Source organism: Helicoverpa zea, chromosome 4 (assembly GCF_022581195.2).
Source record: "Helicoverpa zea isolate HzStark_Cry1AcR chromosome 4, ilHelZeax1.1, whole genome shotgun sequence".
In the NCBI taxonomy this organism is placed as follows: domain Eukaryota; kingdom Metazoa; phylum Arthropoda; class Insecta; order Lepidoptera; family Noctuidae; genus Helicoverpa; species Helicoverpa zea.
Genome location: NC_061455.1, coordinates 3179408 through 3323586, shown reverse-complemented (window position 1 = coordinate 3323586; position 144179 = coordinate 3179408). Strand labels below are relative to the sequence as shown.

Sequence of the window (144179 nt, the reverse complement as noted above, 5' to 3'; positions counted from 1 at the left end):
AGTGTTTTCGATCTGTTTTTATTTGATTACCCGGCTTTTGTTAGACCGAGATATCAGGATTGATTCTGTTATTGATAATAATATAATTATACATGTAGGCGAAGATGATGATGAAGACACCACCTCCTCAAGCAAATCGGAGTCTGATGAATATTCTGTTCGCACATTCAATTCAATGTACTTGTAACAAAGAATAAATAAAACAATTTTATTATATGAATATTACCTTTTTTTGGTTTCCACTTAAATAACTAAAATATAAAACAAATGATTCCGCCAATTTAAAACGAAAATAATCTTAAAATAATGCGGCGGTTCATTTTGAAGGAACGGTAACGAACTCAGTGTTATGTTGTGCCCATCACTAGTCGTGACTAACTGATAGGTGTCAGGAACGCATTCTCTGAACGGCCGAAGAGAATAAATATTGAATTGGACAAAACTGTATGAAAAAACTTGAGAAACTGATCCTCTGCAAACCTGGAAGATATCCAAAAGACATAAACAAACGAATGTTACATATCGATCACCAGCTTCTGTATACCATAGCCTACTTGACAACCACAGCCAAAATTATCTGTGTCATAAACTATAAGATTAAGGACGACCCTTACGTAATTTATTATTGTATCAGGCTCTAGTGTTATTGTCCCATTAGTCATATACTGCTTAAAGTTTGTGTGTAAATTATGTAAGCGTTCACTGCTTTCAGTTTGAGAACATCCTCTTGAAAAATTTATAGAAGACAATATGGCTGGAAAGAATGACATCAGAAGAAAGAAGTATGAAATAAGAACACGTGCTGCCAATCAAGTCAAATAAATTTGGGATGATAATGATAATAATCTATCACTATTGTTACAACATAGGATTTGTACAGAATTAGATATAGAATAGTAGGCTCTTAAACATGTCATTTGATTTTTTTATCCAATCATCCTCATTACTTTGACTCATGTATCTCTTGGTCTATAGTTTGATATAATGTAATCATATAATTTCTATGGAGATCGCTCATTATCGAATTAATCTAGGACACATTATTAATAGCGATTACCATCATCATCATCAGCTTTCATTTATCCCATGAATTCTAGAAAATTGTCTCTCGTCAAGACGGTTACGTACTCATGAAATATGTCTAAACATACCATAACATTATGATCGAATATTTTTCAATTCTTGACAGACTTTATCTACCTATATTGCTTCATAATTTACGTGCCTACCTCTCAGTCAACATCATTTATTTTTCAAACAATGTAAGTATGTTTACCTATTTCTACTGCTTCCTAATTAATAAATCCTACGCAAGGAACACTAAGAGGCATTTAAAACTATTTTAAAATGGCGACTATTCTATCATCGTGATTGGCTGAACACTTAAGCATCTACAAAGGTCACTTCGCTGCCCACACGAGGAGTTCACGTTAGAACTTTCTGGAAGGTTGTCTGCGGCTAAAGAACTTTTAAGAGTACATACACTGCCAACTTTTAGTCGGCCGATAGTATGTTTTTGACACTTACGCGAACGTTAGACATTTATATAAAACTACTTTTACGGATTTTATCGCGGTTATATGCCCGCCCATGTCTGCCCGTGACCATGGATGCTGTAAAGGATCCGAAACGTCGGGTTGAAATAATATTAATATAGCCGCGATAAAATTCGTAAAAGCAGTTTTTAAGCTGTTGATTTGCATCCGTGCCACATTCAAGGACGTAATTATGCTACTGATTCTCGACCCAAATCAACAAAAAAATTGGAGGGTAATTTTTTTTTTTTTTTTTTTTTTCGGAATTACTTTAATGTCATCTAGCCGTATTTTAAACTTGGCGCGTGTGTTACTGGCCTTAAAACCGTGCTGCTCCCTCAAACAAACGCAAACACAAAGCATACGCAACGATCATTCATAATTTTCATTCATAAAATTGGGTTACTTTTGAAATACTACGACATTAAAATGACAAAAAAAGCAGTGCATATTAGCTATTTCTCGTCTACTGTAATTCCAATCGATTTACGTATTTTATGTCCTCCTCCTGAACTATGGCACAAATGCAAATCAACACCTTGTATAAACGGCCGAAAGTATGTTTGGGTACATAAATCATTATGAAGATGAATGTTAGTTAGGGCTGCCAGATGGCCGGGAAATCCGGGATTGTCCAGGAATTACTAGTCTTGTCCCGTGTCCAGGAATTGCATCTTTTAGTCCCGGATTTTCGAATACCGTCATACACTAGCTTTCTTCATTTTGATAATAGAAGCAGGCCGCTTCCCTTCCTTTAATACCCCGCTGCATTGCAATTCTTCGTTTTAAAGAGCCCAGATTTCACAAGTCTTTTGAAAGGACTGCAAAAACAGTCTTCAAACATGCGAATTCTGAATAAAGGCAAAAAATATAGATAGGTATTCTAATTTTTCATATTTTTTTCGTAATCCTCGAATTGTCCCGGAATCGAAATACCTGAATCTGGCAACCCTAATGTTAGTACGTACATCATAAAGATCAGGTATTTAGCCAGTATCAGACTGATTGAAAACTATGATTTTAATCAAGATTTAGATGCCCCTTAACAGTAATGCGGATGAATTTATTTATGAATATTTATAATTTTTCCTTTCTGATTTGAAAATACGCAGAGATTTAATCTATACTAATATTATAAAGCTGAAGAATTTGTTTGTTTATTTATTTGAACGCGCTAATCTCAGGAACTACTGGTCCGATTAGAAAATTTCTTTCAGTGTTAGATAGCCCATTCATCGAGGAAGGCTATAGGCTACTTTTATCTCGGTACGGGAAGTAGTTCCCACGAGATGCGGGTGAAACCGCTGGCAGAAGCTAGTTTGTAATATATATCATATTGTCTAATGTAAAGATTTTTGTTTAAAAAAAATCTTCATCATCAACAGGGTCTACTGTTGGCCGACTGTTTAGTCACCAGTCTGTAGGTACTCTCAGTGTAGGATGAACATTGTTAGTTTTCTTCAACGTATAGTTTGAATAGTTCGCTTAATTTAAGTAGAGGTGGGGTGTGTAATTTTGTTTAATGTGCGCTTTAAGGTATTAAGTTAAGTGTTTATCATTCTTGATAGGCTTATTCAGAGAATTACATTGCAATCTCATGATTGGCATATTGTTTGTGACATTGGCTAGACTAATCATCATCTCCCGAGCCTTTTCCCAACCATGTTGGGAGTCGGCTTTCAATCTAACCGGATTCAGGTAAGTACCAGTGCTTTACAAGAACCGACTGCCTATCTGACCTCCTCAACCCAGTTACAGTTGGTTAGACTGGCGTCACACTTACTGGCTTCTGACTATCCGTTACGACTGTTAAGGATGTCAGTTATTGGTGTCCAAGATACATTTAGAAAGGACATTGGCTAGAGTAAATAAACTAGTTATTTCCAACGCTTTCATCTTCTTCGCAAGGAAGACGTGCCTATAGACGTGCTTACATAAGTAACCCTTTAGCCGTTTTGCCATCAGAGCCAAACCACCTAAGGCACCAAGGAATGAATAAAAATCCCAACAGCGAGAAAAATATGTGCAATTCCTTGTATTACATCACTTTTTTTATGTATTTATTATTAAATAATAAAAATCTTGAACTTTAATTCAGTTTATCTACCCACTGGCCATTTTAATATCATCCACTTCAATAAAGTAATAAGTCTTGTATCAATTACTTACTTTTACTCGAAATTTCAGCAATAATTTGTTATTTTCTTCTATCACATGAAAAGCGCTCTTTAGAGACAACGGGTTCAATATTCTCCATTTGAAAACTTAAATAATAAAAATTCTTTTCTAAAAAACTGCTTATGTGTCTAGAAGCCGAAATAGCTGATTTCAAAAAGTTTCATAAAAGAATATCGCAACAAAGTAACGTTTTAATTGTTATTCATTCAAATATTTACATAATATTTACATTAATTTTAAAAATTAAAAATAAACTTATATATACAACTTAAAACTAATACATAGCATCAAAAAATTGCTCCTCATCGCTGTCACCGGGTAATGTACCCAGAAGGCTGGCAGCATTGCCACGTTGGATGGCAATGCTCAACCTCTGTGCGAAATAAAAGCCAGCCCTTGGGTCACGAGAAGTGTCAACAAGGCGCTTAGAAATTTCCTTTGCAAGCGCGTGAGCACTCGGACCCCACGGCCCGAGAGTTTCAACCCCAAACGGCTCAAACATGTAATTCCCGATAAGGCTACTATATTTGCGCCGTTTGAGGTCTTCTGCTTGTGAAGCGGCGGAGCCGACACAACACGCAGTTCTAGGAAGATGGGATGGCGCAAGAGTGTCGACGCAGGTCGCGTCCCACACTAAAGTCCTACCCATCTTCCACGGAAATAGCGACATGCCGTCTGGTCTCTTGCCATCGTCGCGTGCCAAACCATTTGGTTCAAGTACGGCTGGCACGCCGACGGCAACAAGAGCCCGACGGATCACGTCGTTGATATTCGCATGTCGTGGTATGCGGCCCGCACTCCGGCTGCACGACAGGCCGTGGTGACCGAGGCTGTTGACAGCTTCCCCGCAGTGGCAGCGGTGAGGAGTGCAGCATGAAGCACCCAGACGCAGGCAGACAGCGAGTCTGAAAGTGGTGTCGTCAAACATGGTGCCTATGTTTGCCGACGGAAATGCGTGAAGCCAAAGACCTGACTCCCATTCACCCACAGCCAGTAGGCGTGCTCGCTCCGCAGAAGTAATTGACGTATCAATGAGATTTTTCCGTATTACTCTGCAGAGCGGCTCATCCCACTGTCTCTGGGAGGATGGGTTGGCGGGTAGATCGGTATTCGGGCATGTGACTTTCCAGGCATTAATAGCCTCCGCCAGGCATGGCACCTCAAAATTGATCAGTGTAATAGGTAGGATTTTCCTGATCAATTTGTCAGTGCCATGGACGGAGGAAATAAATGCCGGTAAACTAATACTGGAAATTTTGCGGACGCCAAGCCCTCCCATACGGATGGGAAGTGTAGCTTGAGACCAAGCTTTGTCGTCCAAGGCCACATTTAAAATTGATGAAAGTGTGTGTCGAATTATTTTATCAATTTGATCCAAAAGGTTGATGTGCTTCCATAAATGAGAAGCACGCAAGATGTAGGTTAATTTGGGGCCAAAGCAGCAGTATCGTAGGATGGTGATGGCTGAATGTATATTAATTTTGAATAACCTTTCCGAAATATCATTGAAATTTTGAATTTTATCGCAACATACGTCATAAAATTCTCTAAATTCACAACGACCTTTTATCTTAAATATTTTATTCACGTGTTCAAACGCATGCTCTTTCTTTTTTCTTTTCTAACTTCTTGCTGTACCGTAGGAATAACTTTCCGTACATAGATAAAAATGTAGCTAATGTTACTTAGGGATAGTGCAGCGTTGTAATACTGAAAGATTTTTTCCAAATTGATTCAGTAGTTACAGAGCCAAAAACAAAAAAAAATCGTCTCTATTACATAACATTAACGTAGTCTAACTGTTGTCTATATGCATTTTAATGTAAATCTTTCGAATACCCGTAAAAAATAACACAATTTTTTCACACCATTAAGTGTAAAAGCGCAACAAAAAATCACTTTTACACTTACCTACATTACGAGTATGTACCTAAGTATTTTTAGCCCAGGTGTTGTGTACTTTTTCGAGTGCAACCATGCGTCACTACTAGTTACCCAATAAATCGTTCACCAGCCCCAATATGGAGCGAAGTAACTGGCGACAGACAGGCGTCTATTTTACGCTTATCTTGACAAGCGAAGGGTTCGACGTTTGTGGGAAATCGATTCGTAGGGTTAAATTATGTTTGATGGCGTTGACTGTAAGCAATCATGGCGTTTTGATTATTATATTTATGATGGTTGATCGGTATTTGGATTTTTTTTGTAAAAAATACACGTCATGGATTATGGTATATATATGGTAAATGGATAGATCAATTTTGAATTAAAAATATTATGCCTGCATAAAGTTATAGGCTGAATAATAGAGTGATATTATCATCTTCCTCCTGCCCTTATCCAAAATTTTTATTTGAGGTCAGCGCAGCATGTTTACTTAAAAATTTTAACTTAACAATAGCGTTATATACAATTATGTTAATAAATTGGAAAAATGTGTTGTAATTGAAAACTACACAGGAAATGATATAATAATTACTAACAAATCTTATATTTATTTTTCAAGATGAACTATAAAACTCCGCAAACTAAAAGATATTTACATTTTCCCAGCAAAAACTTCTTGCACGAGGCATCGAGGTCTTGAGGGACGCAATCGTTTAACAGACAAGCCTTGAAGCTTCAATCTGTTTTTCCGTGCCTTCTGCTAGGAAGATTCCAGTAATAAAGTCTTCAGCCTTATTGCTATTTCATTATTCTTACTACTATTATAAATGCAAAATGACTTTCTTTTTGGATAAGCTTGAAAAGATGAAATCTGGCGACGAGATAAGTGGTATATTAAAGATGGAGCTAAGTTATATACTTTTAAGGCATCTACCAATATTTAATCGGGACGAAGATGAAATCTAGTCGATAAACTGACTGATGCAAGGTTCTCTATCGCACAAATTGAATAAAAAATCTCACATTCATTATTCTCAATTTTAATTTCCACCTCTCGCCCATGAAAAAAACTTGGTTCTCTTGTCATTAAGAATTGACGTTGAACTTCATTTGTTTATTTATCTGCAGGAAAAATTTTGTCTACATATATTTCCTACCACAAGCCACGTCAAAGAACATCGTTCAAAAATTTCATTTCGATCTGCTAAAAATTCATCTATATCGAATCGAAATCCTCCAACATTGAAGGAATTTAAAATTTCCCGAATACAAAATATTACCATATTTCAAATTCGATATAATGTACCTACAGGAGTTTCTCCCAATGATACTCCGATATGCCAAAAGTGCGGTAACTCCCGGTATAGCGATATGTTCACATTATAATAGGAAATTTTCCTATTTCTATGATCCCCTGTTCTATTATACGTTGAATTTTGTATGTACATAATATTTTACTGGAAATGGAATACGGTTACTTGCGCCGGTGTAATGTAACGAAAATTTGATGTTAGAGGAACATCATAACTCGTGTTTTCTAAGAAGAGGTTTGTGGAAACCACAATTAGATTCTGGTTAAGCAAAATATCGTTTTAAGTACCAGGAAGAGATGCTATGAATTTAGTTTCTCATGTAGCTTAAATGTAGTGTACATTTTATGGGTCGACACAAACATTTTTGGGTTGTATTATTTTAATTCAATTTATTTAAAAATATCTACGTAATTTTTACCTTTTTTTTGTTATTACACAATGTAGACCTTATTTCATTGTTTACAAATGAAGCACTTTAATTTCTGGAACTCTCTATCTATCTCTTTATGTACACAAAAAAACTTTCTACTTTTTGGTACCTGCACCGAAAGCCGTTTTTTTTTGTCACAAAAACCACATTTTGAGCAGGTGGCGTCGAAATAAATTGCACAAAGCACTGCGCTCGATGCTAACACGATTTGCACTTTCCGAAGCGCACAAAAAACACAGAAATAAAAATAAAAACACATTAATTAGTTTACTTCAAACACCTCGACAACTTTTCTCGTCCGGGAAAAGTGCCAGGAATTTTCGTTATTTACCTTTAAGACAGGTTTGCTATCTGTACCTACCTACATCAATGTATTCTATGTAGTTACTGGTAACTCTTCGTTTTGTACAAGTTTTCACCTGTTCTTTTCCACAAACTCAATTTGGACGGCGTCGGTTTACTATACTGAGAATTTGAGGAAAATTCTGTTTATCGATATCGGATGATCCGTGGTACTTGGTGTTATTGAGCTGAAATGTGGCATTAAGGTTTCCATGGTGTTCTCTGTCTTATGGATGTACGCAAGAGTGATTTTAAGTGAAACCTACATTCTGTTATGTTTGTGAAATTATGATTAAAATAATTATTATTCTTAGTTAAGACAGTATGTTCACAATAAGAAAAAAACGTTTATTTTACAATTCTCGCTATTTTTAAGAAATGATGGTGAAAAAACGCAACGCAAACAAACGTTTACATTTTCATTAATAACGCATTAATCTTTAATCATGAATACACAGCAAAGCAGAAAATTACCAGTTGAATATTTAATGATTTAATAACTGCAATGGTGTCACTCGTCGCGTTTCCGAATTTTCATTCGCGTAGACAAATTTTCATTGTTTTACTGAATCATTTGTAAATTTAATGTTCACAGCGGATTTTATACTGATTGCTGACGAACACAATTCGATGGGCGCAGTTTTTAATCAAAATTACAAGAACGGCTTGGCAATAAGTTTTTATGATTGAAACGTTCTTGGATTTTCAGGTGGCCAAGTCTGGCTAAGACTTCGGATTTAATTTCCAAATTCGAAAAGTTTATTGCCATCGCAGACTGTTCGTGTAAAACTTGTTCATTTTGGATAGCTACCGCAAATAAAGTTGCTGAGGAAATATTGTATTCCAAAGTAAGAGTTGAGCTGGTTGCCCAACTTGGATCAAGTTAAGACTATTTTTATTCATCAGAGATGTCTGTATTACGAAAGTTGCAAAATAAGGTGCTTAGTATACACCGAAGAAGGATCATTTTGTTTAACTTATTTTCTTATAGGTTAGTACCTAGTTATAAACAAGCCTGCAACAGTGTATATTGTTCATGGAGTAAATATAATGGGGTGCTGATTAAGCTATTCAAAAGAATTGTATCCGCATTTCGAACCTAAGTGGTACTAGTATTTCAAGGCATATTTCTAGGAACTGAAACCACAATCCTATCATAAGCTGAAATTATTTATTCAGTGACTTAAAATGTAATTAATTTTCACAGACATAATTCTCATTAGCCTTTGCCGCATTTGCCGGCGACGCAGTTCTGAGAAATAACAAGAGACTATCAGCAGTGAAGAGGTAGTTCCAATTAATTTGTCGTTGTTGGATAACTTAGATTTTATAAAACAAATAAAATATTTTACGAATACGTTATTAAAGAGAGATCTGTGATTGCCAATAGTGATTTCATATTGTCCAAAATTAATGAATGCCGATTCAATAATCGTTATAGAACCCCAAGGTTCTCTAGTCCTTGATAAAAGTAGCCTTACAATGTCTCCAAAGTCTATATCTAGCGTCAATCTGATGTATGAAAATAAAATTATTTCACAATTTTTACCATGAAAACACAAGAAACAAACAAAGATCATTCTAAATTCCACACGACTATAATTTATTATGTTAATAAACTTTCTCAGTAGGTTCCACAGTACAAGATACATGGAACTTTAGGAATAAGGTAACTGAATATTGTATGGAATCTTGTGCCGGGAGCTCTGCAGCCTCTCAAGACGGCATTCAGACAGAACCATGGAGGAAAAAATGATGAGCAGAGATACCATGAGGCAGGCAGATACGGAGCCTCCTTCTAGGTCAACTACATGCGGTAGGTGTGACCAAAACGAGTGAACTAACAAGGCATTCGGGTTGCTCGAGACATTTGAGTTTTAAATGAAATGGGCGGGTTCCAAAGAAGGCGTATGAGAGCGTAGACTGAAACGTTCCTCGGTTCCTACACACCCGCGTTTTGGCGATGCAATTTTCTTAGGAGATTTTCCTTTCTGACATCTCCGGTCGTCTTTTGTTCTCCATGGGCAGTACCCACTCATTTATGAAGGATGATACTCACTGAATATATTAGAGAAGTCACTGCAGATGCGAATATGAGGACTACGTTTGAGGAATTCAGAATTTGTGGTCTTACAGCTTATACCTAATACGCTTTACGCATAATATGAATTAATTGAGTAGATAATGCATTAGTAATACGTATTAGCATACATGTAATCAAATTGCATTGCTACTAATCGCACTGTCGGTAATCGGTCGATATTGAACTGTTTACTGTAATAGTTTAATATTGATATTATCAAATGTTTGTTATAACCTAGTTAGTTTCTGTTTATTGAGTTGACAAAATTATTGGAAATAGCATATAAAGGAATAGCTTCAGAACCAAGGGATTGTAGAATTTAAAACACAGTTATTCTCCGATTTAGTACACTTTATTCCACAAACACTTCCTATGGCGGTCAACAAGTGACTGACAAACCAAATGACACACGTGATTATTACAACTCGCAAAATCAACTGACCGTCTTATTTATTAATCAACATCAAAATAATTTAAAGTATGACAATACTATTAACTAAACAATTAAATAACAAAATATAAGTAAATGTAATTTATGTATCCTTTAACTTTACATGTACAATATTGGGTATTAAATACAGTTTTTATTAAGTACATCCGTTTGGTCTCAAGTCAAAACAATGTATAATTACATAATATTCAATCAGGTGAGTATTAATTATTCTACAGAGTTTATTTACATGGTATTAATTATTCTTAATTATGTTACTAATATTATATTATTAAATATCATTAGGCTTACAGCTCGGCCTTCCTGCAACAAGCGAGTCCCTTCGCGCAATAGTATACACAAAATACGGAATGAACTGTAATTTTACTTCATACACACTAATGTTATACAATACTAATTTTATGCAAATCATTTTTTTATTTATTTACACATTAATTTGAATGACTACAGAATATACAATAATTTATCAAATAGTACCCATGGACGTAACATTGTACTTTAATGTAATTAGTATGATAGTATAATTTTAGCCTAAGAGTGAAAATCGCATGATCTCATATTTATCTATATAACTGTTAATGATTATTCTATGTCTGCTGTCTGATCATTATCAGAGTTATTTTCATCATCACTACTTTCCAGATCTCTATTGAAATGCAGCCATGGTTGCATTTTGTCTACTGCTACAATGGCTTCGTAGCGGCGGTTATTTTTTCGAGACAATGGTGTGTCTTCGATTACATACCTATCATTAGGAAGGGCTTTTAGGACCCGGTACGGTCCTTGGAACTTTACGACTAATTTTTGCGATTGTCCATCATGAGCAAGTTGCCGTTCTACACGCACTAAGTCTCCTTCAGAGTATTGTTTTGCCGGTTTTCTACGGCTATTAAACTGTTCTTGATCTTTGTTTTGTTTTTCTATTATTTTCTCCCTAGCTTCGTCTCTCATATCTATCAGGTCTTCTCCAGACGTTACATTAACAGTATCGTCTAGAACTTCACCTAAAATTCCTTCACTACGACACTTAATGTTAAATCCGAAAAGCAATTCGGAGGGTGTCTTGTTAGTTGTTTTATGAGTAGTAGTATTCAAGCCTAGTTGAATATCCGATACGTACTCGTCCCATGATTTTTCGTCTTTTCCGTGGGTTGAGGTAGATAGCGCATCTAAGATGGTTCTGTTAAAGCGCTCTACTTGGCCGTTCGCCCTAGGGGTCGCAACTGCGTTCACTATATGCTTAATGCTGTATGAAGTTATAAAGTCTTTAAAAGCTCCGCTTGTAAAGCTAGAACCTTTGTCTGTAATTAGGCGCATCGGGGCTCCAAAATAACTAATGAACTCTTTAAGGACTCTGATTGTGGTTGCGGATTTAGTATCTTTTACTGGTTTTATGGCAACGTATTTTGTGAACCCATCCACTATGACGAGTAAATAGCAATTTCCTTTCTTGCTTTTTATAAAAGGTCCTAAATGGTCAGCATGAACTGTGTGGAAAGGCACGCTGGGTTTGTCTATAGGGTGAAGTTCGCCTTCACGTTTCCCACCTGGTGCTTTGTGGTGCGAGCATTCCAAGCAGGAAGAAACGTATTTCTTTACGAACTTCCGCATTTTCGCAAACCAATAATTCTTACGAATGCGCTGGAGAGTCTTGTCGAAACCACAATGACCCACGTCATCATGATTCATTTTCAGGATTTGGAAACGCACTCCTTTGGGTACGACCCATTTAATTTCATCCCCAACAATTCGATATACCCGATCATTCTTTAGTTTATAATTTTTGCAAATGTCCATTATTTGTTCTGAATTTGAGTCAGATAAAGTTTCCTTTATCCTTCTTACTTCATCGTCAGCCGTTTGTACGGTTGCAATCCAATCTTGTTCCGTGTTCTCGATGGTCAGAACATCCAAACATACTGGCGATTCTATTTCACCGTCTCCGACTGGATTGCGACTTAGGGCGTCAACGTGAGACATACGTGACCCCGGTCTGTACTCGATGGTGCAGTCAAATTCTTGCAACTGTATCCACCATCGAGCAATTCGGGGAATGAGATCACGCTTGATCAGAGTTGACCGTAATGCATTGCAATCCGTGAAGATTTTGAACGGAATACCAATCAGATAAATTCTAAATCGGTTAAGTGAGGCCACTACTGCTAGTGTCTCCAGGTCATAGGAGTGGAGTTTGCGTTCTTCTGCGTTAGTTTTACGACTGAAATATGACACAGGTTGGAAAACCCCATCTGAATTGGCCTGAAGTAAGATGCCAGCTAAACCCTCTTTACTGGCATCTGTGTGTAATTGAGTCTCAGCACGGTGATCATAAAGTGCGAGTATGGGTCTTTCAGTTAGCATGGCCTTTATTTTGTTAAAAGCATGGTTTTGAGCTTCGCCCCACGTCCATTTAGTGTCCTTTTTTAGCAAGTCCGTCAGGGGTGCCGCCAGTAAAGCGTAGTTTCTAACGAATCGTCTAAAATAACCTGACAACCCAAGAAACTGCCTAAGTTCATGCTGATTGCGAGGTTTTGGGAATTCACTCACAGCTTCGGTTTTTCGGTGACCAGGTCGTATTCCGTTAGAACTTACCTCGTATCCGAGGAAATCAATAGTGTCGAGGAAGAAATGGCATTTGCTTAATTTTAGCGTAAGACCACCCTTTCTCAACAGCCCTAGAACTTCCTCGAGTCGTTGCAAACCCTCAGTTACGTTTTTGGCTGGAATAAGGACGTCATCCATATATACAATGGCATACTTAATTTTTGCTTCCAGAAGTATTTTGTTAATTGTGCGTTGGAAAACCGAAGGCGCATTTACCAATCCAAATGGCATTCGGTTATACTCGAATTGTCCATCTGGCGTAACAAAAGCAGTTCGGTGTCGAGACTCCTCAGCAATTGCTATTTGATAGTAGCCAGAGGCCAAATCGAGCGACGTAAATACCGTGTTGCCCGCCAGTTGATCAAGTTGATCTTCGATTCGTGGTAGGGGATAGTGTTCCTTTTTCGTTTTACGGTTAAGCTCCCGATAATCGACGCATAACCGCTTATCCCCCGTTTTCTTTTGCACTAGCACGATTGGGCTGGCGTATGGCGAGGTGGACTCTCTGACAATACCGTGATCTACCATCTCCTGTATCATGTTCCGGACTAACGCTCGATCAGCGAAAGACATCCGGTAGGGTCGATAGACAACAGGTTCTGTGTTATCGAGTTCTATAACCATTTCAGTCAAATCTGTGAATCCCAGATCATGGAGGCCACTCGAGAAGCAGTCACTGTGTTTTTGTAACAATAGTTTTAATTGCATGAGTTCCTCTGGAGTTAGGTTGTCACCGTGATTAAAGTCATCTTCGTTCTGGATTTCACAGAACGAAACATTGCATGATTGCAAAGTATCCTCTGGATTTCCCTTATCAGTACTCTTGGGATAAACACGTGCTAAAAGAGTTCCTCTTTTTAAGTTAATTACACTAGATGACGCGTTGTGGACCAGCAGTGCGCTCCGTCCACCTTTGACTTCGTAATCGCCTGGAAGGAGGTAGTACTCACTTCCTTCCGGGCCCCTAATGGAACCATTAACGTAGACTCGTACATCTGTTTTCGAGTCAGCAAGAACTTGAACAGCACGCAACGTATTTGGGGAGATATCGATGTCTTTACTCACCACCAGGTGCACCTTAGTACTCGGAATTTGTTGAAATATTACGGCAGTAGGGGTCTTTGTGATAATGATGTCTGGTTTTTCAGTAAACGAGTGTCCTAATAGAACCGACTGACTGATGACATAATCGTCGACTACATACATGTTTATGGTCTGTGTTATATTTTGAACTTCAACGCAGACGGTTGTCATCCCTACTGGGTTAGTCAGATTATTACCTATACCCCTGAGGGTAGGTAAATCCTCTGGTACTACTATATCCAGATTAAATTCCCTAGCCTTTGACAACGTTATTAGAGAGCATTGACTCCCCAGATCTAAATGGCAATCTACAACATTTCCGTTCACCTTGATGTTAAGCTTGTATTTAGCATTCACCTCCTCTACTATATTCAACTGGGCAACCTGTTTTTCCTTATTATCTTTAAGTTGATTTGTGTCTCCTTCGCGGCTTTTATTAGTTTTATTCCTATAACAATGGACAGATAGGTGACCCGATTTATCGCATATAGTACATTTTGCTGGGGGTTTGTCGCATTTAAAACGCGGGTGACCAAATTGATCGCAATTATAGCAAATAATTTTAGTTGTGTCAGGCTTTGAACCACCGGATTTAGCGAAGGATGCTGTATTCCTGCGTTCATTCCTGAATTTCGATGATGATTCGTGGTTTTCACGGCTTTGTCCTACTTTGACCGTTCTGAAGTATTTAAGAACTTTTTCCGGGTCAGAAAATTGTGCCGCTTGAGCGCCTACCCTGATAGCTCTATCGTCAACGCCATGCAGCAGACAATCTACAGCCTGTCGCCCATAAATTTGACATCTATTTAACAAGTTAATTTTTGCATAATAATAATGATCAAGCGATTCTCCATACTTCACTCTTTTAGCGAGCATCTCGGTTAAAAGTTCAGCATAGTCCTCGCGGACTGGAAAAGATTCTATTAATTTGTTCTTCCATTCTGACCAAGTGAATAGCATAGTGGGCAAATTTTGATACCACGATCGTGCTAGCCCAGTCAACTTAGGTAAAGCGTAATGGATTGTCTCTTTATCCTCCCAGCCGTAAATTCCGGCGCACTCCTCTACCTTTGTTAACCAGGTCAAAATCGTTTGTTCCTTTGACATAGGATCAAACTCAGGTACAATGTTAGTATTAAAAGTCATCCTTGGCTTATCTGAACCTTTAACCGATTGCAAAATGGACAAAAATTTATCTAATATAGTATCTGTAGAAGTGTCATGACATTTATATTGCTTAGAACAAGATGGTTGCGACTCACCAAGATCACGCGATGGACTGCGACTCCTCTTCCTGTTGCACCGGGATTCACGCCTTGGGGTAACTTCGTCTTCACTCCTGGGTGTGCACTCGAGTGAACGTCTTCTTCTCTCTTGCCCCGTCCTTGGCGAGCGCTCTCGCTCCCAACGTGCCGGTGTACGCAAGCACCTCTGCGCAGTTCTCCTCGAATGAGTTGTTTCACGCTCTCCATCTAATAACCCATTTCGTTCGACCTCAGCATCGCGCTCCCGCGATGCCCCTGGTCTCTCTGAACCATATTTCCTTAATGACCTGCCTTCACCCACACGTCTGGGTTCTCCAGGCCAACTTGCATGACTAAGCGCTCTCCGCCTTGACTCCAGTGCATCCTGACCCTGACCCTTATACATGGGTACTCCTGGGTCTGCACTAAACCTCTCAAAACTTGTTTCTCGTCTATTACGATCCTCTCGATCCATGTTAATAAACTGAAACTGAGAAAAATACAGATTAATAAACTATTGCTATGCCTTTTACTGAAACAAATCACAGCAAATTAGATTTAATGTTAACAATACGTTGACACTAGAATGGTCTTGAATTATTAATTTGTTATGAGCAAATGCCTTTCCAAGTCAGAATGAAGCCTTTTGGTTAATAGTTGGGTCTGATATGATGTTCTCCTAGTCGATTATCGGTGGCCGCTCTCATGTAAGGAAACCAGCCAACTGCGCAAGACATATTATAGTGCACAAACTTTGCGCAGACACAGGTGCACTCACTATTCTTTCACTCTCATAGCCCGATGGGACGGCAATCCGACACGACTGGAGAGAGATCAGGCGCGGGACCGATATCCCATGCACGGGTGTATCAATCACCAACTTCCAGGCTCCGGACTAATTCGTGAAAGTTTCTAAAACCCGCAAAGTGATTTCGGCCCGTCCCGGGAATCGAAGCCAAGACCTCTAGCGACAGCTAGACCAACGAGGCAGTTGGTTCCGATATAGTTGCTAGTTAAGTCAAACGAGACAGTCCAGACGGTATTATAACCATAAAATATCTCCAACGACATCCGTCATATTCGGTATGATAGTAATTCACGCGCGTGTATACAGCACGTAAGTACAGGATTTGTAATGGAAAGCAACACTTGTAGAAACTAAAATAAAAATAGGGAGTGCCACGTGGTATTAAATGTATTCAATCGATCGTATCTGAGTCCACTAAACACCATATTACCCGATCTGCTATCTAATAATAATAAAAAAAAATCGATTGTATTTACGGTATTATTAAATTATACGTCCATCTAATGAAATTTAGTTCGTACTACTAACGACAAAAACTCAGGACGGAGGGAAAGAAAAGAAACAGCAAAAAGAGAGAAAAACACAAAAAATATATAGTACACTAATTTTGCTATGGGTAATAATCGTCCTACTATTTTGTAACAATTACCTCAATTTCTCACGTAACCAATATTCATATAAACAAAGCGTGGTACTTACGTTTTTCTGTTCTTCCCGTTTGCAGGCGTGGTACGAAAAAAATGTATTTTTTCCGCTGATCCCACTTCTGAAGCTAAAGGAATAGCTTCAGAACCAAGGGATTGTAGAATTTAAAACACAGTTTTTCTCCGATTTAGTACACTTTATTCCACAAACACTTCCTATGGCGGTCAACAAGTGACTGACAAACCAAATGACACACGTGATTATTACAACTCGCAAAATCAACTGACCGTCTTATTTATTAATCAACATCAAAATAATTTAAAGTATGACAATACTATTAACTAAACAATTAAATAACAAAATATAAGTAAATGTAATTTATGTATCCTTTAACTTTACATGTACAATATTGGGTATTAAATACAGTTTTTATTAAGTACATCCGTTTGGTCTCAAGTCAAAACAATGTATAATTACATAATATTCAATCAGGTGAGTATTAATTATTCTACAGAGTTTATTTACATGGTATTAATTATTCTTAATTATGTTACTAATATTATATTATTAAATATCATTAGGCTTACACATAGTACAACGTTCGGACCATACCGAACAAAGCATAGTAGTTCCAGAGATTAGTGCGTTCGATCAAAGTTTTCACCTTTGTAATATAAGTATAGATTCCAAAACACTTTAACAGATAACACAATGGTTCTGTAACCCATAACAAATGGCAAACACCCACACTCGAAAACAAACAGTGAATAAAAATAACAGAGAAAAAAAAATAAAACGGAACCAACTTCAGTCTATCCGTATAAAATTCTTTTCCTATCGACAGTTTGTCGAAAGTCTATCACAAAAGCAAATAAACAAGCCGGGAGAATACTCCTAAAATGGCATTGATCTCAAAACGAATCGAAATGTTGTCAACGATTTCAGAGATGTGGCTGTCAAACTTTATGTTACTCACTTGTTCTGGTGTCTACTTGTACTGTAGACTGCACATCAGTGGTAACTGTCATATACCTTAACTCAATAGTAATAAGTACGATTTTCCTATAAAACTGACCTCAAGTTGACTGTACTGTTGCTGAGTAAGTTCTTGTTTTTGTTTGAGTTACGAACTATTTTGATAGTTTTAAAGATTTGTAAGATAGTCTTGAAAACATAGGTAACAAAATGTTATGATTGTGTCTGATATATGATCCGAAGAAACTACGTTCCACCTGGATAAAAGAAAACTATATATCTCCATTATTCTCCCTGCCAAAATTTATCTGGATCGGTTTTGCCGTTTGAGCAACAAACAATAACAAACATTCGCATGTATAACTTGGTCATTATGAGGATTACACGTTCAGCGCTCAAGCTATCTCCGTTCGGAAGCAAGATTTTTCTCAAAGAAGACGTAAGAAACAGCTCTTTTAATAAATGAGTAATATTACCAGTAAAGTACGTCTTTACAATTCAAACTCTTTAAGAAACCTTATCAAAAGACAGTATCTAAACTACAAAAGTTCCATATGAATCTAGTTGGAAATATAACTTGTTAAACAGATCTCTTAAAGTCAATTCAGCATATGTGGTGGGGAAAGTTTTCAAACTGCTTTTGAAAATCTATCGCACTTCAAGTTCTACTTTGAGCTTCATTTGAATCTTTCTTCGTTTGAAATAAGATCGTTTTGAACTAGCAGTGACGTTTCATAACTTTATACTTTTGAATTTTAAATCATATTGGATTTCTGGAGTTCAATTTAAAGTGGATTTGTGACATAAGGGCGGGGTGAGGAAGGGCGTTTTAGTAAGTAGCGCAATCTGTCGCTTTCTGGATTTTCTTGGTCCATCATTTAAAAAAGTAGTATTTTCAAACAAAAATCTAAACGCATGTAAAAATAATGTGTAGTTATTTTAAAAATGATCTTAAAAGTTGGAAAAGAATTTTCGATTAAATTTGGTGATGGCAATGATAGTACAAAAATGGGATTAAAGTGCTTATTAGACTATGTACCGTATAAAAGTGGTCATGATACAAAGATGATAAGACCTACCACAAAAGTCCCCCCTTCTTAACTTAAGCTACATAGATACCACTAAAGCACTACCACAAAACTCCAATGTATACGTAGTAAAATAGAAAACTTAAACACGGCCAATTTCCCCCTCGACAAGTTAAACTGTATCCGGTATTTACTCTGTAACGCTGAGAAAAATAGCAAGGGAATGTAAGGGCGAGTTTACACGAGCAGCTGAACTAAGTGCAGATTTAAAATGAAAATATATAGAGAACTCGTGTAGATGTGTCAACTTTTGACTGTGAAATCTAACTGCAGCAGTCGGTTTCAATGGCTGGATTGATCATGACTAGATTTTACCGGAGTCAAAATATGTAAGCAAAATTGTTTACGTAATGCCATAAGTTTCCTCCTATTTGGCGATAAGTGTATGGAGGCGTGGAAATTTCGAAAAGTCTAGAAATGGGCAATCCAGTAACTTTATGAAACACCTCATAGACCAAGCTCAACGATGGACTCGATACCTGAAGCTTGGCTTCGGCTCTATACGTGAATAGAAGACTTACTTCATTATGCATTCGCGGCAGTCAATCTTGTCTGCTCCAAGCTGCCCATGTACCACCAGCCTTAGGTATCAAAGCGAGAGGATAGGTGTTCACAGCACACATAAATAAAAGATTTTATCGTACCCGCAACGTGAAGCGTTACTGAAGTAAAGCGGTTATTTGTCAGACGTGGAATATCAATACAGGTTAGCGTTAAAATGTGGTAGCTTGTATGCATTTTTGAAAGACTATTTTGAAGATCCACACGTGTTGAGTCGTTAAATGCGAAAAGTTTTGAAATAGTTTTTATTACAGTTAAAGAAATAAATAAGCTATGTTTATTTGCAAAGCAGTATAGTTGACGACTCTCAAGCGAACCTGAAATTATGTACCTACATACATAAATGTTCACAATATTGTATGTCTCCATTTGCTAATTTGGACTTGAAAATCTTCACCGTTAGCCTTACTCACCCATACAGTATTACACACCACTATCCTACTACCTACAGCTTTCATCAAATAACTTTGCCTCTTTGCATTTACCTGACTGCAAAACAATAAAAAGGGAACAAATCTTAAACAACTGCTGACATCACATCGTCAAAGTTTCACATAAATTTTTCCATCTTCATTTCAGACAAAAACCAATTAAAATTTTAACACACAAATCAAACAGTTTCAGCATAAATAAACATTCGTATTCAGCAATGAGAGTTTATTATTAGCATGCTATAATTAAAATTTTAATAACATTAACTTAATGCAGATTAACTCTTAATGTAGCTGTTATGAACCAATGAATAACGTTGAGTAATATTTACTAGTGGAAACAGACTCCCCGGTGGAAAATATATCATTTTGTAATGTATTCGGTATTTTATACGTGGAATATGTGCTTTTAAAATGTATAATTATTGCTTCGTTAATTTAAAGTACTTGTTGTACCCATAGTAATTCATTGATATTATTTGCTATTTGTGAATTTCATTGAAAATATACACAGTAACTTTATGAAGAATTTTCGTCTTACAATGAATGCAGGTTTCTTAAATCCCTACATATTACATAAGCAAAATCAACGAAACAAACTAGAGAGAAATAAACAAAACAGTGTAAAAATATATATTTACTTACTTTTAAACCCCAAAATAAATTATATAAAACCCTAAAATCTTGTTTTCAGCAATGTTTCAAGAACAATTTATCCCAGTCAAGCGCACTTGTGAAATCTAAGCACATATTCTCGTTTCATCAAAATGCATTCAGCTGTTTAGATGCCAAGAGAAAATAAATTCATCACGCGAGGAGCATGCTGTATATCTTTGTGAAAAATTATGTAATACCCTTTTCAAAGAAAATGGAAAAACTCGAAAATGTTACAACAAAATATTAGGTGCGATATTTTTCGTAATTAATGTGCTTAAAAAAGTATTTTTGAATAAAATGATTTTTCCATATTTAGCTAAATGTTACTGACCCTTCTAGTCCACTGCATTTTGGATACAGTGTCAAAATATTTTCAATACGTAGTTTTACTCAGCATATTAAAATATATTGCCAATACAGTTACACATGTGTGTGAATAATTATAATAAAGGAATTCAACACACCCACACATACAAGACAATGACCAATCATCAATCTTTCTAATTCTAAGCCCCCAACCGTAAATGCAGGCAAAATGTAAATTGTATTATACTGCATCCATCAATATCGGCCAGAGACACAGAGAAAGGAAAGATGGCCAGATATGCCATAGGCCAGGTAGGTCAGGCTCAGTCTTGTAGGTCAAATAACGTAAGGTAGACGTGATCAAAACGATGAGTTACTACGAAATAACCAGGACAAATAAAGCTGAAATGAAATGAAAATATTTATTCGTCGAGATATGGTTAACACAAAAGGTGATAAAAACAAAAAAAGTCACTTAACATATCTCGCCTTCAGTAGGCATGCGAAAAATAAAACATAAATCATGCTTAAACCTATAACGCTTACCTATAAAAGCTAATTTCTATAATTAATATATTCTTCTATTGTGTAGAAGCACCCTTCAGTAAACCAAGCTTTGATTTGTCCTGATTGATTGTTGATTTGTCAGTAACGTTCCTCGCCGCCCGCATTTTAGCGACCTATATGACATCTCTGCTCATTATTTTATTCTCCACGGCCAGAAATGTCTATTATATAACATGGACCATCTCACCACAATGGATGATCCTGCAGACATTATTACCATAATGTGCGCTTTCTATATAATACTGTAATGGTATACAATGTATCATTTGTAATGGCAGAGTAATGGTGTGAATGGTTTACAGGTGACTGATATATTTCATGAGTTGGAAAACAATAATAAAGGTCGTAATTATTTAATGTAGAGATTAGTTTCCTACTGCTATATGAAAAACTACATTATAAAATCTGTCAAATAATGTCATCTATCTTCGAGATAACAAATTGTCTGAGACTGTTGAAAAATTGGCCTTACATAAAATAAATGTATTGAACTACAGTTCAATATATTATTTTCAATTGTGGTCATTAGTTACAACTTGAAATCCCATTATTCTGTAATATTATTCAATTGACCCTTGAATACTCGTTCGAGGACACTGTAAAGAGAATCATTTAAAGACCTAAAATATTCTTTGTCATCATCCTCCGAGCCTTTTTCCCAAACTATGTTGGGGTCTGCTTCCAGTCTAACCGGATTCAGCTGAGTACCAGTGCTTTACAAGAAGCGACTGCCTGCGAAAATATTATTTGTCTTTTATTTTATTATATTTGGTAACACAGTCGTCTCTACTTCCTAAATCATAAACAAACCCAAACAAGAACATAGTTATTCAAAGCGAAATCCATTTGGTACGGAACATACGTTTACTTTCGAAGTAAACAGTTTGTTCTTAGTTCTCCGTATTTGTGGAATGTTCGGTCCCAGTTCCTGTACTGTATGCAGCTTACTTAAGGTGAAGGCTTTTAGAAGTCACATAATTAAAGAGCTTATATTTTCATTAATGTTCCACCCATGTTCCGACCAAAGAAACCACTTCTTGAACGAGGATAAAGAGTAGCCTGTGTGCTATCTTGGAGTCTTTCAGTTAAAGCGGTTCGGTAGTTTTGGCATGAAAGCTGGACATGCAGGTAGAATCGTGTTATGAGGAAGGTAATGAACATCGATGTGTTGAAGTGACGTGTCGATGGATATAGAAGAAGATGACGACCAAATAGGGTTGGATGGTTTACGTGGAAGATGATATTGCTTGAGATAATGTTAATGTGTGCGACCACGTCATGAAAAGAAGTATGAGATAAAAAGACGCTTTTCTTATGTCAGATACTTTAGGACCGAGTCAAAATTCATCAAAAAGTGAGATATTTATAACAGCACGAACAATGATAAAGATACAATATTTAAACCAAATTAGATTTAATTGGCGTTGACTTTCACAATGTTTTCCCGTTTTCCCTAAACAGGTAACCCTTAAGAAGTTTACACGTGTTTGTTTTTACTGTAAATAATATATTTGAAGTCACCTTATAATATCAAATATGTATGAGTCACGGAGGAAAGAAAGATAGCGGAGATGTTTTAAGGTAGGCCAGACGGCTTCTTGTAGGTCAAGCAACGTATTCAGTTACCAGAGCTAACGAGGTGTTCGGGTTCTTTGTCAAATCAAAAGCAATCTGTCAAAGATTGGCCTTGATTGATTGGTGATTTTATTTTGAAAATAATGGCTAGATTCTATAGAGAGCGTGTAAGGACAGAGCCAGTAACGTTCCTCGTCCTCCTAACAACCGCATTTTGGCGCGCTACTTTCTTAGAAGATCTAGCGTTATGACATCTCTGTTATTCATTTCGTTCTCTGTGGTATGAGTGTGTTTAAACCACGTTCGCTCGTAAATACCTTGTTTAATATTAATTCTATTAATAAATTATCCTGTCCCGTGTTGGAACAATTCCGGGAAGGATGATTCAGAGAATTAGGCTTTTGATGAAATTTTAATGTTTATTTGTTGTCAGACATCTTGGATTCAGTGAAATTATAATTAAGACGTAACCAATTATCGACAGTCATTGGTTGTTATTCTTCAGAAAAATTGTGTAACAATGAGTTTAATTTATTTATTTCAAAAATAAATATGTCTTCGATGTCTTTTAATGAAAAAGCAGTGTTGTGTAATCACTATGGATATATTCTAACTAGCTTCTCACAGTTGCTTTATCCGCTTCCCGAGGGAACTACTTCCTACACCTGGAAAAAAATGTGTATACTATTATCCCAACTAGCACACTAGTGGAAATAGCAGCCTATTTTGCAACTGTTAGCTGTACAGTAGTGCTTTAGGGGTTCCGAAAGTAACTCTAAGTTCTACCATTGCTTCCGTAGCTGCTCATAGCTGTAAATATCACTTAAGGCAGCAGAAACTGAACCAAATGTGTTGTCGCACTTGCCTTTGCCATACCTGAAAAAGGTTAGGAGTGGGGGCGCGCCATGACAGCGCACTTTTAGAGATCGTGTGGAGCGCCGTTCACTTTACCTGGCACCATCATCGAAGCAACATCGCTCTGTGGCCACGACACGTCATAAAGGGTATATAGGTATCAGTCACAAATAATGTGGGTAAAACATTATTTCAAGCCTTAATCGTTTAAAAGAAATCCTCTGTACTGTTGTTCGTTTTATATTTAGAGTGTAGTGGTTTCTGCAATTTAATTCTAGGATTGTAAACTGTGATTAATTTCTCGTGTAATTAACTATCTTGTAATTAAAGGAAATAAACTAAGTTAACTTGATTATAAGTGTTTGTAGGTGTTGTATCTACCTTATTGATAATATAATTATACTTCTATGATTTACTGACTGTGTGTTTTCTTAATAAATGGCACTCTAGGTTTTACAAGAGATCATTCTACAACCCATTTGCAGCCTACATCTTTAAAAGAGAGTACAAACAATTATGTTAAAGGTTAAAGCTGCTAAAGAGTTTCTATTGCCGCTGATGTACGCGTTAGAACTGCATAAAGACCCTAATTGTAGACTTTTTAACGGAACTGTATAAAAGATATATTTATCACTTTTCGGCCACTAAAGGTTCCATTGCAGAAGTGATTTGTTCTTTTGTGCAGACTTAAGTAGGAATTTGATCCTCTGTTCTACTTATAGCCACATTAAGGTTCCACAATAGAAGCAGGAGGTTAATAGACATTGCCTGCTCAATTACTGATAACGAATCAGTTACAGAGGAAAAATAATGTTTGTTTTGAAGTAATAAAAAACTTATAACAAAAAATATGTATTTATTCAAGAATATAAAAAAAATCAGTAGCTCCATTTATTTACTCTCAAGTATAGTGAAACACTCCGTTTTTTTCATTTAGATGGACAGATGCAAAGTTCTTGTTTATTTTGTTGTGCATTAAAAGTTTGAATTATTTTGAACGGTACTCTGAAAACAAGGTAACATAATATGGTACTTAAGTGTTAAACAATTAACAATAATATATCATCGTATTATAGAGTTTCCAACGACTTCTACGGATCTCTAAACAAGTAGCCATTAATAGTGTGGTTTGATATCTGCAGTATCACAGTGCAGACTTGAACTGCAATAGAGGTACAGATATTACTTGGACCTTCAGAAGAGTGAAGCTTAGCGCTATGACGCGCAGAGAGGAGTTTTTAAGGTGGAAGTTGCAACTTAAAGCTGCTTTCAATGGACGCCATATTTACAAAATAATTATTTATTAGTAGTCGAGAAAAGTATAGGTTTTTATCGCATTTGTAGTAAAATATATCTAAATATCGAACAAGCAACTTACTAAAAACGAATGTAGTCCAGTATGTAATTTCAATATCGTGTAGGTATGTGATACAAAAATATTTATGTAATAATAATTTATATATTTTACGATATTCAGAGGTAATTATTGCAAGTACCAATGCAACTTTTCTAAGTCTGTATGTACTTTCTAAGTATATCTTAGACACCATTGGCTGTGTTTCGGATGGCACGTTAAACTGTAGGTCCCGGCTGTCATTGAACATCCTTGGCAGTCGTTACGGGTAGTCAGAAGCCAGTAAGTCTGACACCAGTCTAACCAAGGGGTATCGGGTTGCCCGGGTAACTGGGTTGAGGAGGTCAGATAGGCAGTCGCTTCTTGTAAAGCACTGGTACTCAGCTGAATCCGGTTAGACTGGAAGCCGACCCCAACATGATTGGGAAAAAGGCTCGGAGGATGATGAGAGGTAATTATTGAGGCGCGTTAAAAATACATCAACAATATCAACTATATTCACGATAAACTGATCTGCGTTTGTAGCTACTTACCATATAATACAAAATATAGCTCAAAAACACTTACCTTCACTTAATATTTATTTGTATTCAGTAATGTCTGACTCAGGAACAACAAATATATTTTTTATAAATGAGAGACAAGGTGAACGATCAGTGAAGTTTTCTTCATTCGGCTAAATTTGTCATTCATTCAATCATCGCCATAAGAGCTTTAGTATGGTGTTAATTATTAGTTGCCGCTCCTGTATCGCTTTTATGCCTCTACTATGAAGTTCTAATGGAACTATAGACTGCAAAAAGTTGTGCCCCTTTGGCTGCAAAGCTGCTGCATAAGGTCTGTAGAGCACGCTCTGGCGCTTGATCTTGGCACCTTTGGTAATAATCGGATTGGCTCTAAAGCTCTTAAGCAACAGTTTTGTGCTACTTGGGATGTTATTTCGATATGGCATCAAAATCACAATTCATTAACATCTTTCCATTCATTATTAGGATTTCAAAAAATTCACAAAGTTACAACAAAAGCAAAAATTATAAAGAAAATCTACACTTTCGACATTACCTGAACCTTTTGCGAAATTAAATTAAATCTTTTGTACAGTAAAATTCATTCTACATTCAAATAAATGTCCTCAAAACATATATTACCATTAAACGAAATGATTACTTGTACTTTTTTTCATTTTAGTCCCAAAGGATTAATAGCCAAACCTAAGGACCATTATTAAAAGCATATTTTAGTACCTATAGTTCGGCCATTCAGAGAATGCGTTCCTGACACGTCGCGATTGAACTGACGACGTAATAACATTCATTGATTATTGATATAATAATGTTGTTTTAATGCTCCTCAATTGTTAAAACGGTAAACAACCAGCAAAAATATTTTTATCGTAACTGCAACGCCATTGCAAAGTTACGTCGTCAGTTCAATCGCGACGTGTCAGGAACGCATTCTCTGAATGGCCGACCTATAGTTAAACATTTTTATGACCTCCGAAGAATTTTCCGAAATACATGGCTCTTTTGCAGGGAAAGTGTGTTAAGTGTCGAAAATTTATAGGACCTATAAATATAAGGCAGCTATATTAAAACTCACCCTGTATGAAACTTGAATGAACGTTATACTCGTGTCTAGGTAATTTCAAGTGTAAGGTTTTTTTTTCGTTTATTGTTCCCGTTTTTTTTTGTTGTTTAGGTATCTTTGTAAGTGTATGTTATCTTAGGTGCTTCTTTTATTTCGACTGGCTGTGTATCGCAGTTTTACGTGAAGTTAGGGAACTTTATCCTGCACAATAAATCTATATGGATGAAAGCTAACCGACGTTACCCCTGGATGTTTCTTTAAAAACATTGGTACTTAGCTATTTATTCAGTTAAATAATCTAGTGGGAATAATACAACTGCAGCTTTCAATTTGAACTAAGAAAAATATGTGATAGAATTTTAAAAAATAAAAAAATATTTATCCTAGGTCTCAAAAATAACTAAAAACTGCTAAAAATATATGCACATGCCACAAAAATACATGCCCTAATTCTTAAAACCAGGTTCATCATTATGAAAGCCGATGCCCTAACACGCACTAAGTCTGCATACTTGATTACGACCTTACACGTCCCACAGAAGGTCTGAATTCCAACGAATCGAACACGTCTTGAATGTTAATATTATATTGTGTACACGTACTTATAGTTCGGCCATTCAGAGAATGCGTTCCTGACACGTCGCGATTGAACTGACGACGTAACTACATTCATTGATTATTGATATAATAATGTTGTTTTAATGCTCCTCAATTGTTAAAACGGTAAACAACCAGCAAAAATATTTTTATCGTAACTGCAACGCCATTGCAAAGTTACGTCGTCAGTTCAATCGCGACGTGTCAGGAACGCATTCTCTGAATGGCCGAACTATAACGGTTGATTGCTTTCTTTCAGTAAGAGAACCTGCAAACTGCAGACTAAGAAGTCGGCCGACAGTTGACCGATAGTTGGGAACAAATATCTAGAGAAAATCTGGATTCAAATCAAAGTTTTAAGGCTCCTTGTCTTGTCAAAATCGACAACCTGAGGGGGTGAGGTACGACCCCACTACGGGGCGCCGCTCATATTTTCGCCGATACGAAAACAGTCGACAACTGATTTTTGACATAACTCGTATGCTTGACTGTGTTCACTGGATGGAATAAGGTAGTCAGTAGTTAACTAAACTTTTTTAACAACTAATAATCCCGCAATGATTTTCTTTAGATTTTTTAGAAATCGGAATCAAATGATTCACATTTATTTATGTTCCCAAACAGACGTCTCATTTACAATTTTGATTAATATTCTTACGAAGGTCAAAATAGATATACGGATTTAAGACATGGTATGGGATAAGAGTTTTGATAGATTACAGGTAATTTTGGATTTTCAATAAAAACTACTTAAAGGACAATGGGCAAATCTCTATTGGAGCCCGGGCTATCAGTGGCCAGCGATGATTTTGGTACTAATGGATGTAGTGTGGTCCTATAATTACTGTTATGAACTCATATGAAGTTCTATCCCCGTGATGTATTAAAACCGAAGGACTTCGAACTTTTTTGACACCTATTGTCACACAATCCAGTTAAAAGGTACGCCTTAAACGGTTTCTGATTACTCATAACAACTGTCCAAGATGTATAAACATAGCTGGGACCATATAAGCATAGCTTGAAGTGCTTTTTGTAACATTGAAGAAATCGCTACTTAGCGACGAGCTATTTTTCATACAAGAACAAAAACCAAAAAAAACAGATGATCAGGATTGATTAGAAATAACAAAACAGGGGATTAAAAGCCTTTTAAAAGCTCAGAATTAGGTTAATTTTATATCAAAAACTCCGAAAAAATGGATGTCTGAAAAAATGGATACATTTCTGATGCAAAAATAACCGAATATCTTTTTTCCTAAATGTCCCCCGCGGGATAACGCCCATAGTAAAAGTTATTTCTAATTACTACTAGAGCTATCGTTTGATACCAATTTCATGGCTAGCCGCCGTTAGACCAGGAACGCCCAAACTCCTAAGGACTTCTCGTTGTAATGGTTTTCCCTGTCAAATCTTGTTTGTATAGGCATACAAGGTGTAGAGACCATTTCCATGCCTTATATAACTGACAGACTGAAAGCAGGTGTGTGCTGCACAACACATTCACAATATTGAGAAATAGGGACTTTGTAAGCTCCATTACAGAAGTATGGTTGTAAAACAGCGTTCAAGCAATCCTATAAAAAAGGTCGCGAAAATACATTGTAATTTTAAGACATCAACCCAGGAAATTCTCTTAAACTCTTTACACTCTTTAAAATAATCATATACTCATAGACCAGTTACTTTCTGAATGACATCCATCCTCCGAGCCTTTTTCCCAACTATGTTGGGGTCGGCTTCCAGTCTAACCGGATTCAGCTGAGTACCAGTACTTTACAAGAAGCGACTGCCTATCTGACCTCCTCAACCCAGTTACCCGGGCAACCCAATACCCCTTGGTGAGACTGGTGTCAGACTTACTGGCTTCTGACTACCCGTAACGACTGCCAAGGATGTTCAATGGCAGCCGGGACCTACTGTTTAACGTGCCATCCGAAACACAGGCAATGGTGTCTAAGATATACTTAGAAAGTACATACAAACTTAGAAAAGTTGCATTGGTACTTGCCTAAGTTGGGATCGAACCCGCGCCCTCATACTTGAGAGGTTGGTCCTTTACCCACTAGGCCACCACGACTTTTTCTGAATGACTTTCTGAATGTCAACACAACAACATTAAGTGATGTAGGAACACAACATTAGTTCGTTTGATTATACCTACACTACAGTAAAATAGGACTTTTAAATAAAACCCTCTTTTGTAATTAAGGAGGATTGAATTTGCCACATGTCTGTCAAACTTCAATTCTTACTTTGACCAACTGAACGGCCAGAACGCGAGACTCAGTAACGTAAAGGTCTCACTAGAACGCTTGCATGTGTGCTTGACACGTTTCTAACTTTTGTAGGTAGCTTCCCAACTATTTACGCATAATAATATAGAGGTATGTATTTGGACTGTACAACAATCAACCCGCAGTTAGTATCGAAGCATTTTGTTGCCAAGTGGACCCAGAAAATTTTAGTTTCATTTAATATGTATTTTTATTTTATTGTTTGTCACCTATATGCACACACAAAGAGTCACCGCTGTCCTGGTACAGAACGGGTTCAAGAACAAACATGGTGGGTTTTAGTCAGTAAGAGTCTGATACAGACTGAAAAATATTCAAATCGGCCCAGGCGTCTACGGGAAATCGAGCAATAAAAAAATAAAAACACGAGCTTAGAAACTATCTCTTCTTTTGGTAGGTTAATTATAATGTGAAATAATTATAAAATAAATTAATAACGTATAGAATAAGAACAAGTTAAGCCTCGAAATGTCTGACAAAGTGGAGATGCTAGATTAGAAACAGGAGAGGGCTAGATTTAACTTATAATAAATCAAATACGATTATATATATGAATTTCACATTATACAAATAGTCACACGAAAAATATTAAAACTGCCCTTGCAGTACAACCCCAGCTTTGGTGCTTAATGTATAAAAAATGATTAAACGTAGTGTTTAGGATTGTGGTGGTACAGATACCGGCCAAAACATATCTTCACTGATTTTGATTTTGCTATAAATTTTTGTCAGTTCTTTGTTTCACCGCTTCCAATGAAGCTCTATTTGGCTTTTTTTATCAGGTTTATTTTCTTTTTAATTTCCATCTTGCTTTTACGAGAAGTCCCCTATAAGCACATAATTATTATTGTACTGAAGAATGATCACCTTGGTAGAAATTCAAACAAGTGGTTTTGTATCACAATATAAATTTTATAAATCGTTTTTTCTATCATCAAAAATGGTTGATATGATATCCTAAATAAAACCTCTATGTTCACTTCATATTTTTACTCATTACTAAATAATTAATTATTTTCGACGTTCTCACGTAAATTATTCTTTTTCGCTATCGTAAATAAGTGATTTTTAATTTCCTTATTAGTCAGATTCCAAAATCAATTACTAAAAACACAAACCTCCTTGCGCAGTCAAGCAATGACAGTTTAAATTAGGCTACCATGACAACTACGTTTTGCAATAAACAACCTAATAATCAAATACAAATAAATATTTGGAAAATAAATAAATTTTGTGAATGGAATTACATATTTATCTGAGTTTAACAGTCATTATCTTAATGTTCCTATTTTTTAAGACCGGTGTAAGGCGTCTAAAACTGTGATCTCACATCATACGCTTGAAAACATTTTGTTGCAAGAGTAAAGCATCCACAACACTCATGATCATCTTCCATGGAGCTAATTATATGTAATACATTAAAATAAATGCACTTTCAGTCATAAAAAAAGAACTTATAGGATGTTATTACAAATATATTTTTTTATATTATTTTTGGGAACACGAAGGATGAACTGTCATCGGATGACAAAGCGACATGACCACTCGTCTCTACGGCGGAACGCCGTCTGGCAGTAGGTAAAATTCATGAAATGAAAGTTGACATTGAATGTTATACGTTTTTTTTTTATATTTCTCCTTATGTGCTTTATAAAGCCATATATTATGTGGTATTTTTCTTTAGCTTAGGAAATTTTCTATCGTTTAGTGATAAAACATGTGTAGGTTATCATTGAATATTTTGAGCATTAGCTGACGAAAAATTTTTTCGAGAGGCAATTTCAATCCTTTTTTTTCTATGTGTGAGGCTATTTTTTTAATAGGTTTTTTTCATATTCTCTGGTCAATATCCTCGACTACTCACTGTTAAATTTTCTGATCTATAGAATGTATCCAGGCCTCATACTACCCGTCGAAAAAACGGATGTTTTCGAAGTGCGGAGCCTTAAATCGGTCTGATACTGGCTGAATACCTGATCTTCGTATTGTGCGTGCTACCATTCAACTTCATACTGATTTAAGAACCTAAAAAAACTATCGGCCGACTAAAAGTTTGAAGTGTGAGGGTACTCTAAATGATTATTATGTACAGAAGAAATATTACAATATTGTTATTGTATTGGATGTTTATATTAAGAAAGTTTTGTACTTCACAGTTCAAGGGTAAGGCTTTATTGATATTGGCACGACGCCTCTGACAATGAGTTGCGGTTTTCTCTTGTTTTTGCCCGATTTATCCAAAAAAAAAAAGTGTTGTTTGTTTTATTTTTACACCTTTAGAAATTATAAACTATGGAAGTTATTATTAGGTAATAAGTTTTATGTAAAAGAAAGACAATAAAATGCGCCGCGTGCATTTATATGAAGATAACCTGCTTGGGCTCTTTATGCTATGATAAAATGTTGTCAAAAGTTATCTTGCCGAATTTGTCGAAAATATCCATTCACACGGAAACCAAAATGCCATGTTATTCACTATTATTAACATTCGTTATAGTACGCTTTTCTTTCATATTTTATGGTGTCCTAACATTTTCCAGTGACTAAATAAAAACAAATAAACATCTACATAAAACAACATTTTCAAAAATTCGAATTAATACACCAGTTTTATCAACTCTCATGATTATACCCACTCAAGGGGCTTCTTCATATAGATAACATTGTAAGGACAATAGGGGGTAACACCATGGTTAATGGTGCCTACACAATGGCCCGGATAATCCGTATTCGGTTAAATAAGGGGCCTCACACTCAAACTTTATCGTTTCGACGTAATCGTCAGATTTTATACCGCATGTAGTACTTATCTTTATTTTATTCATTATGGGATATGGTTATGGTTTTGTTTTGAAAATTAAATTATACTGATCAATTGTAATCTATTACTAAAGTAGAGATGAATATTTATGATAAGAAGTGTATGTTAGATGGTATATGTAATGTGCCAAATGGCTGAAAACTGCAAAATTCGAACTCTATATCATCCTTAATAATGTTTAACCGAATTAAAAAAAAGAGGTTCTCAGTGTACATGTTTGTAGGTACGCTTATGTGCGATTGTCTCACGTTTGCCTAAACCTATGCAGTTTTTAGCACAATATTTGTCAAACTCTTGAGAGATTTCAGAATAGTATTTAATTGGAGCCGGTGTTACATTTTTCGGAAAAAGTTTTTTTTGATAAAAATTAAAAAAAAAAGCATTACCAGAATAAAATCAATAGAGCAATTTAACAAAAGCAATATTCCTTCACCTATATCACACACCGTTATCCAAAGAGGCACTTCGCACAAGACGTCGACAAAGCCATTTCATATTACATCGACTGTTCCAAAAGATACATTTACTAACAATATCAATATCAAAGATATTCACGGAGTAAGGAAAGATAGCGGAGATGCCATGACCCCTTCTTGTAGGTCAAGTAATATACAGTTATACGCGTGATCAGTAACTAACGACCAATCTTTTGAAAATTGGGCTTGATTGATGCTTCTTCTTTCTGCCCTGTTCCCAAGTCATGTCAAGTCAAGGATCTGCGCAACACGTGTCTTTCTTTTCATTTCTCTCTGTTGTACGTCATACTAAAATCACTCCCTGTTTATTCGTGTCCTCTTTCATGCAATTAATCCTTCTTTTCCTCGGTTTACGTCTGCCTCTCCAACCTTCCACGGGCGGAGCTAGTAACGTTCCTCGTTCCTCGAACACCCGTATTTTCGCGCACTACTTTCTGAGAAGATTGCGTTATGACATCTCCGCAAGTCATTTTGTTCTCTATGAAGATATCCAATTCTAGCTAACTGCTTAGTGGCAATTGTTCGCTACCGTCGCCAGATGTCGTTGGCGTAAACAAAGCATTTTACAGCCAATGAGCTTGGGTTTCAAACTGCTTCTCTGATATAATGGCTAAGGATATTAAAATTTGAATTAATTGGGATTCCGATGAACTCGTCTGGAGGGTATTAAGATGGCAACTACATGATTGAGACGATATTTATGAATCAATCAATTTTAACTATTATTAGAATTGGCTTTGCTTGTATGTTATAGGTATTCGATTGAGCTGCTCAATTGTAAAACCGTAAAATGTGATAATTGTATCGACGGTAATGAGACGAAAATGTAAAAGAAAATATAAAAAAATCTGTAAGGAATTTATAACAATACGACTGAACAGTAGCAGATAAGAATAATGCTAAATCCAATCCTAGAACCTTAAGTCAAGCAACCAATAAATCAGGTCATCAATTTCCAAAATAGCTAGTGGAATCCATCCAGCCATACATATAAAAGACACTGACATGACCTGATGAATAGAAACCGCCATCTTACTATTCATTACCCAAAATTAGGTTACCAGTATCCCACAATCTTCGTATAAAAACCTTTTTTATTGCCTACTTTTTTCCATTCACGATAAGGAGACAAATAATCCATTATTCAATCCATTTTGTTCACCAAATTCCTTTTTTCCATTTAGTTCTTTTTTTGGTGTAATTTAGCGGAGTATTCTCTAAAGTCCCGGCTGTCTATAGTTCGCTGGCTCCACATGATAAAACCTGATTAATGCTCAATCCTTCTCCGTGTGAGAGGAGGCCTGTGCCCAGCAGTGGGACGATAAAAAAAAAAAGGCTGTAACAGAACAGAACATGATAAAACCGTTTTATTTACGATGCTACCAGATGGCGCGAGCTATTTCGAATGTCTGCTGCCCTGGTAACTGGGTGTGGGTTCTTATGTATTTTGATGTTGGTTTGCGGCAATTATTGTTTTTAGTTAGAGCTTGCAAAATATTAAGTTAACTTTTCCTCATTATTTATTGAGTTTCCTACCTAAATAACACTCCAAACTTTCAACATAAAATCCTCAGGCTCAGTTACCGATAGTTAATGCTATCTGCCAAGGGCGGATCCAGCTTCGGCGCCAGGGGGGGGTCACCCAGTCATGGTCAAGTCACAAAAAATATTATATTGTAGCGTATACTTCTTTTAATATTAAAAGTAGTAGTATAAATACAGTAAATACGTACGGAGCGAGCTCGAAATTTTTACGAATGTTAAGAAAAGTGTTTTCATATAGAAAATGGCCCGAGCAGAGTGAGCGCAATTTCTCGTACATATTCATACACTACACACAGGTGCCAAACAAAAAAGCGCGAGCGAAGCGACCGCGAAAATTTTGTGTTCAGGTCGAGGACTAAGGTTAAAAAAAGTTTTTTTATCTAGAAAATGGTCCGAGCTGAGCGAACGCGATTTCTTGGACATAATCAGAGATGCGAAATTGAAAAAAGCGTGCGCGAAAATTTTTATTCAGTTCGAGGACTAAAAGTAGATGAAAATGCTTTCTTGCTGTATAACAAATATACAGCACAAATACAAGAAAGCGCGATCATAGCAAGCGCGAGATTTTTTTCAGGTTGAAGACTTAACGTTTGAAAAGTATTGTGTACGCAGAAAAGGGCGCGTACGTTTTTTATTGCAGCAACAGTAAAACATTTTCTGTGAAAACTTCAATTGTCTTACTATTGGTAAGGGTTCATGAGATTAGGGCCGTCTCTAGCTCATGTAGCGCCTGGGTGCAATCATCACCCAAGCGCCATCTATGTATCTATTGAAAGATTATGAGTAGTACATATTGATCGAAGTACTTTACAAGGAATATAAATAAGAACGTTCGAACGAAAGTCACTTTTTTGGTAGGTTAAAATGTTCCCAAATCATTGTAGGCTCAAACTGTTGGCCAGATTTAAGTTATGAAATTCGAGATAGGACAACGTAATTGTAAAAATTAGCGCGAGCGAAGCGAGCGCGCAAATTTTTTAATTTTGGGACACAAAAAGTTTATATGTTTTAAAAACCGCTGTAAAGTAACAAGCAGTCGGAAGCGCAAACTGTTTTGTTTTTGAGGACTCCATTAATATATTTTTTTTGCTATATTTGACTTATGAAGTTATCAAGGCAAGGTAATTATATATCATGTATCCTGCCTTGATAACTTCATATTGCGCGAGCGAAGCGAGCGCGAAATTTTTTGAGCCTACGACACAAAAGCACCTGATTAAGTACATTGTAAAGCAACAAGTAGCCGCGAGCGCAGCGAGCGCGAACTTTTTTAGATTATTTGTTTGAAGACTCACAAATCAGACTGGGAATTACGTACAAATAAAAAGGAACCGTGATTAGAGCGAGTGCCATTTGTGTTCGTTGATTCGGTGCGTCAATAAAAATAATAAACAATCAGAAATACAACACAGACATAGTCATTTACTCGCGAGCGTAGCGAGCTAGAATTTTTTCACTTAGTTGGAGGATGTTAAAAGTTAAAAATAATCAAAATGATCAATCCAACAAAGCGAAGGCGGCTTTTTTGTCAGTATCATTGATACAATGTGGAACTTCCTTATCGAACGGGTGTAATTTCTTCGAAATTTCCTGGTGGTGGGGCGTCCCGCGGCGCCCCTGAGACCGAGGCGCCCGGGTTATTCGCACACCCTGTACCATAGGTTAAGACGGCCCTGCATGAGATACAGCATGTAATGTAGACAATCCGGACAGCGGATTCTTAGTAACAGGGTCCCGTTTCCTCCTTTTGGGTACGGATAAAGAGTAAATAAAGAATAGAGAGCGAGCGTTGCGAGCACGAATTCTTCAGCAAAAATACTCTACCTATTCACTCGGAATAAAAATTATCTTATACTTATAACAAAAACATCGTGTTTAACCATTTCAATTATTAGTCCTCTTAGGTCCTGAACCTGGCCCAGGGGGGGGTCATGACCTTGTGACCTACCCCCTGGATCCGCCGTTGCTATCTGCACCGTAAAAGATGCTTAAAATTTCTGTCAGATATTGAGAGAGACCTGTGAAACCAATAGTTATGGTTGAATCTGTGATGTAAGTTCCTTATCAGAGATTTTATCAGCAACCGATGAAAGTAGTAATGACAAATTTTTAACTTGACTCATTGGGGGTCAGATAAAGTAATTCGTCTTTTAGCACATATCAAAATTCCATCAATTTAATCTTTCTTTTTTCTAGCTTATTATATGTTAAATTACATATTCAATTTAATTAAGAAAGACAATGCGCAATGTTATTACAACGATTGATGTCAATTCCATTTATATTGAATTTGAAAGCTCCCAGAAATATATTCTATTTTCTTATATCTAATCCAATATTTTGAAAGCGATAGTTGGAGCAGGCACTCAAGTAACACTGGCAACCAATCTTATCTATACATTTCATATAAGTTTATGTAAATGTGTAGGCTTCTATCTCCTGGGAAATCTGTAAAAAACCTCTATATCTTGTACTATCGATGTTTTATACACAAATGAAAGGTATCCCGGGATAAAAATGTCTACACCGATAGGACTATTGTGTACGAATTGTGTTTCGGTTTATCCTGTCCCTGGTTTTATTTTTTTGCATTTAGAATTTTAAGAAATATCTTGGATGTGTTGTGAAGTTAGAGTTTTAATAGAAATTTAATATTTTAAAAGAAATGAATAAAATAAAAGATACATTAACTATTTAATAAACAACTACACTATTAAAATTTTATGTTTCTGCGCTTTTATGTGCTGCTATGATGAAGGGCTTTTCAGGCTGTTTCTTGTAATGATTAATGTATTAAGTAACTGTATTCATTTTAATTCACAAATGTTATTTAAATTCAATAGAATTTATTCAATTTATTCTTAAAACTAAATATAAACATGTGTCCTGTTTATTTTCGATTCCCCACAAACAACTTATCCATTGTTTGCGTTTAGTTTCAAATTATTATTACACGGTAAATTCATGGAAATTAATCCTCATGGGACTCATGGCAAATAACCGTGTTTGCCTCTGTTTATATAGGACTATCCACAAGGGAGATTGAAACCAGAGTCGGATAACTTGCTTTAACTGGTTTAGAAAACAATGAGTATTTGTTGATATATGAGACATTTAATCAGCTTAGAGTTTACGGAAAGATCGTGATAGTCATATACCTTCGAAAATGAACAGTTTAAGGGTCATCACTATTTGGTGAGTCTGATATAACTTTCTATAGGAAGCTACACACATGTTTTTGACTTTTTCACAATGTTTTGACTCCGTCTGTGCACGTAGAATTTTTATTTAAAAAAAAAGTCATTATTAAAATTTTCTTAATTACCAACCAAGAAGACATATTGCTTTTTATGTGAATATTTTTTGTACTCTGACTTATCCTGTAAAACTAAAAAAAAAATAACAAAGTAAAACGCCAATAGGAAAATTAATTTCTCAATTTTCTCGCAATATCTTGGTCGCTTTCACAAAGTCATGGCTTCTCCTTTGCAAAACCAACTTTAGGTACGTACCTACCTAATTTTAAGACCATTGCTCTGTCTAATTAAAATGTAACAGACAAAAGTTCCTTTGTCTACATATTGTAAGGCTTTTTGCTTTGTTTAATTTTAGATTTAAATACATCCTATGGAAACCAGCTGTTTTGTGATTCTATCCATACGACGAGGATATTGTATGAAAATGATAATTATTTCGTAGATGTTTTTCAAAATAAATATAATCCAAATTCATTCAATCATAATAATAGTATGACGAGAGCTTTATAATGCCAAAACTAAATTATTCTTTGAATCTGATAACGTCCTATTTTATTATTACAAGCTTTTATTACAAGCTTTTTACAAGCTTTTTACAAGCTTTTATTACAAGCTTTTATTATTACAAGCTTTTATTTAACTTGCAATGTATGTATGTATGTATGTATGTATGTATGTAACTATGTGTGTTCGGGTGGAATTTTACAACTCAATTTTAAGGCACTTGCCCTCAACCGATTGAGCTGCAATTTTGCATACATGTTTAGTTTGGATGACAATGCATGTTAAGCTATGTGACGTCATCCTAAACCCAACATGGCTAAATATACAAGATGGCGGACTAGTTATTTTTAAAGTACCTATACAATATGGGTATCAAATGAAAGGGATTGACTAGTAGAACACATTGCACTTTACGAAATAAAAATCCAAGATGGCCGCCGCTACAAAATGGTGAATAACCTTTTTTTTTCAATCCCATCCATATGGGTATCCAATGACAGGCAAGTAAAATAAAGTGCACTTTACCAAATCAAAACTAAAAAGTATAAAATAAATTGAGGTAAAAAAATCTTTAAAAACAAGCTTTTATTTAAATGCGCTAAAAATAAAAAAATAATCTTTTACTGTAACTTTACTGATTTATGTTTTAAAAGCTTGTCGCGATTTTACTAAGAAAGTAAACACGAGTACTTAAATGTCGCGACAAGCTTTTAAAACATAAATCAGTAAAGTTACAGTAAAAGATTATTTTTTTATTTTTAGCGCATTTAAATAAAAGCTTGTTTTTAAAGATTTTTTTACCTCAATTTTTTAATTTGTAAATATTACACGTTATTTTCATCAACAGAATAATAACATGAACAGCTGAAGGGCTGAATTTCAACCCAGATCACTTGGTCCCTAAGGGTTCATCATTGTTGACACACTTACTTGCTAAGCTCGGTTTACACTCTCCGAATAGATTGGTATGAAATACCTACATATTATGAAACGACTGTATTTTTCATACAGTTCACGTGATTATTTCGCTACTTCCAGCTTTGTCCTATGTTACGGACAGAAAGTAACCTACAAGATTTTTCAGACTTCCGTATATATTATACTAGCTTCCACCCGCGGCTTCACCCTCGTAGAGTTCGGTTATATCGCGTTTCCAAGAGAATTCTTCAAAAGTCCGGGATAAAAACTATCCTATGTTCTTTCTCAAGGTCAATTCTATCTATGTACCAAATTCTATTAAAATCGGTTCAGTGGTTTAGACGTGAAAGCGTAATAGACAGTCAGACAGACAATTTCGCATTTATAATATTAGTAGGGATTGATACTAGGTTGGCATAAGCTAAACTAGAATATCCAGGAATGGGGTTTGGCCGGTAACATAAACACACAAAACCTCCTTATCGGTTTGGCTACAATATGTTACAAAGGTACTATCATAAAAAAAGCTACGGATAGCATTAAGGTAATAAAGAAACAGGGACTTAAAAAACAAAAAGGTCCTATAAACACCTTCTAAATCATCATAAACCTATCTAGAACTTCCCATCCTTCACCAACAGTCCTCTTGTATTCGTGCAACGGACTTGCGTTGCATATTTGCTACTAGAATTGGGAGTTGCCCAGTCGTAAGTCAGTCTGACAGTTACAGCTGGATCGTTGAATGACCAAATGTTTCAATCTGCACTTTGTTGGAGCTTCAAAGCAAAGAAAGAATTAGCCAATTCTATCTTCTATTCTTCCTTTTCCTTTATACTAATCTAATATTGTAAATAGGGGAAAATATATTGTTTCTGCTTGTGTAAGGTTTTAACATTTCTGAACTAATTTAAAATAAAAATCACTGTTGGGAAACTACACTGTCCCCGGCTGACATAGGTTATATTTTATCCAGGCACGGGAAGCAGTTTTCACTTCTGACGTCTAGACATCTATTCAGACTTCTGACGTCCAGTAAGTGATAATGTGGTCGAAAATGATGCACGCTTCCTAAAAGTTACTTTCTTTACTTTTGAATCCTAGCTTACAGTTACGGCATAAAAGAGGTGGTAGTACTAGGACATTTTTTATGATGGCTTACAAACTATTACAGATTTTCTCAGTATTATTATTATCTACTGGAGATATAATTATTGTGGTTTCAATTCATGTTCCGTCAACTTGCGACCGCAAATCAAAGACGTTTACGGTATAGTATCTGTGGCTTTATTTCTCGTCTTGCTCGTTATGCTATCTCTTTGATAGAATTATTTCAATGTAGCTTTAGATATTCCATTCAATTGAATATGCTTGCTTCGGATTCATGGTAATGAAATCATGAATGACGAAAGACGATTTCTAGTGATTTCCTGAGGTATATAATTTTTCTCAAACATGTGGTCAATGTTTTCAAGAAATAGAATCACTAAGTACCGAATTTACGGAGAGCAAAAGGCAAACTCATCGCAGACGCATTTTTTGAATTTTGAATATTACCGTCCAGCATTGTGGTATGAAAAGACGTGCTAGGGTTATGAACCGGATTGCCTGATGGATAATAATTATCACTGACTACTCGAGAAGTGCTGCCGCAGCAAGGGTGTTGCCGATATTTTTAAGAACCAGCCTTTATTTCGGCCTTTTTTAAGGCATTTGTCTTAAGTAGTACAAAAAAGAATTAATTATTTAGAAATTGTGACCATTGTTTTGCAGAAGACATTTTTATTATCTGCTAAGAGATGTACAAAGATACGACTCTTGCGTTTTCTTGGCTTAATGAGATGTAAAATGCTATTTTTTCATTTTAATATGGACAGTAACATAGTATATATAGAGCCTTCTAGAGTTTATTGTAGACTAAATAAGTAACTCAAAATGTTAACGTGAATACAAGAGTTACTATTGTCTGTCTTTTCACAGACATAAGGGTCCAATATCACTTCAAAACTAAACCGAAGATACTATCAATAAACTACAAAATCAATGTCAAGATAGTTAGCCAACCTAATAGACCGTACTAAAATACTCCTACCATATTAATAGAAGTATCAAGTTTAAATTTAATTTAGGAAACGACGTACCAAAGCGGTTCAGTGTATTTGGAACTGGTTTCAAGCCAATTAAACTCCGATCCCAATATTCAAGCTATCCTTTGTCTTATGTTTACTAGAGATAGAATTTTGACATAAGACTCATACAAGTTATGTCAAATTGTTTTTTTGATGACTTTAGTGGCGCAATAGACAACATGCCGAACTGCCGAACCTGAGATATCGGGTTCAATTCAATACTCAATACTCAATACTCAATCCTTTATTAGCATTCCATATGTTACATTATAGGTGGTACATTATAGTTTTAGATACAATATGGACCCAATAGGGCACAGCTTAAAGTAGTTGGAGAAGTTTAACAGTAGCTTAATACTAAATTATAATTATACTTAATAACATAATATTAATTAGTGTACATGTGAGTGTCGGTGTGAGTGGGTGTGTGAGTTTGTGTGTATGTGTGTGTGTGTGTTTATGTTGTGTCTTATATGCGTGTACTTTTTATATAGTTTTTATTTTTTAAAGGATTTGTCTTCCATGTATTCTTTTATTGTATAGTAACATTTGTCATTGAGGAATTGCTTTAATTTCTTTATAAATATTGTGGTTTTAGGTTCATCTTTTATGTTCTTTGGTAGATTGTTATATACTTTGATGGAGCTTACTAACGGACCGGAAGAGTGTATTTTAAGTCTGGATGTAGGTAAATTTAATCTATTTTTATGCCTTAAGTTATGTTTACTTTGGATTTCTTCGCGAGTTTTATAAAATTCTGGATATTTTCGGACAAATTTGCAAATTTCTAAAATATATAGACAAGGAAGTGTTAATATTTTGTGTTTCTGAAAATGAGGTTTACAGCTGTCTAATTGATCTATATTTGTTAATATACGGATGAGTTTCTTTTGTAGGGTAAATATGGTATGTGAATCAGTGCTGTTCCCCCAGAGTATGACGCCATAGCTGAGCCACGCTTGGGCGTATGCATAATAGGCGACGAGTGCCGTTTGGAAGTTGGTGGTTCTCTTTATTTCGCGTAAGGCGTATGCGAATTTTGAGAGTTTAGCTCTAATCTTTTGAATATGAGATTTCCAGTTTACGTGTTCGTCTATAGATAGTCCTAGGAGAGTGAAATTATTAATCTGCTCTAGTTTCGTTGTATCGTACGTGTAGTTAATTTTTATAGGGTCTCTTTGGTGTGGGTGGAAGGTTATTAGTTTGGTTTTGGTGAAATTTATTTCTAGGTTGTGGTTTTTTAGCCAATTTATAACAGTTGAAAGGAGACTATTTAGTTTGTAGATTATATTTTCATTGATTTGATAAGAGGTCAGTAACGATACGTCATCTGCGAACAATACACACGGTTCATTTATTGCTTTAGGAAGATCATTTATGTAGATGAGGAATAAAAGACACCCTATGACACTCCCTTGGGGGATGGAAGCATTTATGGCTTTTAAATTGGATCTTATTTGTAATATTTCTTTGGTTTCTTTGTTGAAAAATTCTATCTCGACAACCTGCTCTCTATCCTTAAGATAAGATTCGAACCATTTATATGCATTTCCACGAATTCCGATTCCGTGTAACTTATTTAAAAGTATTCCGAATTGCACTTTGTCGTATGCCTTGGTCATATCCAGTAGTATACCTATAGCGTACTTTTTGTTATTTATTATATTTAATGCTTCTTGAATAAATTTATAGACTGCTAATGTTGTGGATCTGTTTTTACGAAAGCCATTTTGACAATCGTCTAATATTTTGTATTTTTCGCAAAAGGAATAAACTCTTTTACACATTGCCTTCTCAAATATTTTAGATGCTGTTGGCAGTAGGGCAATAGGGCGGTAATTGTTTGGGTCAGTTTTTAGGTTTTTCTTATGTATAGGTTTAATCAAAGCTGTTTTAAGTTCTTTAGGGAATTTTCCTTCTTCAAAAGATTGGTTTATTAGTAAGTAAAAAGGTAGTGTTAGTTCGTCTGCGCAAAGCTTAAGGAGGAATGGAGGCAGGTCGTCCACACCGCAGCTCTTTTTATTACGTAGGTTTTTTATTATTTGGTTTATTTCGTATCCATCGACTGGGCTGAGGAACATGGTATTTTCTGTGGGACAAATAACCGGGGCTCCCTTCGGTTCGATGCCAGAAGTGCAAGTGTTTTCGCCTATTGATGCGAAGAAGTCATTAAAAATATTAGCTACCTGTTTAGGTTCGGTTATTAAATTATTATTTATTTGTAGTTTCAAATTATTTTTGTCTTGTTTTGTTATTTTGTTTGTCCTTTCGTTTATTATACTCCACATTGTTTTTACTTTATTAGTAGATGTACTCATTTTGTTTATATATTGTAGTTTTTTCGATGTTGTTACAGTCTTTTTTAAGATTTTTTCGTATTTTTTATAGTATCGTGTTAGTATAGGGTTGTTGGTTTTTAGCGTAATGGTTTTGAGTAGTCTTTTATTTTTACAAGCTAGTTTGATACCGCTGGTCAGCCAATATTTTTTAAATTTTGTTTTTAATTTAATTTTTATTTTAGGTATACATGCATTCAAAATGTTTTGTAATACTGTTTTAAAGCTTGTGTAATTTTCATCAATGTTTTTATTTGTTGTTATTATGTCTTGCCACTTTTGTTTACCAATTTCTGATTTGAATTTTTTGATGTTTTCTTCTTTATATATTCTTTTTCTCGTGTACCAAGTTACTTGTTTATTGTTTTTAGTGTTTTGTAATTGCGTGTGAAAAATAGTAGCATTGTGATCTGAGAAACCCAATTCTTCAACGGTAGTGTAGTTGTCTTTAGTATTAAAATTAGTAAAAATCAAGTCTAGACATGTAGAGGTAGTTTGTGAAATGCGTGTTGGCTCTTTTATGTGTTGCATGAATTTGTATTCTAACATGAAATCTAAAAATAAATTAGTTTTTAAACAGTTGTCTAAAATATTAATATTTAAGTCTCCACCTAATATTACGTTATGTCTACTGTATTTACTATTTATAAAATACATAAGTTTTTTTAATTGACACATAAATACTTCTTCCTCTCTTCTGTTCCAATAAATAGTTATAATAAGTATATTATCTTTTGGTAATTCTATGGCACAAATTTCTACACAATATTCAATAGACATATCTCTAATATCACAAATCTCTTTATATTCTAAATATTCCTGTAACAAAATGCAAACGCCGCCGCCTCCTCGAGTGCTTCGGCAGTAGGATGCCGCAATTTTGTAGCCGTCGATGTGAAGACATTCTATTTTTTCTTGTGATAACCACGTCTCAGTAAAACATATCACGTTGTATTTCGGGTTATCATCGGTGAAGGCTTCAATTAGATGCAGTTTGTTATTTATGCTTTGTATATTCTGGAAAAGTATCTTAAAGTGTTCTACGGAAGTTCCGAAATGTATTAATTTGAGTGTCTTTGTTTTTGTATTTATTAGATGCGTATTGTTGTTCATGTATTTCTATTGGTAATGTGGTATTCTGGTGTAGACATGTCTCTTCGTTTATTGGTACATGTTTGCCGTCGATGTATAATTTATTGTTTCGTATTATGGCATACTGGCCATTTTTCCGTGCTTTCATCATTTCTTCGCGTAATATATGTCTAAATTTCCGTTCGTCTTTGCTCAGGAATTCGGACACATATAACCCAGTGCCTTGGAAATAATTGCCGTTCTCTAAAATGTACTTGGTCATTTTCTTGCTTAATAGTTCAATTACTATAGGTCGGGTTTTGTTATTGTTTCTTCCCATTCTACAGGTTTCCTCTATGTAGCCTGTCAGGTCTACATGCAGAATTTCATAAAACATGTTTATCAACCTGTTGTGTAGTTCATATTCTGGCTCGTTATAGTACTCAGTAAAACCATATATTACAATTTTTTTAGAATTATTTTCTGTATATTTAGCTTCTGGAATAGTTTTCATAAGTTTCAATTGTTTAATTTCATCCATCAGGATTTCCTTTTGCTTGTTTAAATTCTCAATCTTTTTGTTAATATTATCTATTTCTCGTGTTTTTTCTTCGTTTTGTTTAAACAATATATTTGTTCTTCCTTCAAATTCTTCTTTCAGTTTAGAAATAGCTTTTTTTATTTCATCCTCAATTGTATTTTTAATTTCTGATATTATATATTTATTATTTTCTTGGAGGCGTTGCATTATAATTTCACTTAAATTATTGAGTGAAAGATTTGCTGTAGCATGCTTATCTTTATCTTCGGAGCATAGTGTGTCGCCCAGAAAGCTCAAGTCCTCGGAGAGTGTCGAATTATTATGGTTTAGCGGTTTTTTACGCATGGTTATATTGTTGTCAGGAGTTTTTTCAACAGTTTGGTTTAATGATTGTGTTAATCTATCTGCATGCTGTCGTATTGGTGTATTTAAGTTGCCGGTTTTTGGTATTTTGCATCGGCATGTTTGACATTTCCATAAGTTCTTCTGTTCTGGGGTCATATTATGAAAAATAGTGGCTGAAATATTTCCGCACTGTAGATCATATCTATGTTTACAAAAATGGCATGTTATGTTTTCAGTATTATGCAGATTTTGTTTACATCCTGCACATTCAGCTTCCATTTTTAAGGGTTTTTGAAAATAGTGCCCTCTAGTGTGTAATAGCGTTGAGAAATCAGTATATGTGACTTCTGGCAAGGTTGGGATGTTATTTTTGCTACTTGACGCTAGATGGCGCTATTGTACTTTGAATACGCTAATTTTTATTTGTGGTTTTTATTTTGTGTTTCTAGTTATTAGTTCATGTTAGTTTAATCGGTCAAATACCTTTCTGGTGTGACATTTGGCAATATCCTGCTTGTTGTTCCAAATACCTTTGAGTAATGTTACACAGCACTTCGATTTTTGAAATCGTAGGTAAGTTTGGAAAATGTTCGTTAACGTAACACAAATTGTTTGTTTACATTACTTTTCTTGTAGGATTTCTTTGAACTATAGTTTTTAACACTGTCTGTAATTGAATTTTTCACTTTCATTTAGTTTTTATAGGGATATATGCACTTAAACTATTTATTAACATTTAAAATACACGGAGCTACTGTTTACGTGCGCACTGCAGCGCCCTCCCTCTCATTCCCAGATCGGTTGACATTTGTGTGATGAACATGCTTGTTGACCGTGGTCTGGGTGTTATAATAGGTATATATGTAGCTATATATAGTTTATCAGTTGTGCTACCCCCCATAACACAAGTTAATTAATAACTTATCATGGGGCTAACCGACCGTGAATGTAAAAGGTGTCCCGACATTACAAATTAAATTAAAATTGTCAATTATTTCTAGTACAACTACGGATAGATAAAATATTGGGATTTATTTTGCCTATAGGATAAAGTGGTTATAACTAGATCAGTATAGGCTTTCTAGGTAATGGAATAATAAATTTACAAAAGGTTTTCAGTACCTAGGAAAAGGTTAGGTATTTGGAACAAGTGCTAAGAATGCTTTTATAGGTAATGGAAGGTAAGGTGATTTGTACTATTGATATTGAGAGGTAAATGTAAGGGGAAGTCGGTAAAGGATATATAACTAAAGTTCTTGATAATAATGCCTAAGTACTTTAAAAACATTAACTGTGCATCCATAGTAGATATCCAAGTATCCATATAATTGTGTTAGGCGTGCATGATTAGAATAAATCTTGAAAAAGAGTTAATTTCTAGTAAGTTTTAATCGATTAATCGAAACTCACAACTAGAAAAATCATAAAAGATTAATAACATGCAGTTATGTATTATTTGGGATAATCAAGCATATCGAATTCTTTCTCGAAACGTGTTGAATGCGCATTTTATAGTCTTTTTTGCGAGGATCAGTAATCACTATTTTATAGCTATTCTATTAAAATCTAGTATAATCCAGATTTATTTAATCGCTTTTAACTACAAACGTTCAAACAAAATAAAAAAGAGAATGCATATACATTGTAACCATTCCAACAAATTACTTACCAGTTTCAAACTTTGCATCATAAACAAATTTTATATTAATTCATCATTTTTCGCAGGTATATTAAATTATGAATTTTAACATTTGCTGTAGAGACCTATCTACCTCGCATAGTTAATTTGCGGTTTTACGCCACATTGTGCTAATACCCAACTTTTGTTCACAGGATAATTTATATTTTAAAATATGTACTACTACTAAAATAACCATACAACTATTAATAAATTGTTTCTATTATAATCAGTGCGTTGCAAACTTTCAGAGAGCGGGAAAGCCACGATTTGTCGATTTACATTCATCGAAATAGTTGACCAGCAAATGCTGAAACAGTTCAAGAAATTGGAAAAAATATATAATATAATTTATAATTGAAATAATTAATATAAAGATTCTAGAATTTAAAATCTATTAAGTACCTTTTTCAAAGTATCATAATATATTTCACCCGAGACTAATGTCACCTTTCACCATAAATATTATTATTATCTAGAGAGTTGTCAAAGCATATTAAATGCGTAGGAGCATCAACACATTGCTATAGTTTTTTACGTAGGCGTTAGCAATTGCGCCTAAAGCGTTAGTGTGTGGGACTATTTCATGACCTATGACGGTACATATTGTGGGAAACTTCTTTTATAATAATAATTTGAAAGCTTTCATTTCTTACAAAATTAAACTCAGCTGTTAATAATATGACCGTTAATCTAATGAGCACTTATAAATACTTTTGTAATTTGGCAGTAGTTATTCCATCTAATAGTATTAATTAAATTAATGGCCACATGGATTACAAGGAACTAGAGTAACATGCTAAGATTACTATAATGCTGTTTATTTCTATTATTGTTTCCTACAACTTGTTTACACTTAATTACCACTAATACAAGCTACAAACATCCTACTCGGACAGTTATTATAATTGCGGAAGTTTATTCCGATGTTTGGTACTCTTTGGAACAAAAACTACGCGGATTTAAATTTGAATTAGAATACACATCAACGCCTGTCTATCCTTTTCCCAACTATGTAGGGGTCGGCTTCCAGTGTAACCGTATGCAGCAGAGTGCCAGTACTTTACAAGGAGCGACTGCCTATCTGACCTCCTCAACCCAGTTACCCGGACAATCCAGGGTAACCCATACGTAAAACTGGATATTAGGCTTATTACTGCTGCTACTACTGCTTATTTCCCGTCACGCCTGCCAAAGATGTTGTCAAGAATTAGAATACACACACATACCTATCTAGTTTAAAAATAGAATAAAACATAGCATAGTTGCTATAGAACGAAATATACAGGCAAACTTGAATGTAAGAACTAGTGAGTTACATTTTCTTCCTCGGGAATGAAGGTATGGTGTGTACGATACATAAAATCTAGTTTCTATAGAAATAATGTTGTTTACATACTACTAGTGCAGATGTAAATCAAGAATATTTTAGTGATAAAAGTGATTTGTTTAAGTGCAATTGCAGTTCAGTTTTATTTATTGCTATTTGCATCGAGGGGGAATAGTTATGTAAGTGTTTTGGAATGAAAATTGGGTCAAGATGGTAACAGGATAACAAATAAGCGTACTGATATTCGCCTTTTTAACAAAAATAAAGTAACGACAAATATCGACATGGTAGGAAAATAAATGAAATATTTGCAGTATCTTTTTTCCAAAAATTATGAGCACCTATTTCACATAAAAAGTTAATTTTTCAGCAATACCCAAAGCCTATATTTTGGAAAGAAAATACTTAATTAAACACTTAAAAAGACAAAACATAGTCCTTCAACGCAATAAAACGCGGTAACCATGCAACCAGAACAAATTTTTCGTCTCCATCGTTATCGGGAATCGCAGTACACATAACATAAACATAACAAAACGTACAGGACTATTCCGAACACATTTCCCAAGAGGAACACCCTACACATTTGCATAAACTGTCTAATAACATTATCGGGCATAACATAAACCCAGACACTTTACGACTGTAATTTCGGATTGTGAAAAAATCTCGAAATTTCATTTTCACTGTGTTTTGTTTTGATAATAAGTCGTATTCTATAACTTTTTGCGTCATATTTTGTGTTCAATCTTGCGAAAGTAACTTTATTTAAGAGTACTCTAAGTAGTAGTGCCTAAGAGTGGAGACTAAATTGTCGGCCGACAGTTGGCCCGAAAATGATTGGAAAAGATTTTTTTAAGAAAACCGTGAATTCAATCAAAGTTTTAGTCGGTCTGATGCCCAATACGTGATCGTTGTTATATGTGTCATCATCATCTCCACTGCTGAACATAGGCCTCCCCGTTTGATCTCCACAGATACCTGTTGGAGGCGACCTGCATCCAGCGTCTTCCGGCGACCTTCCGGCAGATAAGGTCGTCTGTTCACCTCGTTGGTGGACGTCCTACGCTGCGCTTGCTCCGTGGTCTCCACTCCAGCACTTGTCGGCCCCATCTGCCATCAAGCAATATGGCCTGCCCATTGCCACTTCAACTTGCTAATCCGGTGGGCTATATCGGTGACTTTGGTTCGTCTACGGATCTCCTCGTTTCTGATTCGATCACGTAGAGAAACACCGAGCATAGCCATCTCCATAGCTCGTTGAGCGACTTTGAGCTTTGAGATGAGGCCGATAGTGAGTATTATTATATATACCATTCATTTCCATACTGATGTATGAGCCCAAAAAACTGTCGGCCGACTAAAAGTTTGCAGAGTGCGGAGAGCTCTTATACTCACCTATCTGAATGTGAATATTAAAATGTGCATAAAAGCCCATTTAATTGGAGTAAATTGGTCATGATTTAAAATTTGTGGCTACATTTTTGTATATAAATAACATAATTTTGCTTAGAATGAAGTTTTTTTGTTCGCATAATATTGTTAATTTAATAATAATAAAAGACACAAGGCAAGATTTTTATGGTTTCCTCGTGTTTTAAACATGATTTTAAGCCAGTTATTCATAAATTCATTATTAAAATAAAACAAAGGAGATTTTTATTTTTAGCTTCTGGCAGCATCTATGTGATATTTCGCAAGTGCTTAATAAATATGTATAAATATAATTAACAGATTATTCTATTTTATATGCGATCGTAACTGTGCTTCTAGCCGGTTGGTTTACGATTCTCTAAATTAAAATCAGCAGTTTTATTTTTGGATTATGAAGAACATGTTAGTAAGACTTTTTTTCGTAAATTATCAGCAAAATATAAATGAATAGAATAATATTTTTTGCGATCAAAAACTTCAAACGTGACCATTATTATAAAATATTATGTAAAATAAGAATACCTATGCAATCTTTTTAATGTTTATTTATAATTTAATTTTTAATTTAATCACTTTATAATTTATAATTAATGATCATAAAAGTGAGTCTAAAGCAAGGTTTTTGGTGATTAACAAATATAAAAATATATTCTAACATCGGATATAAACGTAACCAAACATTTAAAAGGTTTTCCTGATATTAAAGATGTGCAAGTCATTGCAAATATAACCATAAATTGATCGAGAATTATAATTATTGTAATATAAATTAAACTGAACATAAACATTTTGGGTATTATTATTTGTCCAAAATTCAATAACAGGCCAATAACACACGATTAAGAACAGTAAATTTTATTAAATATGGGTTGAAACGATCCCTTCTTTTTTAGCCAAAACAAATCGTAAAGTTTCAAATCTTCAAATTCTGTTTATGATCCACCGATTTCAATATTTGACACTAATTACAACAAAACAGCTTATTTTATGTTTTCTGTATTTGAATGGGGAACCTTTTGGTCAGAAGCTACTGAAATACATGACTTTTTCACCACTGTTATTAAATGTTTCAACAATTATTATTTAATTTTGGCATTATTTTTTATATTATTTATTTTCATAATTCACCATTAACGATTGCGTCAGTATTGCTATTTATAAATAAAAAAAACTCCATACCTTTACCTACACACAATTTACCAACAACATTCCAATTATATTCAACCGGAACAAACTGGAAATAGAATCATCAACAAATTCATATTTTTAAAAGTCGAACAAAAAACAAAAGCTTCTAGAATTGTAACTTTTAAGCCAGTCTCTAATATACACATCGATTACGGATATAACCTCTGTTTATTGCGCATAGGACTTTGTAATCAACACTGGTATTAAGGTGAGTATAGACTACAACATTTCCTGGAACATTTCTGTGCAATGTAGCGTTCGTGCGAATGCTCGGAGTTATGTTACGGGTAAATGCTCACAGCTAATAAGCTCACATCGTCTTTCGTCCCTCTCCTTCCGCGTCACCCTGCAACCGCGCATCGCCCGCTCTTGGCTCGATGAAATGTTACACCAATATGCAATATGCTTGGTTTGTAACCAACAGGCGAGAGTGCTCGACGTTTTGTTCGTAAAAGGCTGATACACTAGAACATCTCATAGAGCGGCTCGTTGTTCTGTTACAAGTAAATGTTGTAGTCTATATTCACCTTTACAAACAAACAAACTGGCGAACTGAAATTATAGTTCCACAGTACAAATTTAATAATGCGCCATAATAGTAATTTAGATCTTAGTGAACCGGTGGTCTGGGAGTTAGTGACCGCTTTCGAACTGTTACACTATTATGTAATCCCTGTTTGTTTTAAACTAGTGGTTTTGCGCGGATATGCTTTGTGGAGCCAAAAGTTGGTCCTTTGGTACGCGATATGTAGGTCAGTTAATGGCTCATAATCTGTGAGCACTTTTAGTTTTTGTAATAACCTGCAGTCAAACTTTCTGTGCTCATGCATATAATATCCAGTCTATTCATCATGTTTTCAACTTTATTTATAATTCAATAACATTTTATCTGCCAAACAAAAAATACACTTAATATCGAGAAAAGTTCTAGAACAGGTTTTACTACGAAAACAGACATTTATCATTGGATTTCAAAGTCGAATTTGTACATTGAATGGAGCGGGAAGTTGGAACAAAATAGAAACGGTACTTGTCAACTCAGTCCTAATGCCCATTTGATTAGCAAAACCTTTGAAGCTACTCGGTCTAAGGCGATTGGATTACCAAGTACTTGGAGTTTTGGGTTTGATGTATTTCAATGTCTAAACTTGTTTTGCTTACAGAGATATTTAAATCGTATTTAGGGAGCTTCTCTTTTTATTGTCGACTTATACAACATGTAACGTAATTAACGCACACCCTCAAACACCCCAATTAGAATATTATGTTATAATCATAATACATACACTGAATTTTTAATTTAACATGTATATGCATTGTTATTTACTAAATTAGTTATACCAATTCTTGGAGAACTTTTTGGTCATACTCTCTCTCCTCGATCGTTCCCTCAATGCTGAGGATCGTGACTCCTTTTTATTTCGTCAACCAGTTGTCTCCATCGGTTACGTTCCGTTGCTTGGTGTAGTGCAGTGCTGACAGATATCTCCAGTTCCTCCGATATCTGGTCTGACCACCGTTTGGGACTTCTACCTCTAGGTCTACTACTACGCACGCAAATATCGCGCCTCGCGCCGCTCGACTCGACACAACATAACGAAACTACGGAAGAAGCCGACAATACACGAAGTCTTATTACTTTGAGTTACGGTCTATTTGAATTTGTTTTGACTGTACAGGGTTAATATGACAATAATTTACGTAGTTTTAATTATTTTTGGAATAAAAAATTACCTATATTAAAAATGATATAAATCGATTCAGTAAACGATTCTGAACAAACTAATTTCAGGATGTGCGTTAATTAAGTTACATGTTGTATAGATATGTGAAGCTTTCTCGTGAAATGAAATATAAAATATAATAAAATATAATATAAAATAAATGAGCCTTTGATTTTGAACCGAAACATATTCTATGGATTGCAGTTATACTAAGTATGAATCACAAGAATTAGCTTGTTGGTTTGAACGCGCTAATCTCAGCAATAATTCTTCGGCATCAGGTAGCCCATTTATCGAGAGTAAATATACGCGGAATAGGTCTCATGGGCTACAAGTAAAACCACTGAAACTAGCTAGCTAATAATTATATTTTTTGAATCATCTAAAAGAGAAATTAATACCTCCCATGTCTCTTTACATCACACTCGGACCATACAGGTGAATAATGCTCTTCAAAAATATAACTTACTTATTATGAAAATAGCCCGCAACCTTGAAAGGACCACATTTCAGTTTTACAACACACCACGTAACATTACGGTCTGTCAGTCATAAAACCCTGTCTTTGTACGTTTGTAATAAAAAAGTTAAGTGGCTGTCCAGTTTATAGGTAACGGTACTGTGCACTCTGACCAGGGAGAGAAATTAGAAACTTAACCTGTTATATTATTTAAGAGAAGGACCAGTTTAGGTGTACTTGGAAAAAAGTAGTGTAAACAGGAAAGATTTCATCAACATACAATACGAAGAAAAACTTTTCTTCGTATTGTGGTATGTGGTATGTGGCATTGTGTTCAATACCTACAAAAAAAAAAAAACAAAAACAATTTGATGAAAACAGACTAATAAAAAAAAGAATAAACAGATAACTGAAAGTAAAATCGCAACTACAACGTTGCGTACTACTGTGTCCGTTCTTTATACGCAGTTTAAATCTTCTTCTAGCTTTCGAAACGATGCACAATATTCAAGTATTAATAACAATTTCCAGGAAAATCCCGCCTCAACAAAAATATATTCTGTTCAAGATACGCACTTTAAATTGTAAGTTGTATTGTTTCTTATCATAAAAACGTCTTCGAGCGTAATCTTAAGCCATTCCCAATGATAGTCAGAATCAGTTGTTATGTTACATCTGCGCGTTTCCCGTCCCTAAGGACCATTTACCAACTGAGCGCACGAGTGAAAAAAACATCTAAAAATCACACGCTTTCTTCGCTAAATGTATTTTTTTCAACACTCTTTGATTTAATAATTTACGATGTTTGCCTTTTGTTCCGGTACTAAATCAGGAGGTTTTTCTTAAGGGGTTGCTTTCCACCCCTTTTTTCATGTTTACGTAAGGTAAGTGCTGAAGTAATTGCGGTTTCATCGCGAGCATGTTTTCGAGGCAGGCATAAATAAGTAGTAGATTTTCTTTTGTTTTTCTTGAGGTTTATATTAAGATGAATGATGCCTTTCTTGCATAGTTAGGAAGACTTTAAATATACGGCACTTGAATTCTTTCTAAACAGATTATTAACTTAAACTGAGATTCGTTGTAGAACTGAAATTTAATTATAGTCATAACCATGAAACTAAATGCAAATTCTTTCATTTATTTTGGACTTTAAAGTCAAAGTAATCTTTTCGGTATCAAAACTTCCGTGTGACTTTAAACTTAGGTATGAATAAATATTCGTTTATAAGCACGTTTTAAAGATTTTTTGTAACATTTTGTCCTATGATTTAGTAGTTTTTAGTTATTATGATTTAGTTTAGATCCATATCACCATATTTTATCATAATTAGAATATGATATACCTTATTATTAACCTTCAATCTTCCTAGAGGTCAATATATGCCATACCGGAAAAATCACATAAGCTTACTCATATCAGAAAATTCCTATGACCGCCGTGAAGGTCATAGCTAAAAAAAATCTGAAGAAGTCAAATTATGATGCTTATAGGGATACAGACCAGAAGTGACTTTGTTAATTGAGTCAATTGTGGCTCAGTACTTAAAGAACCTGCGTATCTCAAGTAAAAGTGTGCATATTCAAAACCAGATCATAGTTAAATCTTAAAATAAAAAAATATTTTCAGTTTATATCTTAGACATCAATATTTAACCCCTACTTTTGCATTTTTTTTCAATATACATGATTTATAACGATGAATAAAAATATTACCAATCCGTCTTGGGCAAGCATAGTGAATTATGCTCCTTCTTACAATACTTAAATGAAAAAGGCCTGGGTCCAGCAGTGGGATAAGAAAAGTGAAAAAGATGATGATAAATTATTATTATTCCTTTGAACTCCCCATAAATCTATAGAAAACTGAGAGCATGGTAAATAATTGTACCCATTAAATGCATAATAAGCTATTTCAAGGTAAACTGCTTTGTAGGTTAAACTGTCAGTATTTATCAATATACACAACTGTTAATGGATTTATGGTGTTTTTATATAAATAATAGTGTAAATAATAATGCCCTCATTTATGTGCAGGTATTGTATGCAATTTATGAGTTTGTATAATAGTATCATAAACATATCGCTGTTGGATATGTGGCTTTTCCTACTTGGAGCGATTGCCAATTAGGTAGGCACTGTTATTTTTTTCATATACATACCTATCCTACTTATATTATAAATGTGAAAGTTTGTGAGAATGTATGGATGTATGTTTGTTATTCAATCACGCAAAAACGGCTGGACCGATTTGATTGAAATTTGGTATGTAGATACGTGATACCCTGGATTAACACATAGGCTTGACTTTTTATCAACACACCACGCAGGTGAAGCCGCTGGCGGAAGCTAGTTTGAATATAAGAAGAACCTATGCATTAATAAATAAAAAAATCTCATATATATATAAAATAATAATCATTTTCTTAAAACAAAAATTATCCGACCAGTCATATTTTTGATACCAAAATATTGAATCACTGAAGATATTTTTTGTCACAGTTTATGGTGCCAACAGGTGTAAATATTTGCATTATATATTCATGAAGAATTAATAATACCGTTGCCATGACAATTTATTCAAACCATTTTTGTCATATCATGATTATACGTCATTGATCTCTACGCACAAATAAAAGATCAGTTTGTTTGTATATTAAATTAATTTATTGAAAGAGTCAATCAATAAAATTTTAAGGCCGCTATTAAAAATATGTATAAACAATGTATTAATCTATTGCCAAAACATTGATAAAATTATATTCAAGGTAAAAAATCAACGGTATATTTTTTATCCTAGAAAGGTAAAATTATAAATTATGTGAGTACGATAAATTACTCACATGCTCATAAAAATACTGATAGACTTATTCACAGCCAACTGTGACTAATTTAGGTATTTAAGAATCATATATTTAATTTCTAACTACATAACAAAAACTCTCTCTTTCGTCATTCTGAACCTACAGCCGAAACGCCCAATCTGCATGCCCCGGAGATTTACCTGTAGGTACTCAACGCGCTGGGAATGCGTGTTGATAAGCTGAGATGCTACTGCCTATCTCCGAGCAAGGGATTTCATATACCACGTAGTGCTGTGCCAGAGCCACATCTGTTTTTCACCACGTGGACGTGAGGTTGGCAATTGAGACAGAAAATAATTGTGACAAAAACATAAAAAGTAACTTGTACTTTTCTCGATAGAAAAAAAATCAGAACTTACCTCTAAAAATAACATTTTATGAATTTTATGTCGTAGTCATGTACTTTCTGTCACATTAAAATAATGAAGAATGTAGATAATATCTTATTAAACATTAATCAGAAATCAGTTTTTAAAGAAACATAAAATTGAATTTTAAATAAATTTTTATTTAGTATGGCGCTTACGTTATTTTTTTTCGAGCAGGTTACATGTTTCCTCTCTCTATCTATTTACGTTACTATCGCATAGTTCTATCCCTCTCAACCATTTACCCAGTTCGCCCGTGAACATCGCAACGAGGTATCGTCTTAACGCGCAAAAATGGATAACAGCATATAAAGCTGTAAGTACTACTGTCTTACTTTTTTATACCAATCCACATAAAATGTAACCGGTTTTTATTACTTAAACGGAGAATTACATAATAATGTGAATGCACTTTCAGTATGATATAGATCGGATTTTTAGTGGAATTTTATTACTTTGATATTCAAAAGTTATTCTTCCTTATGCAAGTACCTTTATTTATAAACTTACTTTACGTGATTTCCCAGCGCCTGGTTGACACTTCCCGGGACCCAAAGGCTGGTTTTTATTTCGCACAGAGGTTGAGCATTGCCATCCAACGTGGCAATGCTGCCAGCCTTTTGGGTACATTACCCAGTGACAGTCGTGGTGGCCTAGTGGGTAAGTCGTGGTGGCCTAGTGGGTAAAGAACCACCTCTCAAGTATGAGGGCGCGGGTTCGATTCCAGGTCAGGCAAGTACCAATGCAACTATTCTAAGTTTGTATGTACTTTCTAAGTATATCTTAGACACCAGTGACTGTGTTTCGGATGGCACGTTATACTGTAGGTCCCGGCTGTCATTGAATATCCTTGACAGTCGTTACGGGTAGTCAGAAGCCAGTAAGTCTGATACCAGTCGTCTAACTAAGGGATATCGGGTTGCCCGGGTAACTGGGTTGAGGAGGTCAGATAGACAGTCGCTTCTTGTAAAGCACTGGTACTCAGCTGAATCCGGTAGGACTGGAAGCCGACCCCGACATAGTTGGGAAAAGGCTCGGAGGATGATGACCCAGTGACAGCGATGAGGAGCAATTTTTTGATGCACTGTATTAGTTTTAAGTTGTATATATATATAAGTTTATTTTAACTTCTTTAAATTAATGTAAATATTTTGTAAATATGTTTCTACTAAATAAATTATATCCAGTCTTTACGTGATTATTTATTTAACACTTTGAAAGACAAAAGTTATTTACTATCTACCGTTTCCTTTATTTAAAAAATCTTTTGATATCCTCGCTCAGGTAATAATTCTGTAACTAAAACTATGGGAGTGTAACAAGCATTGAACTGGAAAGAGTTAACCTTCACATTGATTATAACACTCAGTTAATATCTATGTTAAAATAGATACAAACATGACAGCAGGTACGAAAACAAGCTATTTTTAGCAAAAATGTAATTAAACTGACGTGTTCAAGCTAAAAGATATTAATCAAAACTGCTCTCATAGAACCGGTTTTATTAAAAAAAATAGAAAAATACTTGGGCTTATCAATCACAAGGCATCTCTTTGAGCACTCAAACAACTGGAGTCGATATGAGCACAAAACTACTGCTACTATAAGTAATCAGCATTTTTGTTACTTCGCGTTTGATGTATGTGAGCCGATTAAAACATTTATTTTATTACAATTATTAGTATTTTTTAGTTGAGTGACAAATGCAGGATATGTGATTTGACCTGTCAATCATGGATCTTGAGACACAGCCTGGTGGCTGACAAATAAACGGACAGATGGACAGACGGAGAGCGTAGTTTTAGTAACAGCGTTCTGTTTTACTCTTTGGGTACAGAACCCTAGAAACATGACGCACACAATTTAATTATATTGGCATAGATGAAGGTTTGACTATTGCCTCTCCGGTTCGTCAAATCCTCTAAGCCGGACGTGGTACCTAGAAGTTTTTGTCTATGTTTTTTCTAAGAGCCGTAGAACAAAATAAAGAAACTTCTAGCTTTATTGGAGGTCGGACTTAAAATAGATCGGTTGACATAAAACGAAAGGTGTCATTCAAATTGGACAAAAACTTGTCAAAATATGCGCATTGGAATCGCTTGGTTTCCGGTCGAGTATCTGGCCAAACTTAGACGAAATAAAAGCTAAACTAATAATATTTAAATACATTTTTTTTTTCAAGACTTGTAAAATAAAATGGTTTGAAAATAAGAGCGAGCCTTTCCTATTTATTTACTATTTCTGTTTATTCTTTATTGCACACAAAACAATAAATTATAAAAAGAATAAATACAGTCATTATTTAAACCTATCGAAGATTTAAAATCCTCTGTTCGTGTCGGTTTATTTATCTTCTAGCTTTTAGTCTAATTCATCTATGTAAAACATCTTGGTAATTGACTAGCTGTTGCCCGCAACTTCGTCTGCGTGGGCAATATAGAATCGTCAAAATACTACTTATCCCGTAGGTGCATTCTTTCACGTGACAGTATAATTAGGATTAGCACTTAGCAGTCGCATAGATTCATTGATCAAGGTTGTGTTGTGGATGTGACCATTTATCTAAACAAAAGAAGTAAAGTTTGTGACGTTGTTCAGCCAATTTGGAAAATTATTACGTATGGTGCGTAAGTAATTTTCACAGGAAACAGCTATAATCTATGTCTACATGCTTTGAGTCTGACAAAGCCGTCATTTGTACATTTTCTGCAGCTGCTGCGACTAATCAGAAGCCAGAAAGTCTGTCAGTCTTACCATAATATGGATATCGTCTTGTGTAGTTGACTGGATTGTAGATAGGTAGTCGCTCCAAGCAAAATATTGGTACTGCCAACACCAACATAGTTGGGGAATAGCTGGATGGATGATAAAATGAGTCATCATCATCAGCAGGCGCATAGGGTAGGATAGTTTCACTTACTCATGGTAAGGCTGACCACACATTAGGCGTGCGCGATCCTCGGGCGTGTGAGTAGCGCGGGCGTCGCGAGCGCGCTGCGTGAACGTCGCGTTTTGCTGCCCTGCGGCATGTGTGAAGAGTGCAAGCGACGCGCTCGCGGCGAGCACGCGGCGCTCGAGTTGCGTTCTTACCCCTTCGCCCGCTATCCCCGCCGCCCGCTAAACGCCTTAGCAGTTAAACGTCAAGGAGAGCGGCGCGTGCGCGCCGCGAGCGCGCTGCAAATGCCGCAGGGCAACAAAACGCGACGCTCACGCAACGCGCTCGCGACGCACGCACGGCGCCCGCGCTGCTCACACGCCCGAGGATCGCACACGCCTAATGTGGGGGAGGCCTAAGCCGGGACTCCACCGAAATGTTTGCATTAGTTCACGAATAGGCAAAATGTATGTATCTGTGAGAGTCCACTTCATGTGTTCGTACTTGAAACCTGCAGTTTTGCCAAGATTTTCAGAATGTACGCTCGCAATTTGTCATTTCTTGGTGGAGCCAGCAAATCAAAAGAAACATAAGTGTTGTATACTGTGCGTCACTACCGCACACCGGGAAAATTTCGCTCTTGCGGAGGACGTTCATATACCATATTTTGTGTCACACGTAAACAGGACGACAGTAAGTATCCACCGAAACACTTTCAAAGATCTGATGAACGAACAAATCAGACCTGACTTGGTCACCTGGGGCCAATCAGAGCTCTATGAAGCGATAATACGCTTTGGCTCCTACTGTTATTGTGGTTTCTGAAAATTTATTCACCTCATTCAACGATGAATGTAATTCTGATGGTACTATTAAGAACACTTGCTTAGCGCAGAAGCTGACGTTGGCAGGTCAACTCTTTTGACTTCTCGAATAGGATACCATTGGTTTTTGTGCAATGCACACCTGCAATGCATTCTGAATTAGGATAGGATATAGGTGGATAGGATTTGCAACAGAGAACAATTCTGTCTTTGTGATTAAATGACATCAAACGTAGTTTTATATAAAAGGTGTTTTTTTAGACTTGGCTCGGATCTTACTGAGACTGTTCGTAATCGTGAACAGTGTATTTGCGATCAGAAGTTGAAAGTAAACATGTCTCTGGTATGCGGCGCGTAATTTGTACGTTTTCAGACGCATAAAGCATTTTACGTGTGTATGGTATTAAATCGAGAAAGCTCCCATTTCTTATCTGCACTTTGTATCTGGGCTTGTTTTTAAAGCTACAGAATCCTACATTACCTACCTCACGCTTAGCAGCGCTTGCGAGAGATAGATCCTCATTTCTTCTAGGATTAAGTTTACATATTTTGCATCAGAAAAAATAATTAAGGTCTACTTAATACTACTCACTCAAAGTAATTTGTTTTAAGGCCACCACATTAGTGGAAGATAAGCTAAACTATGTTTATGAAAAAATCCTGATATGAACTCCATCTGTAACTTTAAATGATAATTAATTGTTCCACTAAAGTCATCATTTTTGACATAATGTTCAAAAAATAATTTAGATGGCACCGTTTTAAATTTGGCCGAGAATTAATTTTCCTTTCATCAAGGTAATAATTATAGTTGGATTTTGATGTGGCACGGCAAACTGACAAACACTATTGAAATGTCTATCGAAAAATTACACTTCGTGTTTAAAATATGGTGAATTACGGAAAATACACAACTCCATCTGTTGAAATAATAATCCTCTATAAAGAATGTATGGTAATATTGTCATTACCACCTCGCTCCTTTGACAAATTGATGATGTATTTTATTTACCACAGATGGAGCTACTTTAACCTTGGCTAAACAAAATTTTCATATTTTTTTTTCTTCCGAAGTTACTTATAAAGGTGTGATTTTCTGTGTAAAGATTAATAATAGGTCTAACAACTAATATAAGTACAACATTCAAATGTACAGTTTTGACAAATAGATTGCGTGTTGTAATATTTTACATCTTGAATTCACAAAATTAATCATATCTTTGATAGAGTGAATCGATTTCGATGAAACAAAAACTAAGTAATACCCCAAGTTACGTAAAATTTTTGTATATAAGCATTGTCTGCATTTAATTCGTAGATTTTACGTGAATCGCGAACAAACAAACAGATAAACAGACAAACAGACAAAAATGATGGAAATGGGTTCTGTTAGTTATCCTTTAACATACTGGCTATTTTTTTTTTGTCAATTTCTGCAATGTACAAAAATTACTTTTCTACAGATTTATTATATGTATAGATATAGATGACAGATCAAATGTCATGTGCGTCACATGTTCCTTGGTTGAAAGTCGAAAGATAATCCTTCTATAATATTCTCTTTGATTATATAATATTCTTATAAAAATAACTCGCCGAAAAAATGCGACAAACAAATTCTTCATCATGTGCCTAGCTTTTTCCCAACTATGTTGGAGTCGACTTCCAGTCTAAAAGGATGCAGCTGAGTACTGTAACGTAGTTAGAAACTTTTTCGTTTGTAAGGTTTTATTCGTGAGATATTTTTGATACTGACCGGGCAATCATTTCAAATGTATTCGATTTGTTCCATAGAATAAGTTTTTTATATTGAAGTGTGTCACTTCACCTCTCGAGCCCAAGCAATAAACGTCGTGATATCGAATCAGTTTTTCATTTTGAGCAAGATAATTATTCCCGGCGCCTCCACAGGGATAAGATGGTGAGCTACTCCATCTTCGTGAGAAGATGATGTCCACGGCAGAGCTACTTCATCTTCAGTACGAAGGAAGATGAAGATAACCAATGTGGTCAAGCCTGTGTTATTTTTATAAGTTTTTTTTTTACATTGCTCTGTAAATCTGATCCCAAAATTATTATCTGATTTGGTTTTGAAAAAAAAAATATTTGGATGGTGAATTGAGGTTGAGATCAACTTCGCAATAAGGGGCATAGCCTCGCGAAGAGTGTTTGCTTGACACAGTGGTTTCTGCCGAAGATTTATGATCCCTATGTTTGATTTATTTATTATTTAATATTCTAAAATTGTAAAAAAATAATTATTGGGTAAGATGTTTAATTATATCACGTTAGGTGAGAAACTTTGATAACGGTGACTTATCCCTTCATCTGACACGTTAGCGTCCGGCGAAGTTGTAAGTTGTCAATACAAAGTTTTTCTTCGCTTGAAAGGTAATCCCTTCAGGACGGGTGTTCACTTTGAATATCCTTTGCTACTAGAGGCATGTTTCGGGGCTTTTTGCGTGGTTTTGCCTTGAAAAAGTTCACGATAACCTGTGTTCTCGAAGTGCAATTTGGCACAGATTAAATAACTCACAAACAGGTTATTGTAAACTATCCCGTTGTGAGGGACGTGTTTTTAATTTCCACGCATAGGTAAATTTTAAGTTAAGTTTAGGTAGGGACATTTAATATGATTGCCAGCCTACAGCTGCGCTTTTGTGATAAAGTTTCGACTTTATCCTAAGGGCGTAGCTCGTGTAACGTAGTTAGAAACTTTTTCGTTTGTAAGGTTTTATTCGTGAGATATTTTTGATACCTACTGACCGGGCAATCATTTCAAATGTATTCGATTTGTTCCATAGAATAAGTTTTTTATATTGAAGTGTGTCACTTCACCTCTCGAGCCCAAGCAATAAACGTCGTGATATCGAATCAGTTTTTCATTTTGAGCAAGATAATTATTCCCGGTACGACAGTACCAGTGTCTTACAAGGAGCGAATGCCTATCTGGCCTTATAAACCCGGGCAACCCAATACCCCTAGGTAAGATTGGTTGACAGACTTACCTAGTGGCTTCTGACTACCCGTAACGATTGCCAAAGATGTTCAAATGACAGCCGAAACCTAAAGTTTGCGACAATAAAACTATCTGCCACTTTTAATACGAAATAAGAAGTATGTGGCATTTTAAACACTAGGCAAAACAAGTGTATATTGTAATTATTAACCCATAATTATACATTGTCGATCTACCACATAACACAAATTATAGAGCGAATAACAAACGTTTATTATTTATAACCCATAGACAATTATGACGTACGCAATTGACGTAATAATCTGTGCCTCTAAATACCTAAGATAATAAATCATAATCACTAATGTTGAGGAAAATACAAATAACACGGTGTGTATATCAATTATTTTATTAAAAAAATGCGTTGAAAAATATTGTCCTTTTAATGAAGGAACTTTTTTTCTTCTCGGCAAAATATACCTAAACCAGAGAGTAGGTATATAGGGAAAGTAAAGGTATTAGGAGACTATACATATAGGCGCCCACAACAGTAACTTACCTTCTTCCTATTGCCCAAGAAACCTATCGCTATTAGACTAAACTAAGGTATTGGTTTCGCTTCACAGGTTATCCTAGCACACTTTTAAATACATATTTTTAATGATAAATATACCTATTTAATAAATTATTTTTAACCTAAATCAGACCTTTTAAAAAAAATGCCGCATAAATCCAAAAAAAACCTAAATGAAATATCACGTACTAAGAAGAATAATAACACTAAACTATTATTAAGATGAGCCTTAATCTCAAATCATTAGGTTTAAAGGTTAAGAGGAAAACTAATCAAAAAAATATTGGTTGACAATTTAATATTAATTAATCTTAATTGATATAAATCGCATCATTTATTTTTCGTTTTGTTTAATTGCATTGGTATAATCTCCTAAAGCCGATGGAGTAACGATCAGTAGTGTTGCGTCGCTGCTTAACTGCGCACGCGTTAACCGTATCGCGACTCCCGCGCAGCGGTTACGAATTAAACATCGAAAATCGAATTTCGTAATAAAAATTTCTCGATTACAGAATCGATTACAAGTTTCTATTGCATTATTTTGAGTTTCAGTTTTAAAATAATAAAGACGAATTATCAATACGTGATTTATAATTTGTGATTTTATATCCATGAAATAATAGTGCAAATATATTTTCAAAATGTCGAACGTACCTCTAGTTCGCAAGGCTATAGTGGGGGCCGCTTTGGCCCATGCCACCCCTTCGAGTCACCCTAACCCTATGACGTTAGATGAGAGTCAAGAAAGCCAATGGACGCCGGCGGCACTTGAAAGGGCCGGATCCACTTTGAAAGCACTGAATCGTATGGCGAAACGACCACCGGTGCATATTGTGTTTGAAGATGTCAGCTACACAGTTAGCTCACATAAAGGTATGTTTTAAATTTTATTTTAAAATTAAGAAGGTAGGTATACATTGTTTCTTTATTTAAAAAAAAAATAATGTACATAAAGATCAAAAAAATATTTATAATTGTAAAGACATAAAAAGTCCTGGTGATGATTTTTTTTTCGATTTAGGCTCGGGAGATGATAGTTTGTTTTCTTTTTCGGCTGTGATAAATCTGATATAAAATAAATAAGTAGGCATCATTGTCGAATACTGGAGTTTTGTTACAACGTAATGTTTATATTGTGCAATCATTAATGTAAGTTTGTTGAATGTTTCCAATGACCCGAAATAAAAATATTTACAAAATATGCTGATAATATTTTGATAATCGGCTATCATCTCAATGCAAATTGGTCACACAATTATAGAATGCTATGCATCTTTAAATAAAAGTCTTACACCTTATTGTCATCCAAATATTTAAATATAACTTAATTACTTTTGTAATTTATCTCAAATCTAGGTATATATTTTTTTTATAAAATTGTATAAAAAAGCTAAAAAATAAACAATGCATAAAAATAAAATAATATATACTAATAAGTTCTATTTAAAAACACTAAATTTAGAAAAAAAAAAACTTATTAATTTATCGATTTGTCTAGACGATAAATAACTGCGTCACTTTGACGTCATTCAAAGCTCGTTTAGAAGCCGAAACTATCATTAAAACTGTTTTCCGGGGCATTCAAATCGGCGTATCAATAATCTTCATAAATTAAGTTTTATTCATATTGAAAGTAAACATAAAGTTCCGCGAAGAAACAAGAAATAAGGAACATGAATGTATTAAAAAAGGACATCCAGAGCCTGATTTTGAAAAATAAGTACCTACGCCGCCCCAAACCATACCTTTTTTCGCCAAAGAAACTGTTTCAACATTATAATTTTTACAACCAATGTGATAAAATATATGATCGGATCGTTACTATTATCCAATGATTTTTGGAGTGTTTACGTAAGAAACATCTTAAAATTTAATTACAGAACATAAAACAGAAATAGAATTGTAACTATGGTAGGTACTCGTATAAAAAGAATAAAATATAATATTTACTAATTTTAAAACTACATAAAACAATAATTTTACAGTAAAATCACATGATTATATTATTATGTATAAAGAAGCAGCTTACTTGAAAATTCTCAAGCCGTTTTATTTTTAATGTTCAATAATTAATTTTTATTTGTAAAAAATCTGCATACAATTTATTTAAAACTAGGAAAATGTAGCATAAAAAAGTCATCTGTTAAGTTAGTAAAAATATTTTGCAGCATACCTATAAAATGATATATATTCAAATAAAAAAATATAATCCTCATTGGACTAATATTATGATATTTTAAATAAATTATATAATTATTTGACCTTAACCTTAAGCTTTTAGAGTAGGAATTGGCTGAAAAATAATATCCGTCAATACCACGTGTATCGAGATTCCCAAGGTTAATTTCAAATTGGTGTCTCCAATCCTGATACGTCAAATCATTTGAACATCTTTGACATATATATAAATACGATACTTCTATTACTAGTAGCATAATAAAAAGGATATGTTTTTTTGTTTGTACCCTGAAGACTCCGAAACTACTAGACCAATTTTTGTAATTCTTTCACTGTTGGGAAGCTAGACTATACCCAAGTAACACAATCTTAATTTTATTCGGATACGGGTAGCGATTCCCACATGACGCATGGGAAACCGTAAACCGTTTATTTATAGTTCAATAGACAAAGAAACTTAAATTATTTCAATTTCAATAAAAAAATATAAGTGATAAATTGGCAAATAAATGACGCAGTCATAAAATGATTTTGCTGTAAAGGCATAACATGATTCATATAAATAAATGGTGCCAAGGATCTCGTGGATAAATATTGATAAGACAAAACATTTGAACATTATTTTGAAAATATTTTCAGGTATTTATAGTAAGTAATCAAAATACTAGGACAATAATTGTGTTGGCTCAAAAAAGTATTTATAAAATGCATGCGACTATCTATAGGCACTATCTTAATACATATACAGGGTTACTGGTAAGTAGACCGCATCCTTTCATGAGGTGATAGTATAGGTCAATACGGACAAAGACCATGGGGTACACTGGGCAAAAGTTAAGCCGTTTCAAGATAATCGAATTTTAAGATCTTTTCTTAAAATGTCGTCTAGGTACACGTATAAATTTTTATTATTAGTCAAAAGCCTTGTTTTGGTGGATTTTTGTGTGTTTTTGGATAGAAGATGAATCACTTCATAATAACAAACCATAAAACTGTACAAATCACAGAGGAAATTATAGCGAACATCAATTACTTTTTTAGTAGCTATTTTCTCAAAAAGCGCTTCATTTTTTTATCCAGTGTACCCCATGGTCTTTGTCCGTATTGACCTATACTATCACCTCATGAAAGGATGCGGTCTACTTACAAGTAACCCTGTATATACTAAAGAGAAAACAATTCTTAGGTTTGTTTGCCTGTTTATACTAACTAAACATCTGAACCGATTTAAAAAATGATTTCACTGTTAAAAGCTACACTATCGCTAAGAAATATACTTTGTACTAGATTCCATATGTGGTAAAAAAGTAGCCTATGTGTTAATCCAGGGTATCACCTATCTACCGACCTAAATAAATCGGTCCAGCCGTTTTTACGTGAAAGAATAACAAACATACATCCATACATTCTCAAAAACTTTCACATTTATAATATTAAAAATAGTAGGATTTTATCCGGGCACAGAAAGAAACTGAGCCAGGTTGGGGGTAAAACCGCGGGAAAACAGCTACCTAGTAATTTATCCATGCAGTAGGTACATTAGCAGTTGATTAAAAATTAACATATCATAATGGGTTGGGTTGTGGTCGCCGACCGCGAGCGTGCAGTTGGTGACCAGAGGCCTATTGGTCGCGCAAACCGAGCCTAGAATTTAGTTACGTTTAGCGTTGTAATTCTGTATTGTAATATATGTTAAGGTAGTATTTCTGGATAAGTACCTGTGTTCTGTTATTTGAACAAATCGTTTCAATAGAAAAAGTATTTCAATATGTTATTGGTTAATTTTTTTATGTTTGGTTTAAATTAATATCTTTCGCGTCAAAATTACATTGTGTTCTGTACCTATTCACTCTTCCTGTTATAACTAGAAAGGACTGGCGATGGACAAATTTCCAACAACCTAGCTGTCGGTGATCTTTCTAAAGTTGAAGATCAATATTCAACTACACTATCAGGTTTTCATCGTCATGAAAATGGAATATAAAAATTAAGTCTTATCAAAAAAGTCAAAATATGGTGTAAGGAGGTATATTTTAAACATCACGAATACGCAAAATGAAGAACAAAAATGTGATACCTACTGCCACTTAATGAGATATTATTATTTAAATGCAATTTAATTATGAGGATCTCAAAATTAAAAAAAGAACTATAATATTATAATCTAAGATCAATTTGATTGATAATGAAAAATATATTAAAGAAACGCAATAAAATCCGAGTAGTTTTATTAATTATATGAAGCCGATTTTATGACTCATAATAATCCTATATGTTTTTGCATGTTCCTAAACATTATCTTGCAATAAATTGAATTAGTTTATTAATATTCTTTTGTGGTAGCAGTAAAGTGAAAAAAAAAATTAGGCATATTTTATTTTCTTGTTTAATGAACGAAAAACATTTGTCCCAGATCTCTAATCATTTTTTTTTTGTTTCTTATCATTTCCATCTTATCCGATTTTTAAAATGCATTTACTTCGGTCCATCCATTTAATACGACGCCACAAACGATGCAATGCTACAGAACTGTCTAGATTTTTTTTGTAAGTATTTTTTTGTGTATTTAATGATCATAACAAAATCCAGTGCAACTGATTAAACCAGAACCGATAGATAATAAATTATACTTCTAAAGAATTAAATAAAATGCACTTTTGATGTATATTTTAATACGTATTTGTTACGGTATTATTAAATACACATAATGTAAGTACGGTCCTGCGCCTGATCTCTCTCCGGTCGTGTCGGATTGCCGTCCCATCGGGTTATGAGAGTGAAGGAATAGTGAGTGCCCCTGTGTCTGCGCAAATGCTCGTGCACTATAATATGTCCTGCGCAGTTGCCTGATCTCCTTACATGAGATCAGCCGCCGTAGTCGATAATCAGCTAGGAGGACATCATCATCATTAAATATACAAATTATGTAAGGTTGGTTGTAAACAATACTTATATTTAAACGATAGTGCGTTAACTGACTAGCTGGTATTTCAGTGGAAATTCTCTAACCTATTCTAAGAACGGCAATTGACCTTTTACTAACAGCTAGGAAGTGTTTATGTTTAAAATACATAATAATCTTGTTTCATAATGATAGTTCTTTGAAATAGATACTTGTGTAATATATGTATAGATGAAAATTGGTCGCAATAATGTAGCTCATTCTGAAGTGTACCAAAAAGGATTCAAATGATCTTTCTAACGTGATGGGTAAACCTGAACCCGAATAATAAATTATACTCAAAAATATTTCAGTAGCCCACTCGCAAAAAACATCCGACTTTTAAAATTCGGAATCGACATTTTTTGGTTTCATATTTTGATTGTATCACAATAAAAACAGAAGATGGCATAGTCACAATGTCCACTGAATATTCAGTAGATATTGTTCACATTATCGAAAACAATGAAAACCAATAGAATTTACCTACATATTTCAGCCAACTTTAAACACCTTTACGACAATAACAGTTTCTATCTCCGCCATTACTCATAGAAACTTTCGAACGATATAGAAATTTCTCAAAAGGGACGGTCACGTTGTCACAATAAAACTACTGAAACTATTTCTGACTCCTACCTTCATGGAGTAAGGAATCATTGCGGAGATGCCATAAGAAAGGTAGGTCAGACGCCTTCTTGTAGGTTGTGGCGGACTAAAACCTTTATAGTCGGAACTTTTTGTGTGTGTGTTTTATTTTATATTTTATTAATTTTTCTCCGTCAAAATAGTCTGACAGTTTAAAAATACTTTTACAATCTTGCTGAAGCATTTTTATTAAATACAGTCCTATTCAGGCCTGCGTAGTACGCTTATGAGCATCTCGCTTAGATGCTACAAGGTCAAAGTAACGTATGGTGGGCATGATCTAACGATTCGTTTAGGTTTCTCGTCAAATCAAAACCGATCTGTTGAAGGTTGGTCTTGATTGATTGGTGATTTTATTTTGCGGGTTCCATAGAAGGCGCGTAAGAGCGGACCTAGTATCGTTTCTCGTTCCCCGAACCCCCGTATTTTAGCGTGCTACTTTCTCAGGAGATTTTGCATTATGACATCTCCGCTAGTCATTTTGTTCTCCGTGCCTGCTACCTCTGATTGCACCCTTGTGTGAGATTCATAGGAAAACTTTGAACTGTTCGAAGTTTTTTTTTTCATAGTAATCGTTACTGGAATTTATTGTGAAAGGAATTTATGTGTGTTTCCAAAAGTGTTCAAGTTGAGGCACTTATTTCGTTGAATGACATATGCCTAGTAAATAAAACGCTTTGCAGGCAGGTAAGTTGTAAACTAAAAAAATAAAAAACGAAAATACAGATCGAACATCTTATGATCAATTTAATGTGATTATTTTAGTTAGTATCAATAAAATTAAACCAAATAAATACATAGAATATTAATGGTTGTTTTTGTTTTATTTTGATTTGCCTAATAATTACCAATTATGGTGAAATAGATTGATATAAAGTGGTCCTTAAGCCTACTAAAAAATGAATCAATAGAATATATCAGGTTTTTATCAATTGTTTTACATTTAATACTGTTTAGCATATTAACTTCTGAAATAATCTGGTTAGACTGGCAATAATACAAAAAAAAACATGACAATACACGCGTATATCACAATGGCCAGTAATTTTCATATACCTTATTTACTGGAAATGGAACGGAAACAATTAGGTACCTGAAATTACTAGCTCTGTGCTCACCGGAGTCGGCGATGCGTGAGTTTAGATGGCAATAACATTGTTTTTGTATATGTACATGCATGCATTACATAATGATTGTATATGTTGGTAATTGATTAGGGGGTAACGCTGTGGAAATGAAAAACTAGCTTCTATGTCTAACTAGTGATTAAATGCTACGACTGTTACTGTTGCAGCCTTTTTATCGTCCCACTGCTGGGCACAGGCCTCCTCTCACACGGAGAAGGATTGAGCATGCTACGACTAAAACCACCCCACTATAAAACGTGGTCAGCTTTAGTTCTAGGTTTTGATCATAAACTTGGTTTGGGACGTTGCTTGGTTTAAGCCTAATACTAAACTGGAAAGTGTCTAAAAGTTGGTACAGAACATAAAGTATATTAATAGGTATTTTTCCATAAAAAATAACATAAATTACTTTGCACTTTAACCAAAAGGTAAACAATCTTGATATGAATTTTATTTAAAAAATCAGTTAAGAAAAAATAAAATTTTATTTGTTCAATACGTGTTTGTATAATATAGTGTATAACTCTTAATCAGGTAGTGAATTATAATAACAAAAAACAACAAAATACTTCTATAAATAACTCCTCATAAAGTAGGTTATCATTTCAAAAATTGCGCTGTTGCTAGGTATGTTATAAACTCTAGGTCAAATATTAAAAAGTTGAATCAAAATCGTGATAATATAAACCGCAAAACGATCTCACCACATCATAAAATTATGCAAAACTTCATCGAAACCACACTTTATGTGGTCCTATTATGTCAATACCTATAATACCGAATAAAAAGTTGTATAATAGTGTGTCAGAACTTAGAACTTTTAACTATCACTGAGACCTTGGAATATCTAATTTGAATTGAATTTAAACCAAAATCTTCAACCAGGTTTCTAAAAAAACCGGCCAAGTGCGAGTCGGAATCGCACACGAAGGGTTCCGTACCATTATTTATAAAATTAGCAAATAATCACATTTGTTGTATGGGTGCTGCCAAAATATTTATGTTATTCTAGTTTTCAGTATTTGTTGTTACAGCGACAACAGAAATACATCATCTGTGAAAATTTCAACTCTCTAACTATCACGGTTCATGAGATATAGCCTGGGGACAGACGGACGGACGAGCGAGAGACAGGAGCGAAAACAGTGGGGCCCATTTTACCCTTTGCGTACGGAACCCTAAAAACGATTCACACGGATGTATAGATGATGAGATGATATCGTGTACAAGTATAAATACTCCTAAAGACACATTTATACTTGTACACGATATCATCTGCCTAGCCTTTTCCCAACTATGTTGGGATCGATTTCCAGCCTATCTGATGTCGTCAACCCAGTTACCCGGGCAACCCAATAAGTAAGACCTTACCCTTGGTATTACTGGTTGTCAGTCTTACTGGCTTCTTCTGACTACCAGTAACGACTACCAACGATGTTTAAATGACAGTAGCCTACAGTTTATCGCACCTTCCGAGACACGGTACTTGTACACAACACTAATAATAAATACCAACTTGGATGATAACAGTCTTAGTTAAAAATATGTTTTCATAATGTCAGTACTACAACGCCTACCTAACGCATCCAAATTTCCTTTGAGGCGTGACCATTAAAGAAACAAAAGGGCCCCTTAAAACTATATACCCTTCATGAACAAAACCAAGTTGGAACTTAAAGTACTTAACGATAACTAATGAATAAAGTTTCTCAATTGCTTTTACGCATTGTTCAAATGTATTTGTAAGGCTTCTGACTGGTGGAAAATTGTGTGTAAGTACTTACGACGAAATTAGACTGATATTGGGAATATATTTTCAGTCACCACTGAAAAAGAAACCAATTAAAGAATGCTTAACTGAATTATTATTAGCATCGTTGTTAAAAATTGAGTCTTATAAGCCAAAGAATAAAAAATATAATATTAAATTCAAGATAGGAATAAAAGTGTTTACTAAAAGGCGAAATAAAATATTCGCTATCCAAAAGTCATCGAAAACAGGACACGAAACAATTTGAAATGTGGAAATTATCAAGTGAAAATACCCGTTGTATGCCAGAGCGCAAAAATACGCGAGACACAAATGATTTTCTATTGTTTTATAGAGAGAGGTATTTAGCGACATACAAGCAGTTAATTCAGTGAGAACTATAATCATAATCACGGTACAACATAGTAAAGAACATAGTTAAATCAACATTACTTTATGACTTAATGTGCATATTTACATCATTTATCTGCAATAGGTATGTTACTTACTGAGTTACGCATACGCGCATGCGTGTCTGTTTCACTCCATTTGCTATTGAGGAAAATACTTGCACTATTGCTTGGATCTTAATGAAACCTAAAACATTATACTTGTTGTAGAAAATAGATTATTGTATGTAGAAGCTAATGTACAAAAAGAAGGACATTCGTAAAATAGATTATTAATAAATAAAAATTATCGCATTGGGGTAATCTGTAATGGTAAATGTACCTAGGCGGTCCCATAATGAACTGGCCTGATATAGTTCTAGGCGACATATCGCTACATGTTATGTGGCATGAAAAAGTACGTTTATCGTGTACTTAATATAAAAAAGACGCATCGATAAGGAACTGCTTAGTTTTAGTTTAGCAAGCATTTTAATGAAGAAAGTCGCTTATTTTTTCCAAATGTCGAAAACTGAGTATCGAAGTCTCATAAAGTTTTTGTTTAAAGCAGGGTTATCCCCTGCGCGAATAAAAGAATGAATGAATGGCGTGTATAAGGAGTCTGTCCCCTTCTATAGCACAGTGAAAAATTTGGTTAAAAAGTTTCGCCTCGGGAGAGAAACCATCGAAGACATTGGGTATGACGGTTGGCCTGTGGAAGTGCTCACTTCCGAAACAATTGCTCCTGTTGAAGAGGAGGTTCGGAGTGACCGCCGTTTGAAGATTAGAGAAATTGTAGCTAGCCTTGGGCTCTCTAAAAGTATTTTTCAAAATGCGCTCCATGAACATCTTCACATGAAAAAAGTGAGTGCAAGTTCTTTCAGCGGTACAGAGACGGGCGCTGCGTTTCAGAGTTTTTGGATCTTTGTGCAGGAAAATTCAAAGATGTGATCGAGCGGCTAGTGACTGATGATGAAACTATGATTTTGTATTATGATCCACAAAGCAAGCGCGAGTCAATGGAATGACGTTATAAGGATGAAAAGCCCCCTAGAAATGCAAAAGGCTGCCTTTTTTGGAGTAAAATTGTGATTACTTTTATAAAGGTGAAGAAATATTAATTCGCGGATGTCAAAAGTGTATTAGTATTACTTTTTGTTATATTGAAAAATAAAATCGGTTTCGTCGCATTTCCTCCATTAGTTCATAGTTAGGCCAATTCATTATGGGTCCGCCCACGTATGTTGATAAATAAATAAATAAAACATACAAAGACAACGTATATAGGTCTCACCTTTTAGGTAAGAATATTTTTTAAGGTCATTCACAAATAGATTATATTAAAAAAATAGAAAATACAAAGAAAAACTTCTTATTGTTTAGTCATACCTTTTAAGCATATATATACCTATATTCTCTCTTTTTGCAAAAGAAGCATGGCAATTTTTTTAACCAGTTCCAAAAAAGAGCTGGTAGTTTATTTCGGTTTTATCTAATTTATTTTAATGTTTTACCTCAGAACTTGTTGCCAATGAACTCATTTAATTTTTTTTTTTTTTTTGGGAAGACAAGGTTTCAAATTGGTCCCATTTGAATTTCATTAATTTTGGTTTGGCGGATTTTAATTATATTATGGTGAATGTTACTAAAAACGACGTGAAAATGAAAACTAAGAACTAAAGATTTATTTAGTTGGTCATTAATGTTTTGTTTATTGCAGAAAAATATTTTATCCTCTACAAAAGACAAAAATATGCACAATCTAGCAGAAATCTTATTTTTTCTTTTAGAGATCAGTGACTTTAAAGACTCAGGTAACTTTGAATTTCACTGCATTTATCTTGATCTTAGAGGTTATTGACACATACCTACACAGTTGTCTTCACTCCACTTTCATATCTGCATCGATTCACGAGTAAGTTTTCTTTTCCACTCCTACACAACGTGTAATGCGCAAAACGACTTTTGATTTAATTGAAAAAATTCTGAGTGAAAAAATAAACATTTTTATGAGCTAAACGATTCTTAAAACCCTTATGTTTTTTCTTCTTTTGGTAAGTCCTACTGGTGATTCAGGATGCTTTTTAGCGAGTTCGTTCACTCACGTCATAATCTAATTATCAACAGGCAGGGCAATATTTTAAAGTTTTTACCGATATTAGAAAGTGGTTTAATTGGTTTTGCTATACATTACTTTTCTTTGGTTTTAATGTACTTTCTTATGTACTCCCCTTGTGTACTCCCCTTATGTACTCCCCTTGTGTACTTCCCTTATGTACTTCCTTATATATTCTCTTTTTGTACTTCCTCATATCGGGTGTGTCTTACCCAAGACACTCAAGAAAAGGCCAGTATTTCTCCGCCCTGGGATGAATTGAATATAAGTGTCAATAACCACTTCCTAATTACGGAGGGCAAACCCACTGGAAGTACAATGAACATAATTATTTGTCATTACTTTTACCATTGTATGCAAACCAGAGGTATGTACAAGTAGGCGCCCGGGTGTCACCATTGTGCGGACAGCCCCGAGGACACGGTGGACCACACAGTCCAGGTGTGCCCCGCATGGGAAGGGCACCGCCGGGTCCTCGTCGAGGCTTTGGGCGGCGGCGACCTCTCGCGTCCGGCCCTGGTTCAGGCCATGGTCCGGGGCGAGAGGGAATGGGATGCCGTCGCCTCCTTCTGCGAAGCGGTCATGCTCGAGAAGGAGGAGGCGGAACGCCAGAGAGTTCGCACCTCTCATCCCGGCCGCCGCGCTGGACCAGGTAGACACCATGGGCGCCGGGTGTCGCGAGATGACTCCCGGCCACCGTAGGCGTGGGTCTGTGGGCGGTGAGTTCGGGTGGCTCATCGTCCCTCTGTCTTCCTAGACGACAGACCCGTGTCGACGGCGCGCGTTGTTCCACGCGCTCCTCAAAGAGACGTCAGCAACCCCAGCGGGGCCCAGCAGGGCCAAGGCCTGCCGGGGCTGCGGGTTGTTCGAAAGAGATACCGCGGCCCTGGTACATAAAAGGCCTATGACGGAACACGACGATTTTAGTCAGTAAAAGTCTGACACTCCCTCACCGCTGCTAACCCACAGCGGGAGGGGTCATTTGATGATTTTACGTCGATAAAAAAAAAAAAAAAAAAAAAAAGGTATGTACAAGTAGGTACCTATATGTCAAAGTTCGAGACGTTGAGTAATTTCGATGCATTTTTAGGAAATTAAATTATATTTGCATTATATATGTTGATTGTTATTATAATAGGCTAAGTTTTTACGGCAAAATTAATATAATTTTAACTTTTTTAAATGTTTTGCTATGCCAATTAATTAATATGTTAAGTCAGTTCCCACAACATTAGTTATTTAAAACCATCAGTTATTTAACAATACCGTGAAATAATCAAATACTCTTAAAATTAAGTTTTTGTCAAATCTTCTTTAACAATTCACCTTTATGTATTATTTTATTTCCCGAATTTCAGCATTGTTTATAATACGACAAAGAGCTGTTTTAATTTCAGAAGAGTTCCAGAAATTAATAAATAATTACTGTGATTATCTTCATTACGTAATTAATTTCTGAGAAATCTCTTTATTTAACTTTAATCATTTTATTTATCAATAAATGAATAATTATTCAGGTGTACTATGAAATAAAAATGTGTGTTTCGCAGGGCACGTTAAACTGTAGGTCCCGGCTGTCTGTGAACATCTTTGGTAGTCGCGTTACTGGTTAGAAGCTATTAAGTCTGACCAAGGAGTATTTGGTTGCCTGGGTAACTAACTGGGTCGAGGAGGTCAGATAGGGCAGTCGCTCCTTGTAAAACTCTGGTACTCAGCTACATCGGGTTAGACTGGAAGCCGACCCCAACATAGTTGGAAAAAGTCCAGGCAAATGATGATGAATTTATTAATAAATCGAAATAATTATTCAGGTGTACGTATGAAATAAAAATGGCTAGTGGTAGTATAAATTGGTGAAGCACGAGCGGCGTACAGTTTGCACCTCGTTACGTGGGGAAAAATTAATAAAACCTACCGCTGCCGACGATAGTCACATCCGAATGCATTCAACTGACACAAGGATGTCGAAATACTGGAAGTGACACGCAAAAATAACGAAACAAATAGTATTAAATAAACTTTTGTTTATGAAAAGATGTTATGTTTGTGAAGTGTGTGTTTCGATAGTGGATATTTTATAAGCATAATTAGGCCCAGTGACTAGCAAAAAACCGGCCAAGTGCGAGTCGGACTTGTGCACGAAGGGTTCCGTACCATCCAAACTAATAAATATTCTATACATATTTATCGAAATTTAATAAAAATGAGCAAAAAAATCACGTTTGTTGTATGGGAGCCCCCCAAAATATTTATTTGATTCTAGTTTTCAGTATTTGTTGTTATAGCGGCAACAAAAATACATCATCTGTAAAAATTTCAACTCTCTAACTATCACGGTTCATGATACAGAGATACAGCCTGGTGACAGACGGACGAATGGGCAGAGGAGCGAAAACAATAGGGTCTCGTTTTGGTACGGAACCCTAAAAACGTACAAAATATCAGAAAAAAATAAATATTTTTTAGTATAGGTAAATACAAGATCAAACATGAGAGGATTTCGTTTATTATGTTTAGGTAGGTACTTGCGATAAAATCCTTCCTGTATTCGAGGCCACGGGCAATTATTTCCGTATCAGCCCAAAAGATGAATGAAATCATAGATTGAATAGGTAGAGAACCGGAATAGTTATTAATTTATATTCATAGCTAAAATTACTTTGTTTTGATTGTATTTGATCTCGAGATTGTGTTTGTTTCGCTCTGCTGACCAAGTTAGCTTAGTTCGAGCGTAACTCTTTGTTATTTATAAAATAGGTAAATAACAATCCCAAAAGGGGCTTAAAAAGGGATTAAAAAAAAATATTCAAAATTAAATTTTTAGTTGTACAAAATACACAACACACCCAAAGAAGACACAGGCTCTTGCAGCTCTAGCTAGGCTCGGGCAGTTTATTAATTGATTGATAAACTGCAAATCTGAAGAAGTCGATAAAACTACAATAAATCGCTTGAAAACCAGTCCACTTCTAGCCACAGCACATCTTCGCAACACTATCCATATCGATATGCAATTTGGCAGTTTCGCGGCTTCGCTACGAATATGCGATATTCGGCAAACCTATCGCGGCTCCGGCCGATACATACCGTGGACGTGACAGAGATTTTGTCTGTTTGCACCGTGATTCTGTGCCTCGTTTATTTTTGGTATGGCTCTTCTAGTTTGTTTGTTTGCGTGTTATCTTTAGTTTGGAGTTTGATAGTTTGAGTATTATTGGGTGGTATATTGAATTGAGGCGGTTAAGGATTTTGTTCGGTTGTGAGATTGCTTATCTTTTAAGGTTCTATTATTGAAATAGGTACTGAAGAAAAGAGTGGTGACCAATTTTTTTTTTATCTTACGGGCAATAGTTTTCTTAATATATCTATTGAAGTTTGCGACTAAAATTGTTATAGTTGTTATCATCAGGTATAGATCTACTTTTTTCGAACATATTTTGACTTCGCGTAGATATTTTAACCTTTACAACATATCACTTTTAAAATAAAGTTATATGGATTTAGCTCATATATTTTGCCTTGATCTTTGGACCATGATACTAATAATTTTCGAACCGCAAATCAATGATGACTGTCTAGAATTTGTTTATTTTTTTATTTGTTCCTTATTTACGCCAAAATTACTTAGATACTGGATTTGGATGTAGCAATAATCTAGACACACGGCAGTGTGTCCGCCAAGTTCGAGCAAACAAAAGCGACACACCGGCCGTGGGTTAGATTACACGAACCATTTCGGGCCAAATTCGACCCCCCTGTAACTCAAAATCTATCTTATTTATGCATATCAAATTTCTAGTATCTGTTGAGACCCCCTCACTTATCTAAAATACAAAATTTCATTAATATACCTATTGTAGGTCTTGAGATATTGACGTCAGAAAATCGCAATTTTTACTATACACTCACTGACTGACTGACTGACTGACTCACTCATCAAAAACCTAGACCACTTCCAATGGTCGTATTGACTTGCAATTTGGCATGGAGGTAGGTCTTTATGTCAAGGTAAAGGGAAAAATCTGAAAATGGCCAAGTGTGAGTTAGTTTCAAAATAATGAAGGTGTAAATATATACCCGGTGTAAATTTATACCCCTAAGGAACTAATAAAACGAACTAAATTTATCTATACTTATATAATATATCTTCGAATGGTCGTACCGATCTGAAATTCGTTACAAAGGTTTGTATTTAGTCAAAGTAAAGTAAAAATCTGAAAACGGCCAAGTGTGAGTCACTTTCGAAAATAACGAATGTGTAACTTTGATCCACGAACATAATATATGATAACACTAGCTTTTGCCCGCAACTTCGTTCGCGTGGAATAGTGACTACCAGCAGATTTTTGATTCGACCAATAGATGGCGCTATATGTCCGGAATAATTTTATTTTTATTTTTTTTTGTAATAAAAACTATCCTATGTCCTTTCTCAAGTTTCAAACTATGTCTGTACCAAATTTCACACAAATCGGTTCAGTAGTTTAGGCGTGAAGAAAAGACAGACAGACAGACAGACAGACAGACAGAGTTACTTTCGCATTTATAATATTAGTTTGGATGTCATGTCAGTCAGTTGGTAAATATAGTCCATTTAGTTAATCTAGTTCATTTCTTTGTAAGAAGCATAGTGCTTATTCAAAAATCTGAAAGATAGTATAAATGAGACATTTTCTTAACTAACTTAATCATAAGAAAAAAATAAAATAAACTACCTTACAAAAATAAATGAAATCCCACCCAAAACAAAAATGTGAAAGGCTGCCAAGTTCGATAACATGGGAATGCTTCGCCTATAAAAGAAGTGAGATCTGAATAAGTACCAAGTTTAAGTTTAGTTATTTTTTAATGATGTTACTTGGCAAGTTTTAATAGAAAATTATATACTTGATTCATTGCGTAAGTAGGTTTATAACAAGGTGTGTGAAAAGTTGCCAAGTAACATCATTAAAAAGTAACTATTTTTAACTGAGGTATGTGTATGGAACTTGGTACTTATTCAGATCTCACTTCTTTCATAGGCGAAGCATTCCCATATTATCGAACTTGGCAGCCTTTCACATTTTTGTTTTGGGTGGGATATAGTTTATCTAGCAAAATAATATACAGATAAGGCTATTTTTTTCTCGGTAAGGAAAGTACTACCTACGGGAATCGGGAAAACTGAAGCTAATTAGTATAATTATTTGATTAAATTCTAAAATGACAAGTCGTTTATCGAGCTATTAATAACAAAGTGCTACCCACTCAATGTCAATAAAATTACAGGTTATAATAGCAACAATGCAATAATTACATGGAAACGATTAGTTAGTATTTAATCCATTAAATATTACGATAGACTTTGGTTTTTCCTTTATGATAGCTTAGCCTTTAACGCTTTGCGTATGGAGTATTTAATATAGTTCTATTACATTACCTGTATGACGTAGGTATTATATGCTTCCGGATTAAAAAATAGATGAATGTAGGTATATATCTATGTGTCGTCCTCCGAGCCTTTTTCCCAATCATGTTGAGGTCGGCTTCCAGTCTAACCGGATTCAGCTGAGTACCAGTGCTTTACGAGAAGCGACTGCCTATCTGACCTCCTCAACCCAGTTACCCGGGCAACCCGATACCCCTTGGTTAGACTGTTGTCAGACTTACTGGCTTCTGACTACCCGTAACGACTGCCAAGGATGTTCAATGACAGCCGGGACCTACAGTTTAACGTGCCATCCGAAACACAGTCAGTGGTGTCTAAGATATACTTAGAAAGGACATACAAACTTAGAACAGTTGCATTGGTACTTGCCTGACCTGGGATCGAACCCGCGCCCTCATACTTGAGAGGTTGGTCCTTTACCCACTAGGCCACCACGACTTTTTTATACACACTACAGGTATATATCTATGTGTATGTTCAAAAATGTGTTCTTATGTATTTTATTCATTGATCGTTTAAATTGTCCCGCAAACATCATCAGGCCACTAGGGTCTCTAGATGCTTGTTTGACCCGTTGTGTCGGAGGCCCCATTTTACGCGAGACACGATTGATTTTCTATTGTTCTATAATTAGCGACACACAAGAAGCTAATCAAAATGCAACAGAAACTAAAATAGTCTCGTAAATTATTTGTAAAGTTTCATTTTGATCGTGAATAAGCCAGAATCTGAACATTTTGTTAGGACGCTTTTTTTTTCATTAATCTGCTTATTGCACAAGAATACGTAAAATAGAACTAATAGGTAACTTTTTTTCTACACATGTGACTCTCACGTGTTAAGATCTGAGATTATTTTATTGAGTGAATATATTTTAAATGAAGAACTATGTGAACAATGTTTAATTTATTTTGAATAAATTTTACAGCAGTTAAATAATAGTTTGATATTTTAATTTTATAAATACTATTTTCTGCCGGCGGTTTCACCCGCTTCCCGTGAGAACACTTGCATGAACCCGGGTAAAAAAAGCCTATATCCTCGGTAAATAGACTATCTTACACTGAAAGATTTTTCAAACTGGACCAGTAGTTCTTGAGATTAGCAGGTTCAAACAAGCAAACAAACAAACACTTTTGCTTTATTAAATTAGAGTCTAGTATGGTATCATTATTTTATCAATGTTCCTTTGTTCCACTCCCTTCTGAGTCCACACAGAAATACATTTTAAATATCTTTGTTGATAACGGTAGGTAAGTAGTGTGTGATGAAAATCAAAGCAAATCTAGTATATAACAATCCTTAAGTAACCTAGCTGTCTCCATAACGGTACAATCTAACTGTACAAGATATTCTATTTGCCAGTTGGGTAACAAAAAATCTATTGATTTCTTAGTCATGCTCACTTCATCGATAAATGTCCAGTGAGCCTTTACATTTGCAAAATAATATTTGTTCCTCCATGTCACGCTGGTAAGCTGAAATGTTACAAAGTCAAACAGTGCCATGGGGTATCGGAATACCTAGTTCACTGGATTGAGGAAGTCCGATAAGCAGTTGCTCCATGTAAAATACCAGTACTGCGTAACTGTAATACATATAGGGCTTGGCAGATGATAGCTAAGAAATATTATAAAAATCATTATCATTTATTTACTGATATGGGTAATATTTAGTAAATATCAAGCACTGGTACTCAGCTGAATCCGGTTAGACTGGAAGCCGACCCCAACATGATTGGGTTGTTGGCTCGGAGGATGATGGGTAATATTTAGTCATTAAAATTTGAGACTGGACTTTAACCATGTAGAAGATGAGAAAGCTGAAGAAAGACTTGATATAGGTAAATACTACAAAAACTTGAGTGAATGCATAAAATAGAACCATAAAATGATGATTCACTTTTTGCACTTTTCAAATGACGGTTTTGAAACAGGTATCCACACGTGCCGTAAATAGAGCTACTAATTTATGGAAATCTATTCTAGTCCAATGAGACTCATAAAAATCCAAAATCAATGGACTAAAACTAGATAAACCAGTTCTTCCAAAATTGTTATATGGTCATAACCTTACCCTGACCGATGACCATGTGTTGGTCCAAATGACCTTCGAAAATATATTTTTTACGTCATCCAAAAATAGAGTTTCTTTTGAAGTCTATTTACTGTTTGCAATATTTGTAACATTGTGTGCCTCGTTGGTCTAGTGGTCGCAAGCGCGGCTGCTGTGCTCGAGGTCTCGGGTTCGATTCCCGGGTCGGGCCGAAATCGCTTTGTGGGTTTTCTTAAGCTTTCACAAAGCAGCCCGTAGTCTGGAAGTTGGTGATTGATTCACCCGTGCATCGGAGAGTACGTAAATGTCGGTCCTGCACCTGATCTCTCTCCGGTCGTGTCGGATTGCCGTCCCATCGGGTTGTGAGAGTGAAGGAATAGGGAGTACACCTGTGTCTGCGCAAATGCTCGTGCACTATAATATGTCCAGCGCAGCTGGCTGATCTCCTTAAACGAGAACAGCCGCCGTGGCCGAAATCGGCCGTGGACGCCATTAAAATTGTACATTTTCAACTGTAAAATCGCCAATTTGACCAATGGAACAGCAAAATCACTTCTGTCATTGTTTAGTTATTGGTATTATCTTATAAAAAAATACATCTAAAAGGTCCTAATTATTATTAACTAGCGACCCACTCCGGCTTCGCACGGGTTGACAGTACCTATTTTCCCACTATTTAATGTATTTGTGTGTTATATTTTAATCACTCTATCTATAAAAAATCCACATGAAAATCAATTGCGTAGTTTTGAAGTTTTAAGCGTACAAATTGACAAGGGGTCAGAAAAGCGACTTTGTTTTATACTATGTAGTGATAATAATAAAATAACAATAGAGTCTAATAAGGCTCTAGTTATTATTTCACGCCAATTAGGCTGTCAAAGAAGTTTTGGGTAAATAAATATTTTCGAGGAAAGGTAGTCATGATAAGGATTAAGGTCAGGCTTAGCTTGGAGTTTTGGGTTTATCATTATTGCTTACTTTAAGTCTAGATTAGGAAAAGCCTAATCTACTTTGTGGGTTTCTAACTTCCCTTGATAAAAATGATTGAAAAAAGGGTCGGTCTTTCAGACCTTGAAAGTTATCCTTTGGTACTCAAGGGTTAATTTTAAAATAAAGCTTTTGGATACTAGGCATGCTTTTAGTGATTTTTTAGAGTTCCATAGTCAACTAGGAGCCCTTATAGTTTCGACATGTTTATCTTGCGTCATTTATCTGTGATTTTACGCTTTAAGGATTTTGTTTATGACTCCACATAATTATAAATCTGATTTTGAATTCTACGCTCTTTAATCTATTTTTAATCGTTTTAATGACTAGTTAAAAAACTAGTATTAACCAGTTTGAACCCATACGTTTTTACTTGTCCAATAAATGATTAATTCGATACATTATATTCATGAGAATCTACTAAAGAAATAAAAAAAACATGTTATCAAAATATTTTTAAATGTTAAGTGAAATTGAAATCTTAAAATCTACAATTGTCGACGGATTCATCTCAAATGTTCGACAAGCTAATTTAGAACAAAACGGATCCTAAATTAATTCTACCCGATTCTTAACAAGTTGAGGTTTTCAAATTGCGAATTTCTTGATTCAACGTAGAGAATTTTAAGGGCACCGTTTTAATTAGTTTCGGAAAACGTCGGAGAAACTTTGGTACTGGTGATCTTAGTAGGGATCAATAAGATGGATGGATGTGTAGAATGCGACTGATATATACTTTAACCAATCAATCGAATGTGGTATTTATTTTTGACGGTCGTATTTAAAATTAGAATATAGATTAACTGCGTAGTGTCCGACATAAAATGTGAAAAATAAATTAATTTAAATAACTTAGGTATTTATAAGTTGCATGTTCTAGACTCTTTTTGCCACAATGATACATTGATAAAATAATTAAGTCTATTCGAAATTCGTGCCAAATAAAATGATAAACAAATCTTAAATTCAAATGAATACACACTTTTTTAAATCGAATAGATCACAATGCAGAATGAGTGTTTTTAATGAAAAGGTCAAATAGCTACTAAAAATAAATAAAAAACTGTCATTATCACAGCGTTAAATAGAACATTCACGTGCATAAATATTTATTTAATAAAGGTCAAACTGAACTACGGTATCATGTTTTATTTTTATGTATTTTGTCTGGTAGAAAAATGAAATATACCTTCATTAAGTATTCATTAAATAGTTTCGATTAAATATAAAATCTATACAAAATGAATGAGCAAGCGCTATCATTACCGGCTCTCAAATTCTCTCGATCGAATCGAATCGAGTCGAGTCTCGATTCTCAAGAATTGCAGTTCTCATATCCAACCCGAACAATTATAAAACTAACCGTCTTTCAATGCCGAATTCCACCAAAACTCATGAGCTTCCTTAAGCACACGCCAAATATATTCGTCCATTCAAAGTGATAAATAGACATGGTACACCCAAATAAGTAACACGTCATCAATCGCCACAAATGGCGAAACGAAGACGCAAGAAATGTAACAAAATGGAAATTGGTGTAATTTGTTCTGCTCATACCGTGAAACACCCGTTTCCTTCAGTCTATTCGTAATATCGCCTGGCCTGCCAATATTTTTTACATAGACTGTCTTGACGTGAAACAAATCTATTGAGGAGATTGATTTAAGTAGTGAATAAAGTGTGAGTAAGTGATTTGTTCGGTTTGTTTGAATTTAGGATAACAGTGGGCAGTATTAGTCGATGTACAATGTGCATTGAAAAATAATGGTTGCTTGATTCATGAGTCGTTGTAGCCTAGTAGTTTCTGCCTATCAAGTATGTACCTTGTGTACGAGTATTTTAGCTTTTCATGGTAGATAATGTATTTTCCAAGTATGTCTAGAATAGGTACTGCTGACTTAGGGAAAACAATACCTAAAATCTGAAAGGTCCAATACGCCTTTCTGCCTTGCATAAAAAGAGCTTGCTCCGGGATAAACGTTCGTTATCATTCTTATTCGAAACTCACATTTTACATTAATCATTATTTAATCTGAAAGTACTTTAATACTACGGTTTTTTGATACGTTAACTATCAGCACAAATAATTATTTATAAAAAAAAATACTAATTAACTCAAATTCTTCCCAAAGATACCCAAAGAAAGTGTCCCCTATATAATATTATATCCAAGGCCATTTTGTATCTGCGACATCGTAAAGTTACAATGGCACAGTCAAGAATGTAATAACGCAGAAAGAAAGTAAAGATCTAATAAAGACCAATAAAATACGTATCTTGGACTCGTTGATTGATTCGGGTTTGTTTTTTATTCTGATCGTTGCGGATTTGACAAAATGGCGCAGGATCCTCTTTGAGGTCACGACCTTGAATTTCAGACAAAAACTCTATTGTGTATCTCTGTTTAGAGAAAAAACGTGTTCTAGTGCCTTACTTTTGTTGTTGTTCAAAATTATTTTAAGACGCACTTACTTATAACAAAAAATTTAGAGGTACAGCATACCAATTACATATAATATACCAAAAACCATGACATTGAATTATTTTTCTTTTAATATTATACTTTATTCTTAAGCTCAACTTTTAAACTATTAAACTGATAATGCAAATCAATTTTAATCCAAGTCCATCTATAAAAATACTTCGATTGATACAAACTCTGACTGACTAAAATTCCAGGCTTTTTTCAAAGGATAAGGAAAACAAAAGACAGTTCCCATTCGAGGCCTCTGCAAAATGTTCAAAAGGTATCAGGAAGCCTGCTATACGTCTTATAGAAAGACAAGACCGGTAATGTAGGCCGTATATCTTGGTAAATCTCGACGACTATTGCCGAAAATAATATGCTCTCTTCTGAAAAACGATTGTGCACATCTAAAGATACGATGGAGATTTTTAAAGCGGTTTTACGTGGTACGTTTTTAAGTTTATTTTTTGTCTAAAATTGCCGGTTGCTGCTGCACTATAGTTACGTAATCGTACTTAATTATTGTTAAAATATCAGAATTATTGTTAAAAAATTTTGTGTCAATTTTTTTTATTTAAAGTGTCGTTTTATTATTTAAAAAATTATAATCATGCTCGTCAGGTGTTATTTTTTGATCATCAAAAATACGATAGATACATACGTTTTTGACGTGACAACGTCTTAAAAATCGATGGAGCCGGCTGCACGCACGAAAAAACATGACTCATGCGGCGTTACCTCGCTCTGAGGCGTTCCGTTTAAAGCTTGAAGTGCAAGCGAGAGCACGCAACGAGCAACAAAGAGGCACGATCGGCCTCCGCGTTCGGCAACGTTCGACATCTGACGATCAATTTCTTATGACGTTGTCACGTTCGACTATCGTCAGTAAACCGACTTTACAGACAACCGTTTTTTTTTTATCTCCAATGTATCTCACACATACCATTTCTTTTTTTGCTGGACCACAGTTCCGACAGGAGCGTGTTAAACGTATTTTGTGAAAAAAAAACAATTCAATTCTTTTTAAATCACATTCGTGTTTCAAAAGTTTTTCGCTCACTCGGCAATCCATTTAAACACGCGAACATAAATAAGCTTAGATTTATTATATTTTGAAAAACGTTGTTTCTAGAAAGTTGATTAGATAAATCCTAATACTTACACAATGCAACTTAATTTTTTTTTTATTATACACAGTAACAGGTATGAGAAAAGAACAAAAATAATTTCAATTACATTTTATAGCTTTCAGTGTACAGCAAACTTAATATAGCAAAGAAACGATTGTTCTTACCTACCAAGTTGCTTATGCTTAGGAAAATCGTTTTCTCGCGAATTTTAACCAAGCCATAAAATGGAATTTCCTAAAATAAATGTAGGCCAGAAAAGCTTAACATTTAATTTATTAAAATTTGAATAGGCCGCTACTTTAATGAATTTTGGGGTTATGGAAATTTGATATCCTTCAAATAGTTTGCAACTCAAATGTTTGTCGGAAATGTTACATCTCCATAACTTTCTATGGGTTTTGCTCTAAAATTAAATTTTAAAAATATTGTGGAGATAACATGGGGGAAACACTTCGTGATAGAAAACACGTAGCAGCTACCTCTAGATATTATTATAATGTTTCTGATTAGGTTCTTAACTAATGATAAGTTTAAATTAAATAATTTGCCTGCTCAAATTGCTGATCAAATTGAGTTACATAATTATATAAAAAAAAAACAAGTTCACTAATATTTTCTTCTTTACATAAAAGTTTTTACAGATATAGTACATAAACCCAGTCGACCTCGTACATCAGATCCTTTTCCCAAACACCCTTTTACGTCTTGTCGACCGTATTCAGAGGAAGTACCACCATAGGGGCGTTTTCTCCACTAGATCTACCACCAATCGTCTCGGCCTTGTGTAGAAGTGCACCCTAGCCGGTTGTTTGGGAAGTGAACCACCGCATTTTAGATGACCTACATAAATCTGTCGATTTATCGGTTGACGTTATCGGTGTAGTGAAAACGGGACTTCAAAATGCATAAATTTTTTAGACAATTTTTTTAAGGAAGTTTTTTTGTAAATAAGTTTCCATGTTATGTAAATTAATTGACAGTGTAATAAAATGTAATGATATACCTGCTATTAATTACCTACGTAATAGATAAGTAAGTTGTGTATGTGTAGATTTTTTGTAGCTATACGTAAGTGGTAGGTATAAAAAACGGAAGTTTTCCATGCTCGTGGGAACTTTATGGTGTAAAATACAGGCAAATTCTACAAATATAGCTATTTATACTAATTAAATTAGCAGTGTTTTAAATTCACATTTTAGTAACGCGATGCTATTCAGAAAGAGTTAGCTCATCGTTGCACAGTGGTTTTTAAAGGTTTTATGAATGAAAAAACATTAAATAACTTCAGAGTTGATCTCCTGATAATTACCGATATTATAAAGCTGAAGAAGCCTTTTCTCAGGCACTACTTTTCCGATTCAAAAAATATTTCAATGCTAGCTAGTCCATTTATCGAGCAAGGCTATAGACTGTGTTTATCCGGATGCGCAACGTAGTTTCCGCAGGACAAGAGTAAAACCGCTGGAGGAAGCTAGCGTACGAATACGCAGTACACAACAAGTTCGTTCTTATCAATAAAGCTAAGCAAAAAACTTTAAACAATGGAATAACTTGATAGCAATCTTTATCACAGGAAACAGCTTTATTCTAGCCTAGAGTACAACGAACACATCTACCTAATATTTACTATGTAGTAGAACATTTTCCCACTACAATAATCATGTTTTAATTAGAATGGTAAATATTTTGGACTGGCATTTAACTACATTATATTATTATACGTAGGTGCCCACTAAATAACGTCAGCGGTTTCATGACTACCAGCCGCAAAGTTTTCTACTTTCTAGTACTTACACTTTCACATTCCAAGAATCCATGATCTATGAAGTCTAAGCTAAGATTAGAAATCTCACTGCATTGAACCTACCCACACTTTGCTAAAACTGCTACTAAACAGTCGGCCAACAGTTGACCTGATGACCGGTGGTTGTTTTGTACGCAGTCCCATACATAAACTCGATCAAACTGTTGGCCGACTAAAAGTTTTCAGTGTACGGGTAAGTTTAGATCTCATACCCAGTTTTTACTTACTAATGACATTCTCAGGACGTATTTCAACTCTCCATAATTGTTTGAATTTTAATTCCATTCTACGCAACGATTTTTTACGTTAGAATTTTTATAAAATAATCCACAATGATGACATGCAAACAATGATAAATTGCACATAGATCATTGAAATATGCATAAAAGAAAAAATAGGAATTCCTTCAATAATCCTGTTGATTGCATTTGTCATTACAAAATGAAGAACAAATGGTAATAATTGATGATTTACAATGTTGTTGTTTATTTATTTCCTGTTAATTGTTGGTAATCGATAGCAAAAAAATGCGGTATTTTTTTCTGTTTTTAATCCCTCTACACACCACGTGTTTTATGTCATTTAAAAATATATTTATAAGGTGTGTGGTAATTATCGTTTGTCCTTTTTATTATTATCTTCAATCCCCCTCCTTTTTGTGAAGTCAGTCAAACCCCTGTTACAGTACACTAAAGTACAAAAAATAATCTTTCATACTTATTACGCAATGTACAGTTCCACGCATAAATATGGACCACTTACACTTTTTGTCGTAAAAACCTGACTCATTCGCAAAAACACAGTAAGTAAACAAGTATTATGAAATAGTTTATATCACAACGCACACAAAATGCATTCACTCGAGTTACGCGGTAGATGCAGCTTCACTTTCGCTGCAGAGTCGCAACACGGCTTTCTACGTTGACCACAGAGTAAGGCAAGAACAGAGATACCATAATGCAGGCAGGTCAGGCGCCTTCTCCTAGGTCAAATTCGTATGGTGGGCATGACCAAAACGAACGAGTGAATTAACGAGCAATTCGGGTTCTTTGAGACATCAGACAACGATTTTTGGTATTACTAAAATTGTCGGGTCGAAAGAAGGCGTTTAAGGTCGAAAACAGTAACGTTCCTCGTCCCCCGCATTTTGGTGCACTACTTTCTTTGGCGATTTTCCGTCACGGCAACTCTGATATTCATTTTGCTCTCCATGTCAACGACTGACTCAAGGCGAACTGCATAATTTCTTTTGTTTGCGTACTCGCAGTTTATAAGTGCGAAGATTTTTTTTATTCACTTCCTTTTTTTAATGCTTTTATTTTTATTACCGGTTGTAAGTGTATGCCGTAATTGATTTCACTTTCTGCGTGTTTTATTGTTTTTGATAAAGTAATGAATATGTCAATACTTTCTTTATTTTGTAATTTGTAACGTAATTGTATGAACGTTTCCTTTTTTTTTTCAACTCTCATTGGGTTTTGCGTGCGAATCGACTTATATTACCTGGATTTTTGAACTGGTCCTGGATAATTTGTGTTTATAGAACTTTCTACTATGACAAAAAAAAAAAAAACAATTTTAGATTGATCGTTTTTGATAGTTAATGTAAGAAAATTAAATAGATATATACCTTAAACCTAGGTTACTTGTGTTTTTTTTTATATTACTTATTCAGAGTTATAAATTATAGTTCGGCCATTCAGAGAATGCGTTCCTGACACGTCGCGATTGAACTGACGACGTAACTACATTCATTGATTATTGATATAATAATGTTGTTTTAATGCTCCTCAATTGTTAAAACGGTAAACAACCAGCAAAAATATTTTTATCGTAACTGCAACGCCATTGCAAAGTTACGTCGTCAGTTCAATCGCGACGTGTCAGGAACGCATTCTCTGAATGGCCGAACTATAGGTATAAATCCAAGAATCTTTTTTCCTGAAACCCTTTCTAAGATTCAGAAATCCAGAGAAAAATCTCCAATTTTAATAATTCATGAATTATTTCTTCCCACTCTTTTTACGAATAGAGGATCAGGGAACCTAGTTTTAAAAAATGTACCGTTTACAAAATAAATTATGGTCTTTCACTAAGTGAAAAATATTTGGTTCTGCTTGGCATTTGGCAATTTTGAATTTACATCCAGATCTTTTAGATAAAATATGCTGCAAAGGAGAGATAAACAATCGGTTTAATATTATATGTATACCTTGTGAATTACCATTTTTATACATGGCCATATGACACATAAAAACTCACCTTGTCAAAGCAAGTTTCGTCGAATCAAAATTGCAGAACTTCTAATATTCAAGTAAAACCTGAACCTAAAAATTTAAGCACTCTTTAAATAAAGTTGCGAGTCCGAACACATATATCTTTTGTGGACTGTACACGGTCCAGTCTATTCATTATTAAAAAGGGTCCAGATGTAAGGCAATCAATAAGAAGTCCGTTTTCACCCACAACTTGACCAGAGGATAGTATAGGCCTCATTGAGGTAGGAAATATAGCTGAGATGCCATAAGGAAGGTAGGTCAGGCGCCTTCTTGTAGGTCAAATTAGTACGGTGGGTATGATCAAAACGATCAGTTACGAGTAAACTAACGAGCCGTTCGAGTGCTTTGAGACATCTGTCTACGATTTTTATCTATCCAAAGAAAGAAAGAAAATACATTTATTCACATGGACATAACGCATAGACAAATACAAACAATAATACAAACAAAAACGAATTAATAATAACATAGAACTACAGAAGACAATACACAATAGTGGGGGAAATATGCGTCACATCCACGCGAAAAGGCCCTTGCTCAGCATGTTGCTGTCACTCTGTTGGACAGAGTCTCAGCGCTGGTTTTCAGCAAAAGCCGAAAGCTGACGTGTTAACGTCCGCCGGCAATTTAAATAATATATGTTAAAAATAAAACAATAATATATAAAGAAGGAGTATAAGGGCACAGAGAGTAAGGTTCCTCGGCCCCCGTCGTTTGGCGCGCTACATTCTTAAGAGATTTCCCGTTCTGGCACCTCTGCTTAGTCGTTTTGTACTCCATGGATTTTACTCACAGCTTGACCAAAGGATAGTATAGGGATATTCAATCTTTCGTAAGCACCGTGTCATTGGAAGGTTCATTTTGTTAGCTTCGACCAGTATTGGTACAAATAGGTACACGTTTGTACATTCTATATTTGGATATTTAAAGATTAGCGTTGGCTGTCTAGTTTTAAAAATGAAAAGTTTTCCAGTGACGTGATGAGAAATAAGAGATTTTAAAATTCGAATGTCTGGTAGCTCTACTATGTTACTTTTAGGGTTCCCAACCTACAAAAGAAAATGGTAACGCTTGTAGGATCAGTTTGATGTTAGGCTTTCGGAGAAAAATAAATTGCAATGTAAAAAAAATATTCAGTGTAAACTTTTCTTTCCAATCATAAGATTTATGATGATAATGATAGGGAAAAGTACTTGCCTCTTTAAATTCCTCGTATCAGAACATAATCGTTTTCCTGATTCTGTCGAACAAAGGAATTAAGAGTTTTGTAGTTGATAACTTGTAAATTACAGGAGATAGCCAAAGAGTATTTTAAAGGTTAATTTCAACCAATTTCACCGTAATAGGACTTCCTTGTTAAAAACAATGATCTTTTATGTGAAATATCAAGTTATTTTCCATTTCTTGGTTCCCAACCAACCTTACAAATATGATTGTGGATTGTACCAATGCAACTTTTCTAAGTTTGTATGTAGACCACTTTGGATACCAATGACCGTGTTTCGGAAGGCACGATAAACTGTAGGTCCCGGCTGTCATTGAATATCTTTGGCTGTCGTGGACGGTAGTCAGAAGCTAGTAATTTTCCACTGTGACAAATGGGCATTCATAGTTTTTATTCCGTTAGTTTTTGTCATTTGTCAAACAAATAACTAAAGTAACAAATCAATGTTAATTAGGCAGTTTTATAGAATAATTTAATCAACAACTTTGTTTATGATCAACAGTGTAGTTTCCGCCTGCAGGTTGGGCCGTGTAGACTGTTTGGCGCGATAAAATAACATATAAGTTACTTTTAAGTAGGTATATTCTTCATGGACATTGGTAATACCCACTATATTTGTTTAATCGATTTTGTGGTTTTAATTTTTTCGGCTTGCAATGTTCCAATCTGTATTTGGCTTACGGATTGATACAGAGAGGCTGTATTTCATGTAGCTTTAATATTGTGACGAATCAAATGCAATTATACGAATCAAAAGTCGGCTACGAAATATATTTAAGTTCCACACAATACAATATTTTATAATGTACTTGTAATATTGAAGTTTCGATATTCACAGGTTTCAAAATCAGATATCTAATAGTGCTATAAACTATCATTAACAAGAATTAGTAATTAGAAGAGCCTGCTCAGATAAGCTTCGATTACACACTAGTTTATAATGCACTTATAACTATTATTAAGATACCAATAATTGTAAAATTACACTCGAAGCTATAATTATTCACCAAGTTTAGAATTTTCATAAACTTAACACTTTATTCGAAAAGTTATAAGCCACAAGGCAAGTAAATGTGAAATAAAATATCTTACAAACTGTATTATCTTACAGTACTAAGATACGAGTTCTGTAAGAATAATATTCTCTAACTTTATATTCGTCCTATTGCAAAATCCAGATTGAGGACATCAGTTACTGCTAGTTTAATTAACTCATAAATACCGTTTCAGTATTTTATTACAACACGCCATTCATATAGTAGGTAAACGTCACAATAAATGAAGACATAATGTTATAGTTCGTATCTATTTATTTAAAGATGTAATTCAATTTTAAACTAATAATTTTGAAAATATAAAAATTAAGACAACACTCCATATCTGTGGTTCATTACACTTGTTTGTTAACTAGCGTGGGCTGGTTTATCCAAAATTATAACAATGTTATCATAGTAGTGATTCAGGAAAAGTATATAAATTAAATATTATTATTTATCACACATTCATTTTGGAGAAGATGATGTACGAGGGTATAATATTTACTATCATGTACGATCAATTCAGTTAAAATTTTTGCCACCGTTTTGCCATCAGCCGGTATATCCCTTTCAACAGAGCAAAAGACTCACAAGTAACAGGTTCTAGGTTTAAGATAAACAAAAAACGTACATAGCAACAAAATAGCTAGAAAACACGTTTTAAGAGTCAATGACTTTGTATGAACTCTCTTTTATAAAGCTTACTAAACTGTTAATAAAAAAAGTAATTAGTCAAATCTAACGGTCCGGTGTTGCGACGAAATATTTTTTGTTTATCTCACACTAAATAAATAATACCCAAATATGGATACGCAGATGTTTGTTACAAGCAAAAACTGCAGTATTTATTTCGATGAATCTGAGCAGTAATATAGCTTAACCATGGTGATGAGTTACTGCAAAGGTTTCGCTGTAAACTAAACCTACTAAATTACTGACCCGAATTAGATGCATGCGTTTTACACTCTTGTTTTTTGGTACTATACACTCTTGTAACACAGTTCATACTAGCATAGTCCTATAATAAATTTGAAAAAAAAAAATCCTCAAAAAATTACTCAAAACCGGACCTTTAATTAACCACTTATCACTCAACGCAGGATTTAATATTATACACCGCTAATTCTAGGTAGTTTAATTAGAAACCATGGTGAAATGTACTGCCTTACCGGAATGCGTTTACAACATAGCCCTTGTGAGGCGAGGCTTGCATTTCCACCGTGAAAACATAATGATGATGATTTTGAACGAGCACGTCAAAAAATAATCAATTAGATTTTGTCATAAAATATTATGATAATATAGACAAGCTTTTCAGCTAAATTCAGCAGGTAGATTAACGCTCAAGCCTTCTCTCTCACAGAGAAGGATTGAGCGTTAATCCACCACCACCGACACCACGCTTGCTCATTGCGCATGGGTGATTTTAGATTTTATAGTCCAGGTCTCCTCGATATGTTTTCCTTCGCATTAAATCAGTCGCTGGTATACAAGATATGCTCAGAAAGTACATGCAAAGTGAGAAAAGTAGCACTCTAACCTGGAATGAAATCCAAGTTGATACTTGAGTGGTTGGTGCTTTATCCACTAAATGCATTAACTCATATTAATGCATTTATAAACACTTTACTATACCGTGTGTTTTTATTATCTTTGCAATATCCGACCTGCTACCCCATTTCGTAATCTGATCCAACATTCTTTTAGATTTCGACAGAGTTTTGCTTAATTTCTCAAAAGGATATAAAATATATGCTCAACCATGTACCAGTAATATAATTTCGACGCCATTTGGCATGTACAAAAAAACATTACGTACTGACTCCCCAAAAAGGAGGAACTTCTCAATTTTAATTTTTCATATCCAAATCTTAAGAAAAAATACTTACTTCACGAAATTATTTCTACGACCTTGTTCAAGATAAGACTTAGAAGTTAGAACCGCGACCTAAATTGGTTACAAAATTCATTATGTTGAGAGGCCACCAGCTTATCTTGAGTAGGAAAATTTAGTCACGATTTGTATAGTAGGGTACACCTTACTGACAAATAATTTATTAAAAAAATAACTATAAGTACCTAGTTTTCAGTAAATAACATAAATTATGTGCAGAAGAAATAATTCTCAGTAAATGCAGTTACGTCTTATATAACTTGGACTTGCGTATGCTTATTAACAGCTGCTAGGCGTATAATTTAGTTAAAGCATCGTTGCTATATTATTATCGTAGAGCAATAGTCTAGAATCTAGAATGACGCATTTAACACACGTGACACGTAATTTAACCCTCAAAGCGATTTTGTCTGACCCGGGAATCGAACTCGCGACCCCCTGCAGAGTAATCGCGTTTGGCAACAAATAGCCCGAACATTTGCTCTCATACAAAAAGGCACGCGATCACTGAACTTGCTCAAAGCTAATTAGCGTATTGAAGCTAAATTTAGGCCTAAGTTTACATCTATAGTGAGCTTACGGTTTGCTGCTCATAATTCAAGAAACCAAAGTCATCATCTGCCTAGCTTTTCCCAACATATTTGGGTAAAAGCTAGGCTATAGACTACCTATCTGACCTTTACGAACCAGTTTCCCGGGCCCAACACCCCTTGGTTCAAGGATTCATGAAACAAAAGTACAAAATTGAAATTAGTTCTAAAAGCAGGTCATAAAATATCTTTCGTAATTTGAATACTTTAAAATTAAATTATAATCAATGCACTGCCATACCCTAGAACGAAAATCTTGCACAATATGACATTGAAGTTCAGGAATTCATAAATTTTGGCAACTGTAAATTAACAATGTATGCATAATATTATGCAAAGGCCATGACTAAGATCATTAAATTAACACAATAATTAATTATCGTGTGAGATGATTTATACATAGATACTGAACGATAGATACGCAAACTACCCATATATTTAAAAAAAGTTATTTGCGTTAACATTTCAGTCACATTATTCGAAAAGAGAATCCGCTAAATATTGTATACCATAGCAACTCGAAAAGCAAAATACCCAAAAAATTGGTCAATTTCCAAAAAGCTTTTATATACTTAGTAGGTACTTACCCGTATTTTTTTCTTCCTCTGAAAAATTTCGTTATAATGCCCATCATAATTATACTGATTGTGGATGATATATAGCAATTACGTATCACCATTGTTCTGTCATTTTCTAATTAAGTATTATTTATTGTTCACGTTTTAGTATTTTTCACTGAACATCTTTATCCATTTCGTGGTATATTTGCAATAAGATCTGATAAGATCTGATATGTAATTAATTACCCCTGTTTAGATACTCGTATAAATCCATCTCTGTATGAGAGGAGGCCCAGGAGTGGAGCGATAAAAGGGATGATGATGAGTTATAATAAAAAATAGAAAATCAGATATGACTGTCGATATGGTTGATTTTATTACGACTTCAAGTGAATTTGCATATTGATAAATTTTGGAACCTTTATTAGTCACATTGCTGAAGTCGAAACTTTTGAACGTCCTTTGTCCAGCAGTGGAAGTTTTTCGGCTGAAAAGACGACAATACTTATTGGTAACTTTATTGGCTCACTAGTATTTTATTTGTTTCAGGTGAACGCAAGATCCTCAATAATATTTCTGGAGAGTTTCGTTCAGGAGAGCTGACATGCATTCTTGGACCTTCTGGCGCTGGCAAATCCACATTACTGAATATACTGGCTGGATATAAGTAAGAATTGATTTTAACCTACTCATATTATAAAGTCAAAGACTGTTTGTATCAACGCGCTAATATCAAGAACGACTAGACGATATGATACGACGAGACAGAAAAAATCTCGCAGTCTTAGATCCCCCATTTAATGAGAAGGGCTATAGGCTGCTTTTTATCCAGGAGTGTGAAGTAGTTTCTACGAAGCGAGTGAAACCGTGAGCGGGAATAATACATAATAATCTTTGTAGTACTATTATCTTGTTTATATATTCTACTTCACATTATAATTAAATCAAAGTGGGTGTTTAAGGTAATAACAGATTAAAATAATCATCATTGTCGATGATAGCATATAATAATTACTCAATTCATTTAACTTCTCACGCACATAGTCTAGAGCCTGAGAAAGGGTATAACTTAGTTTTTACCCGGATGGGGGAAATAGTTTCCTAGGCTTTTTGACCATACGGTGCTACTCACGTCAGCACCGTATCCTACTCTTTGCTAATCCTATATGTATAATAGTTTTGCTTATATTCAATACTGTCCAAAGGTTCATCATTTGTCGCTATTTCTACTAAATTATAATTATGAGCCTTATTAGAATAAATATGAAGTTAAATGTCATAAAAAATATTTATTGCCTCTAAAAAGTGTTTTCAAGGTTATTTTTTAACCGTATGATGTTCATTCTCCACGAGGTCTCATAGACCTTAATGAGTTTGTGATGTCATTATGTGATAATTAGAGGCTTAATCCTTTGTCATGTTAAGCATGAATTTATGGTCCATGACTTCACAAGAATTAAGTTTCTTTACACAACAAAAATGACAAGCTATCTCATAGTTGTGTTAGGTACTTACCTACCTACCCTCTTACTTCTTACTGTACACCCTTGCGTGTTACTATAATTCTTTACAATCCATCATCATTTTATTTTCCCACTGCTGGGTACAGGGCTCCTATAGTACAGATACAGGCCTCCTCTCAAAAGAGAATCCTTTGCAATCTAGGTATTAAAATATTCAGGAAAACGTCATAGCCATCTATTGTTTTATTTCTAACTTTTTAACTCGTTTGAACAACCTTTCATTTTCCACCATTTTAATTGATGAATAGAAGATATCTGTAGTAATAATAGAAATTCTCTTCTTTTAAATCTACGATCCTTTGATCTGAGTTTTAAATAAAAATAATAATACATAGTTCTAATAGATAAGCCCTGCAAAACATTTTAATTAGTTTTTAAGCGACAACATCATTACTGAATGAATTAATTATAAAGGAATTTTAGATAATACAGTTCTTAGAATAAAAACAAGGTCAATACTTTTTTAATAAGTTTTTTATTGTTTTCTGTCTACAATAAATCCCACAAATAGATATCATAATTTAGTTAAACCAATTGAATCGAATGTTTGTATTTTGAATTCTGTGGTCACAGGTATTGTAGTAGTTTTACTGGTAGTATACCTAGATTGAAGAAAAGAAAAGTGCAGCCGCTCCATGCTACATATTGATATAGAACGTAATTTTATAGTCAGCTGCACTTTAAGTCGATTCCAACATAGTTGGAAATGGCCTAGGCAAATGATGATGATCTTGAGCCCTATGGAGTGGAAACAATACTGACTTATTTTTTATCTGAGTGCGTCAAGTATATTTTTTAGGAATAAAAACCACGAGAGACTGATTGTTCAAAATACTGGAACTTTGAATCCGCTAACAAATTCTCATTTGCATACTTAACAAATGACGTGTTTGCGGTTTTATTAATAACAGTATGTAAAAAATAAATCACGCTCATATTATGACATAATAACTGGTTATATAAACCATAAATTGTTATTTATGATTAATAGTCACAATTTAATTTGTATGTTAATTATAAAGATGATAGCGTTAAGGTAGGTTTTTAAACCTAGCTGCCGACTGCTACTGCCGAACGCACATGCCGCGACTGAATGCAAAACAATTGATATCTAAAGGCGACTGCACGTGCTGCTGCCGCTTCGATCCAAAACGGTTAGGTACATATAAATACATACCAACCAGTAGTGCAGTGGCCGATTTAATGCAGTCGCGGCATGTGCGATCGGCAGTTGGTATTCAAAACGTACCTTTAGAGATAAAAATACATGGAGATAAAAGTCAGTTTCTTAAAACTATTCTCACGATACAAAACTATTAAGATTGTGATGTTTTAATACCCTACAAATATGGCATCTATGACCTAGCTAATAGCCAAGTTAGTATCAACGGAGTCAATAGATCAAGGTTAGCATACTACATAATAGGGTATAGTTATTTCAAATCGCTCTAGTCATATTGTTTGAGTACCGTTATGTTCTACAGACCTATGACAACCTATTTTTCACAATATCATCAAGGCATTTGTTTGCCGTGGTAGCTACCCGAACGCCTGTTTGATAATAGATAGCTTGACCACATAATAAGAATAAGCAACGCTTTGTGCAATCGGTCAGTGGATGGGTGACCATCATATCATGAAGAGTTCCTCCGTGTTTCGGACGGCACATAACATTAGCCCCGACAGTCATTTCTGACCTGCCTTTTGATGCCTAAATCTATCAACCATCTCCATTTCTCCCCATTACATTAAAAACGCAACCTTACGTCTTTCTCTTACAGTTCAAATGGCGTAAACGGCCGAATAACAGTGAATGGCCACAGCAGAGATATGAGGGTGTTCAAGAAGTTAAGCACGTATATAATGCAGGATGATCTGCTGCAGCCGAGGCTCACAGTGCAGGAGGCGATGGGAATCGCTGCTAACCTGAAGCTGGGGAAGGAGTTGGGAAAGGCTGAGAAGGAACTTATTGTGAGTTTATATATATTTTTTTTCTAATAGTAAATAGCTGATTTCCCGCGGTTGCTGGGGAATTTTCTTCCTGTACCCAGACCTGTAAGAAATATAGGCTTTATTACCAGGGAATAGTCTGCCTTTCTAACAGTGAATGATTTCTTCAAATCGTATCATCGTTCAGTAGTTCCAGAGTCTTTAAAGGGGTACAAACAAAAAAATAAAAATATTATTGCGCTCTATTATTTTAGTAAAGTTACAATTAAACGGTACGTAGGTACCTAAGATCTAAAACTTGGCTCGTGTTCTGAAAAGGCGAGTCAAATCGATGATCGAAATCAAAAAAAATTGTCTCGGTCCAAAATATGAATTTGATATTAAATATATTTCCTTTAAAATGTTGAATGATTTATGGTACAAAATATAATAAATTCAAAGATTCTAGGCCTTAGTTCCCAACATATAATTGGAAAGATGTTAATCTTTCCTGTCTAGGAACTGGTTATAAAACAAATTAAGTACTATGATATCATGAAAAAAAGTACGAAAACTTGTTTTACCCATACTAACATAATGATATCTTTTGCTATTTGTATCCTCAAAAGTATAAGGAAATGTTATGGGGAAAACCGACCTCACTGTTATTATTCTGATATGAAGTTAAAATTAATCTGTCTTATGTAGAGATAGGTATATAAGTGACTAGCTTCCGCCCGCGGCCTAGCCTGCGTCGAGGTCGGTTATATCGCGTTTCCAAGGGAACTTCAAAAGTCCGGTATATAAACTATCCCATGTTCTTTCTCAAGGTCAACTTAATCTCTGTACTAAATTTCATTAAAATCTGTTCAGTGGTTTAGACGTGAAAGCTTAACAGACAGACAGACAGAGTTACTTTCGCATTTATAATATTAGTAGGGATAGTAGGGATTCTCACGCTTTGAGCAAGACTCAAAGTGTTAGTGCAGAAGTATAAAACCAATATTCCACTTTCGTTTTCCTGATATAGTTTATTTTATTAATGTACTATCTATTCATCAGTAGTTCTGCAATTTTGTTTCTTCCTCTGTATTTCTTATTTTTTTTAAAGTTCGTGTAATCCATATAGACCCAACTATTTTGGATGTGACTTATTGCCATTAAATCATCATGGTTTCTATACGCAACCCTGAAAGCGAAACTAATATTTAAATCCAATGAAGCAGTTTTATCCCCTCGTACATCTACGCGAGCCCAAACCAAAAATCCACGCTGGTGACAAAATTACAAACAAGACAAAGTGCCATTAATTAAAATTTGAATGCACGAAATTAATCAAAGGTTATCGCACCTTTACAGAGTTAAAGCAGGTCTTTAACACTTCTTCAACAATTCATAAATAAAGATTATTTGCTCATAATTATCTTTGAAAAGTTAAGTACGGTTGAGCGAAAGGTATCTGCGGAATCAATTTAATTGATTGGAGCGAGAGTAATGGTTTGGTTGACTTATTTATTTGAGTATTTGTGGCTGATTTGAGTCGAGTTAAAAACTTGACAGTATTGAATTTCTTCGTTGTATTTTTATTACATTTATAGAAAAAACTGGATTGAGGATGTCAGATAGGCAGTCGCTTCTTGTAAAGCACTGAGCTGAATCCGGTTAGACTGGAAGCCGACCCCAACATAGTTGGGAAAAGGCTCGGAGGATGATGATGATAGAAAAAACTGCAGTGTCTGCCTGCTTGTTTGTTTGTTTATATATAAACTTATATACACCTAAAATAATGTAGATACTGTAATTTTCACGAAGAGGAAGTCATATATCGGGTGTGTCGTTCATAATCACATTAAATGAAATGCGTTAGTATACTGGTTAATACAAGGTGTTGATTTGCATTTGTGCCATAGCTCAGGAGGAGGACATACAATACGTAAATAATCCATTGGAATTACAGTAGATGGGAAATAACTAATATGCACTGCTTTTTTTGTCATTGTAATGTCGTGGTATTTCCGAAGTAATCCAATTTTATGAATGAAATTTATGAGTGATCGTTGCGCGTGCTTTGTGTTTGCGTTTGTGTGAGGGTGCAGCACGGTTTTAACGCCAGTAACATACGCACCAAGTTTAAATAAGGCTAGATGACATTTACGGAATTCCGAAAAAAAAATAAAGAAAAAAAATTACGTACCAGTTTTTTTATTGATTTGGGTCGAGAATCATTAGCATAATTACCTCCTTGAATATGGCACGGATGCAAATCAACAGCTTGTATATGTCGATTAGCACAAAGGAAAAATAAAAATAAACAAAAATAAAAAAATGAATTTTTCGAACAAAGTAAATAGAATAAAAATGTGCGAAAATAAGAACACCATATACATGTCAGTCATAACAAACAACTGAAATTCTCCCTTGAAAACTGACAGATGTCAACTGATCAAAACATTCGATACTCCTAACTTTATCTCTGCTTTACACATGATTTTGTAAATTATGAAAACGAAAAATGACTCCTGTGGCTAAACCACTGAATGGATTAGGTTATTTTTTTTACAATTCGCCATAGAATATCATAAAGTATATGTGATAGGATTTAATGTGATTAGGTACGACACACCCGTTATAATTTATATTCACACGTGCAATTATATTGCGAGTTGTTCCTATACCTACAGAACAAAAGTTAACAGACAACACGTGTCATTGTTCACTCATTAATCTCTTTGATGCCGACATACGTCAAAGTGAAAATAAATGCAAACGCGGATGCAACGTAAAAGAAACAAAAAGAATACTTAATGTCATATTTAACAACAAAAGGGGCGATTAACTACGAGAAAATGATAAAGGAAGATCGAAAATGTCAATAAACTCCTTAAAAAACCACTGGCCTTTAAAATATTTAATCGATGAAAGGAAATTTCGACGTTCCTGCTATTAATTATTTATGAAGTTCTTTCTTTATTTTCATTTCAACAATGAGGAGGAAGTGAGTAAATTATCATAATACCTACACTTAAAGTACTCGATTAATCATTTGGCTTTTAAATAATATGTAATGTCATCAGGATGCATTCTTTTGTTTCCCTGTTGCACTCACAATGCGTTGACACATTTAATGAAATGAAAGGGGTATAGTATAGGGGTACCGAATCTTTTGTGCAGTTGACAGCTGTCAATTTTTCTAGAATATTTTTTTGTATTGACTGCCAGGACTGTCAACTGCACCAATAAATGGTCATACCATACATAGTACTGTTACATTTTCCTTGAACCGTGTTGTTTTTATAGATTTAGGACTATTCTAGCGTCATCATTATTGGACAGGTAGATACTAAACATAGTGGAACGAAGGAGATTAGAAGTTCAAATCCTCACAAAAATATCCTTAAAATATCCTAAAAATAATAAGGATGAAACATTTTTGTGTTTGACTGTACAAAAGACTCCAAAACTACAGGACCAAATAAAAAATAATAATAATACTGTTGGGAAGCTAGACTATTCCTGAGTAACATGGGCTATATTTATCCCGGTACGAGCAGTGATTTCCATGGGACGCTAATGAAACCACGGGAAATATTTAATGAATTAAGATCGTTAACGGAAAACAGTTATTTGAGACAATGGTATTTCAATATAGGGGCTCATTGACATATCGGACAATAGCTGTATTGATCAAGACTAATGCTTGACATGATTACGAATCAATTGTCACTATTATACTAGACTCGAGTGGAAACGCTTATAAACTGGTATTGCGAACAAATTCATATGTGATTAGTAATAGTCTGGCTAGTGAAGTAGAATATTACTAACTATTATTTATATATTAGGCACTCAAACTTCATCTAACCCATACAATCGGGCAACATAGGATAGACATCACATATTTTTTTACAAACTACTTAACTTTAATCAAACACATAGGTTAATTGAACGTATAAAAATATATATATATATATATATATATATATATTTTACCATAAAGAATAAATATTAAATGTGTGAGTTTTGACACACCCGATACATTATCCAGGACCACAATTACCTATTGTTTTCAAGTTTCATTCCTTCTGACCAAGAACCGAGTTAACACCAACATACATGCCTGCGTTACAAAACTTCATCCTAATGACGTTCCATTTACGAATCAATGTGCTAGACAATTTCTGTCCTTACTCAGACAGGCCCTTAATCTAGATAACCAATTAAACAATCAGTACTTGTACCAAGTTGAATGAACTCAACTAGAAGACCCTTTTAAATCAGATTAGATCACGTTTGCTTTATATTGGACCATGAAAACTTTTGGATGGAGTACTTGGCTGTGATCCATCAGTAAACCTAGTATAAAGTACCTGATATGCAAGAAAAATATGAGGTATTATCTTTGTAAGATGCCATTGGATTTTCATCTCTATAACCTAACACGTAGAGTATATAATACAAATTTAACACGGTTGTTTATATTGTTTTCAGGTTGAAGAAATTCTTCGAACTCTTGGCCTCTGGGATCACAGGAACACGATGACTGAAAAACTGTCTGGCGGTCAGCTTAAACGGTTGTCTGTCGCGTTGGAACTTGTCAACAACCCACCTATCATATTTTTGGATGAACCTACTACGTAAGTATAAATGACAATAAACAAATAAGACAAATCCTATCCTATCTATGGAATAATATAATGGAAAGTTGCCTAGCCTCTTTCTCAACTATGTTGGGGTCGGCTTCCAGTCTTACTGGACGCTGCTGAGTACCAGTGTTTTACAAGGAGCGACTGCCTATCTGACCCAACCCACACCCCTGGGTCCTATCCTTAAAACGTCATTATCGATAAAATTAAAGATATACAATCCTACAGCAGTCTTGCACACCCTAATAATTCGTGCCATTTTTAATCCGTGGGTCAGGCTATATAAGAAGAACAATTGTCCCCAAAACGAGCAATATGTCTTACAGAAATTCCCGTTACCGTTACGCTGGACCCCAATTCATTAACCGTGTCAGTACAAAGACTTCCAAAAACAACCCCGTTTTTCCACAACGATGATGTTTGCCCCATTATGACGAGGGGTTAAAAAAACAATTAACCAGGACAGCCATAACAGAAATAATCAGCACGTTTGAGGAAAAGTATTATCTTCTGATTAACCATGATTAATTGGGGTCATTTTTGCTTGCTCTTATGTTTCTGTAATATATTTTTGTTGCTCAATTTCTTTTGAGGAAGGAAAAAGTGTTATTCAATTTAACCCTTACCTCGTAATGACAGAGTCATGTTTTCTGAGCCTTCATCCTGGATGTGGTAATTGAAAGAATTAAGTAGTTTGCATACTTTCTGACTAGAAATAAGGAAACTTTGTTAAATAATAAGTTACTAATACAGCTGAATCTAAACAGAGGTACCAGTCCAAAAAGTAAATTAATGATTTAATTAATTTCCCTTTTCTAATTATCGAAACACGACTCCAGATTAGAAGTCAACAACAATCTTGAAAGCAATTCATTAAAATCTATTACGTAAAAGGTGCGTTCCAATACAGCTTAACAGAATTACATAAGTACACAATAGGAGGTAATAGTCTTAATCACCACGTCCCCCTATAACATTTTATTGGACATTTAACCTGAAACGTGTTTACGAAATCACGGCTTGTACTTGATCCGTAGAGGCAATTTTGACAAAAATTACTCGCAGTACCTCCAATGTTGATTTGTGGGACCTTTCTGAAGTGATCCCTTTTGTGTTGCATTAATTTGATTCCGGTACATGGATACTAGCTTTAGGGTATGAATAAAACAACGTTTGGTATAAGCGGGTTTGGATTATAAAGGCTCTAGAAGATTTTTTGGTAGATCAGTAGGTAGATAGATGAATCTGATAGAGTCTAATCGTAACTCTCTTTATGTTTTATTGAAATTATTGTTGTCTAGCCTCGCTTAGCGTATCTTTCAATGTTCACCAAGGATAACACACGTTGTATATAAAAGTAGAGAGTGCATAATTAAAAATATGTACCTTGTAGATTACAAAGGCTTGCTATTTTTTAAGGATGAGCGCTCTTTAACATGCATTTATACTCTTAGATCTTCATTTACAATGCACTAATTATTCTTTATGTTGGTACCGCGTGGGATTTACCGTATCCACTTTGATTAAGGATACAAAATGTTTGAACGAGCTTCAATAAACGAAATTGGGAGTCCCCAGTATTTCTTACTTCAAGTAATTGGGATATATTAAATCTTTATTTTCCGTAATGAATTCCCATGTCATCCCGAAATGAAGGAAAATTTATGAACTCAATGTGTGTATATACATGTTACCTACTTATATTTTCCTCATATAAAGAAATGTTTGCAAAAAATCGACTTCCTTGTAATCTAATATATTTATTTTTGATTACAAACATACTTGTGGGTATTATTTATAGGAATGGAGTGGCTTTTGACAGGAATAGAATATCTTGACAATATTTTTTGCTGTAAGATATCATCACAAAGGGCTCCAGAAGGAACAAAGGTGTGTTATATCAGTAAAGTCTCGCTGTCTTTCCCATGGGGTCATTTGATGATTTTCCACAAAATAGGTCTAAATAAATCATCGCTTTTCTCATCATAAGACCAAAAGTCTTGTGGTCCAAAACATTGTGACCTGATCTATGACAATCCACATTTGCGTAAACCCTTCTAGATCATGGTCAAAGTAAACATAGTTAATTTCGCCGAGATTTCTAAGACATCTAATAAGTAAAATATCCTTGTAAGTTATTATATTTCTTGCGTGTTAAGCGCTAATGACTCTTTGTGAGAAGTACTCTGTCAACAGAGCATGTAACTGAGGTTTTACATACGAATGTTTGAAGTAATATAATATTGTAATAGCCTATTGACACCAACAATCAATGTGTTCATAATCGAGTCTGCAAGAAAATAATAAAATTATATAGTACCTACAATATTCAGTTCCTCGTTTCAAGTATTGTACATACCCTTTAAACTAAAAAAAATATAGCAAATAAGCAGATTCTTGATGAATCTAGCTAAGTATATGTATGTCTTCTAATCGATGTGTGTGATAAGAATCTAAAGACAATCCATATTGAGCATTATCAAGCCTGCTGGTGGACCTATAAATTTACTTTCAAGCTGATGAAATGAACAATCCAAAAAACTTGACAACAAAGACCTCGGTCTCTTTTGGTTTAATTATAAAATTTATGCTAACTACCAAAGAAAAGGGTCCACAAATTAATAAATTAAATTATATTTTCGGCAATCAGCGTTTAATCAAGACGAAGCTTGGTGGCTACAATTTCTTAAATTAAGTGCAAGTGACTTTGACGTTATTTGATAATTAATTGAAATAATTCTTTGTGAGATTGCCGTGAAAGCTGTTTTAAATGACATGATTATAGTCAATACAAAGTAGATGGATATGCTTTAGGAAAACAGTGTTTTAGGAATAATGAGTCTTTCTTTGTGTCAGAGGAAGTCCAGCAGTGGGACGTTAAAAAGGCTCATGATAACTTATTTTTAATAAATGACTTATTACATTATTTGTGTGTGTGATTAAAATGCAATGAGTATTTTACTTCTTCATGCAAAAATTTACAAGGAATTTGGAACCATAAAATTACTTTTCTCAATCCCATTAAATGTTGTAAAGCCTTTAATTTTAACGATGTTTAACTTTATGGGATCATAACTCAATTTTATTTGTTTAGGCGAGTCAACAACCATAAAATTTAAGAGAAATAAAACATTGGTCATTTGAAAAAGTAATTATAAAGCATGTAATGATGTCGTTTATCCTTATTTTACACGTTTTATGTACTCATTAAGAGAAAAACAATTGTTTAACAAAACTGAAAGCCATTTTGAAATAACACTCTTTGAGTACCTTTCTACTAGCTGTTTGCTATGGTTCCCAGGAACTGCTACTCACGCAATTAAAATCATAAATCCTAAATTCTTTCTTAGACTTTATACTATCTAACCACCAAATTTTATTTCTATCGGCTTAGCAGTTTTGGCTTAAAAGTTCCACAGACTGACACTGCTCGTTTTCAACTCTCTTTTTATTAGCTGTAAAATAAACATGCTGATAAAGTAATTTAAATACTTTTTACAGTGGCCTGGACATCGTCTCCATACGACAGCTGGTCGTCCTCCTCCGTCTCCTCTCCCGTCAGGGGAGAACCATCATATGCACCGTGCATCAACCTTCAGCGTCACTCTTCACGCTGTTCGACAAGATATTCGTCTTGGCTCGAGGAATGTGCTGTTATCAGGTAAAACATCTTGTTCTTATATTATGATTACCGATTCTATTATGTCCTCCGAGCGGATATGCCATTAGGCAGATAGGTAAGGCGCCATCTTCTAGATCAACTATGTTAACTGTAGGCGTGATCAAAATCGACATTATTAGTGTCCTAAAGGGGTGTTCGAGTTCTTTGAGGTATCTGTCAAAGATTCTCAAAAGATGTCAAAGATGCGGTTTTGCTTGATTGGTGAATGGGTTAAAAAAAATGAGTTCCAAAGAAAGCGCATGAGGACGTAGCTCAGTAACAATATGACATCTCCGCTCGTCATTTTATTATCCATGGCAAAGAACTTTAGAATTCAACTGTGAAATATGTGTATGTTAGTTTTGAACTCGTGTAACTACATGATACAGGAAGTATTCCGCGTCCACAATAAGGCTATAAATAGCCGTACTACACAACAAAACTTGGTTTGTCTCGCAAACTAATTAACGAACTTCCTATCACGAAAGATGTCAATCAATCCGAAGTTGCCTTGAACCTAAATCAAATGGCTTAAATTCATTAAAATCGTCGCGTTTTGATTTATGTCATCAATTTAATTGGTTTGTCCTCACTTTTGAAAGAGGCTTAGATTTGACTTTTGGGATATTTTGGAGAACTTTTTGAGTTGACTTCTGGGTGAGGGTATTGAACTTTGCCAATATTTTATGGTACCTTTCCGATAGAATATCATTTTATTGCGGTTTTCAATAATTTCAATCGATTTAAGACTGGCTGTTCCCCGAGGTTCCAAGGATACTATTTCCGGCGTTATGTAAAAAGTAGCTTTCGCATGTTCTCATGTATCTGTGTACCGATTTCAACTAGTATTTCAAGTTTTGGCATGAAAGCTCGATGGAAAGACGTAGTTACTTTTGCATTTATAATTCAGTAAAGATTTAAAAGTTTTGCGTATGTCTTAAATATGCAATTGTCATTATATATTTGTATGAATTTTCTGTTTCAATCAATTTTTTTTCAACCAGAATTTCAATAGGTATCTGCCCACAGAATTTAAATAATATTCAAGTTACAAACTTTGATACGAATTCTATTTTCATTACAGTCATTAGGATTTCTAAGAAACCTTACTACACCTGATACCAAACCATTGAATGAATTAAAAGTCCAAGAGTTTTTTATTACAACCATTTCTATAGTTCTAATCTCTTCGCCAATTCACTTTACCTCATTATACCAAACTTTATCTAATCTTACCTTTGATTACATAAAAGTCTGAGCATTATTTGAGGTACCTTACAATCTGCGGGTTGTTCGAAAGAGTTACCGCGGCTCTGGAACATAAAAGGCCTATGACGGAACACGACGGTTTTTAGTCAGTAAGAGTCTGACACTCCCTCACCGCTGCTAACCCACAGCGGGAGGGGTCATTTGATGATTTTTGACGTCGGAAAAAAAAAGTACCTTACAATTTATACTTGAGAGTTTGGAGTTTAGCCTTCATGGAATCAATCCCATTCCAAGCAGCTGGATGGACAAATTCTCTACTTCCGTATAGTCCATAGTACCCAAAATTTAACTAGATATTATTTCTGTGAAATCGGTTACTGTTACTTAAGTTATGAAAGTCTCAAAACCTAACCATGATAGTATCCTTATCCTCTTATTTACTAAGTCATCATTATCATTATCCTCATGCATCATGCATCATCATCAGCGTATTTTCTTCTACCATACTCTTCCATCTGCCAACATCTCACATATCGACTATTACATAAAATTGTGATATGTTATCACTACTTAATTTATTTATTTATTTTAATTCATAATTTATTTTAATAATATTATTGTTTTATTTTTAATATATATTATTTAACTTGCCGGCGGATGTTAACACGTCAGCTTTCGGCTTTTGCTGAAAACCAGCGCTGAGACTCTGTCCAACAGAGTGACAGCAACATGCTGAGCAAGGGCCTTTTCGCGTGGATGTGACGCATATTTCCCCCACTATTGTGTATTGCCTTCTGTAGTTCTATTTTATTATTAATTCGTTTTTGTTTGTATTATTGTTTGTATTTGTCTATGCGTTATGTCCATGTGAATAAATGTATTTTCTTTTCTTCTTTTCTTTTCTTTTGATACACACTGAGCCATCTCATAAAAACTGTATCACAAAATAAAACTCTTCAAACAAAAAATGAATATCGATAAAGATATACACGAATACCGACTACCTCAAAGTTAGTAGGTAAGAAGATCTTACAAAACTTAAAGAACTGATATATTCTGAAGTGGTATTTAAGAGGGAGAAACTTTCTAAGCACTTGTTACATTTTTCCTGTAAACTTTATAAGCTATTTACGAGCTACTGATTTTATATCGGCTGCCTTTATGAAAGTTATGTTGTTACGGAATCTGTGAAAATATTATAAAGCTGAAGATTTTTTTTTTTTTACTACATGCTTAGCAATAGATATTATCTGCTTTTTATCCGCATGTGCGAAGCAGTTCCCAGGAAGAAAGATGATGTTTTATTTGACTGATCATTTGCATATCTTTCAGTGAATTCTTGTAGACAGAAGTCTAACAACTGACTACGCTTAAACTACAGTTACACCAAGGAGTATCGGGTTGATTGGCTTGAGGGGGTAGAGATAGAAAAAGATAGACAGATGACTGGGTTTTTTTCCCGATTAAATGGCAAAATAGCCGTATTTTTGTTCATTTAGCAACACGTGACAAGATCTATAATGACCCATGCAAACTACTAATTATACTTTAACCATGTACTTGTTAAACCACTTGACGGTAATATGCGAATCGTATCATTAGATGTAATGGGTCAACTACTATGCTATTTGAGCCATCGAAGTTATAATCTCAAGTGTTTATTGTTTAACTAGCTATTCCCCGCTGCTTCACTCGTGTCTCGAGAGGACATCTGTCTGTACCCGGTATAAAAAGAAGCCCATTGCATGTTGCAATGTCATATCCCTGTATCATCCTCCGAGCCTTTTTCCCAATCATGTTGGGGTCGGCTTCCAGTCTAACCGGATTCAGCTGAGTACCAGTGCTTTACAAGAAGCGACTGCCTATCTGACCTCCTCAACCCAGTTACCCGGGCAACCCGATACCCCTTGGTTAGACTGGTGTCAGACTTACTGGCTTCTGACTACCCGTAACGACTGCCAAGGATGTTCAATGACAGCCGGGACCTACAGTTTAACGTGCCATCCGAAACACAGCCAATGGTGTCTAAGATATACTTAGAAAGTACATACAGACTTAGAAAAGTTGCATTGGTACTTGCCTGACCTGGGATCGAACCCGCGCCCTCATACTTGAGAGATTGGTCCTTTACCCACTAGGCCACCACGACTTTTTCGTCATATCCCTGTATGTATTTCTATTAAGTTACTTAGCATACCAAATCCCATAGTAATTAGTGTTCTGTAATGAAGCTCTCACTCAAGGGAATCAGCTACAACCTGGAGTCTAAAATGTGGGTAAGCGTTAGATGTTGACCAATTCATGACCTTTTCATGTCATGCAGGTCTGGCTAGCATATCATAGAGGCTAGTTTAGTTAAAATGTCGAGATTGGCCCTTTCCTTTAAGAACGAGGCAGATCTTCATACTTCTTCTTCCAAGCAAAGAAGCAAAGATAAGGGCGGACATTTCATGTATGTTTTTGTTTTTGACATTCGATTTGAAACCCATTAGAACAGAAAAAAGGTGAAAGAGGCTGTACATTAAGTAAATTAACAAATTATCCAGAATTTTGTAAGTTTGTGTCAAATGATTTGGCACTTTCTTCAAGTTAAAAGTCTAAAGAGGTTGATAGGTTTACAGTTTACTGATTTAGAAGTTACGACGCCATGCGTTGACCTGCTTCAGGGTTTTATGGTGTGTGAAACTGTGTTCAGTTGTGATACGAAAGTTACTATGGCGATTTTTTTTGTTAAAAGCAATGAGTTATTTTAGGGTTTTTGTTTTTTGTACCTAGTGAGGTAAATTAATTGCTGTATAAATTCTTGTATAACGTATAGATATAATAGACAAATCATGTTAAGGAAGGTACCTATATACAAACTTGCGACTGGTCCTAATTATTTCAAGTTGACTAAGTCAGACACTTGGCAGCATAATCCAATCTATCCTATCCTTTGTTATTGAGTATTCTCGCCTTATATCCATTTAAATTTTCTTTAGAAAAGCCATCATTTCTAAATTAAATTTCAGTATAACACTCTCCGCATATAAGGTTAAAATAGGGTAAATAAATTGCTCATACAGAAAGGTCAAGATTTCATGCAAATCCTGCGACCATTATATTTACTTAGGCAGCATAATGAGTTTTTGGTAAGGGTGGCGACGACATAAACTTTATAACAAAGATACGTGTTTAACCCTAAAATGATGTCTCGATAATAGTCTGTCATAACTTCGGAGTGTTTCACTTTACCCTGCTCGTGAGTAATGGCTTAGATATAAAACGATTTTACGGGTACGACTTTAAAGTCTGTTTGATTTTGTGATTCTGTCAACCGATTTAATTCAAGTTTTTCTGTTATTATTAAAAATGTTCAAGATGAATATATGAAACGTCAATAATCTTTTGTCAAATCAAATAGCGATTTACGACGATTTATTATTTTTTAGATACAAACTTTTTAAATATGTATACCTATTATCGATTTAAATACTTACAATGTGGAACGATTGTAGTAAATCATTTTCAGTAGTTTTAATTTTATCATTCAGAATTTTTCCTTTAAAGCCAAACGCAATAATGAAGCAACATTAAGATGAGACTTCCACTTCACCTCTTCACACTGCCATTAAAGGGTTAAAGTCTAGAGCTTAAAGTATTTAGTACTTGAACGAGTATTGCGCATACTTTAATGTTCATGATAGAAGTTTGATTGTGTCGTAAAAACTTACAATATTAAACAAAAGGTATGTGATTAGGTGTTAATGTCGACTCATTACAGCTGTACCTATAAATGTTCTGATTACGACTGAAAAGGGTGTACCTAGTGCTTTTTAAGGTGGATAACGCACTTGCCTCTCGATGATGTCTGGTGTCGATAATCATTTACCTAAAAATAAAGAAGTATAAGTATTTTTTGTTTAAGTTGAAATAGGAAAATGTGTTTATTTATTTACATGTGATATTCTACTCCATGAAAGCGCGTGAGCCATAGTTGTGTCTAGGGAGCGCTTAGTGGCAGTCGAGTTGCCAAGTCATACAAAGTTAATGTTCATGTATTTACATCTATGGACATAATTATAAAAACAAAATAATCAAAATAGAATCCGAGGAATGTAAAAGATGTTAAATAACGAATAAATCTTCTAAGTGTAAATCTGTTGTGTTCTATTTTAATTACGTTTTCTCAAAAACAACTATCATCTTTCCAGGGTGCGCCTCAACTCCTGGTGCCATTTATGTCTGAAGCCGGCTACATATGCCCCAAGACCCACAACCCTGCAGACTTCGTGTTAGAAACCCTCGTCAGTGATGTAGAGGCTGCAGCTCCTTTGTCAGAACTGTGCCAGAATGGCAAGTTATGCAGAAGACTTGATAGAATGACTACTAGAGGTGGAAGGTGAATAATTATATTTTTTTGAAGATTTTTTTTAACATAACACATAACTTAGGTGTAAAATAGACAAATTGAATGGTCGATATTCTCAGAAATGTCTTCGATATAAAAATCTATTCCATCTAACGTGCCCTGACACTAAGAATACAGAAACTCAAAAACTGATGAAGAATTTTTGATGCTTAAGAATCTCAAATTCGTCATTGTGTGAAAATTAAAAATTGAGACATGATTTTAAAACATAATTGTTTTTGATTACAGAAAACCAGTCCTACATTCAGATGAGTCAATCCAAAGAATATTCACGGAACACGTAGCGAAAGACCAGTCGTATAAAGTGGAGTTCCCAACAACATTCTGGACACAATTCACTATTCTAAGTAACCGAATGTTCATGCAGAATCTTAGAAATACGGTAAGTTATTACGATAAAACTGATAATACATAAGTATAAGTATCTTGCCTATCTAGGATTATATCACCTGCATGGATTTGAACTTTAAGTTAAATACTTCAATCGGCAAAAGTTGTTGATAGTTAAGAAACTTCAGTAATAAATCAGAGCAAATCTTGATTTTGAGCAGACGAAAGAATCTTAAATTCATTCATGTACCACAAGGCAATTTAGTTTGCACTTTAGAGACCCTTCCAAAACTCTTCTTCTTATCGAGTGAGCTGCAGGTTTAATTACCTAACAAGCCCTAGTGTCAGAGTTATCTTCAATCCACCTGACAGCCTCTGACGTGGAATTATTACGACTGCTTAGAAGCATTCGAGGAGCCGATTTAACGTACCCATCCTATCCTAGGCTCGTACCCATCAAATAATTTTCGTTTTTTAATTACAGTCGTCACATTGGATCCAATTTGCTCATCATACGATATCAGCGATACTTCTTGGCAGTATATTCTTCAATGTAGGCAACAACGCTGCGATACCTGTCGTCAACTTCAAATTCTGTATGAGTTGCCTCGTCTTCTTCATGTATACTTATACCATGATACCTGTGCTATTGTGTAAGTAAAGAATTTTTATGCTTATCAATACTAGCAGTATAAACACTTTGAAACATAATTATTTAATTGATCATGCCCATCCACCATATTATGTATCCGAAGCGGCTAGTCTATTCAAATCTTTCTCAAACACGTGAATAATTTTTTGCATAACTTTTCCGACTTCTAAATATTAGGATCAACCAAGCTGTTTAGTAATTAAACACTTATTTATTTCTATTTATTATTTTTCAGTTCCATTCCAAGTGCGTTTACTTCGGAGAGAATATTTCAACCGATGGTATAGCTTAAAAGCCTTTTACGCTGCTTTAACGCTTTCTAGTATTCCTAGTATGGTGAGTTTTTGGACCTTCTCTAATACTTAATTTGATCCACGATTTAGATTAATTAGTTCAATTTTAATAATATTTTATATTTTGGTTTCAGTTCATCCTCGGAGCGATATTCATGGTTATTACTTATCTAATGTCTGGTCAAATGTTGGAATGGGATCGCTTCCTACTATTCTCGCTCAGTGGGATGCTGACAGCTATTTGTTCTGAAGGATTAGGATTAGCTGTTGGTTCTGCTTTTAGTGTTACTGTAAGTATATTTTCTTTTGAACGTCGATTGCTTCACAGAGCAAGTTCAGCATGTTATTTTTTTTAACATATTGCAATATTTCACTCGCCCAAAGATTTTTGTTGAATTTGAGTCTACTCATGCAGGCAGAATTCTAGACGACCTTTTCTCAATATAAGGACACGAATAAGAAATTTCTCAGACTACATGTCAGCATAATCAAGGCCTTATCTACTAGCAAAGCCAATATTTACCAAAAATATTTGTATCTTACTTGTGAGTTGTATATCTATTTATATTTCTGTTTGTGTTACAGAACGGTTCTATAGTCGCTCCAGCAGCAGCAGCACCACTCCTCGCCCTATCCTGCTATGGCATGGGTTTCGGTCCCTACATCGAAGGGTCCATGAGAGCTCTCATGTCAGCCTCATTCCTTCGCTACGGTGTCACTGGCTTCTCACTAGCCCTTTACAAAAACCGAAAACTGATGGAGTGCAAAGAGGATTTCTGCCTCTATTCAGACCCTACAATGATATTAAGAGATTTGGGCATGGAAAGCGATAATTTTGGTGTTCAAGTCGCGGGTCTTCTAGCCTTTACTTTAATTCATAGGGTCCTAGCGTATCTAGCTTTAAGGTATCGCCTAACAGCCGAATTTTCAAATAAGTTCATGTGTTATGTAAGTAAGTTCTTGAAACATAGATAAGGTTTTGTTAGTATTGTAGTAATTTAGATTTTTATAGCAAAATTGCGGACTATGAAATTATTTATGTTCATTTTTTTGGGTGTTTTGAAAGCTACGATATCTTGCCATTATTTAGAAAAAGCGAAGCCTCTTTTGAAATTGGTTATTAACTTTGTGAAATTCCTTCTCGTTTGAAGATACGCATCAGCGTTTAGTCATAATTTGAAGATTACTTTGGGCTATATAATTATTGTAGTACAATTTACCACAGAAGTTACTAGAACGTAACGTTTCACGTCGAAGAAGTGGTTAGCTGAAAGAAAGACTAAAGATTTTCCACTAAATAGCTTATTGAACTGAGATCGTTGGGTGTACGGTGACTTATAATTTTAGTATTTTTTATCGTAAGATATAGTATTTTGTAGATAGGCAGAAGTGCAATGCTGTATTCTAATTGTTATACAGTTAATCTGATAAGGCATCCTGATATCATTATTATCATCATTATGAATAATCTATCATTATATGAATATTGTTGATATCTGTGATAGTTTAAAATAACTTTCATAATACTAATGGTTATTTTTATGAACATTTTTAAGAGATCTTGCCAAATGCTTGCCGTAATATTTTACACTTCCAAGGTTTTGGGTGAGTCCCACACATTTACAAAACGTTAAAAATGTCTCCTTTCAGGACAATTCATGGAATATTTAATGCTTTATTTTTGACGTTCGAATCCTTTTAACATGTTTCATGTCTATAAAACTTCGATGGAAGTACATAGTTACTGAAAAAATTCAAAGGCAGTGTTACTTACCACATTACTGCATGGCAAGCGAATTAAATTATTGTAAATATTCTCAACAATCATAATTTTAGATAGAATGTAGAATTAGGTTGTTTATTGTTTTTGTGGTGGGGTGATAACAATAAAGTTTTTTTTTTTTTGATAAACCGGCATTTTTATTATTTTAATAAGTATTGCACACTTTAGTTACTATCTTAATAATTTATTACAATTGAGAAACTTATTATTTACCTACTTACATCAATTTACTTAATTTCTATATCTATTCCTACCTATAATTATGTCAAAAAATTAAGTCTTTGTTTTTCAAAATAGAGAAAATTATTATAACACCTACCTACATATTTCGTTCTAAATTGCTGGAGATAAGTTACTCTTCTCTAGAGTATGATGCTGATGGAATTGTGACTAACCTCCCCACTCAGAGACATTTAATGGTTACTTAAGCCATTCCTTAGTGAAGGATTTGTATGACATTCCGTCACTAAGAAGTGACTTAAGTAATCATTAAATGTCTCTGAGTGGGGAGGTAAATCTGATTTCATTTCAGATATCTACTTATAAATGTGTGTGTATGTGTGTGTAAAACCCATAGATGTAATATATTACGTCTATGGTAAAACCAGTTCAGCTTGGCAAATACACATGATGAAATCATTTTTTTATAACTAACTACCAGCTTCTATTACACCACCCCCAGTTCGCAAGTTAAGTCGAGTGACTTAACTTATTCAAAATATTCAATAGTGTATCCACATTCCATTGCATTGATCTTGCTGGATTCCTATGTTCAGTTAAGTGAAATTCTAAATATATGTATTCTTGGCTTCCAAGGGTTCTGCAGGTTCCTCCGCTACCGCTACTTTGGCCGGTCTTTTTGGTCCTGAAACAATAACAAAATATCACCTACTACTTTTTATCCAAGTGCACGAAAAACCTCCTTTCGGTCGCGTGTGAAACCACTCGCGAAAGCAATTATTAGTGACCTACCTACAACTTTGAGATACTCCTGTTATTTTGGAAAGCAGTGAAATCCCAGTTTTCGCACCAATATTTACCTATGACACTCGTTAGAAATAGTTTTTCAACTAAAACAAATCTAACAGCTCAGTTTATACGAGTAGCTTTAAAAATAACATCACGTAATTTTCATGCATTTGTTGTAAAATAAATGGTCTGACTATTGAAACTTCCTGCACAGCAGAAACTAGTTTCGTTGATTTCGATTTTACTCATTTTTTTTTTCAAAGAACTTGAACCAAAGTATCTGAATTCTTCTGAGGCAGTAATCTTAGAATTGATTGGTTACTATAATTATAGGTGAAAGGGGGTTTTGGAGGCGCTGTCATTTTTGTAATGTTGACGTCAAAAAACGCTATCTAATTAGCCTACTTTAATAAACGATTTTGACTTTTTATACTTCGTACCTTATTAAAAGATATAGGAAACATTTCAATTAAAACTCACCTCCTCCCATGAAATGTTTGATGAGCACTGAACAGGGAGCATCAATGAGAATGGTGATTAAGTAAGCAACTATCACTGCCAGTGAGAAGTCAGCCAGGAATTGGAACAACTGAAATAAATAACAAATAATTAATTTAAAAAAATATTTGGGTAGGTACATCATAATCGAAAATATGGAAACTTAAATCAGCGACATCTATCGTAGATAACGTATACTACTTCAATAGAAAACAACGCTGCTTAGGCCCGATTTGAAATGCAGCGGCTACAAAGCGACAACTGTAGTACTTTGTTAGTTCCATACAGTTCTAGTAGAGGGCGCTTTTAATTAGATTTGCCAAGAATTTATTTCAATGCTTAAGTATTACGTAAAAATCAAAAAGTAAATATTTATTTTCTTAATTATACTTCATTTATTCATTCTACCTCAATTAAAAAGTTTTTTTTATGCTTCGTGCTTACCGAGAACCGTACGTCGAAGTAAATAGGCACTATTGGCATGGCGTTGATGATGAACTGCATTGGGTAGTGAACCAAATACATGGCATACGAGAGCCGACTCAACACCTTCCATGCTCGATGAGATAGGATCCAATTCACAGGGCCTGAAAACGTAAACAGTTATAACATAGAAAAAAACAGAGACTAAATAAGAATATTATACCTAATTGTCTATAAGTGTCTTTCAATGACTTTTTCTTATAATTTTGTCGGAAATTATTAAGTTTAGAAGAATCATCAATGATCCAAAAAAAAACTTTCACTTATAATAAATTAAAAAAAAAATACTCTATTGCAGGTACAGTCACGGACATGAACGATAAAAGCACTTCTATATCTTTACTCGCAATATACAAAATACGTATGAAGTGTAACTAACAATGTAAGCGAGGCTGAGTTAAAAAAAATATCACTTACCACCATATCCATGAACACACGCGAAGATCATCCACCCAACAAACATGGCCCAAGCTGGCCTCATGAAGGAATTAATCATGTTATCCGCGAACTGGTTGTCCCAGTCCAACTGCATGATAGGGTACGACGAGTATATGATGAGAAGAGCGATGACTATGGCACACACCCATAGGATTGTGGCTGGTACCTGGAAAAGAGAGAAAGAAGAAATGATTTTTATATCTAAAGCGTTGATTGATGAAAAACAATAAAATAGATTCTGGTTACAGTAAATATTTTTCATGGTGGTCGATTTACATAGAGTACAGAGATGAAGAGATAGTAATTTGTATGAGTGGAAAAACTTGAACAGTCATTTGTATTCTATTGTTCTTGTGAGTCTGCTAGAAGATTTGTATTTGTAAACATGACGGATAGAATTAGCCTTCTTTGTACAGTATATATTATTTATACGTGTTTAAGTTAAAAATACTTACAAAATTAATTTTAACTTTTCTGTCACGATTCAGGTGTAGAATATAGCCAAATATTAATCCAACGAAGAAGGGCGAGGCTCTAGTCAGCGTGTTCACATAGTAGTTAGTTAAATAATCTGCGGAATCTTGTGGACGTCTAAAAATAAGAAAATAAAAACATTCATTAAAATTATACTATATAAAATGTACACTATACATTTATCATAACCATATTTTAAATGAATAAATCCAAAATTACAAAGAAAAACAGTTGATGATTCAAAGGTTGATTATCGCAAGAAGTCCAAAGTATTAGATATTTTCTGTCTAAAGTACACAGTAAACTTATCAATGTTTCTATCATATCCGGATCAAAGTAGCAAAATCAAATACTCACGAAGGTATGACTGGCCCTGCAGGGAAGTTCTTAATAAAGTTATAAGTAGTTGCAGCGGCGAGAACAGATATAAGGGCACCGACAAGCGCTGACCAAGCCAGTTTCTTTCTGCCAGTCAGCACCCAAACTAGGACTAGAGGTGATAGGATATGGAGTTGCACGTCGATTGCGAGGTACCAGGAATGGGCGAGACACTGAAACAGAAGCAAATGGTGATTTAATATCAGCAAAAGAATTTAAAGATCCAGAGAAGAAGATATGGAGTGGTTATTTGGTGATTTTAGCTAGCTCTTCGGACAGTAAATACAAGTTAATTCTATCAGTTATTTTTAAAAGCATTCTTAATGGTGTGGTTTATTTCTGAACTCAAGTCTATTTACACATCGCCAGTAGAACTAGCACTGTCAAAACCTTCAACTTTGTCTAGTCTAATGCTAGCAACCTGAACTAAACACTGATACTTTGCAAAATGCTCCTTTAAAGAATGTAATATCGTCAAAGCGGACAAAACTTACCATATGCGATGGATTAACGAAATTCTGAATATGCAGCAAAGTAGACCACCAATACACCCTGCATCTGTGTGTGTGAGTCATTTCCACTTCCCAGAATGGACCGTCAGCTACACGATTGAATATCGAGATTTGAAGGAGAATCACTGCGGCTAATGCAGGGAACATCCGAAGGAGACGGTTGAGGTAGAAAAGATGAAGACTTTTGACTAACTTCACTGAAAAAGAAAAAGTATTTGAAACACATTGTCACAAAAGCAACTTTATGGAACTATTAATATGCAAGAATTAACCCATTGATCAAGATGTCAAGAAATTCAAAACCTTTCAAAAAACGGCCAATCTCTTCGTCGCGTCAAGTAAGGTTGAAGTAAAATCAAGATACTTACTGCTCGTTAACTTTCCGGCAGTGGTGTAAACCAATAGAAGACCACTGAGCATGAAAAATGTGTCTACTGTGATAGGTGCTGCTGTGATCCAAATTGAATCCAATGACGTCATCCACTAAAAAGAAATAAAATAAAATCATTCATAAAGGCATATGCTATAAAATATACCTACGATATAATTTGTCTTTACAATAAAAGTAGGTACAAAATAGGTAGTAAAAATGATATCATCAAGGTAATACAAATAAAGGAAGATATTAATCAGACAACTCAAAAATCGCTCGTAAGTTATGACTTTGATAAGTAAAACACAATACATCAGGTAGGCAAAACGTATCACTAAGGTACCTAAATAAAATTCGCAGTAAATTGATGAAGTCAGTTTCTCCTCATGATATAATACTTTATCAACCGATTAACGATATCAAACTAGATTAGGGCTTAAAGCATTATGATAATTCAACGATTGACAAAAACTCTTAACAATGAATACAATTTCCGCAATAAAACTGAATTAATTTAAAGCCTTTTGGATTGAGGTATCTGTCTCAATGGAGATTACACATCCAAATGCCTAATAATCGAAAATCAACTATATTTTAACCAATTAAAGTTCATTTTTGGTTGCATGCAAATTGTGCGAAACCATGACTCATTCATTGACATGGTTTACTTATCCATTTAATACAAATTTTCATTCAGCAGAATACATTCATGTTTGTTATAGAAGCTAGGTATTCAACGGTAGTTCAAAATCAAAATACTTACAGCCAGAGCATCAGCAGGATTAGCCATTATCATACTGGAAGTTTGAGTGACGAACGTATGGCCTATGATGACCCAAACCATAGCAAAAGTCCTGATGCCGTCCAGACATTCCAGGGCACCAGGGACAGGTTTGTAAGTGACCAGACGATGAGTGTTGGTGTAAGCAGAGAAGGCCAAGAACAACTTGTTTAACTGCTTAGGATCTGTGAAAGAAAATATTAAGGATAAAAAATCTGCTCATGATGTGGACGACCTTAAACATTACTTTGAAGAAAAAGACATATTTTTCAAATTCTGTTTAGATATCAAAGGCATTCGGAAATTGATAAAAATGCTACTTATGTGACTATTTAACTGACTAATCAATGACTGCTAAGCCATTCATTTTACTAAGCTCTTTATTTTATCATAGTGATTACAAATTATATGAAGTGGTGTCGTGTGAATATGATGCTAACAGCAGCAGGTAAGGCCGTCTAGATGAAAAATATGATAATGAGTATTTCATCGTGTAATAAAATTCTCATATCAACAATCAACGATATGATAGATATTAAAATAAAATACGAAAGTTACGAAGTGAACTGTTCCAACTGATACGACGTCCGGAAACAATAAATGTCCAAGAGTGATATCAAAAAGCAATTGGACGTAGCTTATAATGATAGCAGAGATACAAACTTATCTAAATTCACGTGCAAATTCTCGTCTGCAAATGATAAATTATTTCTCGAAAGCAGGTGAGCCACTCTAGTGCATGTAAATTGTAAAGTCATAAACACATGTCTTTGCATGCGTGAGCTCGGGAGCGTAGTATTCGATTCACTGAGTCATACTTGTAGAGAATGCACATAGGTATGGCTCACTCATTTACGTGGAATAAAGTATACCTATAACTCAGTATCTTAATTCAAAGTACAAGGACCCTTAAGGGCATAGTCTTTTTAATAGTCACGATGATTTGATGATGTTTATTTTTGCTCTGATATGTAAAAACCCAGATTGCTGTTCAGATTTATTGCCACCATAATCAGTAAAAAATCAATAACAATTTGTAGGGAAAACAAATCCGATAAAGTTGTAAAAAATAGATGTAATTAATAAATAGCTGATAGTATTATAGATTAGGATAATCATAGGTACATAGCTAATTGAGCTAGATAGGGACGAACATATTTCAGATACAAACTTTACTTTTATAATTGTAGATCCGGCTTCACAGGAATAGACATGGAAACTATTATTCGTTGCTCCTAGTTTTGCGTTCTTCTGATACCATTGAAGATTTCAAGAAGGTCTAAATCTCTTCTTAAGAATAAAGCTTTACATACGTAAGATAAACCACCACACCAAATGTGAGAAAATATAATAACGAGCGGAGGTGGCATAATAGAAAATCTACTAAGAAAGTCTCCAAATCACCAATCAATCGAAACCAACTTTCGATAGTTGTCTCAAGGGACCCAAACATCTTGTTAGTTTCCTATTAACTGATCATTTTGGTCAAGCCTACCGTACGTTATTTGATCTACAAAAAGGCGCCTGACCTACTTGCCGTAGCATCTCCGCTCATCTCTCTTTCCTCTGTGCGTTATTATCTGCTTCGGTTTTATATTAATATCGCAGAAGGGTTCAGTTGTATTTAAAATAATACTTTAAGTCATAAAAAGTGACATCAACAAGCAATCCTTATCGTTAGAGATGTCTCTCTACAACTTTAGATTCAATTGTTGCCAAATAAGTTTCTTTAACTTTCTTTTGTGCATTTTCTTCGACTATAAAATGACATTGACATGACCTTACATATTTTACTATCATTCCATCAACATTATCAAAAAAACTCCATACAGGTGTCGATCACGATATCGCGTGCAATTTTTCACGTGTCTAACAGGTGCTAAGTCTTAATACTGATTAGGAAATTCTCAGACATGCTTTAATAGGATATGGCTGAGTGTTTAATCCATTTTTATAACCAGTTAATTCTTTTACAGTATACGTGACTACTGAATTTTGTCTGGCGACATGAGCCCAACATTCAACTAGGAAAGTCGTATGCTTGGAAGCAAATTTTTCCAATATACTTACGATAGTATCTGTAAACATTTTTTGGAAAAACCCGTTTGCATATTGACTGATAGCAATTAGCACGTTTCAACGTGCTGATTTCTATTTTGGTACGATTTTGTAAAGATTGATGGAATTCAGCTTATCTGTCTTGGAGGATTATCGTTAACGATGTAAATATTTTTAGCCATGATTTTTTTGATAGGGATCGCATTACAAATAAATTTTTGGCATATCTAACTTGTTGGTATGAGGTAAGCATGTTAACCATGATACATACATTTTATGTAACCAAATGAGTTTATAATCTCTATGACTAATAGACTATACTACCGATTAAGTTTAATCTGATAAATAAACCTCACGTAGAAGTATCAATTTTGCAGAATCACAAAACAATATATTAATTTCTTACCTTTCTCCAGATAAATGGTGCTACGAATGTCGTACGCTGTGCTCAAAGCGACGAGTATAATGAAGATTCCAAATATTGAACTGAAAGAAAATAATATAATTAGTTCATCTGATACGAACATAGATATTTTCAATGACATTCGACGAAATGATACAAGAAATGGTGCCGAAGACAACCGAATTATGTTTAAAAATTTTGGGCCCATAGTTTTTTGTAAAAAAATATATTTGATAATGTATTTATACTTACAAAGCAACGTATTCTCCAGGCACCCAAAGTTTATCACTAGGCAGACGATAGTAAGATTCCTTGAAGTCAATGGTTAGTGGTTCAGTAGTATTGAGTAAAACCTTCAATGCCGTGTCCGCGGTACATGCTCTGGGCAAGCAGAGACCGAGTTGGAAAGTTAAACTAGCGAGAGCAGAACCAGGACTTCTGCAAAGAAAAAACAAACACACAGATGTAGTTGATGGCATGTTTTATGTAAAGTTGTCAATAGAAGAAATTATTGTACCTACGTAAGAAATTAGAGTCATTTCAACACTCCTCAAATTCGATTGAAATTTTGCTTAGCGCAAGGGCTAACGAGCTAAAGGGACTGCCTAAGACACGGGTCTTAACAGACAATGTGTAACAATGTATGGCTGGTCAAACCGTAGCAATTTGAAAACCTTGGAGTTGTTTCATATTCACACTTAAACGACGCTTTGTAGCAACAAGTTATTTTCACAAAAATGCAAGTAATACCGACACAGCATTTCAAAGAAACTATCTAATAATTAGTTACCTATAGTTAGAATATTATGATAATCACACTAAATTAAACAAATTTTAAGTGAACTTTGATCAGATTGAAAGAATTGATTAGTTGTGAACAACAAAATTTCGTTAGTTTCTGAATAAAGATGATTCACAAGCATGTAGATCAACAGGATAATGTTTTGTATCAAGTAATAAGTAATTAAATCAATTAAATCTTTTAGATATTGCTGAATTATATCGAGTATTTTGATGTCAATAAATGATTACTGTAGGAACTTATTGATTATGAGTAAATTTCCGCTAATCCCTAGCTCTTACATGGTCAAATATGGTTGAAGGATTTTTTGTTGCTTTCCTACGTTCCTTAACGTAAAATTCATTTCAATATACTGTTTATAAGATTTTTTTTTTGTTAATTACCCTGTGTCATCTTTAGCTGCTCCATTGAATCTTTCAAAGCCTGATGTTGCTAAATGATACATCCTCGAACGTTCCGCAGCATATTTTAGCTTTGCCATCCTTGGATGTCTTTCAGGCAAAGTCAGATCAGGCCAGTCTTCAGGCCATGTTATATCAGGCCATTCATCAGGCCATGTAATGTTAGGCCTGTCAGGTAGTGTGGGCCAGTTTTGGTTTAATGGAAAATTTATCATGCAGTATTTCCCTTCAACAACTGAGCCTGGTATCTCCTGATTTATACGTAAGCATTGATGGTAGTTTCCAAAGTCCCTTACATTTCCAGTCAGTATACCTCTTGGTGTTCGAAAACTTGCATCGAAAACTGTGAAAAGAACATGATTGTTAGTTTTAATTACTAATTCTTAAATTCCTTGCAAAATTAAGTCTAAGTGCAAGCAGTAATCAAGTCGATGAAAATCAACGATGATGTCATAAAAATGTTACTCGCTTAAGTCCACGATCTTGCTTGTGTAAACTTGTTTAATGCCTATCAAAAATCCCAGTCATTTTTAATATCATTTACAAGTTAGGCTGAGAAGTCAGCTGATCTAAGATAGAAATAGGCAATAAATATCAGCTACCTTTTCAACATTGGAATACTTGATCCTTTTTGTTATTATAATATCAGATATATATATCTTATAGGATCAGAAACTGACATCGGGTGCAGTATTAACACAACACGTGTTTGTACGATTTAAATTGATTACAAAAACGTGCATTTTTAAGTATGATTAATGAATTTATATGTGTAAGAATAGGATAATGATGTAAATTCCAGTGTTCTTTCTTTAATCCGTGGGATTAGGCAGCGGTCATAATAGGTTTAGTAAATTAATATCTGAGGGTATAAATACACAGCGGGGCCCAGCAGGGCCAAGGCCTGCCGGGGCTGCGGGTTGTTCGAAAGAGATACCGCGGCCCTGGTACACAAAAGGCCTATGACGGAACACGACGGTTTTTAGTCAGTAAGAGTCTGACACTCCCTCTCCGCTGCTAACCCACAGCGGGAGGGGTCATTTAATGATTTTTGACGTCGTTAAAAAAAAAAAAAAAAAAGTATAAATACAGTATTACGACAGATGGAGATTTAGAACGTTTATAAAGAAATAATGGATCACAGACAACATCTAAGCACTTTTTATTGCTTTTCTCAACAAGACAATGAAATCTGGTAATATGTAATCAAATTAACCTAATTTCAGAGGAAAATTTTAAACAGCGACCTAATCTTTAATATTTTTCGAACACAGCCTTGATTAGAATGAGGATAAAGTTATATCAGAAATATGATAATTTGGGTTAATCCAAAATGACACTAATTAATCATGGTACCAATTTTCCTTAAAGGCTGCTTCAAACTGACGACAAAGTCCTCATTATTTTTGAAAAAGAAAATGTTTTATCCCTGTTATACGTAATAAATAACACAAAATTGTAATAGAGAGTACTAACTAGAGAGACACTGAAAGCACCTATTGCAAATGATAAACGATTAATGTAGTACCATAGAATACAAAAATAATTTAATTCAGTAGTTTACGTCAAGAGTTATTGAGACAAGAAATGACATCCATTTCAAAGGCACTGCTTATTTCGTAAAAGCTCTTAGCTCGTTATACTCGTTATAGCTAGCCTTAAACTGTTTAGCAGCACTCAAGTGATTATCAATATTACTGATTTTATCGCTAAAACCTATGTCTCGATTATCTCTGTGATTTTCTTGCTGCGATCTCGAAAAGAGTGAAGATAATATGACTCGGAATGAAAAGAACTGGTTAAACGAATTTTTTTCTCCCCTGCCTCAAAAGTCGTCAAAAAGACATAATAGATTGCGCAATTAATGCTTGTGAACTATGCAAATGTCCTGCTCGTAGGACTGACCTTCTCTTCTTGATCTCGAGAAAGGCAGTCGATTTGGTCAACAAACAGACCTTATTATTTAAATAAAGAAAGTAAAGATAATCTACTTACATTCAAATAAAATTTGCGGTTCATTTTCCTGGATATATCTTAATTGTTGCTCACACAGTTCAGGATCTAACACAGATTTATAGAGATTCAAGTCAAAAGCGTTTTTATGGTCGGGTACGACCATATCAAAATGCGCAGTAACGTAACCATTTTTTAATATTGTTATTAACAATAATAAATATATCGACTTCATATTTGAATATGTTACATAGTACGTTAACCTAACTGGAACTGATGACTGCGTGTTCCGTAATGAGCAATTAATATAAGATTCCAATATTTTGTTTTTTATTGTTGATATCTACTTAGCTGATTAATGATAAGATTGCACTAATCAATATTATTAGCGTAGTAATGATAAAAGGTATTGGTCTTGGACAGATTTATAAAAAAATTACGAATTTTGAGATAAGAATGATTAATTTGACATTATAACTAGTTTTTGATGCGGTTTTGTGTATCCACTATAACTTGTTATCAAGTTTTATAACAATTCCGTCATGTTTAAGTTAATCCTTATAATTAATTAATAATTAATCAACTTTGTTTGTCAAGAATATCATATAGGTTTTCAAATTCTTGATTTTTAGATTCAGTTGTAGTCTCTCTTTTCCTGTTATGATTACTTTACGTCAATTGTCCAGTAAATATGAATTAAATTTTATCCTCTCCTACTAATCAATCATTTCATTTACGACAATATTTTATTTTGCAATCTATATATTAAATACTAGCTGGTGCCCGCGACTTCGTCTGCGCAGGTTTAGTATTTCGAACAATATGTTTACAAATTGTAGCCTATGTGTTATTCTGATGTATAAGCTATATTATTGTAAAGTTTCATTAAAATCCATTCAGTAGTTTTTGCGTGAAAGAGTAACAAACATCCATACATCCATACATACAAACTTTCGCGTTTATAATATTAGTAGGACTAGCCGTTTCCCCGCGGTTTCACCCGCGTCTCGTGGTAACTACTGCCCGTACCGGGATAAAATATAGCCTATGTTACTCGTGGATAATGTACATAGCTTTCGAATGGTGAAAGAATTTTTAAAAACTGTCCAGTAGTTCTTGAGCCTATTCATTACAACCAAACAAACAAAGTTTTCCTCTTTATAATATTAATATAGACGTAACATGTAAAATACGTAATCACAAAATAAACATTTAGGGTTTAGTCGTTTTATGTACCTATAAAGATTATTACATTGATTGTATATGGATTAGTCTTAATCGTCATTATAATTTAAGTCTCTGTCAAAAATAGAAGCATGTATCATTCATTTATTGTACAATAAAACAAAAATATAACAATACAGTCATCCTTATTTTATTAATATTTCCGGTCACCAATAAAAGTAAGTGTATTGAAAAATAGATAATAAAAACAGTATGACTCATTCGTTTTATTTTATACAAGCCGTTTTCCCGCGGTTTCACCCGCGTCCCGTGGGAGCTACTGCCCGCACTGGGATAAAATATAGCCTATGTTACTCGCAGATATTATAGCTTTCTAATGGTGAAAGAATATTTAAAATCGGTCCAGTAGTTTTTGAGTTTATCCATTACAACCAAACAAACTAACAAAGTTTTCCTCTTTATAATATTAGTATAGATAATTCGGTGGTCTCGGAGCGCATCCTTGATGTATGCCATTTTAAAGTATGTCATAAATAAGAGGAATTTATTGTGTTCATTCTTATTAACGATAACGAACGAAAAACGCTAATTCTTATTAATATACATAAGTTACTATAGAATATAAGATATGGGGTCTGTGGTAGAACCGTATACTTTCAATTTGCTCATGCATCATCTAATCAAATGCTTTACCCAAAACTACATACCGTAAGCCAGGTGAAGTCATTCATAAAAATACGGAAAGTACGGTAGTTAGGTAAATACAAATTATTGATCCTTTTTAATCTTATAACTTTATCGTATTAATTGACATAAACAATACTTAAACAGTGACGTAGTGCATGACACCTGCTTGTTTTTTAATAGTTTGCTATATCAACTATTGCTTATCTTTAACCCTAGTGTTTAAGCTTAGGTTTAATAGAATTGTAGTTATCTAAAGTATTTCCGACTGTGCTGTAAATTATGTATGTTGGAGCATTGTTGAGATGGACAGCATCTACAGTTGTTAATCTAACATTTCGTCTCGAACTATATTAGTTCGATCATCAGCATTTCTTACACCAAACGCCAGCCAACATTGTGCACTTTGCGCAATCATGGTTTTATATTCCCTGGCCGTGTACATGAAAATCGATTTGCGGTACTTCTTCCAGCTTCTTTGTTTTGTTTAAAGGATATTATCAATTCTATTATATCTACAGCCAAAATAACTATGTGACTAAAGCCAGGGATGCAAGCATCGTCTGCTGTGTCCCTGTTGTTTAGTAGAAATTTTAAAATTGCAGCTTAACAAATTATGTCAAAAACAGTGAACCATAAGAAACATCGAACATATATTATTTCAAGCTTAGAAAAAAACATTTCACTTGTTTTCCCCAATTTGGTGATATAGCCTAAAACGGCGGCATCTTTTATCATAAACACTAACTACGTTTCAAGACAGACAAGGAGAACATTCCAAAAAGCATCTCTGAGGTTTCGCATAAAATCGATAGAGGGCGCGTACTCAAAGTTTTTTGGAAACTTTCAAATTTTATTTATTCGTATATTGCTGGCATATCCGTTTCAAATATCATGATAAAATATATAAAAAAATGTATTTTTTTAGGCCTTTCTTCTCTTTCTTTTTTTTTTCTAGATATTTAGGTCTTCACACCGCTACATACTTTTTTCATAGCAACTTAATTCTGCAATCAGTTTAGCCTTTTATGATAAATACATGACAAACAATTTGATTTATGTATCTACAATGACAAAGATAAGATTTTCATAATCACTCTCAATAACCATGACTAGTATTTCACGTGGAATTTTTGTACAGATTGGAATTTTAAGATACACTTTATCCTTAGCAAATAGATTGTTCCAACCTAATGTGTCCCAATCAAATCAATATGATTGTCCAAAACTTTAATAAACTATTTAAAAATAACATTGTTTTTGTACCAAAACCAACGAAATAACTTTTATTTACCTTTTTGTACGCAAGCGTTCTTCCAATCCACAGTTTAAAAAAATCATTTAGATGAAAAGTTTAATGGCGCGGTAAATCAGACCACATTGAACGATAGTCTTGTAATGACTGAATGCATTTCTAACTATTAAATGGTCAAAGAGTTGCTGATTCAACCAAATATTCCAATGGAGGGATGAATGGACTATATAATGACTTCAATATTTATAATAATTCCATTCGGTTTAACGCGTAATTAATTACTTTTAGTAAAAAAAAAATTGTCAACCAACTGCAAGAAAAGGCGTTTTTTTGTCCAAAGTTACTACCTATACGCGTAACATTCTGCAGAGGAATTTGTGACAGAATTTGATTATTTTTATTTTATTATGATTTTCATTCGAAAAGTGCTCGTACTCTATGCTTGTAAATGAGACATCCAGTTTTATGTCACCCGTTTGAGAAGACTTTTGTGATCTAACCTTTGTGACCATATTATGACAATCTAACATTTTCACATATTTTGAAAGTCCTTAATGAGTAGAGAGACATCCATAATGGTCTTCAGTGCTCCTTTATCAAAGCTTCTCTGCCAAATGTCATCTCAATCATTTCAGCCATTGGACTTAACATCACAAACAAACCCTACATATAAAAATATTAACCCAAAGATGAACAAAAACCCACCATCAATTAATAAGTATAGAACAAGACGCTATAAGTTAACTTGGCTGTGCAAATCGTCCGGCCTGGTAATTATCGGCAGCATTACTCCTGAGTATAATGTCTCATTGTTAATTGTTGGCCGGGGGATATCTTTGTCGGATCTCTTTAGTCTTTGGTCCTGTCTACGTTATCTTTGTGAGAGGGGCCCGCTGTTCTTAAAGCGCGCTGTTCATTTTGGGACTGTTTGTCGTGTGGGGTTTATACTTTAGTTGGGGTACGGGAATTAGTAGGTTAATTGCAATTTGTGGAGCAGATTTACTATATATTTTTTAGACCACGTAGGTATATACAGGTAAAATACTGCTAATAAGTGCCATTTGTGGAGCTGATTGTGACACATTTTTTGTAGACCAAACAAATACTTTCAGGTAAAATATTGCTAGAGAAATCATGTTTTCCTCAATTAGGTACCTAATACAATTCCAACTATTTCCAACTTCTCAGTTGAGTCAGTTTTTAGTACGATTTATTTTATGTTGCTTGAGATGGCTTGAGATTGTGAGAAACAAACACAACTAACAATAACATTTTTTATTCGAGAATAGACCTAGGATCAGTAAATCGAAGTTGTTTTATGACACCTAAGTCGTAATGTAATGGCGACAAAATTGTAATCTATGAAGGGTTGATAGTAAAATATTTGTATCTAAGCAACATGAATATATAGAATGTTTAGTGAACACTTAGAGCCATAGGAAAATAAAGATGTAAAGTACATTCAAGAGCAGAAATAGATTAATTTCCATCACAACATTTATCTTTTTCCAAATGAGAAGTAGCGTTCCGAAGAAACAATTTATTTTATAATCGGTGCTTACTTTGGCTGCAAGAAGCATGGAAGATTCATGAAATCAATAGTAATCTTTGACACCCTAAGTATAACACTCAGTAAAAGTAAATTGTCCAGTGATTTGAAATTAAACATCTGTTAACCACATTTTAAGCTACATGCTAAGCTGTTTTCAAGGGTTATCACGAACCGTCTCGAACACAGGCTTGATGACTTCCAGCCTCCCGAAAAAGCCGGTTTCCGAAGAGGCTTTAGTACCATAGACCACATCCATACGCTGCGGCAAGTTGTACAGAAGACCGAGGAGTATAACTTGCCATTATGCTTAGCGTTTGTGGACTATGAGAAAGCCTTCGATTCGGTGGAAACATGGGCGGTACTTGAGTCACTCCAACGATGCCATATTGGCTATCGGTACATCGAGGTGTTGAAGTGTTTGTGTAATAACGCCACCATGTTGGTCCGAGTACAGGAGCATAGCATGAAGCCGATTCCATTGAGAAGAGGCGTAAGACAGGGGGACGTAATCTCCCCGAAACTGTTTACCGCCGCAATGGAAGACGCCTTCAAGCTCCTGGATTGGCAAGGACTTGGCATCAACATCAACGGCGAATACATCACTCACCTTCGGTTTGCCGCCGACATCGTAGTCATGGCAAAGTCGATGGAGGAACTCAGTATGATGCTCGAGGGCCTCGACCGAGTTTCACAACGGGTGGGCCTGAAAATGAACATGGACAAGACGAAAATTATGTCAAATGTCCATGATCAGCCGACCCCAGTCTCTGTTGGAAGCTCGGTACTCGAAGTTGTTGACTCATATATCTACCTAGGACAAGTAGTCCAATTAGGTAGGTCCAACTTCGAGAAAGAGGTCAACCGCCGAATCCAACTCGGCTGGGCAACGTTCGGGAAACTACGCAATTTCTTTTCGTCCGACATACCTCAGTGCCTCAAGACGAAAGTCTTCAACCAATGTGTGTTACCAGTGATGACTTACGGCACCGAAACGTGGTCTCTCACTATCGGCCTCATCTCACAGCTCAAAGTCGCTCAACGAGCTATGGAGAGGGCTATGCTCGGTGTTTCTCTACATGATCGAATCCGAAACGAGGAGATCCGTAGACGAACCAAAGTCACCGATATAGCCCACCGGATTAGCAAGTTGAAGTGGCAATGGGCATGCCATATTACTCGCAGAGCAGATGGCAGATGGAGCCGAAAAGTGCTGGAGTGGAGACCACGGACTAGCAAGCGCAGCGTAGGACGTCCACCAACGAGGTGGACAGACGACCTTATAAAGGTCGCCGGAAGACGCTGGATGCAGGTCGCTTCCAACAGGTATCTGTGGAGATCAAAGGGGGAGGCCTATGTTCAACAGTGGACGTCCTATGGCTGAGATGATGATGATGATGAACCACATTTTACCAGCTCAATCCAGCTTTAACCTTACCAAGAATCTAATAAGGAATTAAGCCTATGACTGTACTCCAATCACTGCCAATATTGTCCAAAAGCTTACACATTCATATTACTTATAAGAAGTATTAATAGCCAATACAATTTTATAAGACCGAGTCTCACTATGAATGGGCATCGTTATCTGCACATTTTGCTTGCAATTAGCACTCCGTGTAGTAAGTGAATTTCTAAAGAATATCGGTATTATAAAAGGCTGATAAACGACCCAAGTCGGTGGTTTAAGTGTAGTAAGGAACTTATAAATATTTTTAATAGCTTGCTCTTTAGAAAGGTGTACAGTGGCCGCCCCTGTTCACTAAAATGAATTCACTTTTGAAAAAAAAAATTCTTTAGCACAAATCATAATTCACCTGTTTTTATGCCAATTTTATTTAGGGTCAGCGCAGTAAGTCGTCTTCCATACTTTCCTATTTGACGTTATCTCACAATTTTGACTACTTTTCACTATACCCAGCCATATTGTCTTTTATAAAATCCATATTTCGTTTCTTTTACTATTGGTTACCTGTTGCTTCTATCACTGTTTTGACTGTAATCGCCCAAGAAAGACGTAAGAAACAAAAGGAAAACCAAATTGTTGATTCTTAGCGACTTGCTATTGAGTAAGTATCTATTAGTCGTTTTTCAAAGTTTTATGAAAATATTTCTATAAACTTACATATGAATCGTTTTAATACTAAATTAAGGTTTACAAGCCATCATAATATTAGAAAAAAAAATCTTAGGCCTACTTTCAGAGTACTAACTAGTTGTAAATAAAATTGAAGAATCGATATTGCATTGCCAAATTCCTACAAAAAGAACAATACATTCCAAAACTCTTATTGTTCCGTTTCACGCACATCAATTTATTTGCAACGCCCAAAACGTTGGCTTTTTTCAAAAATAGCTTTGAATAACCAAAATCATTCGTTTTTCGGTTTTGATTGCCCATAAAGAATAGAGGTGGCCAATTTCGATAGTCGATTATAATTTGATTCGATATGCGTACCTACTATGGATTGATTTACGATAAAATGAATTACTATCAACTATTTTTAGCACTTTTCTATAAATAGATTGAGGCTTCATTTCATAAAACGCAATATGGAGAGAGATCTACCTATACTATTTGTTTGTAATTGATAAGCTGTCAATTTCTCAGAAGCAATAATAATATGTTACCACATTACTAACGATATGACTTTTGTTTTCATTTTCTATATCATAAAGACCTTATATATACTTTAATATTTAGGTATGACGTCGTACTTCCATGGAAAACTAATTAGTATACTTACCTGCTAAAACGCTCAAACTACTGTGCCACAACTTCATTGCTGCAATGTTTTAGGTAGGAACTAACTACAAGCATTCATTCGCTTGACTATATTTGTCGAACTAAATAATCAGTAATAGAAAATATTGTCAAAATAATGTAGTAGAAATATATAACGATAGTGAAATTACATAACGAGATCAACTCGATATCTATTCCAATAAATTTACCCCCATCCCTACTCTCAAAAATCAGTCGATTACAAAAACGGCCAACAGTAGTCATCATGGTACTGCACTAAATGTTAGCTGCCATTCCATAACCGAGGGCGGTATTGAAATTGCATACAAACCTAATGTTCATCTGGAAATGGAATTCTGTAAACGTTTGAATGATAGCTCACGTTCAGAAGTTTTGGGTTTTGGTCGAACGTTGTAAAGTGGCTTGGAATTTTAAGTGTTGATGGTGAAAGTTTGCAATATGGGATTTACTGGGTGAAACAGTTTTGATTTGAATGAAATCAAAAGTAATTAGAGTAAAATATAGGTGCTCAGTAATTAATATTGTATTACTCAATCTGCAAGAATTTCATTTATATCTCCAAAACTTACTTGATTTTGTTACTGTTCTTCGATGACAATATGATTTTTTACGTAAGAAAATTTCCTTTTTCTAGCTTCTTTCTTCTTCTTCTTTCGTGTCGACATGTCTTAGCTTCTTACTTAAGGACCTTCGCGAGGCACTGCCTAATCATCTATCAATAAAAAATGTTAATTCAATCAGTGTGACTCACTGATACAGATACACACTATACAGATCCGCATAAGTCAAAACATCTACAAAACGAAACACCTAATCTCCGAACCTAGCCTCTAGCACAAATATTTCGTTTTCTTCCCTTTTGGGCTCAAAACGTTTAAATCCATTTCAAAGAAATATTAATTACAGACCAAAATGTATCCTTTCCTTCGGCTACCGAACGTTTTGAGCCAATTGGAGTTCTAATTTTATATTAGAGGATGTAAATCTACAATCATGTTCACATTTATACAGAACAGTTTTATTTCTTAGTCACGATTTCACTGGGAATGTTTAATCTTTTATGGATCTGATTTACCGAATTATAATGCTAAGATACTTATTAAAATACCTAACTACTGTTCTTACAACAGCTCTACTAATTGAATTTGGTTGTGTTTTGGCATTCAATCACCTCTAGGTTTCCTTCTGCTAGCTATATTAAAACGTTTGAATTAATTTATTTAATTTTAAACATTTCTTTACATTGAGAATTCTGTCCAAATGACTATCGGTACCCTTAAAACTTTTTTCCGGTGATTCTACACTACTGGCTGTGAGCCATTAGCTGTACAAAATATTTGTCTTGTACCAAACAGAAAACGTTTTAAGGTGTAAAGCCAGCGTCTCATAATATTATTCCGCACTTTACATCACAGCATGCTTTCCTTTGAATCACCCACTAATCCACCATTTATAACAACCAACACCTATTCATTAAAAAACTTACTAAACGGTTACCAGTACACCATTTTGTATTATCTAATCACCAGTCTCCATACCTTTTTAATGAGCTCTATAGTACACTATGGCTTGAAAAATAGTTTCAAGTAGACCGACAATTATTATAACAAGCCCGCCTAAGGCGTCAGTTCTACAATTAATATCTGGTTAGAATGTTCCTGCTACCGTAAGGTCAGTGACCTTTGGTACAACAAACAATCCGTTTTTGTGTTGTGATTAATTAGGATAGAGTATTTTGTCAATGTTGTGTTAATTCTTTGTATGAGTAGCCTGTGCTCTGCAATGAAACACTGAAAGAAACTGATGATGATGTCAAATATGTTTAGGATTTGGAAGTAAAGTAGCGATCTTTCTTTCTTTCTTTCTTTTTTTTCTATCTTAATAAAAAGAAAATTAGCTCGTTGGTCGTGTGTACAGTTTTTGTTAAGATTTCTTAGATAGAACCAAAGCACATAGTAAGTATCTTGCCAGCTTTTCGCAAATAATTATATACAGATGGTACCTACTCTGAATAAACGACTTCATTTAAATAACTGTTCTATCCTTAAATAACATACGAATATGGACCTGTCAAAAGACTCACGGTCCGCAAATAATAAAGGAAATGACCGTGACAAAATAACACTTCTGTAGGTGTTGATAAATCACGATAAGAATCATTAACTACCGCTCTAGTTATTCTAACTGCTTTAAATTCAATTAAAAATCCAATCAAATTCTAAATCAACTCCCGATATTGATTACACTTGTGACAAATTGCATATTTTGACAGTTTGTTATTGAACCACTTTGACATTCGCCCACATACCATACTACACATTCATTCAACAAAAGACTGGTACATGTACCAACAGATATATGTATAGGTACCAAAGTACGAGCTACAGACATGAAAAATATCCATGGCCGGCGGTGCAGGCTTCCCATTAATGAATTTATAATTTGCGCCGACCGAACAATTAGACTCCTGCTTCGCCCGAGGAACAAATTTAAATGTTAAATCAGCCGTCGTTCACGAGAACAACCCACCGGCCGCTATGGTTTTTGTGAGATGACCATTTAGAATAATGTTGGTACATTGACGTTCTTAATGCCCGTTTCCCTTCCGGCAATTAAGTAGTTAGTATGGACCGGGCTCAACCCTGTCAATTATGATTAGACGAACGATAAGAAGAATAGTTTAATTTAGCATTAGGTGTTTCTTTGAAGAGATGTGTAACAATTGGTGATGCGTGGATTGAGCGTTTATTTTTCCTAATGCTTCTGAATGATCATTAGTGTCAAAAAAAGGCATAATGCGTAAGTAGACACCTGGTCAAAACTTTAAAAAGGTCTAAAGAATTCGAACCTATGTTAATAGTTCAGGATTTGGTATCATGAATTAATCGAACTAATACAGGCAGTCTTTCGAAGTATGTATCCAAAACTTAAGATAGTAAAACTCATTTGATCCCACCCTCTATAATTTAATAAAGTAAGTCTAATAAAGTGTATGGCTGTACCCCAAAAACATTGCCTTAAAAAAATTGCACAGCAAAATGCTGAACAGCTTGTTATTCAGTTGCCCTTATAGCAAGATGGCATGTGGGCACTTCCCCTGATGCGCAATGTATTAGCCATATGGCGAATTGCATAAATTGAGCAGGTTCGTATGTGAGCTAAATAATGGAGGCTACCTTGTTTTATTGAGGCTTAAGAACAAAGCAAAATGAGGTAAAGCTTTTTTTCTATTGAGACAAAAAGCTTTTGTAATAGATATTCGTGTATTATTTCTTATGTCGCTTTAAGTGATTGCAAGCGCACCGAATATTTTTTCTGAATCTACAATACCTTGTACCATTTCCAAAATTACTGTTCAATCATGAAAATGAAATAATTTGTTTGTGAGTGTTTTTGTTCCTTCTTGCATAACTGCTCCGAAATAACGTAGATTTGGATATTGTACTTACATGGTTTTATACAAAAAAAGTAAAACTTTTATCTAAACTGTATGCTCAGTTGTATCTCTAACCAAACCGTACCTACGAGATGCATGTTTGTAATTGAAGTATTGATGCATATCAGGTTCTTGGCTATCACATTTTTTGTCATTATAAATTACTCCGTAATGGTGGTTATAAAGTGTGATTTAATTGATTTAACAATATACCAATTTTAATTGACAGCTGGGTTATCGCACTGGTCGACTGATTAGCTGTTCTACAATCTCTGCCTTATCAATGTAACTTAATCAGTTTTATGATATCTTCAATTTCCTAACTTTTGGATTGTTGGTTTGGTCAAACCAAATAATATATAATAAGAAAAAAATTAGTTTCCTTCATATTCATAAGTTTGTCTATTTGCATTATATAATGTTACAATACTTTCTTTTTTCTCGTACAGGTTCGAGGTAAATGCACGGAAAATCCGATATCTGAAAATGAGATGGAGTTAATCTTATATCCAAGACGACTCCACTATTTAATTTCTTGTTTAATTAAAATGTTTTACTTACTGTACTATATGAATATTAATTACTTACGACAATCTTGCGAGACATTCTCTATCTGCTACTAACTACTTAGCAATTTTAAACCATCTATCAGACACCCAAAAATTCGCCGTTCAACCGCTAAATCTCGACCATAGCATGAAGGAATGCGTCGAGACTTTGCCTCAGGCCCGGAAGAAAACTCCAAATTAAGTGGGAGTCGTTGCATGCAGATGTAGGTAGGTATGCGTAATGGCAGAAGCTGTCCCGTCGCTTTGTGTTGCCTTTCTTTTGTTGGCAAGTGTATTCATGATAAGATTTGTAAGCAGAGTTGCAGCATTGATTCTATATGAAATTTGATTGATTTTACATGGATGATTTACTGCTTTTACGCAAAAATTGTCGAAGATACAGCCATAGTTTTTGGACATGTAATCTTTTTTTTCAATTTATGTCTTGTATCTGGCTATATAGCTATCTGTGCGCATGAAGTTGTGTGTTCAAATGTATATTATGCAAATGTACAGTCAGTTTTTGTTTACTTCATTTAGTACAAATTAAGTGGGAGTTATTGCATGCGTAATGGCAGGAGCTGTCCCGTAGCTTTGTGTTGCCTTTCTTTTGTTGGCAAGTATATACTTGATAGTTAAGGATGGGTAAGAGCGTAGATTCTATAATAAAGTTTGTGGGTAAGTTATTACGGAAGTAGTTACACGAGAATTGCTTAAGGTACAGAGCCCCTTTTTAAACTTGAATATAAAATCGAACTAGACGAAGTTTTGGACCCAAATTATATATTATGTAGGTAACTAAATTATAGCACTAACAGCAAAATCATTTTCACTATTAGTGCTATAACTATCGCAACTTGTCCTACTAATCAAATTAAGGTAATTTAAACTGGAGAATGCGGAAATAATATAAAGCAATTCCAACAAGCCTTCTTAAATAACTACAAAATAATCCCACGTAACATGAACAAGACGTGAGCATTACCTACCGAGGAAACACGACACCTGTGCTCGCGCATTACTCAAATTCAAATTAAGAACTAGGTTCTATTACCGACAGAACGTCAATTGTAAACCGCAGACAGCTCAGTGAATACGTCAAAAAATTAAGATTTAAATCTTTTGATGTATTCAAATTAAACATCGGAGCGAGTCGGGAGAATTCGGGACATGTCGGCATGTCACCGAACCTTTGATACAGATTAGGGACAATCCGATTTCGGCGTGCCCTGTTTATGTTATACCTACTTTGATGTTTGATTTTTTCTTATTTTTGGTGACTGTGACGGATTTTGATGTATTTATTTAGAGGTTTGATGTTTGCGTTTGTATAAACCAAGTAATACTTTATGCAAAGATCATCAAAAGGCCCGATTCTCATTTTATTTTAATTGCCCACCTTTCACATTACCTACTTTCAATTGTTTAATAAAATGAATATACTCTGTCAAAGTGAAGAACTTGTCGCTTGGGGATTTATAAATATTAAAGTTAAACTAAAGTCTGGAGGATCTCATAATAAAAAAATATTAATCTGATCTGTTTCATGCTTAAATCTAACAATAATTCAGCAAATTGTTCGAATTACTGACAAAAATTTACACCTTGCCTTTCTTAATCCATACAAATAAATCTTTCACTCATTTAACCTTCCAGAGCGGGTGGCTCGATCAAAAATGCCCGTCACACCAACCGCCTCTCCGATTCTTATAAAATAAAATAAAATTCTTTGATCCGAATAAAGAGAATAAAACCTCTATAATAACATCGTACAATACCGCATCGAAGGCGACGTGTTACACCAACTTTGAGTTTGGAACACAAATTGAGTTGAATTTAATGACGATTAAGCCACATGGACGCGTGACGGGTTAAGTCCGCTTAGTGTCTGTCCGTTGTGGGATCATCGGTTTTGAAATATACGGTATGGAAGTTTGGACAGAGACGTTGGCTGAGACCATTTATATTGTTGGTAGTTGTTGAATTAGAGAATTTGTGCAATCACTTGCACTTTTAAATTGTATCAGAAATCATGTAGGTAGCTGTAACAAATTGCTCTGTTCGAATTGAGTAGGCACTAGACGCAGGGCAACGGTCTACTTTCTACCAGTCCTTTTGGAAAATAATGAAGAAGGCTAATTTAGCACCATTAAGTTTTATTTATTAAACCGGCGTTAAGGGCCCAAAGAAAATTTTATATCAAGCAAGATTTTAGCAACGTATAAGAAGACCTTTGAATATATTTATTGCCTAATTGATTCAGAGGTTGTGGTAGAGGCACTGGCAGTCGAAAAAAAAAACCGGATATGCGTCCGTATGTTTTCACGAGACGTTTGTAAATTCTTTTTATGAATGATCTGAAGCATTTATTATTATTTTTTATTAAAATACGTAGAGTAGGTATTTCATAACAAATATTTCATACAATAATTACCTATTACCTAGATGTGTCCTACTGCATATTATAAAAAATGTTCATGAAGCTCAATAGCTCATGAAGCTCAATAGCTCAATAGCTCAATTTAATTTTAAAGTAAGTATGCTTAAACCAAGCTTAAACCTAGAGGTATTTTTAATTTGTAACCATATTCTTTAAAGTAATTAAGTACTTTTGTCAGCCAGATAATACCTATAACCGAGAGGGAAACAGTTCCCTCTGTTCTGAAACTCTGTTACTACATAACGTCTGCTCCTACTACATAACCTGGATTAAAAGTAGCCAAACCTATCCTTTTCCAGACTCAAAACAGTAACTATCTAACTATGACACATTTACCTAAGTTGATCAGACTGACGTCAAACGGAGTTACAGACAAACAAACACAGTCCGTCTTACCACAAAAACTTTTAAACGTCAGTTTATGCCTTGTCTAAAAAAATGTCAAATTATGACGTTGACATATGGTTCATTTTGCAGCCCAAATTTTATTAGACAAGTGTAAAACAGGGTTTAAAGTTTTTGTAGTAAGGCCCAGTTAGTTTAGCACTTAGGTATAAGGTAACATTTGTAGGTAAGCATATAAATTACTCTTAAATAACGAAACCAGATTTTATGTAAAAATAAATCCCAGGCAGCCACGGCGTCATAAAAGACGTTTGACTGATACAGATTTTATTAGATGTCAAGAAATCAATTCATTTATTTGACTTATAAATCCAGTCAAGTAAAAAAACCTGCCATCGTTTGCTACATTTACGTAAACACACATTTTTTATTCATACCGAAAACCTGTAATTCAACAGCGTCGCACAAAAATCGTCAAACATATCTATTCACATTTACAATTCGTATATTTTCTATATGAAATATAATTTTTTCTATCCAATGAAAGATAGTAGGCGTATATACCTATCCATTACGTCAATAAGGCCTCTAAAACAAACATACAAATCGACTGACAAATAAAAATCGTCGGTTACGCTAACAATGGATCTTGCGCACCGGTAACGCACAGAGTGGGGGCTGGCCTTTGGACGCCACGCCCCAAACCCCGCCCCTCTGCGTATGCGCAACTTATTCGGAAATTGAATATTTTTGTGATATTTATTCTAATTACATTATTTTGTGATGTATTGTTTTCATTTTAAGTTTCAAATGTTTTATTATTGTATATTTTTAAACAGTCAACAAAAAAAGGCGTACCTACATTTTTATTGACCGCTATTGATTTGAAGTCATTAATGTAAGATAGCTCTAGTTATATTTTAAACTGCCATTAAAATTCCTATTACGTACTAAAACGAGAACATACTCTAGTTAACACTTAATTGCTCTTAATAACCTCATTACATACATTTATAAATAACTAGAGTAGAGGTCATTTACACGAGTTTTATTGATCGTAGACAGTGTTTTTTATGAAGCAATTTTCTTGACACAATGTACGATATTCTTCGCTATTTATTTTCAAAAATATTATAGTTAAGAATTACGAAGCAAGCAAACCCTTACTTCATACTATTCTAGATTTTTCTATAACCCCCTTAAAAACAAAAGCATTAATCAAAAACTAAAATCCTGATACCAAAATGTCAAATGCGAAGGAGTCACGTTGCATGCTGGTAAGTAACACGTTTTTAAATTCCTATAACATACCTAATATAGTTCAAGTGGGATTGCGGTGGCAGGTGTGTTTCGGTCAACGACATTTCGTATCATGTGTAGTCATACAAAACAGAGAAAACCAAACCTTATTTTTAAAGCACTAAAGTTGAAATTTGTCTAAAAGGTGAGAAGTTTCAGTGTTAAGCCTGCGGTCTTCACTGAGGAGGATCCGATATCATAACACTACGGTTGTGGGCAATATCGATCAATTTCATTCGATAATTTTCCGAAAATGCCACTCGAGTCATCGGTACTTAATTAAACGTAACTGACAGTTTTTGGTGTGTCGAATAGTGTTTGAGTTAAAGTTCGAAATTATTAACACCTGAAAATTAAGTAATGTTTTGTTTGATTTAATTAATAGCTCTCTAATTAGTTAGTCGGTGATCTTTCCCTATTGCAGGTAAAAAGGCTAAGGCTGGGTTGAAGAGCTAAGAGAAAAAATAAGTATGAACGATTTTATAATTGTAAGTCTCTCTTTAGCTCAGTTTAAAGAAGTTTGTGTAGGTATTTGATTTTTTTTATTACGTAGGTACCTAGTTACTTCATTTCCCTACCAAAAACTTAATTATCAACAAAATCTTTTACATAACTCATAATTTTCTTAATTAATCCAATTTATTCGACTTTCGTTGCCATAAAGATAATAATACACTCATGTTTGCGTACATTTTTTCCATAGAATACACAATGAAGACATTTGAACTTGCAGCCGAAGTGAACAATAGCTAGGCAAGCGTGCGAAAGCAATAACGCGGTATCTACCAAGTTTTTATTTTAATACTGTGACATGTCATTTAGAAAAGTCACGAAGATCAATGTGGATGTTGATTGTAGAGTGATTTATTCCGGTTTCTTTAAACTTATATTTAAGTATCTGTCCTTACTATCTACTAATTTAACTATAAAAGGTATCAGTTATTTAGGTGCAACTTATTAAGTTCCTCAAGCGTTGTTGAAGTTAATTCTCCTATTCTACTACTTATAAGGTCTTGTTTTAAAGATGGTGGACAACGTTTCCTGGCCAGCCTCCTAAGCTTGTCTGTTGCGTGTTTGATAGGTTTTAGGTTAGAACTTCTTACTGAATAGACCGTGAAATCGATACTGACTTGAATGTACCTTTTGTCTTACATATTATTCAGTAACGTTTCTGCCTTAAAAGAGACCCCAGTTGAGGACTTCAGTCAAGAACTTTATTTTTAGTAGGTAGGTATAGGTAAGGCACTTTATAACCTTCCTACGATTAATAATGTTTAATAACGCAATCTTTAAAATAGTTTTTAATTACAGGAGTGACCTAATGTAGTTTTTATTGTGCAAGTGATAGGTACCTCTTTTTTGCGTAAAGTTAACGCTAGTAAAATATGATCCAATTCTTACAGGCAATTTATAAATTCCGCACTTAATAAAGCAGTTA

At 34.8% G+C, this 144179-nt stretch overlaps 2 protein-coding genes across 3 annotated transcripts; one reads left to right on the top strand and one right to left on the bottom strand.

Moving 5' to 3' along the window:
- Positions 1–64111: 64111 nt before the first annotated feature.
- On the top strand, positions 64112–116976 carry LOC124629724 (ATP-binding cassette subfamily G member 4-like). Of its 2 annotated transcripts, XM_047163242.1 has the most exons (11): positions 64115–64541; positions 96826–96943; positions 99581–99770; positions 104217–104362; positions 107873–108032; positions 113435–113622; positions 113881–114034; positions 114467–114635; positions 114870–114970; positions 115062–115217; positions 115513–116976. In XM_047163242.1, the coding sequence occupies exons 1-11, from the start codon at positions 64310–64312 to the stop codon at positions 115900–115902; spliced, it is 2004 nt and encodes a 667-aa protein (XP_047019198.1). In that variant the 5' UTR covers positions 64115–64309; the 3' UTR covers positions 115903–116976. The 2 variants fall into 2 exon arrangements, with proteins under 2 accessions (XP_047019199.1, XP_047019198.1); XM_047163243.1 differs by lacking the exon at positions 115062–115217 and having other exon boundaries at positions 64112–64541.
- Positions 116977–117222: 246 nt separating this feature from the next.
- LOC124629723 (nose resistant to fluoxetine protein 6-like) lies at positions 117223–127545 on the bottom strand. The gene is made up of 13 exons (XM_047163241.1): positions 127276–127545; positions 125263–125623; positions 124330–124515; positions 124081–124160; positions 121599–121801; positions 120831–120945; positions 120445–120659; positions 119930–120123; positions 119554–119689; positions 119078–119264; positions 118622–118764; positions 118160–118268; positions 117223–117575 (listed from the first exon to the last, which is right to left on the bottom strand). The coding sequence occupies exons 1-13, from the start codon at positions 127466–127468 to the stop codon at positions 117499–117501; spliced, it is 2199 nt and encodes a 732-aa protein (XP_047019197.1). The 5' UTR covers positions 127469–127545; the 3' UTR covers positions 117223–117498.
- Positions 127546–144179: the final 16634 nt, after the last annotated feature.

Coding starts and splice junctions, on each gene's coding strand:
- LOC124629723 (XM_047163241.1), bottom strand. CDS start 127,468: ATGAAGTCGATATATTTATTATTGTTAATAACAATATTAAAAAATGGT. Junction 120,946..121,598: donor ATCCTGCTGATGCTCTGGCT/GTAAGTATTTTG, acceptor ATTTCTTTTTAG/TGGATGACGTCATTGGATTC. Junction 120,124..120,444: donor TCGTTAATCCATCGCATATG/GTAAGTTTTGTC, acceptor CTTCTGTTTCAG/TGTCTCGCCCATTCCTGGTA.
- LOC124629724 (XM_047163242.1), top strand. CDS start 64,310: ATGTCGAACGTACCTCTAGTTCGCAAGGCTATAGTGGGGGCCGCTTTG. Junction 64,542..96,825: donor CACAGTTAGCTCACATAAAG/GTATGTTTTAAA, acceptor TATTTGTTTCAG/GTGAACGCAAGATCCTCAAT. Junction 114,035..114,466: donor TGCAGAATCTTAGAAATACG/GTAAGTTATTAC, acceptor TTTTAATTACAG/TCGTCACATTGGATCCAATT.